At 43.4% G+C, this 104,500-nt stretch overlaps 1 protein-coding gene and 1 long non-coding RNA gene across 3 annotated transcripts; one reads left to right on the top strand and one right to left on the bottom strand.

Annotated features, from left to right (window-relative positions):
• The first annotated feature begins 16,223 nt into the window (after nucleotides 1-16,223).
• NAB1 (NGFI-A binding protein 1) lies at nucleotides 16,224-80,985 on the top strand. Of its 2 annotated transcripts, none has more exons than XM_082260572.1 (8): nucleotides 16,224-16,408; nucleotides 32,342-33,180; nucleotides 52,798-52,931; nucleotides 58,356-58,407; nucleotides 63,355-63,474; nucleotides 66,652-66,802; nucleotides 67,645-67,773; nucleotides 80,542-80,985. In XM_082260572.1, the coding sequence occupies exons 2-8, from the start codon at nucleotides 32,362-32,364 to the stop codon at nucleotides 80,625-80,627; spliced, it is 1,491 nt and encodes a 496-aa protein (XP_082116698.1). In that variant the 5' UTR covers nucleotides 16,224-16,408; nucleotides 32,342-32,361; the 3' UTR covers nucleotides 80,628-80,985. The 2 variants fall into 2 exon arrangements, with proteins under 2 accessions (XP_082116698.1, XP_082116699.1); XM_082260573.1 differs by lacking the exon at nucleotides 16,224-16,408 and adding an exon at nucleotides 29,646-29,736.
• Nucleotides 74,571-80,665, bottom strand: LOC309557808. The gene is made up of 2 exons (XR_014225395.1): nucleotides 80,536-80,665; nucleotides 74,571-74,611 (listed from the first exon to the last, which is right to left on the bottom strand). It is a non-coding gene; the product is annotated as an uncharacterized lncRNA (long non-coding RNA).
• Nucleotides 80,986-104,500: the final 23,515 nt, after the last annotated feature.

Genomic DNA, 104,500 nt, shown 5'->3' with positions numbered 1-104,500 from the left:
TAGAGAATACACTGCACCCCCATCTCATTTATTATAAGAACAGTGTGTGCGCAATCAGTATAGAGAATACACGGCACCCCAGTTCTCATTTATTATAAGAACAGTGTGTGCGCAATCAGTATAGAGAACACACTGCACCCCCCCATCTCATTTATTATAGGAACCGTGTGTGCGCAATCAGTATAGAGAATACACGGCACCCCCCATATCATTTATTATAAGAACAGTGTGTGCGCAATCAGTAGAGAATACACTGCACACCCCCCCCCCCCCATCTCATTTATTATAGGAACAGTGTGTGCGCAATCAGTAGAGAATACACTGCACCCTCCATATCATTTATTATAAGTACAGTGTGTGCGCAATCAGTATAGACAATACACTGCGCCCTCTGTGAGATCTCATTTAATACAAGCACTGTACAGTGTGAGTGTGTGAAATCAGTATAGAATATATACTGCACCCCCCACCCCCCATCTCATTTATTATAGGAACAGTGTGTGTGCAATCAGTATAGAGAATACACTGCACCCTCCATGTCATTTATTAGAAGTGCACTGTGTGCGCAATCAGTATAGACAATACACTGCACACCCCCCCCCCCATCTCTTTTATTAGAAGTACAGTGTGTGCGCAATCAGTATAGACAATACACTGCACACCCCCCCCCCCATCTCTTTTATTAGAAGTACAGTGTGTGCGCAATCAGTATAGACAATACACTGCGCCCTCTGTGAGATCTCATTTAATACAAGCACTGTACAGTGTGAGTGTGTGAAATCAGTATAGAGCAGCCCTTTTCAATCAGGGTGTGCAGATCCTGGGGTGCCTTCAGATTTCTTCAGGGGTGACTTGACAAAATTCCCTAAAAATTGCCCAAAAATTGTATACAAGCCAGTGGGTGGATGAAGGCTGCCTTTTAGTTACACAAAGCCACAGGTTTTCATTGTGCACCATTACAACCTTCTAGCTGCCGCCATCCTAACAGAAAGTGACATTATAGGTTGATCAGGCCATAGACAGAGCAAATTTCTTGATTGATCGATCGATCACCTTAGGTACATTCAGCCTGCCCATACATGGTTCGAATGCAGAAACCAGCCGAGATTCCAACCATCTATGGCCTGCTTAGGGGGACATAGAATGCATCTTTGTTTGCCTTTCACCTGCCCCTCTCTGTCAGCTGAGTGAGGGAGAGAAACATTGGAATACTAGTAGTACCCATGTGCAAAGGTGTATTTGCTGTAGAAGAATAAACCAGCTCTAATGTTGGGTGTCCTACGTGTGTGGATGTTGCTGTATTGTGAATAACTATTAGTTTCGTTTTATACATTTTAGAATGGGGTGCCTCGAGATTGTGTAGAATGTTTAGGGGTGCCTTTGACTGACAAAAGGTTGAGAAACCCTGGTATAGAGGATCCAGTGCACCCCCTGTGAGGTCCCATTTATTATAAGTGCAGTGTGTGTGTGCAAAGAATATAGAGAAGGGATTAACAAAGTTAAAGCGGAGCTCCACCCAAAAGGGGAAGCTCTGCTTGTCTGCTTCCCCCCTTCCGCGGCCACATTTGGCACCTTTTGGGGGGGAGCGGGTACCTGGTTTTGACAGGTACCTTCTCCCACTTCCGGCTCAGTTCGCCACAGCCCCTCCTTCCACCTGCAGCCTTCTGGGATTCATCACCGGTCCCAGAAGATTGCGGCCCATTCATAAAGCACAGTGTGCAGTGCGCATGCGCAGTAGAAAATGGGCTGTGAAGCTGCAAGGCTTTTCTGCCGGTTTCCCTTAGTCAAAATGGTGGGGCTAGCACCCAATAGCAATTGAGTAATTGGCTCGGGTGAGGACACCGCTGGATGCCTGGACAGGTAAGTGCCCTCCTATTAAAAGTCAGGAGCTACAGTGTTTGTAGCTGCCTAATTTTTTCTAAAGGTGTCTGGAGCTCCTCTTTAAGTTTTTAAGCATACAAGTACACAAGTTCTCAGTTTTCCCAGTCACGTGTGGAATTAAACTGCCATCTATTGTTTGTACCTATAGGAAAGCCTATAATAAGGCTTACCTATTATAGGCTTTCCTATAGGTACTATAAATATCTCCTAAACCTGCACCGTTTAGGAGATATGTACTGTATATGCAGCCAATGACGTCATTGGTGCATGCACTCTGAAAGAAGTGCCACCCGTGCCCTGTGCTGTGACCTGTGCAGTGCAAGAGTGACGTCACACAGCGGAGTTGGAAGGAAGACTGGGGAAGATGGATGTGGCCTCCAGCGGTGACAACGAGGGCTTTGTTTGCATGTAAGTTTCACATAATGTGCTAGTATGCGATGCATACTAGCAAATTATGCCTTTACTTTTGCAGGTCAGAAAAAAAAAGCAGCGCTTTACTTCCTCTTTAAAGCAGAACTTCACACTCTCAATCAACATTGACTATTTTTAATCCTTATGCTGCTAGTATTAGTAAGGCTAAGTTCACATCTAGGCGTTTTGGGGCGTTTTTGGGGAGATTTTCTGCTCTAGGATCAGCTCAAAAAACGCCCAACAAGACAAATCCTATTCATTTTAATGGCCCCTGTTCACATCTGAGCATTTTGACATTTTAAGCAGAACACCCAACGCTCAAAAAAGTACATGAGCTTCTTTTTGGGCAGATTACAGGCGTTTTTATTTTTTTCCTTTGGTTACTAGTTAACCTAAAAATGCCTGTAAAAATGCCTGAAAAAACGCCTGTAAATAGCAACGCCAAGATGTGAACGTAGCCAGGGCCGGTGCTTCCACTAGGCAGCCGCCTAGGGCGCATTGCCACCTAGGGGCACAGCCACGAGTCAGCATTCTCTCTCCATCGTGAATGATCCTTGGGAGCCGAGGGTAGGTGCGGCAGTGGGGGAGGAATAAGGGACAGAGGAAGATGCCAGGTGTCTGGGGCAATGGCGGAACTACCAGGCCCCGGATTTCCACCATTGTTGGGGGGGGGCCCAAGAGGCAGGAAGGGAGCCCACCGGAGTGCTACCTGCATAATGATCCTCTTCATCTGGAGCTGAGCGGCCTAAACCCTGGGCAGGACATGATTCTCTACACTGAGCTGGTGGGCAGCAGTTCATTTCCCTGGGTCAGTATTAAGCAGCGAGCGGAGGAGAGCTGAACCTGAGCCGGAGCTCAGCACTGGAGGGCGGAACCTTTACTGGAGCAGAAGCAATGAGGTACCGGAATGGTCTGAGGATGTTGGTGATGAAGGATGTGCAGAGCTCTCTGACTGCTGCTTCTCCCTCCACCAGGAGCCAATTGGAGCTGTGGTGAGCACTGTGGTCCAGGAGAAGAGCGTCCTGGGAGAAGGAATAAGCAGGATCACAGTTATGGAGGGCAGAGTGCGGGCCACTCTCTTCATACTGCCCAGTGAGTGCCCCCAGAACAGGGGATCGGGGTCCCTGGATGTGACATGGAGGATCCCTGGTGTGAAAGAGAATTGGGATCACCAGGTGTGCCATGGGGAATCGGAGTCATAAAGGTATGAGGGGATAGGGGTCAGGAGTGTAACAGGGGTTCGGGGTCACCAGGTGTGCAATGAGGAATTGTGACCCCTTGGTATGCCATGGGGGATTGAGGTCCCCAGGTGTGACATGGAGGAACATCATGGTCCCCAGGTGTGACATGGAGGAACATCAGGGTCCCCAGGTGTGACATGGAAAAACATCAGGGTCTCCGGGTATGACATGGAGGAGCATCAGGGGCCCCTGGTGTGACATAGAGGAACATTGGGGTCACTGGGTATGACAGCACGACATGGAGGAACACAGGGGTCCCTGGGTGTGACATGGAGGAACATCGGGGTCAGTGGGTATGACAGTACGATGTGGAGGAATATTGGGGTCCCAGAATGTGACATGGGAAAACATTAGGGTCCCTGGGTGTGACATAGGGGGACATCAGGGTCCCCGGGTGTGACATGGAGGAATATGGGGGTCACTGGGTATGAAAGAATTACATGGAGAAACCATCAGATCAGGGTCACTGAATATGACATAGAGGAGTTTTTAAACCCTTCCCTTTTTGATTTTTTTTTTTTTGGGGGGGGGGGGGGGTGCGAGTAGCTGGTCTTGCCTAGGGCTTAAAATAGTCTAGCACCGGCCCTGAACGTAGCCTTAATGTATAGGAAAGCATATCCTATTTATTTTTACATTTTTTGAAACATTTCTTACGTAACTATCTGGTTTCCATGCCTAGGAAAATGATACATCTCAGGAGTCTTCAGGAGGGGCTTTCTCAGCTAAGCACACCATCTTCTGCTTGCATGCCTGAGCTAGGGGCAGATGGATTCCAGGAAGTAAATGCTACATGAATCATCTGCCCTTACTCAAGATAGCCACAGGCTGAAATGTTGGGGGTGGTTAAAGTGATTTCTTAACAAAATAAAGCATGGAGATGTGGATGGATGGGAGAATTTGCTTTGAATATAAAAATTGTGGTGCTCTGATGAAGTGTAGTTCCACTTTAATATGTATTTTCTTAGTTTAAATAGTGGTGCATTCTCCATGCGCCAAATCAGCCCAACACCATAATGCAAGTTGTTCTGCCAACTGCACATAATCACTTTAAAAGTGATATGTGACAAATTCTAATGTCTGATAGCGTGTACCAAAATAATCAAGCAAATTAAACTTATATAGTTGTTCTAAAATGTGATGCAAGTACTGTGATGAGGAGAGGACAGCAATAGGAGCTCTGCAGAAGGGAGAGGAGCACTGGATGTGTATGGACACACAGCACACCACTATCATGCTACAAAGTAGCAAATTGTTCTGTAACAACTTTATTGATTTGCTACAAATGATAAATAATGGTACATAAAAACATTTTTCTATTTTGGTAATCCCCCAAGTATATACAGTGCACCCCTTTTGAGATCTCACTTATGGCAGTGGGGGTGTACGGCTTCAGAAGTTGCACCTAATGATTATATATCTTATTACATGGGTAGAAGTATCTCTTGTATTTATGTGAATGGGATATTGTAACTCACAGAATGAAAAGTCATGTCAGGATTCACATTATATATACACTATATTGTCAAAAGTATTGGGACACCTGCCTTTACATGCGCATGAACTCTAATGGCATCCCAGTCTTAGGCTGGGTTCACACTGGGGCGGCTTCAAAGTCGCCGGACTCTGAGGCCGCCCCATGCTGCGTGACTTTAGCGGGGCCTGCAAACGACTTCTCTAATAGAAGTCAATGCAAGTCGCCCCAAAGTAGTGCAGGAACCTTTTTCTAAGTCGAAGCGACTTGAGTCGCTCCGATTAGAATGGTTCCAATGCACTGAATGAAGCGCGACTTGTCAGGCGGCTAAGTCGCCTGACAAGTTGCCCCAGTGTGAACCGGGACTTAGTCTGTAGGGTTCAATATTGGGTTGGCCCACCCTTTGCTGCTATAATAGCTTCAACTCTTCTATGAAGGCTGTCCACAAAGTTTAGGAGTGTGTCTATGGGAATGTTTGACCATTCTTCCAGAAGCGAATTTGTGAGGTCCTGCAGGCATTGATGTTGGACCAGAAGACCTGGCTCAGTCTCCACTCAAATTCATCCCAAAGGTGTTCTATCAGGTTGAGGTCAGGACTGTGCAGGCCAGTCAAGTTCCTCCACCCCAAATTTGTTCATCCATGTCTTTATGGACCTTTTTTGTGCACTGGTGGGCAGTCATGTTGGAACAGGAAGGGGCCATTACCAAACAGTTCCCACAAAGTTGGGAGCATGAAATTGTCCAAAATGTCTTGGTATGCTGACTCCAGTTAGTTCCCTTCACTGGAACTAAGGGACCAAGCTCAACCCCTGAAAAATAACCAGACACCGTAATCCCCACCCTACAGCAAATTATTTGGACCAGTGCACAAATCAAGGTATGTAAGTTTGGGCAAGTTTGGGGTGGAGGAACTAGACCAGCCTGCACAGAGTCCTGACCTCAACCTGATATAACACCTTTTGGATGAATTAATGCAGAGACAGGCCTTCTCTTCCAACATCAGTGCCTGACCTCACAAATGCCCTTCTGGAAGAATGGTCAAACATTCCCATAGACACACTCCTAAATCTTGTGGACAGCCTTCCCAGAAGAGTTGAAGCTGTTATATATGCAACTCAATATTGAATCCTACGGACTAAGACTGGGCCATTAACTACTTCCCACAAACCGACGTAGCTCTACGTCGGCTCAGAGAAGTGGTTGTACCGGGGTAATACCTGCAACTAGAGGCATCATCCTGGTACCATTATTTAGAGCCTGCGGTCGGCTTTCAGGTGGTAATGGCCAATTGGGCTCAGGAGCCGCTGGGTCATTACCCAGCGAGCAGGAAGGAACGTCCCCCCCTCCCGCCACCTTCTGCGGCTCTGCCTGGGTCTCCCATCCCGCACGTCCACCGGCTGGTTGGAGTCCCGCTTTGATCAGGTCTCTGATGTAGTAACCCGAAAGCGGCATGATGACGTTACATCCGGGTTACTCGGCGGCTAAAGGCGCCAAACTTAAAAAAGTGACAGTATTCAAAAATGCAGATTTCTGCATTTTTAATACATTGAAGTGCAATGGAGGGGTCTGGGGTCTTTTAGACCACCAATCCCTCCATAAAAGAGTATCTGTCACTACATATTACTGTCACAAGGGATGCTTGTGACAGCAATAACAGTGATCAGCTTTTTTTTTTTTTTAACTCTGCTAAAATTTAAAAAAATAAAATACGGTAAATAGGAAAAAAAGTATTTTAACGTGCCCCCGTCACCGTGAGCTCACGCACGAAAGAAAACGCATACGGAAGTCGCGACCGCAAAATGAAAGTCAAGTTTACTGGCTGCAGAAAAAAATGTCTGATGCCAAAAACAGCAGCTGTAAAACATCTATTGTGCATGAGGCCTAAACTCCCCAGCATGTTATCCTGTGTCCATACACACATAGGCTGTTATCAGCAGTTTTTGGCAGGAGTGTTTTCTGGCTGGAAAAAACCCAGAACTAGAGCTGTAAAAACGCTCTAACTCTGATAAAAGCTTAAAAACGCTGACAAACGCCAAAAAACACAGAAAAACTTGGCTATTCGGCATTTATCAATATTTTTGAACCATAAGCTTTTCTGGAAGTATAGTTTTGCTAAGGCAGCTAAAAAAAAAAAAAAAAAGCTACAACTGAAAAAAGCTAAAAAACGCTGAAAAACGGTACTGCAAAAAAGCTGAAAGACTCCTACAGTTTTCTACTGGCGTTTTGATAACGTCCAGTGTGCATGAGGCCTTAAGCCACGTTTCAGTCCGACTTTGGGGGCAACTTGAAAGACATCTGTGCGGGGTTCATGCACAGATATCTATTGAAGTCGCCCCTGCAGTCGCCTAAAAGTAGTGCAGGAACTACTTCTGGAAATCAGTGCGGTGCTGCAAAGTAGGTGTCACACCGATTGGGACACTCCCCTTGCGGACAATAGGCTGTGATTTGACCTGTGAACGGGGGCTTACTGCCCCCCCTGACTGTGCACGTAAAAGGTAACATAAAACTAGATGGGGCCCTACACAAGCTGTGGGCCCAGCAAATTTAGGGCAGCTTGTCGAGTTTGACAGTTGCTTGTCAAACTAACTTATTCAAGTCAATGGGAATGCCTCACAACCGCGTGGCGAACATATGGCTCAGGGTTGCGGCGGGATGATCCCATTTAAAATCCCTGTTTGTGAAAAACAGATATTTAGGAGGAAGGAGAAACTATTTATTAAGATGAGGTATCACGGTATGTATGAAACTATATGATATGGAAAAATCAGGGTCTGTCCTGTCCATTAAAGTGAAAATTGCAAATTGTACGCAGAAGTACTGCGACGATACCCCTCATGGACTATAGGAGACAGACCATTGTAGTATTAGGTATTAAAAAATAATTTTTTCAATCTCTACTGGCACCAGAAAAAATAAAAATAAATAAATAATTTTATTATATAGACATAAAAATATATACATAGACAAACAAGTTTCTATTCATGAACGTCCCACATGGGACAATAAAACCAACAAATAGTACTCATTAGATATCATACATTGCGGTTTCCCAATAATGCTGCCGCATGAGCATGTGCAGAGTGCCCCCAAGGCTCTTTACTATGAGGAGACGGATTGGGGACCGTGGAAAAAGGGGAGGATCAGAGAAGACAGGATCAAACAACCTGTTTACACAATGTGGAGTACTAACCCCTTATTAACACTTTAAGAGCTTTTTTGTTTCTTTTTTATAGCTTTTAAATTTATTGTGGCTGCCTCATTGCCTCCCGCTGCTGTCAATCAAATTCTGTGATGGGGGGGCAAATCGCCTGGTCTATGTCAATAGATGCAGACAGGGCGGCTCAGTAGCTAGAAAGCACAGGTGCCCTCAGGGAAAGCCGCTTGTGTGCCAGGAAGAGTCACCTCTACCGCCGCCTGGTGTTCCAGGAAGGGAACCCCAAAAAAGGAGGATCAGGGCTGCTCTTTTCAAAACAATTGCCCAGAGCAGGTAAGTGTGACATGTTTGTTATTTTGGTTAAAAACCAAAAAACGAATATCACTTTACACTGATAACACGCAAACAGTTCTAATTTCTTGTGTCTTCATTGAACAATTACAGTGCTGGAGAAAAAGTAAGTGAACCCATAAACTAATTGTGTCAACAAAAGGTTGATGCAAGGGTTGCAGGAAAAAATGTTTGCAGGATTCCCCCATCAACAGTGTTTTCTCCTGGCAGGGGGGCCAAAGGGGGTGGGGGAAGCCGCCCCTGCCACTAGAAGACAGTGATTATTGGTAGTGCCTATAGCAGCTGCTAGCAATAATCGCAAGTAAATCCGGCAGGCTGGTTGTACCCAAGTTGGTCGATTGATGAACTTGGTACATTCAGCCTGCCCATACACGGTTCTAATATAGGAACCAGCTAAGATTCCAACCTTCTATTGCCGGCTTAAGGAGGACATAGGACGCCTGCATAGCATCTTTCTTTGTCCTTCACCTGCCCCTCTCTGTTAGCACTGGGGTCACATTAGCTGAGATTTCAACTGTCTATGGCCGGCCTTAGAGGTGCTGTTATATGGAGGTAGCCAATCCTTTTTAATGTGACCCCCTTCCTACTTCGTCTACTCCTACTCCTCTTCCTCTACTCCTCCTCCTCTTCCTCCTTCATCTCCTCATCTTCTCCTCCTCTGCTCGCAGCTTATCACCCATGGTAGAAATACTCATTTGGATGCCAAATAAAAAATAGCAATAAAAGTTCTCTGCCAGTATTACAATAGTAATACTATAAAGTTTAAAGAAAAAGTGCAGCACTTTAAGACATTTGAATAAACAAAACTAAAATAAAACGATTCCTCACATTAACAAACCATTAACATATACATTGTGTGCAACAGATCATAAAAGCCGGTTCACATACAGGCGACCCGACTTCCCGGGGCGACCTGTGAAGTTGCGGTGCACAGCTCGCACCGCGACCTCGGAGCGGCATGCACGGACTTCATATCATTGAAGTCAATGCAGGTCGTTCCAGGTCGCCCCAAAGTAGTACAGGACCCTTTTTCTAAGTCGGAGCGACTTGTGTCGCTCCTATTAGAACGGGTCCCGTGCTACTCTATGGCAGGCGACTTGTCAGGTGACCAGGTCGCCTGACAAGTCGCCCCAGTGTGAACGGGGTCTTTTTTGTTGTGTACACAGTACATTCTAATCATTTGTGTGAAATATTTCCATTGCTTCAAAATTACCACTTCCAGACTGCCCACTGTATATATACGTCATTAGTTTAATGGTAAATAACGTGGTTATGGCCATAACCTCTGTATTTTTTATACAATGGGTGATTTTCACATAAAAGTGATCCCGGCGACACATTCGCCACGGGATCACTTTTAGAGGTGGCGGTAGAGGTGACCCCCCTCCTGCCCGACGTCCGATGTCACTTCCGCATTCCAGCCTTAAAGTGTTTGTAAAGGCAGAAGGTTTTTATATCTTTATGCATTCTATGCAATAGGATAAAAAGCCTTCTGTGTGCAGCAGCCCCCCTCATACTTACCTGAGCCCCTTCTTTATCCAGCAATATCCACGTGTGCCTCAGCCATCTCCTGATTGGCTGAGACACAGCAGTGGCACCATTGGCTCCCACTTCTGTAGATCAAACTTAGCCAATCAGAAGAGTAAGGGGGCAGGGCCGACCGGTAGCTCTGGGTCTAAATGGCTGCACAGAGCTGCAGCTCGGCTCGGGTGCCCCCAAAGAAAGCCGCATGCTGTGGGGGCGCTCGGCAGGAGGGACCTGAGAAGAGGAGGATCCAGGCTGCCCTGTGCAAAACCAACTGCACAGAGCATGTAAGTATAACATATTAGTTATTTTAATAGAAAAAAGGATATTTTTTTTTCATCTCTTAAAGACAAAATTACTTTTTTTTTTTTTTTTGCCTTTTAAATGTAAATGTGAGATCTGAGGTCTTTTTGACCCCAGATCTCACAATATAGAGGCCATGTCATGCTTATTTCTTTTACAAGGGATGTTTACATTCCTTGTAATAGGAATAAAAATGATAAAAAAAAATAAATAAATTTAAAGGGACAGTGTAAAAATAAAAAGTAAAATAAATAAGGAAAAAAAAAAGTAAAGTGCCCCATCCCTCCGAGCTCAAGCACAGAAGCAGACACATATGTAAGTGGCGCCGACATATGTAATTGGTGTTCAAACCACACATGTGAGGTATCGCCACGATCGTTAGAGTGAGAGCAATAATTCTAGCACTAGACCTCCTCTGTAACGCTAAATAGGTAACCTGGAAACATTTTTAAAGTGTCACCTATGAAGATTTTTAAGTTCGGTATCTATTTACTCGCACAGCATCATCTTTTGCAATGTACCAAAAAATTGCGCTAACTTTACTATTTTCTTATTTTTATTATTCAAAAAAAACTACAGTGTGATAGAAAATATTGCAACGATCTTAATTTATTTTCTCTAGGTCTCTGCTAAAAAAAATTACATAATGTTTGGGTGATCTAAGTAATTTTCTAGCTAAAAATACTGATTATATAACTTGTAAACAACAAATATCAGAAATAGTCCTGGTCCTTAAGTGGATAAAGTGCTTCCAAAAACTCAGCTCATGTACAAAAAAATCCCAATCTTCAGTGCAAAGTGTATTTCAAGTGCTTCTTGATCCATATACACATGGGCAATAAACAAACTCCAGTGTTTGTTAGCTCCGAGTGCCACTCCACACTTCCCTTTGTGAATACATGCTCACCGGATTGTGTGACCCCCCCCCCCCCCCCCAAATCAATAAGAAGGTCTCAATGTGCTTTTATATATTTATTCCAGCTCCACAGGGTGTCCTTCTCTCCCACTCTCATCTCCTGTTATGCTGTTTATTACCAGCCACCAAATACCTCCATGCCACAATAGCACAAATATTGGAACGATCCGTACTTAGTGTAGTATTGCTTTAATATGACATATAACATACAACAGCCAAAATGCGCACTTACATTAGGTTGCAACACAGTTTTTGCCTTGTTCATATAATACACACAGTTCCACCGGCCACTTCCAAGCGGGCGCTCCAGCTATTGGAAGTGACGTCACTGGTATGTATTCCTGCCCAATGCATTTCATCTATTGGATGTCTTCAGGGATTGATGGAGTTTGTTTATTGCATATTGAATACAACACTTTGGGGTCCATTTACTAAAACTGGAGAGTGCAAAATCTGCTACAGATGTGTATGGTAGCCAATCGGCTTCTAACTTCAGCTTGTTCAATCAAGCTTTCCCAAAAAATGATTGAGGCTGATTGGTTTCAATGGAGCTACACCAGATTTTACACTCTCCAAATTTTGGTAAATCTGAGTTTTTGGAAGCACTTTATTTTGATGGTAATGGATATGTTTTGTACAAATGATTAGGATGTACTCCGTACACAACATATATGTATGATCTGCTAAGCATACTGTATAATATGGTTATAGATTATTAATGTGAACAGGCGACTGCTCTGGGGACCGGATATCTTTCTTATGCTGATTACAAGCTTTTACATAGGAGTGTTCTGATTACCTATTTTAATACTGTAAATTGGTATGATCTGGAGGTGATGAATGCTGGAGGGACCGTGGACATATGCTGATGTACCAAGTCTTATATGACCTTCTTATGATATAGGGCTCCAACTATGAAGGTGAGGTACCATCCATTTGAGCACGTTGTGGTGGAGATGAGCACAGACAAGAGTGTTCTTACATATTGAAAGACATTTATATCTCAATATATGAGTGTACTGTCAGTGTGAAGGGAATATTTGCCACTGTGTGTGAACACTGTGGCACTGATTAATTGTATTTGAATTTATTGGAGATTTACTAAAACCGGTGCACACATAATCTGGTGCAGCTGTGCATAGTAACCAGTCACCTTCTAACTGCAGTTTGTTCAATTAGGCTTTGACAAAAAGGCCCCTTTCAAACTTGTGCAACTTGTCATACAGCTTTGGACATCAGAGTTGCATGACACGTCGTTCCCCATGTTTTCCAGTGATGCCCATTCATATATGCAAAACTTCAACGTAGTTCATGCACTACTTTGGTCCAACTTTCATGCAACTTGAGGGCCATAGACTTTGATGTTAACCCTCAGAAGTTGCATGAAAGTCATACCTGCAACTTGTGTGCAACAGTTGTCCATTAAAATAGTCAAAGCATAAGTCATATCCAAGTTGCACCCATCCAAAGTTGCGGCAAAGTTGCACTGCAAAGTTGGCGCAACTTTGGAGTTGTACAAGTGTGAAAGGGGCCTAAAACATAGAAGCTGATTGGTTAGTATGCACAGCTACACCAGATTCTGTGTGCACCAGTCTTAGTAAATCAACCCCTATGTGTGCAATCAGTATAGAGAATACAATGCACCCCCCTGTATTATCTCACCTATTAAAAGTATAAGTACAGTTTGTGTGCAATTAGTAAATCACCCCATTGAGTTTGATGTTTTAATAAGGTTGATGGATACATTCTGTATATCCTTTCCCTTGTTTTCTGTTTATTATCTCTATGGATTTTTATGTGTTTGTGCAAGGAATGATATACTGTATATAGGCGCCATTGTGATTTATTGTTTTTGCCACAGAAGTTTTTTGAAGCTCTGCACTAGTTTTTTTTTATATATATTTAGCTTTAGCCCCGATTCACACTTATGCGAGCGCGGGAAGGCTGCGAATCCGCAGCCTGTTCCCGCATCGCACACGCACCCCCGGCAGTTCACACTGCCATATGCGATACGCTGGAGGTGTCAATGTAATCTTAACGACACCCCCAGTTTGATCGCATATCGCAGTGCGATCGTGCAGTTCGCACAGGATCGGATCGCACAAGTGTGAACCGCTGTGCGATCCGATCCTGATGCGGCTAGAAAAAAGGGTCCCTGTGCGTGTTTGGTGCAGCTGCGGTGCGAATTTAGCCATACAAACTGTACAGCCGATCGCATGTAATGTCGGAGCAGTGCGCTCCGACATTACATGCGAACCCCGCACACGCACAAGTGTGAACCGGGGCTGTAGGTACAGATAGGGGTTGTTTATTTAGTAGAGCTTCCCATAAATTCAGTTTTAGATTGCAATGTAAATGAGACCTTAGAAGGTTATGAACTCAAAACTCATAGTTTTTGGACCTTAGAGAATTCCTTCCAGATGTGGAACATAGAACCTGGAGAGGCACAACATTGAGGAGAGTCAGTAGGAGTGTATTTTGCAATCTTAACTGGAGATAAAAAAAAATCGCATAAGGGCTTTATATGAGTTTTCCAGAGCTAAGCTATTAGTGGAGTTTTTGACAGCATTTTGCAATATCTTTTGTCAGCGTTATCAAACATGTTGCTCAGATCTCCTTCCTATTTTAGCATATGTGGAAGCTCTTTGGGTCCATGGGAGAGGTCTTTGTATAAAGCTTAAATGAAGTCTGGAGATTGAGGATTACTGTATATAGGCATCTAAAACTTGTTCACATTGGTATGGGTGCAGTTTTATTGCAAAGTAAGGAATGGAGATCATGTTTTATCTGTAATTAATGGAGGAGTTCCGAGTTAAGAATTCACCAAGAAATGTTTTAACTTTGAAAATAGAGTGAGATCTTTAGTATGGTCTTCATCTTTTGCTCATGACCCTTTAGGGCTCTTGTTGTGTCATCTATCCTATGTTCAGGTGGAACTATGTGATGGCTTATTTCTCTGATCTTATGAAGAAGTTCAGAGATCAGGTTCTGGGAGTCTACTTTTCTCTCTTCTCTACCAATTTCCTGCACTTGGTGGGGAAAGGGTTCACTTTCCATTAAGCTGCCATGCTTTTGAAATGTTGGGAAGAGGCCTTGAATATCCTCTGATCCACCAGAACTGACTAAGAAAGGCCTTGCAGTGTTTTTTGTCCAAGAGGTTTCCTCCGCCATTTGGGACACAGGGTAAGCAGTTTGGCAGGATTTCCTATTGGAAGTTTTCCATCTATTTCTTGCCAACAAACTCATCCCAAGTATGTTACAATGTTACTGTGGCATTTTCATCAATTGAGGTGGTGTAGATAGCTTATGTTTAGCTGCAGTTGACCTGGAGTATACGGAACAAAATCCATGTGTGGCCATCGTCAACTCCTGTACACATTTGCTCTCTTCCCCCCCCCCCCCCAATTAATATTATATGTAATATATATACAGTTTTACTGTTTTATCATTTTTATCGTATTTTTTTTTTTTTATCTGTAAGCCATCCCTGCCCTGGTCTCTGTTTTTGGTTTAATAAGTTTTGAAGTAAGAATAAAGGGTTGAGATGAGCCCTTTGCTTTAGACATTGTGTTGCAGATAGTTTCAGAACATTTTCAAGAGGAATTAGGGAGTTTATCAGGGCTAATGTTTAAGCAAGTAAAAGTGTTTCAGCTGGTGGTGGCTCTTGCTGGGGCGCCCCCCTAAGATATTGTAGAAGGGAGAAAAAAAGCAATCTCTCATCCTGCAAAAGGTCTTTAATGCAGCAATTATTTTGTATATGCCACCGGCGAAATGCTGAGTTTTGATATCCAAGTAAAAATTCTGGATTAGAAAAAGATGTACAATAAGCATTTATTCGCTAGATTGTATTTTAGTTTTTAATTATGCCAGAAGAATTAAGAGAACTGCGTGATTTTGCTTGCACCTGGAGGTAGGTATTCTAATGGTTAGGAGCCCCACCTCAGGAACTGAATCAATATAGGGTTGATCATCTAAGTGTATCCAGAGTATGCTAAATGAAGATACAGTCAAGGAACTAAGTTGATTAAGTTGAGCTGCAAAATGATGCCACAAGTTTAGTTGAAACCACTTCCCATGCAGGGTCTCTGCACAATAATGTGTTTTACACTTGGTTCTTTATTGCGCCATATAACTTTCCTGAGCATCTTTTGGAAGCTTTGAACAAATCATTTTAGTGACAATTTTGTTGTTGAGGTTCTTTGGTTACAACGTTAAAAAGGGTGCTAATTTGTATTACAATGCGGTAAAGCCTTTTGGGCCTTGGGTAAATTTAGGGATTTTATAGCTGTTTTAATTTTGTTGGTTGTAATTTCTGCATATGGGCTCTCCAGTTGGGTTGTTCCCAAATTTGAAAGAGGCAAAGTTTGTAGCTAGTTTACAGTTTTTTGATGGTCTGTGGTGGCCTGAGGGCTGTAAAGATGTTTAAGGAAATGTGATTGTATTAATAAAATGTGGGCAGGGTAACTAAGGCAGTTAGAAAGAAAGATTTCTTACAGGTTAACGGAGAAGTAAAATAAGTTTAAACTATTTTGTGATCAGACCATGGGCAGGGAGGATCTTAGAATTATTTAGGCTACTACATAGTGAGGAGCTGAAAATAATTTAATCAATGCATGAAAAGGAATTATGGGTCGCCAAATGGAAAATGCATGCCTTACAGTGATGATTTTCGCATTTCCAAAAATGAACTAATTGTAGGCGTGGTAACTGAATTTGTATGGTTTTTCATAAAGCCAAGGTGTTGTTAAATAGATGCAGCCGATGAAGAAGAGCAGTCCGTATTGAGCAGGAGTACTCTGTTAATGTCCCAACACATAACATTTTGTGTTTGGAGTACTATTCTAATTGCGCAATGATATTTAACAAGAATTTAGTTTATTTAACATTTGAGGCATAGATGTTTGCTAACAAAATTGAATAACTTAAAGCCCAAGCCTGCAAGGGTTAACTGTTTGTTTATTCTAGGGGAGAGTAAAAGATCCTCCGCTCCCCCAGCAGACGGCTCTGCCCCATGTTCTAGTGGTGGACTGTCCATCTGCGTCATCTTGTCCAATGAACCCTGCATAGGTCTTGATGACGTCAGGACCTTAGACTGCTGGAGAATGGGGGAGAAGAAGGTACAGGGACCAGTCTTGCGGTGCAGAGGGGAGGATTGGGTAAGTAAATATTTTTTTCTACACCCCGTAGACATAAACAAGCAGTTAGCCCTTGCAGTGCAGGTCCCAGAATTGGACTTTAACTATGTGCCCACTAGTATCAAAATTGCACTCCAGAATCTAGCATCACTTTTGTTATAATTATTGGGAATTTATCTTAAAGAGGATAGCAACTCACTCTGTTTAGTATGTGTTGTGGTAAGATATACTGTATTCTAAGATTTATCAAAGTATGCTGGAGTATGTGACTTTGCAATGTGTATCTTTCCTTCATTTATGTGGGGCATTTAGACCCTTAACATTATGTGAGATTATTCTTAAATCCATAGTAATGTATAATATTTTCAATAGGATGCGCCCGAGGTAAACGTGTGTCATATTGCACAATGGCCAGGAACGAATTGAAAACAAAACAAGTAAAGCCAGTCAAACATTGTAACATTATGAGCAAAAGCATATTTTTTTACCCGATTTCCAGAGTCCAAGAGTTGGCTGTGTGGCTCAAGGAAATGAGGATTGGGTATGTGGGGGTAAACATTCATACATTGCCTAACCAGTGAATGTCAATGCATTCTGTTTGTGCAGAAGATTAGGAATACCACTTCATATTAGTCAATTAAAGGATAATTCCAGGCATTGGCATGTTATATATAGTGACATTGGTCCAAGTTGGACCAATGTAACTATGCATATGACATACCTGACCAATACAGCTGGAAGACACTTGCTTCTGGGTCCCATGCTGAGAAGTTGTCCTGATGCCTTATGAGTACAGAAGGTTAATGTCACAGCACAGGTCCAGGCTGTATCTGTGTATAACATTCTGATGCCTGGAATTATTCTTTAAAGTGGAGTTCCACCCACTACCGCTTGGGCCGCTAAGGCACCTCGAGCGGATGTTCTCCTCTCCCCCTCCCTCCCTGCAATCTTCTGGGACATGTCACAGGTCCCAGAAAATTGCCCTGCCATTCAGGATGCGCAGCAAGACTCGCGGATGCACAGTGCGCACCTGACCATTTAGGTCAGCATTGGATCATTCAGAGATCCTCACTGAACTTCTGGAGAGAGTTTGCTGCACTGAAAGTAAAGGGGCTGAATAATTTTGCACGCCCAATTTTTCAGTTTTTTATTTGTTAACAAAGTTTGAAATATCCAATAAATTTTGTTCCACTTCATGATTGTGTCCCACTTGTTGTTGATTCTTCACAAATAGTTACAGTTTTATATCTTTATGTTTGAAGCCTGAAATGTGGCAAAAGTTCGCAAAGTTCAAGGGGGCCGAATACTTTCGCAAGGCACTGTATGGTTCACCCTGGCAAATCACTGGGAGACGGAGGGGGGCGTTTTCTGTCTCCACATGCTGGGGATACATGCTCAGGCCACAGTCAGAAGGTGTTTCAGTAAAGACTTACAATAATTCTTTCTGGATATAGGTGTCAAGTTGAGGAGAACAGCCGCTGGGTCATCAAATAGAGAACATCCTGTAAATTTGAAGACAATCTGTAAAATCTGTTGCCAAAATGGGCAAACTCTGGGACATTCCCAAAAGATATGGAGGAGAGTACCATTATCGGTTTTGCAGCGCCAACAAAGTGGGCTACAGCTCAGAAATATAGATGCAAGAATGACCGGGGTGTGATACCAGCGTGTCAGAATTTTATAAGAAGTTTCCTGGTACTTGCTACAGAGGAGGATTTGTGCGCAAAGAAGAGAATTTGTTTCTTTTGATCTTCCGTAATTTAAGTGTTTAGATCCCTTTCCCAATTATGGAGAAAGGTTGGTTCTCGATGGGTGGTATTAGTAAGTACAATGGAATACGAAGCTGAGAGAGGCCTCTGAACTGGCCCCTGTCCCATATAGAGGTCTTCGAAAGGTGTCCGCAATCTGCGGAACATGGAGTGGTCAGGAAGAGTCCTGAGAAAGCATGAGAGCTGAAATAACTTCCAACGTCCCAAAGCAGTACGGTTAAATGAGCTATAATGCACTGATGACCTTGTCCAATCCGATGGACCCAGAAAATCCGAGGCCCTGACCACTTTGCAATCCATGTGAAGGCGGAATGTCCCGTCAGTAAGTCCGGAAACAAAATCTTGGTGTCCAATGATAGGTGTCATTGGTAAGGAAAAGCTGGTGGCTTCCGCTAGTCTAAAGTATCTCTTTAGTTCAATCAGGGTAGCATCAATTAGAGAGTGGGAAGGTACCCAGCAGGAATGAGGCATTCCTGCCCAAGTTGGTCAGTCAGTGGGGCTGTTGCCATTTCCTGTTCTAATGATACCCATAGTTTCAGTAGCATGTCTGCACCAGTCAATTACCCTAGTCATATGAGCTACTGTACAATACAAGGCAGGGTCCAGGAGGCCTATGCCGCAATCAAGTTTAGGGCGCTGTAACAATGTTCGCTTAAGTCTAGAAGGTCTCCCTTTCCAGACATATTTGATAAACGCTGGTCAGAGTTTGCGAAAAAATTCTCGCAGTAGCTTTATCGGCAAGGCTTGTAACAGATCTAAGATACAAGGCATTACATCTTCCAAACCAGGACACTGCTAGATTTTTCCACTTTTCAAGTCGGCCACTAAGGAGGTTAATAAAGGGCTGGAAATTATGTTGGTAAATATGAGGAATGTTAGATGGTACTTTAGTCCCCAGGTATTGAATAGCCTGAGTCGCCCAACGCAACGGAAAATGTGCACTAATTCTATCCTTCAATTGTGGGGGAAGATTACTGTTTAAGGCTTCAGATTTTTGGGGAATAACCCTGAAGTCCGCTAGGTACCCATAGGTTCTGAAACATGTAGGTTCGATAAATAGAACAACAGGTCGTCTGTGTACGCAGCCACCTTGTGATGATATGAACTGGTGACTAATCCCGTGATATCTGGATTGCTCCTTCATGTTGCAGTAGGGGGCTCTAGTGACAGAACAAACTGGAGTGGGGATAAAGGGCACCCCTGCCTTGTGCCATTTCCTATCCTGAAGGGATTAGAGGTGGCCCCTGTTTACTCTTCTCGTTGTCAAAGGATTTGAATATATGGCAGAGATCCATGACTGCACAGGACACGGCAAACCAATATGTTTTAGTGTAGCTTGTAACAAGGGCCAGTTTACACTATCAAAGGCCTTCTCGGCATCGGTTGACAACAAGATCATAAGTAAGTTGAGACTCTTAGCCTTTGTAATAATATTGATAGTTCTGATCGTGTTATCCCTAGCTTCTTTGTTATAGATGAAGCCTACTTGGTCTAGGGGGACAATGCGTTGCAAAATGGGGCTGAGTCTCTCTGCCATGATCTTGGTAAACAACTTTAGATCACAGTTAAGAAGGGAGATAGGCCTGTAATTAGAGCAAAGAAGGGGGTCTTTACCGGGTTTTGGTATGACCTTTATGTTCGCACTCAGAAGGACTGCGGGCATGTTATGACCCTCCAATATGGCATTGTAGGCGTCGATAAAGTGGGGAGCTAGTTGATCCTGGAAGGCCTTGTAGTAAGAGATTTTATAGCCATCAGGTCCAGGAGCCTTGCCTGTAGGCGATCCAGCTATAGCTGTCTTTAATTCCTCAATGGAAATTGGTTCAGATAATGCTCCGATCTCCTCAGTCGTGAGAACTGGCAAATTAGCAGCCTCTAGATATTCCTCTATCTTTCTATCCCTGTCAAGCATGACCTCGGGGGTCTCGTGAGAGTGCAGATTGTAAAGTTTAGCGTAAAAGTCCCAAAAGGTTTCCGCTATCTCGGGTGTTGAATGTATTTTAACCCCCGTGGGGGTGGACAGAGTTGAGACATATGACATAGCGCGAGGAACCCTAATCGCATTCGCTAGTGTTCTACTACACTTCTCTCCGAATTCATAAAATTATCTACGCATCCTCAGTAACTTGCTCTAAGCTTGGAAAGACGAATGATCCCTGATCAGTTCCCGTGTCAGTATCAGCTCGGCTTCTGTAAGGCGGTCGGGGAGGGATTTGTGTCGCAATTCTAAGTCATGTAACTGGCTCAGGAGCTTCGCAAGCCTTTCTCCTTTTGCTGAGAACTCTTACTTCAGTATCCATGAGAAGTGGAACCTTTTACATATAGTAAGATTTAAGGAGCGCATCTCCATTGTGGCATCAGAGGATCATTTTAGTGTCCAAAGGACCTCTTTACAAGTTCTCAAAAAAAAAAGTTTTACTTTTTTGTGGCCCACAAAACCTCTGTGGCCTTTAGCTGTGGTGTGTGTCAGTGTGAGGTGGACTTGCTGCTTGTGGTTCAAGTTGTAATAAATAAGAAAGTATAGGTCTTGGTCTATAAGGAAGCTGTACTGAATGAATGGAATTCATCACTTGTACTAAATACAGGGACGGAAAACAGGCACACAATGCAGTTCACAAGCAGGCCACAAAAGCTCCATCTTGTTTTATTTGCTGCCGCTCATTGCACCACTTGGCTTGCTTATTCTTGCTTTCTTGTGGGATCAGAGTGCTGCTGTCATCATATCACAAAGATCAGAGGTGTGTTTGCAGCAAGGGTGGTGGCAAGTCTTCAGATGACAAAGCCCATATCAATTTCTCCAGGTTCTTAAAAAAAGACTTTCTCCATTGGACCTAAAGCTCATTCAATTTGATTTGTATAACTGGAAAGTTGTATTTATTCCCCTCCTCTCCCACTTTGATGATGTACCCAATGTGGGAGCCTTGGCTGCCTATCCATTAACCTGACTTTGTGTACTGGTATGGGAATATGATTAGTAAACGACTAATGAGATAATGTCATCATTTTATAGGGAAAAGAAGAAGAAGAAAATATTTCAGTGAAAGAAAACCTGTAGTATGCAAAAACATATTAAAGCTAAAGCTGGCCATTGACGGTTCGAATCTCGGCCAGTTCAGAAGGGACCAGGCCAAGACTCGAGCCATGTATGGGCAGGTTGAATGTACCCAAGTCGATCGATCGGTCAACTTGAGTATAACCAGTATGTAGGATTTTACATGCAATTATTGCTAGCGGCTATTATAGCCTCTAGCAGTAATCATTGTGTCCTCCTGGCGGTGACAGCTCCTCCTGCCCTTCGGCTGGGAGAACACAATGGCTACAGGGAAGGGGTTCCCCCATCAACACTGTGTTGATGGGGGAATCAAGTGATATTTTTTGGGGAAGTAAATCACTCCATCTGTGGCCGGCTTTATAACATCTACAAATAAATCATTCAAGGTCTTTCCAAAAATAAATACATTAAAAAGGCTAATGAAATGTCAGGGTGGTGTTTTATCGTATTCCTAAGTGAAAATAAAATCAGTGGTTTCAGCTGGAATCACACCCCAGCTGTCACAAGAATGTTGTAGAGGGGGATCCCCTGCAGAAAATGTTTCATGCACGATTTAACATTTCTCATACAATTCCTCCAGTATCTTTACATGTGCTAACTTCGGGGAAAACAAATGCCAAATATATGGTGGGAAAGTTCACAGTATTTGAAGTGCCTTGGATAACTGTTGTATGCTATTTTCCCATACTGTATTTGGAGTGATGTGTTTTTACTGAAGATTCCACAATAAAGGTGATTTTAGATGTGCAACCAACTAAAATTGTTTCCCTTTCCTATTTTACAGCTTGTAAATGTAAGGCTACATTCACACCTGAGCGTAGCGTTTTCGCGAGTTTTTACCGCGATTTTTACCGCGATTTTACCACGATTTTTACCGCGATTTACAGGCGTTTTTACAGGCGTTTTTTGTGCAGGCGTTTTTAGATTGAATAGAGGCCAATGGAAAACGCCTGTAATCTGCCCAAAAAGAAGCTCCTGTACTTTTTTGAGCGTTGGGCGTTTTGTTTACAGCGTAAAAACGCTCAGATGTGAACAGGGGCCATTGAAATGAATAGGATTTGTCTTGTTGGGCGTTTTGAGAGCTGATCCTAGAGCAGAAAAACTCCCCAAAAACGCCCCAAAACGCCTACATGTGAACGGAGCCTAAGGGTTTAATTTTAAATCCTCACCTTGTAAAACAACCCATTCAGTTTAAAATATAAATGAAAGGCAAAACGTTTGTTTATAGATATGAAAAACATTATATACACCTTTTTTTCAGTTTTTAATGAGTGATTACATACCCTCTGTTCTCATCTGCATAGGAGCTAGGGGAGGAGAAACAGCAGTACACTAATCTTTTCAGTAAAAGATTGGAGGTGGGGGGGGGGGGGTCTGTCAGCTGAAGTATAATCATTGGAAGAGAGCAGGCTGAGTTCCCAGCACAGCTGACCACACTGAGATCTCATGCCTAGTGAAGTCAGTTTTTAATAGGAAAGCAGGGGGACTGGCCGGAACACCAGGGATTTCACACAAAGGAAGCAATACAAAGAGAACAGGATATTTTTTCATACAAGTATATGGCACAGCAGGCACTTATCAGGAATATGAAATGTTGGGTTTACATATTCTTTAAAGTGTTTGTAAAGTCTCGTTAAAAAAATAATAAAAATAGCAAACATTTTATACTTACCCCCTCTGTGCAGTTGGTTTTGCACATGGCAGCCTGGATCCTCTTCTTCTGGGGTCCCTCTTCGCTGCTACTGGCCCCTCCCTCCTATCTAGTGCCCTTACAGCAATTAGCTTGCTATGGGGGCACCCCAGCCGAGCTGCAGCTCTGTATCCATTCAGACATGGAACTGCCATTCGGCCCCGCCCCCTCTTTCTCCTGATTGTCTAACTGACTGTGTCTCAGCCAATCAGGAGGGAGAGTCCTGGACTCGTGGACATCGCTAGACAGAGATGGGGCTCAGGTAGGTATTAGGGGTGCTGCGGAGGCTGCTACACGCAGAAGGCTTTTTATCTTAATGCATAGAATGCTCAGGTGTGAATGGAGCTTAAGAGCTGTGTATTTAATATAATCTATGGGTTTGACTTATTAAAGGCTTAGTAAATGAGGGTAAGCTCTGCTGACTTTCATCATCCAATCATATGCAAGCAGCAATGCTGTTTTTTTTTTATTGTCCTTGCATGTGATTGGGTATTCTTTGCAAAGTGAATCTTCACCTTATTTACTAAGCCTTGCAACAACTGCACAAAGTGCACAGTCTATTTGCCTTTAGTAAATCAACCCCTTTGTCTTTCACTATGTACTGTATGTCAATATAAGTCTGCAGAAAATTGACAGCATTTAAGGGCTGTAATGAAGAAAATTAAATGTATACCATCAGAACAAAGTAAAATATGAGCAAGAACTTGAAGCAGCATTCTCATTAGGACTTTTTTTTTTGCATCATCATGCCACATAACAGCCAAACTTCCTCTGACACATTTCATATATTTATGTGTGCTTAGTCATAAAGACTTCACAGAAGTGAAAAATGTGTTAAGGAATTTTGTATGGCAGCTCATAGGTTTGTCATCACCTTTTAAGTATTTTGTATACCACTCCGGATTAGCACCATCATTGTACCACAATATATATCAGATGGCAGTGTAGAGTATCATATGGTTTGTTGTGCTGTGGTAACAATTTATAGTACTTTTGAGTAGCAAAGTATGCCCTAATGTCCTTATATTTTCAAGATCATTTATCTGTCTTTGTTGTCTTTAGAAAAATGTAAATTGGATGTAATAACTGTTGTGTAGAGTCAGGGGTTTATCACCTTCAGGTTTCCTGGTGGTATGTTGAGCATATGAACCCCACTACAACTGGAATAAATACGATAAAATATACGCCACACCAAATTTATTGCAATAATGCAAGGCCGCACATTGTATTCCAGTCACAGAAGTCCAAGCTATATTGAGCAAGACACTCTACTAGCTCCTTTTTCTGATGCATTTCACCCTCTACTGGCTGTAAACTGTAGAGTAAAAGGTGTCAGAACATTAGATCTGCGTCTGTTGAGTGGGATTGGCCATAAATCCCTACAGAAAGGACACACTTTAAATCTTCTATGGCCAGCTTAAGGGCCTGTATCGACAGGTTATGTTCGCTCCAAGCAGATTTTGAATTTCCATACAGGTTTATGAGGGTGTACACCTTGCTTGAAGTGGGTCAAATGCATGTCAGAAGGAAGTGAACTTAAAGCAATACTAAATCCACAACAATAAAAATCAGTCTGTATGTGCAGTAAAACATGCTTGTTATACTCACTGTTGAAGCTAAGGGGTTAATCCTACACCATGTGTAAAAAGGCTGTCTAAACCTGTCTTTTCTGATCCTCCCCTTCTTTTACGGTCCCCAATTCATCTCCTGATAGAACAGAGCCCCTAGGAGGCACTCTGCACTTGCTCAGCTTGGTGTGTATTGCTAGAGAGTTTTTGTTTGGGAGGGTGCATGTGATCAGCACAAGCCAATCAGCATTGTCTAGACAGAAAGTTAGGGGTCATGCAGCCTCATAGGACAGTCAGAGGAGAATTAAAACTCCTCCTACAATCTTTAACCAGTGTTAAGCCGGACACTGACAAGTCAAGACACAAGACTTCTATATACTGCTGATGAGAAAAGGTATTCAGCAGTTTATATTTACTAAAATAGTTGCATTTCCATGTTATGTGTACTATAGGAGACCATATATTGTGAATGCAGGAGCCTGGGTTAAGTAACACTTTAAGGTCTTGTCAGGGAATTCCGAATGATCACAGAAGCATCTCAAACTGATAACTAACTGAATACATTGACACAAGTTTAAAAAAAAACCCTTTGACACAAGCCCTAAAAACCAACCACTATTTCAATCAAATTAGTCCCCTTGGTGGCGCTTGTGTTTTGAGTTGCTAGAACGATATGATTTAAGTATGTGTAAACCCTAACAATGAACTTCTCTTATTTTCCCTCATATAATCTGTTAAGTAAAAGTAGGGCCAAACCTTTGATTATACTTCTCTAATGGATCACAATAGTACATTTTACTAATGTACTCCTGTGACCCAGAGTCATACCACGCTTGGGAAGGATCCCAACAAAATTGTCAGAATCCATCAGTCTTACTGATTCATAGGTGGCTCCATGTTTCAGCACATGACCGTGACCTGGAGCAAGCCATGCCCCCTTTCCCAGCCTGTTATTCCAGGGAGCACTGGAGGAGCAGAGCAGGGAACAGTGACTGACAGATTGAGAGCTGACTGATCAGTGGCCATGTTCTCGATCAACTCTCAGTTTTAGAACTGGCATGGGACAGCTGCGGAGTTCCACAGATGCTGGAGCTTGGAGGTGAGGGTGTATGTTTGTTTTTTTACTTATCCCATATTTCTCAAATATGCCTTTTAAAATTGTTCTTTTTACGTTCGATAAGCGCAAAAATACCTGTTTATCCTGACAGAACTTCAGTGAGCTTTTAACTTCCTCTAGTGACTATAGCCTAGTGCACACAATGAGATTATCAAACAAATGATCACCCGTTCTTTTTTTTGCATGCTAGTCTCCATTTTGAAATCAGAAGAGTTACTAAAGTATGAAAATTCTCATACGACAGAATAAAAATTCGGAAGTGATATAATGTACTTTATTGTATTTGTAGTATATTTTTGGACGAAAACTGTACTGAGTAACCAGAAATTATGAGAAACTTTTTTGTGTTTTTTCCCTCTGGATAATTAATTTCCTACAAAAGCTGGGTACTAACGATCAGATTATCATAGGATTTTTCCGAAAGCTGTATTTTTTGTATGATTTTCTGATCCTGTGTACAGGGCTTAGGAGCTTTATAAGCCCTGTCTAGGTTACCTACGTAAACTAGATCAGCCTTTCTCAACCGGGGTGCCATCAGGGGTGCTGTGGCATCTTGGTTGAGAAAGGCATTCAGATCTGACCGAGCTTCTACTGCCCAGCTGAATTGTACATCAGCACAACAGGAGCTCAATCAGGACAGTGAAGGGGGGGTCTTCTTGAGTCCTGACCTGCTCTGCCTCCACCTGTAGTGGGATTGACTCCTCAATGCCTATTGTAATCCTCTGAATTCAGCAGGAAGATGCTGCAACCACATGCAATTCACACAGTTGTGGAGTGGTTGCAGCGTGGCCTGATTCACCCGGGGGGGGGGGGGGGGGGATGCTTCCTGCCAAGACCACAACATGTGTATGGCTCTGACTGCTGCATCTGCACCTAAAGGGTGAGCAGTTGGGGGTGGTAAAAATGTGTCTTAACTCTGTGACTTTACTCTGTCACAAGCTCAAATATGGAAGAGCCCTTGGTTCACATCTGGGTGGCTGCATGCTGTGTATATGGCAGCCCATTTATTTGAATAGTTTGCCCTACCTGCAAAAATGCAGGGAAAGAAGTCCCCAATCCTTTTTTTTTTTTTTTTTTTTTATTTATTTTTTTAATCCCGCCACACTGAAAAGGCAAACATTTGCCAATGTGTGGGGCTACCATTAAGAATTATTGGCATCCCTTCACACCTGCTAAAGAGCAGGACATTTATCTGCGTGTTGGGAACTCGTGCAATTTTTCTTTCCCTGACACTGAGTAATGTGAACCAAGCTTTAGACTGAGGTGGCTCAAGACCAAAAATACTTTTCAAGGGTGCCATCACTGCACAATGGTTGAGAAACACTGAACAAGAGAACATTTCCCCCCTCTTTGGTATAGAGATAAGTAGAGGGGGAGGTGTTCTGTCGTCCAAATCAGGGGTAAGTAGCCTAGCCTGTGCATAGGCACAGGACAGTGTGTGATCATTATCTCCCTTGGACAAGGAATATGTTACTGACAGGATTACCTAATAAAAATAAAGGAAAAAACGCCTGAAGAAAAAAAATGCAGTCACTACATCTGAAGGCTGGCCATAGATGCCTATGAAAAAATGAACAGATTGCCCCGTTCACACAAGGTGGATAGAAGAATCCTTCCCGCTATGTCATTGTATTCTGACAGCGGGACATCTCTGCTGTCAGAATATACTGATCAGTGGCTGAACGCCAAAAGTTTTTCAGCAGTCCGGTACAATGGAACTCAATTGTTAGATCGATTTCTGTCAAGTGGGAACAACCATGGATGGATCGAAATGTTGCCACTTCAGCATTTTTGGGCATCCTAAGGACTGGTATGCTGCAATATTACATTTTTTTGGGGATTTAGAAGCTCTTTAACACTGGAAAAGAGAAGAATGATGAAATGCTTTCATTCTGTTGAAGAATATTCTGATGACCTAATTCTCTTAGGCAGACTGAAGAGGTATTGAGAGATTAAACCTAGACTCTGTCACAAGAACTGCTTTTAAATGAGAAAAATACAGTTTATTTGAAGGATAAGTATCAGAATAGAAACAAACAAACACACATACTCCCCTTCATGCTACAGCATTAGTCCGAGTCTGCAGCTTTCCCCCCGCTAGCTCTTCGCTCAAGAACCGAGTGATCACATGACCGCTGGTCACTCACTTTGTGGTCTGCGGGGAGCCGAGAGCAGTGTCTATGTCATGATCAGGTGTCAGGCTTGAAGACCAGTTGCTATAGCAGTAGCGGAACTACCACCACCCAGCAGGATAAGTACACATGCAGTCAACCTGGTGCAGGATGCGGGCTCACCTGAGGTGCAGAGTCTAAGTACTAACCGGTGTTGCCCAGAGCTCCTGATGGTGGAGATGGATTTTGCTGCTTGTTAGCACCAGGTCGCAATCCTCAGGATCGCCCTACCAGGAGGTGAGCAAGCCGGGGTCCAGCAGCAGATAAGCCGGTAGGGATCAAACAGAAGCGTAGTCCGTAAACAAGCCAAAGGTTGATAATAAGAAGTTGCAGGTTGGGACCAGGCAGAAGAAGAGTTGAGGAACAAGCCAAGGGTGATAATAAGTGGTAGCAAAATATGGACGGCAGCAGGGAAGACAGGAGCAAGGTACTGGCTGGAGAAAGCACAATAATCTGGCAAACAGGAAGTGCAGAGAAGTTTATGTGAGGAGCAAAGAGTTCAGGGTTTAAGACAAAGTTCAAGACAGGATCATTCAAGGAATTTTCCATAGAGCTGTCTAGCATTCCAGGTAGCTCAGCAAGAATAGACATTCCCTGACACAGCAGTGGTTTTGGGTTCAATTCAAAGGCCCTGACAAATTGACAGTCTCTGCTCCTTCAGCGTTTAATGGAGTGCCGGGCTGGGGAGGGGGTGGGCGTAGCTGGCTCAAGCTTTTAGATGCATGCTTGAGAGGCTGAGCCAGATGCTGATCAGGCATCTGAGTGAATCCTGACAATATGGTTGGGATCCTTCTAGAGCAGGGATCTTAAACTGGTGGCCCTCCAGTTGTTGCAGAATTACAATTCCCATGAGGCATTGCAAGGCTGACAGTTACAAGCAAGACTCCCATGATGGGACTTGTAGTTCCGCAACAGCTGGAGGGCCGCCAATTTGAGACCCTTGTTCTAGAGCCTGAAGCAGCTCTGTGACAGCCCCATTTAGCCCACTGTTGACTGATTCTGGGTCACAGGAGAGCAAAAAGAAGTACACTTGTGTGACCCAGAAGAGACTTATGGCCAAAAAGCTTTGACCATATTTCTCTTTTAATTATACTGTTGGGGGTCTATGTATAAATGTTTGCACACAAGATTCACACAACCTTTCACCCAGGACTTATTCTTTTTTTTTTTTATTTTTTTTTTTTTAATCCAGATAGAAATGTGTTAATATTGGGTGAAAGTTGTGTAAATCTTGGGTGAAAAAAAAAAAAATTAAAATAGACTCCTTGGTATATGTTTGGAATTTATTCAATTTATAAAGTTACTGAGGAGTTATACGTGACACTATTACACACTACAGAGTTTGGAGAATTCATATGTTTGGAAATCCTCTTGTGCATGCCCCAAGTGAGTGGGTGGATTATGTTAGGTCTGTGTGAAGGATTCCTGAACAAAATTTTAGTTAAGGTGTAGGCGTAGATCTACATTTTCAAAAACAGAGGAACACTGATACACATTTATCAAAGTTGAAATTTGGATATTAATTATATTTCTGTACAATTTTGCTGCCCTTGCTATTAACCTAATTGATAACATGAAGGATCTATATGCTATAGCCCGTTACATTCCCTTTGGGACCCCTGGAAAAATCCCAATTTTTTTTCTGTAATTTGTATGTTTCCATTGAGTAAAATGAATTGCAGGTCACATTTTTATACAGAAATTCTGAAAAGCTGTGTCACCATTTTCAGAGAAATTGCAGTTCATCTAATGCGATTGTCAAGCCTTGCCAAAACTATCATTGTATAATGCAGAGTTATTTAGTTTGAAAAATAGTATACAATGTAACTTATATAGTATTGGGGACCCAATTTTTATTGTTAACTGTCTGAACCATTTCTGACTACTGTCTGCTTAAACCTGGATGGCTTATGTCATTGCTGTCAAATTCTATTCAATGTGTCCTCACATCCTATGGATTTCGGAATCTACAAACTAATAACGTGCAGCAAGTTGTTTTGTACTATAAGAAATCACATGAACAATTCTATTTATGTTTTCTAGTAGCTTACCAGCTAACAAGACCAGAGAAGACAAGTCTCACATTATTTTGCTATGTTATATGCCTGGGTTTATCCATCTATCCAGCCTCATGCATACGCAAAACATCTTGTGAGGAAGCCATTCTCATTCAGGATTTCATGGAACTCTAGGCCAGAGGTTGTCTGCATAATTGCAGGGTCAGTGCCACTTGGCAAAGCCAGAACATGGCACCAGTTATCTTTTTAGCTATTTGTAAGGGTGGCTTTCTGACTACCACTGTAAAGGTTGAATTCCTCCTAATGACCACCAATATTAGTTGCATTTTTCCCATTGAACCCTGATGATTTGGTTTTAGCAGGGGTTCCATGAGACCTGAAACTTATTTTAGGGGTTCCTCTGGGATAAAAAAATTGTTAAGGGCTAAACTGAGGGCTGGATCGTGGCCATCAGTGCAAATGATAATGTAAAAATCTGAAACATGCAGAAATTTGGTTCTTGCATCTGTAGTTGTTGACTATCCAACAAAAGTAATCCAAAACCTTCAGTGTTACTGGTATGTTTAGTATAATTACTTGTAAAGTTGCTCATGTATTTTATTCAGGAGGTTAATTTTTTTTTCTTTTTAATATAAGGAGATTTGCCACCTTTTCCAGATCTATTCCCATTCTCTGGAACTTCCTACCACAGCTTGTACAGCTATCTTCTAATCTGTCTGCCTTCAGGCAATTTGTGAAAACATCTTTTCAGGCAAGTCTATCTTGCCGCTAGCTAGTAAAGCGTTTTATTTTCTAGATCAAATCGTCTTCCCACAGTTACCTTTTTGTTTTATATGGTAAGCTTTCTGTCAGGGCCTGGACTTGAACCTGGAACCCCTGCTTTGTCTGGCAATGACTCTGTTTGCTGAGCCACCTGGAATGCTTGACAGTTCCCTGGACAATTCCTTGAATGATTCTGCCTTGAATCTTGTTTGTCTTGAACTTTGAACTCTTTGCTCCTCCCATGAACTTAATGATTTAAGCCATGTCTCTGCACTTCCTGTTTGCCAGATTATTGTGCTCTCTCCAGCCAATATCTTGCTTTTGTTTCTCCTGCTGCTGTCTGTATCTTCGCTACCTACCATTCATTACCGAACTTTGGTTTGTTCCTTGACTACGCTTCTGTTTAATCCCAACCTTCAACTATTTGATACTGACCTTTGGCTTGTTTCTCAACTACTCTTCTGCTTTATCTCTGCCTGCTATATTAGCTACTGGATCCTGGCTTGCTCACCTCCTGGTGGGGCGATCCTGAAGACTGTGACCTGGTACTAACATGCAGCAAAGCCCATCTCCATCATCATGAGCTCTGGAGAATACCGGTTAGTACCTAGACCCCGAACCTCAGGTAAACTCGTGTCATCAGCCAGGATGACCTGCATGTATACCTGTCCCACTTGTTGGGGGTTGCTGCTCCACTGTTACAGCCACTGACCTCTGAGACTGACTCCAGACCATGACACTTTTACAAGCAGGATTCCCCTTAAGCTGGGTACACATGAGCCAAAAATCAGATGAAAACGGTTGGCTCAGCAGTCTGTGTGTACAGCTCTTCGTCCAACAGTAGTCGGTCACGCGACCGACCTCTGTTGAATGAGCATGCTAGAAAACCAACGTCCAATCAAGTGGGGGGGGGGGCATCCACCCTGGAGAACACAATAGCTCAGCAGGGAAATCCCCACATGGATGTATTAGTACGGCGATCTCTACGTTTTTTTTTTTTTTTTTGTGCAGCCCACTGGGTTGAACGAAAAAAAAAACATCTTGTGTGTACCCAGCATAACCCTCTTGTCTTGAATTGTATCGTTACTGTACTGGCTCCCTTTATTTTGGAAAGCTCTGTGCAAACTGTTGGTGCTATGTAAATCTTGTACAATAATAATAAACTATATCTTAACCCAACAGGGTAGTGATTTGGTCTTGCATTACTATGTGTTTGCCATTAGGTTGGGGTAAGGGCAATGCCATTCCTCTTGTTTAAATAAAATATAGGTGAAATTGTTATGTTTATACTAGAGCATTTGTGTAGCATTAATGTTGTGCAAGCACTTCCCAATCACCAATTCTGTGTTCCATGTCCCCTTTAAAATGGCCCCCTGCAGACCTATAAATGCAGTTCTTTGGCCAAGAATGAATTTGGCAGCAAAAGTGCATCCAGCTGTTATCCCAAACAAAACTTAGGGATTGTTTTCTTCAGCTTCTGGGCTCCTGAGCTACATTCAACACCGATGCAACTTCCACATTTGGAGTTGCCAGGAAAATGTCTCAATTACATGATCCCATTTCCTCCAGGTTAAGGGGACAGTACAACAGCAACAAATGAAACTGATCACATGTTATTTACTTCCCGCAACAGTAGATCTGACTCATACTGATATCAGCTACCAATATGTCATAAGGGATTTTGGTTAGAGTTGAATGAGCACCCACAATGCTTGCAATGACAAATCCATTTAATATATATTTTTCCTGGTTTTGGCTTGTGCACTAATTTGAAAATGTTTTACATAAAGGCTTATTATTTTTTCAGGGTTATCCTGCTGATCAAAGATGGCAACTTCATTACCGCGAACTCTAGGGGAACTTCAACTTTACAGGATACTACAACGAGCCAACCTCTTGTCTTACTTTGATGCCTTTATACAGCAGGGGGGAGATGATGTCCAGCAGCTCTGTGAAGCAGGGGAAGATGAGTTTCTTGAGATAATGGCACTTGTTGGAATGGCTAGCAAACCACTACATGTAAGAAGACTACAGAAGGCCTTAAGAGATTGGGTTACCAACCCTAGTCTCTTTAACCAGCCTTTAACATCGTTACCTGTCAGCAGCATTCCAATCTATAAACTTCCAGAAACATCACCTTCTTTGTTGGGACTTAACTCCAGCAGTTACGAAAGGAACAATAATACTAGAGAACCACACCTGAAAATTCCAAAGTGTGCAGCTACAACATGTGTTCAAAGTGTGGCTTCCGGGAAATCAGAAAGCATGTGTAGTTCCCCATTGCAGGTTAGCAGCGAAGCCAGGCATTGGCAAAGTCATCAAACTACAGAGAGTGAACACAGCCTATCTCCAGCTGATCTTGGCTCTCCAGCTTCACCTAGAGACACAACTGAGACATTGGATGCTGCTGCTGCTCTGTCTGTAGCTGAGTGTGTTGAGAGAATGCTACCTTCATTACCCAAAAATGACTTGAATGAGGTTAAAGAACTGTTAAAAAATAACAAAAAGTTAGGAAAGATGATCGGGCATATCTTTGAAATGACAGATGAGGATCCTCGCAAAGAAGAAGAAATCCGAAAGTACAGCGCAATTTATGGCAGGTTTGACTCTAAAAGGAAAGATGGGAAGCACTTAACTCTTCATGAGGTAATCAATAGTATGTTTTATTTTTCATTCCTTTAAGATTGGTGTATTTATCTATCAAAACGTATAATGTATTTTACAGGAAAAAGAGACACATATCTATATGACCTTTTAAATATCTAGGCTACACGGGTGTTTTCTGGGTGATCTTTAGTCATTTTTATGATTAATTTTTTTTTTTTTTGTTTTTGTTTTGTGGCTTACACGACTAAAGAAATCACCATGCAACTCAGCCATTCTCAACCAGGGTTCTTTGGAACGCTAGGGTTCATCCAGTGATGGCTAGGGGTTCCTTGAATTCTGGCTAACTGACCCTCCCATCTGATGGTTCCTGCATAGCTCCAGGTCCAACATCACTTGGCAGAGCCAGCAGCATGACTACAAAGGTGCCATTCTGATCAACCTGTATGTAAGTGGGCATTCTCCCCACTTACCACCGACCAGTGTAAGGGGGGTTTTCCCAATGACTCCCAATGGGCTAATCTTACCAGGGGTTCCCTGAGACCTGAGAAATTATTTTAAGGGTTCCTCTGGGGTAAAACGGTTGAGGAAGGATGATCTAACCTAAAGCTAAACAGCAACTCCAGGCAACAACAACTTGAAAGATAAAACACGTAAATTATGTATAAATTTTGTGTAATTTCTACATAGATTTTTCATGGAGCTTTCACATGACATTGGAGACCAAGGAATGGCTACACAACATAATTATTTTACTGGTAGGCCATGACCATTATTACTGCTTTTACAAGACTTAATTGTTTTACTTCGGTGTAAAGGAAACTGAATACATACTTTCAGTAAACATTAATTTAAAAAAGAAAATAAGTTACAGGCCTAAGAACTAACCCAACTTCCCACTACCTTGGTGTTATTATATTGAAGAGACTGTCCTGGAAATGGTACATGGAGAAAGATAGCGCTGCAGAGACTGAAGTTAGTCATAGACTAGTAAAATTTTGTTTCACATTTTTCGTTTTCAGAACCTTTGATTTTCTATTTGTTAGTGGGGGATGTTCATTTTTGACCCCGACGTTGAGAAAATTCTAAGCAGATTGTACATTTTTTCCTCAAATTTCTTACAGTTATTGTAGTTTTTGTATAGGAAAGTCCACTTCCAAAATTGAACGTTAAAAGTAAAGGAGATTTTGAAGTGCTTCAAGTATGTCCAAGTGAGATGTGGATCTGTATAGCTGTGCTGTGCTTGTTCCTCTTCAATTTGGTTAGATCCGGTACCTTGTGAGGGATACCATGTATCACGGGATTATGCTGTGCAAGTCATTGATGGCCCACTGTACAACCCATGAGTCTTCAGTAGTGAGAGCCAGTGCCTCCTCACAATTTTTCCTGTCTTCCTCCATCCAATCCAGGGCTCCGAATCAGCTGCAAAGGGTGCGCTGGATCGCTTTTCAGAGGGTAGCTGGGAGGCGCTATGTTACCTTCTCCTCACTTGTTTAAATCTGGAAATGCCAAATCACCGCGCTACAACTGTGTGCATTGCACATGGTTGTAGGGCTGTTGTGGCGCAGCCCTATTACCTTTAATTGGTTGCGTTCGGCATCAGTACTGCCCGCCAAATTTGATAGAGGGTGTAATTTTTGCTGCAGCATATGTACAACCCTTAGTGGCTGCATGTCTTTGTTTTAGATGGGTGGCCTGCTTTAACTTCTCCCTGGCCACATGTCTGAACAAGCCGATAAGACGTGCTTTAATTTTAGTTTCTTATCCAGGGAGATCATGTATTCTCCTACTCCTTTTTTTTATGGTTGATAATTTAGTGATCTTTAGGGCCCATTCAAATCAGATTCAGTTGTATGCATTTGTGACTGCATTCTAACTGTATAGACATTTCAAAATCCAGGTTATCCTATGGGCATATTTTACAGTGCAGTGAAAAAAAAAGTACAGCATGTTTCAAAGGCAAAACCTTTTTTTTTTTTTCATTTTGGATGGAGTAAGGTAAGGGCTTTAACCCTCCCATAGCATAGCTCCGTTCTGAGTTATGTTATGAGCGATTTCTTTCCTTTTAGCCACCGGTCTTTTTAACCCCATGAGAGTGAGACCCTGAGCGGAAGTCTGCTTCAGGTGCGGAGTCGGATGATAGGATCTCTCTCATAGAAAAAGGCTGCTATTACGTGCCTGTTGTTTGTTGTGGAGTGAGATTCCAGGTGATGATCGTGACTGGAATGGGATGACAGAAGTTCATACCATAGAATGTCTATCTGATATTGCATACCTGTATCCAACTGTTGGTGAGTTTATTTACCAAAGGGAGAGGTTTTCCACAAGGTGTGGTGATGGTCTTCATGCAAGTTTTTTTTTTCCAACCAAACCTACCCTTCCTTTGATGAAATTACCCTTCTCACTTAGTGCTATGGACTATAATTTTAAATTTTTTAGTTTTTTATATCTAATTCTCTGTGGACTGATATATGCGATTTACTTCTTTTATTTATCAGCTATTTGAAAACTGTAAATAGTGCTGCTAATGCTGGCATCTCTTAGGAGGATTAGCATATTTGGTGTTGTATGTATTTATTTATAGCAGCAGATTTTGTTGTGTCTTCCAATCCTCATTGGTTGTTTTGACCTTATACTTATTGTGTCACCCAATCTATAGTGATTGTTTTTTTTGGTTTTATATTACTAGTCAGAAGCGCTGGGTGGAGGCATTTTTTAAGTGCTTTCATTTTTTCTGTATTTGATGTGATATTGACTCCCAGATACCGAGTGGATGTGGTCCAGGTCAAGGGAAATGAGGGGTCAGCAGCTTGTCTAGCTTGGGAGTCAATAGGAAGGATTTGAGATTTTTCCCAGTTGACTTTCAGCCCAGAGAGGGCCATTAACCGGGAAAAAACATTTAATGTTGCACAGAGTGAGGGCCCTGGATCATTAAGAAAACGTATAATATCATTAGCATAAAGAGACAGTTTTTTGGTTATTGATCCTACTTTAATACCACTAACTTCCATGGATTGTCCTATGGCAGAAGCTAGAGGTTCCATTACCAACGCAGATAATGCGTGGGGACATGGGCACCCCTGTCTCATTCCCCTATTTACTGGGAAGATCTCTAAGAGCATGCCCCCAAGTTTATTCTGGGCCACTGGGGATTTGTAGAGTATGCTAATCCATTTACAGAAAACAGGGCCAAAACCAAAAGCCTTCAACACCACTAACCTATAACTCCAGTTCACTGAATCAAAGGCCTTTTCTATGTCTAATGACACCAAAACCCTACTCTGTGAGTCTGAAGATGGAAGTTGTAGATGGGTAAGCACTCTTCTTAGGTTAATATCAGTTGACTTCCCCGGCATAAAGCCAGTTTGGTCTATATCTACTAAACCCGGCAGAACCCCTATCAATCTGGTGGCAAGAACCTTGGTGAGTATCTTGAGATCATAATTTAGGAGATATATTGGTCTGTAGGATGAACAGAATAACGGGTTCTTCCCTGGTTTCGGAATTAAACCTTTATGAGCTTGATACATTGAGGGGGGTAAAGAGGCAGTTTCAAAACAGGCTGTGTAGAGGTCCTAAAGTCTGGGTGCCAACCGCTTAGTCTCCAGGAAGGCATTCTGGCCCCGGGGTTTTTGCAGCAGGGATGGAGGATATTCCCTTTTCAATTTCAAGTAATGAAATTGGAGATTCTAGAGTAATAGTCTCTTCCGGCGTTAAAGAGGGGAGAGAAAGACTCCGAAGCTCTGGGAGTATATCAAATTCAGTAGAAGTTAGGGGTTGGCTGTATAGGTTTGCAAAAGAGGTGCTGAATTCTTTTAGTATGGTTTGTGGTTCAGAAGTACATTCTCCAGTATCCAATTGAAGCTCAGACACTGCAGTCTGAAAATGGGGTTCCGCCACCAGATTAGCCAGAAGCCTGCCATTCCAATCTCCAGATTAAAATATCCGTCCCGCCTAAATTCTGAATTTGCTTTGTGTTAGATTGGTGTAATGGAGTTTTATATCCCTTCTGGGCCAGTACCAGATGGGCCTCTGATGTAAGCTTGACGGCGAAAGCCTGGGCTGCGTCCATTTCACATTTCTCCAAATGAATTGTTTGAGTGGCATATTCATTTCTGGTAGCTTTAATTGCTTTCATTGTTGAGATATATTCTCCCCTTACGGTTGCCCTAAATGCTTCCCACACTACTATTTGAGGGGCAGAATCAATATTATTGGACCAGCAGGAGTCTAGTTGGGGAGAGATTAGCTCATGGATATTTTCATGTTGTACCCAGCGAGGAGCTAACCTCCACGTACCTGGATCCCTGTTATTACTAATTTGTAGACATAATTTCCAGAGGCGAATAGTCCGACAAACCTGTTGGAAGATAGGAAGCTTTAGACAATTCCTTTTAAAACTGGGGAACTACCAAATGCCAGGTCAATACAGGAATTCGATCTGTGTACTGCCGATAGATGGGGGAAAATGATTTGGAATGGGCATGTTTCAGTCTCCAGAGTTCTGTAAGAGTGAAAGTTTGTGCCCACTGCAGCAGATCCTGGTCAGCAGATCTTTGTGGATTGAAGGTGTCCTTAGTAGGATCCAGGATAGAAATGAAATCTCCTCTGAACACATAATGTGTACTTTGGTAGGGAGCCAATTTTTAAAAAATTGTCTGTAGTAGTGAGTAGTCAACAGGCGGAGGCAAGTAAATATTAACAAAGGTCCAAAGGATGTTATGCATGCTCAAGAGTAATATAATATAACGGCCTCCAGGATCTGTAATGACTTTATCAACCTTACACAACAAAGATTTATAAATCAAAATAGCTAACCCCCTTGCATAGTGTGACGGTACTCACCGTCACTGGGAGTGAAAGACAGACACTAGGTGACAGATACCTAATGGGCACCGAGAATATGGTTTGGATAACTTCAAATGGGAGAGTAATATTTATCAACAATATCTCTCAAGAAATATGAAGATTTAATCCCACTTTACACTGTGAGACCTATAGCCTGTTGCCATGAAGTCTTTGACTCCTAAATAATCAAAGCAATGCTTAGATGTGTATTGAGATAATGTGTATTGTATTCCAGGAGCTTGAGGACGGCCGTCTGCTACTTAATTGGTTCAGGTTGATTGAATAATTGTCATCTGTTAGTTGCTGAGTGGAAATAGTATACTGTTTGTGTTGGTTGTTCTTTAGATATGTTAATTCTATTTCTGTATACGATTTTATCTGCATAGGATAATGTAATCATGCAACCCCTTTCCTGATGGGGTAATTTGATCAGGAGGGGGATGTGCTCATGTGTGTATAAATTGAGTGTGAAACTGTTCAATAAATGAGAAGATTCTAGTACAAGCTAAGTTGTCAGCTAGCTTTGTATGTAGGGTGGCTGGGAAAATCTGATATCTATGTTCATGACTGGGAGGAAGCACAGTGTGGGTCGGAGTTCCGTTACACATAGGAAGAATATGTGGCATGGAATGCCTGTTTGACCCAGGATCTGCGCAGTGCCAAAACCCCATTTCTTATGAGATGCGTCTCCTTCAGAAACAGAATGTGTGGCTTATGGGAGTTTAGATATTTGAACAGCAGTGCTCTTTTCAATTTGTTGTTAAGACCCCTAATATTCCATGAGATCAATTCAAGTGGCATCATAACCATACTGACTAGCAATAAAGAGTATTGGCAAAGACCATTGCCTGATATCAACCCTCATGAGCAGCATCCCCCAGTCCTGAGGGGGCATAGAGGCAGCGGGAGAGATTTGCAAAATTAGGTTATGATATAGCAAACAAGTAGGAAATGACCAGGGAAAGCGGAAAATTTGAGCAGATCGTCCTAAATTAAAACAGACATGAAAAATTCCCTACTGACTAGCAACATCCCAACTAAACTGGCTAAGTCATTTTTATACCCAAAACAAAAGTAACGTCTCTTCTTTTATTAAGATAGAAGTTAAAAAAGGAACTCTGCGGTTAACACCAAGTCAGCTTCTGTGGTGGGGAAGTAAGCCGATAGACATTCATAGAGCTTGAACTGGATAGCTCCCATTGCAGGACCAGGAAAAGTGAACAAAAATATACTGGAATAGACACCAAGGTTCTAGGATCAAAAAAAAAAAAGGGGGAGGGAGGGAGAATTGGCTATGAGGATTTCCAGTTAGGAGAAATATGGATCTATTCTTATTTGGTGCAGTACTCAATTCGTCTCACCCACTGGGAGGGCACAGAAAGAATTGCCTGAAACTGCGGGCTGCAGACCAACTACCATTCAGGACTCCTAAGACAGAAGACCATCTGCAGTAACTGGGTTATGTTCCAAACAATACAGGTAATCTTCGACACGTAGATAAGAGCAGGAAAAGGACAAAAAAAAGGGGGATATGCTCTTCTTCTCTCTTCCTCTTTCCAAAAAAATGTTGTAGTAGACTAGGGCCAGGTTAGGAATACTAACTCTTCTGCCTCTGCTGGGGTGTCAAAAAAGCGGACAGTGCCTTCATGTTGTACTTGCAGGCGGCTTGGATAAAGCATACTGTATTTCACATTCTTCTCAGGAAGCCGGCATCGGAGGTCTGTGAACGTTTTCCTTTTGCGCTGTAATTCTGCCGAGAAGTCAGGAAATAGTAGTAAGGACGAATTTTTATACCGCAGATCAGGATGTTTACGTGCCTCCGAAAGGATCTGATCTTAGTCTCGATAGTTTAGGAATCTGACCAAGAAGGGACAAGCTATGTTCCCAGGTAAAGGATGAGCAGTCAGGACCCTGTGAGCCCTTTTTACCATGTAGGTGGGGGAAACGTCTGTTATTTGAAGGAGGTGTTTGAAAAAGGATTCTGAAAATTCAGCTGGGTTCTCACCTTCCAATCGTTCCGGGAGGCCAATGACACGTACGTTATTCCGGCGAAGATGATTTTCTTTTTTTCAAATTCTTTATTTTATTTAGAGGTTAGAAAACATAAACAATGTGTAAAGTGCAGTAAAACACCGGTCAACAAAAAAGTAAGACAGAGTAACCGATAATATCACCAGCAAGTGCAAGAGACATAGTCTCAACATCAAGTTACACAAGGAAAACATTGTGCATGTAAGCTTATCACATTTTAAGAGTATGACCGAAATCAGGGTGGCCCGCTGAGCAACCGAGTATAGGACAAGTAAGGTTAGCCCGGTATACTGGCTTGCTAAAGCAAAGCAAGGACCACGTGCATGGTCAAAGGCCATTCGGTCAGTGGAGTAACGTAGGCATTAGGGGGGGAAACAAAAGAGTACAGAACTGGAAAAAGGGAGAAGGGAAGGGACATAGCCGGGAAGGAGGGTAGACATAGAGGAAGCACAAAGTGTAGGTATGATAGGGAAGCAAGTAAAAGGGGAAGTCGGAAAGAAAAAGTGGGAGGGGAAAAAAGGGGAGGGAGGGGATAGACAAAAGGTCCTCAAGGTCATTAATCCATTTCACCGTCCGCAACCAGAGGGAAACCGTCGGGGGGGTCGAGCTCTTCCAGCATAATCTAATGCATGATTTCGCTGCATCCAGAAGGTGTCGCAACACAGAGCGTTTATATCATTTACGAAGATGATATTCAGCATTATTCGTAATTCTGTTTCAGTAAGGCGGCCTCTGATTTTGTCAAGATTATTTTTAATAAGGTTGCATTCCTCTGTGAGGCAATCCATCCTGACTAACTGAGAAGTCTTGCTGTGTTCTATGGCTGCCAGGATTGTGACCGTGTTGTCCTGGGGAGAGGAGGCAGCTGCTCCGGACTCTGTGCCTTCCATGTTTAGGTTAGCTAGCAGAGCCTGCAGCTTGGCGGCTAGGATGGGGTCTGACCTTGTGACAGGGGACGGAGGAAGCTGTTTACTAGGTGTCGGAGCACTGGAACGGCTTTTGAAGGCTTCCCCGGATACCTGAGATTCCGCAGGCACTGGCGTGAGAGGAAATCATTGCGACCTGGTGTCTTTGACAGAGATCCCCGGATGATATCAGGATGTCAGGAGCTCTTCACAAATACATCCGCCGCTCTCTACATCTGGCCACGCCCCCTAAAAAGGGTATCTTAAAGTGTCAGAGTGTCTCATAAGAAAAGATGGGCAGAGGTTCACCAATTTGTGTAAAGCTGCATCTAAAAATTGTCAAACAATTTTAAAACAATGTTTCTCGTAAAATTGAAAAGACTTTAAATATATCATTATCTACAGTACATAATATCACCAAAGTTTCTGAGAATCTGGAAAAATTTCTGTGCACAAGGGACAAGGATGAAATGCAATATTGGATGCCCATGATATCCAGGCATGGGCTCAGGAATACTTCCAAAAATCACTGTCTGTGAACACGGTTCACCATGCCATCTACAGATGCAAGTTAAAGCACCTTAATGCAAAGAAGACCCATATCTGAACATGACTTAGAAATGCTGCCATCTTCTCTGGGCTAAAGCTAATTTAAAATGGTCTGTTGCAAAGTGGAAAACTGTGGTCAGGTGAGTCAAAATTTTACATTCTTTTTGGCAACCATGGGTGCCGCATTCCCCGAAGTACAGAGGAGAGGGACCTTCAGGCTTGTTATCAGCACTCAGATCAAAAGCCTGCATTTCTGATTGTATGGGGGTGTATTAGCGCATATGGAATGGACAGCTTGCACATCTGGAAAGGCACCATCAATGCTGAAAGATCTATCCAGGTTGTAGAGCAGCATATGCTACCATCCAGATGATGTCTTTTTCAAGGAAGGCCTGTCCCAACATTTTTGAGACATGTTCCTGCCATGAATTTCAAACTTACCTTAATTTTTTCTTAAAATGGTACATGTTATCAGTTTAAACATTTTATATGTTTTGTATTGTGAATAAAATACGGGTTTATGAGATTTGCAAATAATGTTTCTCTTACGTCCTCCGACAGTCGCCGCCATCTTCATATTCGTCACAATGGGGTATTAGACTTTGCTCCGTAGGAGTAGCTAGGCAACAGAATATGTCAATATTAAAGCTTTTAACATATCCCCACCCCAGGGGGTGGTCCCCTCAGTCTATACCCTCCTGCTTCCTGTTTCCTGCTTCAGTTTCAATGTCTAGCTTGTCAGGAGTAGCTGGATCTCTCTATGCTGGGGCATTTTGTCTCATCTTCTTTTTTTGATTTTTGTTTGAGTTTTTTCTCTCTCTTTACTTAGCTGTTCTTTTTGTCAGCATTAGTTAGTTCTTCTGATGAAGAGGATTCGTGCGGGCTGGGTCTCGGGCTGAACCCCCTGGTCGCAGGATGTGGGTCAGTGGCTTCCCAGCCTGCCATTGAGCGTTCAGCCAGGTAACGCTCCTGGCACAGTGAACGACCCATCCCTGTTCGGTGCAGGGATGATTGGTGAGGTGGCTACCTCACTGGACGCTGTGCGGTTTCTTAACCCCGATTTTTTGCGTCCTGGATGCGACTCTCCCTGCCTCATGCGCAGCGGCTTGTTCGCCTGTGCGGGTTCCCCACGCCATTAGGAGGTAAGTGTATCTATGTGGGGACCTGTCTGTTGGGGGGGTGTCAGTCTGGGACTGTGTTACCCTGCCTGTGTTTCACACTATTGAAATCCCTGTCTCTCTGGCTGCATGCTGTGGGCTGCAAGGAGGGGGGGCTGTGCTGCACTGTCTGTGTCAGTTTGTGTATGTGTGAACGGCTGTGTGCTGTGGGGCATGATTATTATCATGTTTGGGGCACTTTCAGCGACCGCTGCGGCGGTCCGCCATGTTTTTACATGCTATGCTGTGTTTAGTCCACCTCGCTGAGGTGGAGGAGCGGCGGTTTCGGCGCCAAACGGCGCCATTTTGGCAGCGCTCGCTCCGGCCGCATGGTATCACTGCGGGCGGCCATTTTCTTGTAGCCTTCCATAGGCTTTCATGGAGCGCCCTGTGTTGCATCGCTTCCTCTCCCTGGGTGCACCGATCGAGGCGGCAGCAGCAGCGATGGTCTCTACAGGTTTTTACCTCCCTATCCCTTTATCCTTGCCTGTGTTGAGCCTTTTTCTCCCGGTGGGGGTAAAGATTGTGCCAGTGTGTGTGTGCGGTGGGCAGCGCTCGCCGCGCTTGTTTAAGGGGCAGTTAACCCTTTACTTTCCGGCTTATCATTGGGGCAATGGATTCTCAGGGAAATGGATTTCATACCACTTGGTGGGTGACCAAGGGCTGTTTTCCCCCCCAAGGGGGGATTTGGCTGCGGTTGTGTCTAATCTTGCTGCTCGGGTGCTAATGCTTGTGGCTGCTCAATCCACACAGCGAACCAGAGTTTTCAATCTCCTCTGATCAGAGGGTGCTGGTGATGGGGCTGCTATAGCTGGGGTCTCCTTATCGGGGTCCCGTTCCTCCCTGGGTCTTGTGGGGTCCGGGGTGGAGTCTGAGGTAGAAGGGGTGGATAATTCTCCCCCTGGCTCGCCTGAAGAGCTTGCACTCATGGATGAATTGGTTGCTTCTATCAAGCAAACACTGCGTTTATGGGTTGAACCATGTCCTCCTGCTGCCCTGGCAGCTTATGGGACGCAGAAAGACGCAAGACATCGCAGGTCTTTCCCTGCACTGATGATTTTCAGCGCACTGTTAAGAAACAATGGTGCAATATACGCAAGCCTTTTGCTGTACCAAGTAGGTTCAAGCTGCGTTGTCCTGTCACGCCCGCTACTGATGAGCGGTGGTGTGTGCCACCTCAGGTGGATCATGCGGTGGCGGTTTTGTATAGGTCCACTGCGATTCCTGCAGAGGATACCCCGGTGTTCCGGGATGCTACGGGCAGGAGGCTGGAGTCTCTTGCCCGTCATTCTTACTCTATTACGGGTTCTATGCTAAAGGCTCTATTTGCTTCGCTTATGGCAGCCCAGGCTGTCGCGAATTGGACGCAGGTACTCAGGCGCGTCCTGGTGGCTGATTCAGCCTCACCGGCGACATTGGATTTGGTGGATCAAATCCATCAGGGTGTCATGTATTTGTGTGATGCGGACCTGGATATAGTACCGTTGGCTGCACGTGTACACAGTGTGGCGGTATTGTCTCGCCGCCTGGTTTGGTTGAAGTGTTGGTCTGTGGACCAATCTTCGCGCAAGACCTTAGCCAATCTGCCCTATGATGGCTCTCCCCTTTTTGGCGAATCCTTGGATGCACTGATAAAGGGGGTCACGGGTGGTGAGAGCACGCTCCTGCCCCAATCCCACCAGGCTAAGGCTGCTCATGGTATGAAGCATGCTTTTTTTCGGCCCTCTCAGGGGTCCTTTCGTGCCTTTCGGTCGCCCTATAGGGGCAAACCATTCATAGGCCAAGGCTCCCAAAAGAAGCCGTGGTCAGGTAAGCATAAGTCCGGCCAGTCCGGATCCGCTGCCCATAACAATGCGGCCTGAAGGGGCGCCCTCACCCAGTTCTGGGGTGGGGGGACGCTTGCTCGGTTTTTCTTCAACCCTGGTTGGCCCATGTTCGGGACAGGTGGGTTCAGGAAATCGTTCGTTCTGGTTACAAGATCGAGTTTTCTCTCCCGGCCGGAGAGCAGATTTTTTCCCTCAGGTGGTTCCGGTGCCTCATCGGGACAGATTTCGGGGGTTCTCTTCCAATCTGTTCACTGTGCCCAAGGAGGAGGGCAGGGTACGTCCAATTCTGGACTTACAGGCTCTGAACCGCTTGTGCGGGTTCGCAAGTTCCGCATGGAATCCCTGCGGTCGGTGGTGGCTGCCCTGGTTCCGGGGGAATTCATGGCTTCCATCGACTTGAAGGATGCGTGCCTTCACATCCCGTTTTTCGAGGGTCGCCAGAGGTGACTTCGAATTGCCATTGCGGAGGATCATTGCCAATTCGTGGCGTTACCTTTTGGTCTCGCTTCGGCTCCACGGGTTTTTTCGCCAAGGTGCTTGCACCGGTTTCTGGCTTTGTTGAGAGCCCAGGGTATCTCTGTCCTGGGGTATCTGGAAGTTATTCTGGTTCGGTCTGCGACCAGCCAGGGTCTGGAGGAGGACCTGTCCTTCACGATGCTGACTCTCAGGAGTTTGATTGGGCGATTGATTTTCCATAGTCGACGCTGTGTCCGTCGATTCGCCTTCCCTACCTGGGAATGATTCTGGACTCGGTCCAGGCGAAGGTCTTCCTACCGGACGACAAACTCAGGATTCTTCAGGAGAAGTCATGTCCCTCAGGGACGTTCCGTGCTTGTCATTCCGGACGCGCATGAGATGTCTGGGATTGATGGTCTCGGCTTTCGAGGCGATTCCCTTCGCCCAGTTTCACACGCGGGGTCTCCAAGCGGAGATCCTGTCCAGGTGGGACGGGCGACCGCAATCTCTGGATCCGGATTTCGTTGGGCCATCACACCAGAAGGGATCTTCTGTGGTGGCTCCAGTCCCCGACGGTGTCAGGGGGCAAGTCTTTTCGTCCTCTCTCATGGACGGTGGTCACCACGGATGCCAGCCTGTCGGGCTGGGGTGGTGTTCTGGGCGTTCTGTCCGCCCAGGGAACTTGGTCGGAGGCGGAATCCTCCCTTCCGGTCAGCATTCTGGAATTGCGTGCGATGAATCTCTGCCTTCATCGTTGGCCGGACAGGCTGCAGGGCTGTCCGGTTCGGGTGCAGACGGACATTGCCACGGCGGTGGCTTACGTCATTCGCCAAGGGGGCACCAAGAGGGCCCGGGTGGCTCGGGAAGTGGCCGACATTCTGTCTTGGGCCGAGACGCATGTCCCGGCGATATCGGCGGTTCACATTCCGGGGGTGGAGAACTGGCGGGCGGATTATCTGATGCCGCCAGTCCCTGGACCAGGGGGAATGGCCCCTCCGTCCTGGTGTTCTCCAGATGTTGTGCGCGACGTGGGGTCTTCCGGAGGTGGACCTGTTCGCGTCTCGTCTGAACAGCAAGGTGAACAGGTTCGTGGCAAGGGCACGCGATCCTCGGGCAGACGCGTCAGACGCGTTGGTAGCTCCGTGGCATCAGTACCGACTGATGTATGCGTTTTCACCGTTTCAATTGCTGCCCAGGTTCCTTCGCAGGTTGGTCTCAGAACCAAAACACGGTGATTCTTGTGACACCGGACTGGCCTCGCCGCTCCTGGTACGCAGACCTCGAGCATTTGGCGGTCGACGCCCCGTGGCGTCTGCCTCTTCGGGAAGATCTCCGGTCTCAAGGGCTGATATTTCATCCTGCCTTGCAGTCGCTGGCTTTGCCGGCCTGGCTGTTGAAACCGAGGTCCTGAGGGATAGGGGTCTCTCCCCTGAGGTCATTCACACTTTGATCGACGCGAGGAAATTTTCCTCGGGGTAGGTCTTTTACCGTATTTCGGAGGCCTATTTTGCCTGGTGTGAGTTCAGGGGGTCTTCACCTCGCCCGTGGTCGGTGTCTGGAGTGTTGTCCTTCCTTCAAAAGGGTGTTGACAGCGTTTGGCGCTGGCTACGATCAAGGGTCAGGTGTCTGCGATGGCCGTTCTTTTTTCAACGTCCTATGGCATCTATCTCCTTGATTGGCACTTTTGTTCGGGGGCATCTGGTCCCTCCTAGGAGGGTGCCTCTGCCTCCTTGGGACTGGAATCTTGTTCTGTCCGTGTTACAACATGGTCCTTTTTGAACGGATCGGGTAGATCTCGTTGTCTATGTTGTCCTAGAAGGTCACCTTTTTTGGTGGTGATCAATTCGGCACGCAGAGTGTCGGAGCTGGCAGCTTGTCCTGCCATTGTCCGTATTTGGTCACTCACTTGGTTAAGGTGGTCTTGCGACCTAACCCTTCTTTTTTTCCGAAGAGGGTTTCGGAATTTCACCTCAATGAGGACATTGTCTTGCCTTCGCCTTGCGCGAAGTCTAAACATTCGGAGGAGGTGGTGTTGCACTCCTTGGATGCTGTTCATGGCGATTAGGGTTTACCTAAAATCGTCTGAATCTTTTCACAAGTCGGATTCTTTGTTTGTCCTTCCGGGGGTCCTCGGAAGGGCGTAGCGGCATCGGCTTCTGCCGTCGCCAATTGGTTCAGACAGGCCGTTGAACAGGCCTATGCTTTGCGGGGAAAAGTTTCCCCTATGCCTGTGAGGGCGCACTCTACCAGATCTCTGAGTACGTCTTGGGCCTGTCGTCATGGGGCTTCTGTGGCCCAGGTGTGTAGGGCGGCGACTTGGTCGACCGTGCACACCTTCACTCTGTTCCACAGAGTGGATGTTCAAGCATCGGCAGATGCTTCCTTTGGCCGCAAGGTTCTTAGTGCGGCGGTCCCTTAGGGTCCCTGGTTTTGGTCCTTTGGGCTGTTTGGGATTTCTTTGTATCCCTGGGTTATTTGTTTTTTCCTGGGTTATTGCTCCCGTTGAGCAAATTTTTTCTCGTGTTGCCCGGCTGATTTCCTTCCTTTGGTAAGGTTACTTTCTTTGATGTGGAGACTGCGTTGCCTTTAGGCGCGGCTGCGTTTCCCACCCCTCATGTTTGCACTGCTTTGGGACGTCCCCATTGTGACGAATATGAAGATGGCGGCGACTGTCGGAGGACGTAAGAGAAAACTGAATTTTTGTAAAATCTTACCTGTAAAATTCCTTTCTCTGAGTCCTCCGACAGTTGCCGCCCCCGCCCCTCTTTTGGGGTTTAGGTACTCTACTGCTATTCCACTGAAACTGGAGGGTATAGACTGAGGGGACCACCCCCTGGGGTGGGGATATGTTAAAAGCTTTAATATTGACATATTCTGTTGCCTAGCTACTCCTACGGAGCAAAGTCTAATACCCCATTGTGACGAATATGAAGATGGCGGCGACTGTCGGAGGACTCAGAGAAAGGAATTTTACAGGTAAGATTTAAAAAAATTCAGTTTTTTAATGTAGATTTTACACAACATCCCAACATTTTTTGAATTGGGGTTGTACATCCAGACAGCTGGGGCTGCAGTTATCCTGGCTTTGCCTTGTACAGACTTCTTGGCCACAACTATCCTTGTTCCACTTGTGATTCCAGGAACAGGAATACGCTGGATTCTTGTTACAGCTGTGAGTTTTATCCTGTGTGAATGAGGCCTTAGATAGCACAGACTCAGGCATGTACACTCCCAACTGCCCTCCTACTGACCATGTATAGAACAGCATGTTGTAATAATGGAAGGAGTTACTGGAAAGGATAATCATTTTCTTACCTTTTTTTTTAGAAGACTTCAGGTGGGGCACGTAAGGTGTTGGGTCTGATGGTGCAGAGAATTGTGCTATGTGACAATTTCAGTTCTGCAATCCGAGCATTCCTAACAATATTAAAGTGGTTGTAAACCCCATTCATAAAAGTTGAACTAAACACATATATATGCAGTGTTTACGTATCTCTCTTCAAAGCTCGTGTTGTTTCTCTCTGGTGCTTCGTTCCTCTGTTATCAGCATTAGTCACTTCTGACAAATTCTACAGCACATGAGATAACATGAGCTCAAAATCTGTGTCAGGGAGGGAGCTTAGAAGGAGATTAGCAGTGAGCTTGTCTATTCAGGCTACAGCTCTGCATGTTCCTTCATTCCTCTGGCTATGTGGAGGGGAGATGTGTCCCTTTCCTCCAATCAGCTCTCGCACAGTGCAAGTCTAGTATCCCCACCCACTCCTATGTGCTGCTGAAAGAGGAAGAAAGATTTTTAACATGATCTGCACTTTCCAAGAGTGTGGAAAGGGGAAGACAGCAGATATATAAGTAAAACTTATTGTAGGAGGATTTGTTTTATCTCCGTGTATCATCTGAGGCTATTCACTTCACTGGATATATGTGAGGAATTACAACCACTTTAACCATTGTGACCGAGTATATCAAAGAGTGAACACATCCTCAAAACCGTCTAATCTTAGGGCATATCCACCCAATATGGAATGGTGTCCCCATCTGTCCACAACTTTGGAGCATAAGGGTAAAAAAATCCTGGAAACATTTTTTAGAGGCGTTCTTGTACTAAATACCAACCAGAATAAACCTTAACCACTTGCCCACCGCTCACATTGAGCGTACTGCGGCAAAGTGGCACGTTCCCGTCCAGCGACGTAGACCTACGGCGCTGGACTCCTCCCCCTGTAGGCGGCGCTCGCGGGCCGCCGGAGGCGCGCTCCCGCTGTTTTCATTCACAGCGGGAGTCGGGCCAGGGGAGGAGCAGCGGCGATCGCCGCTTCTCTGCCCCGATCGTCGGGGAATCGAGTGAGGAGATCCTCCCGCCTGTGTAAACAGAGCGGCGGATCTCCATAGTGACAGGGACTGACAGATCGGAGTGTTCAGCATAGCTGGACATCCGATCTGTCCCTGTCTCACACAGTCGCCTCCCCCCCCCCACACGTCAGTAAGCACCAGGCATACATTAACCCTTCCCTCTCCAATAAAATTAACCCCTTCACTGCCAGTGTCATTTTTACAGTAACAGTGCATATGTATTGCACTGATTACTGCAGTAATGTCACTGGTACCCCCAAAAGTGTCAAAAATGTCAGTCAAGGGTCCGATCTGTCCGCCGCAATGTCACAGTCCCGCAAAAAAAAATCGCAGATCGCCGCCATTACGCGTTAAAAAAAAAACACCAAAAATGACAAAAATTTTCCCTTCGTTAGTAAACGCAATAACTTTTGCGCAAACCAATCAAAATACGCTTATTGCGATTTTTTTTTTACCAAACATAGGTAGCAGAAAACAAATTGGCCAAAAATTTAAAAAAAATTAGATTTTTACATTTTTTTGGGGGGGAATTTCATATAAAAAAATGTTAAAAATATTGTTATTTTTTCAAAATAAACGCTCTTTTTTTGTTTATAGCGCAAAAAGTCAAAATCGCACTGGTGATCAAATACCACCAAAAGAAAGCTCTGTTTGTGGGAAAAAAAGGACGTAAATTTCGTTTGGGTACGGCGTCGCACGACCGCGCAATTGTCAGTTAAAGTTGCACAGCGCCGAATCGCAAAAAGTGGCCTGGACGGAAGACAGCAAAATCCTCCGGTGGTAAAGTGGTTAAAGATCGCTTCTACCAAGGTGACACGCATAATACCTTTACGAATATGAGTTTTCCTGGCTAGCCAGTCTGCTTCATCAAGGTTTAACTTAAGGTCTTTCTCCCATGCTAGTTGGTAGGACAGTTTGGAGGATAAGGCAACGAATAGTTTATACAGCGATGAAATAAACCCCCATTGCAACGTAGGTTGCAAACATCTATTCTCAAATATTGTCTTTGTGGCAAGGTCAGTGCTTTGTTTTTGGAGAGAACGTAAGTAATGTAGAATTTGTTTTAAACAAAAACTTTCTCAGGGTGGCTTTTCTAGATGCAGCATAAAATACGATGAGGGGCGTATGCCCTTACGATCAAAAAATTGGCCTATATAATCCCTTGTCCATCCACCAATGAAACTGTTGATATTGTAGGTCTGGGGGGAACAAGGGATTGTTAAAGAGGGGAGCAACCAGGATTTGAAGAGAGTGAAGGGGCCACCTCCTACAGGAAGAGTCCCATAAACCTATGGATTGAGAAGGGTCAGACTTACCAAAGCTTTGCGATGTCTGGAAGGGAGCCAAAGCATTAACTCTATAGGTGTGGGTGAGCTAGCTTGGGCCTCCAAAGACACCCAATCCGGCTGATAATAGGATTAGTGTATTTGGCACAATTGGCTCAACTGTGCCTTCAAATATTTACGGAAACCTGGAACTCCTAGACCTTCCAAGTCCTTGAGAGCATACATCACAGTGCGTGCTGTGCAGCTACCCCTAGTCCATCAAATAAATATGAAGATTTTTATTTGAGATTTCCGGATCGCTTTCAGTGGCACAGCTATTGGTAATGTCTTAGAAATTAATGTATGCTTGATGCACAAATAACTTTGTTGTGCTAATAAGTGCACTTTTGGATATTAATATATGCCAATCGCAATCAATCCCGTTGTGCTAAAAAGCACAGTTCTCAGCTCTTTTGTATAAGGTAATTAAGCATGCTTAGCAGTACCCAGTAATACAGACACAAAGGCTGCTATCACTTCGGATGCTCGATAGAATGTTCTGCTTAAAGTATTGAGCTCCGTTTTATTTATGGGACAAGAAAGGGACAATAGCAGGAAGGGATTGTTATACAACATCAGCCAATCAGTTCCAAATGTACAGTCACATGACACGCTACTCACATAGAATTAGCCAATGACACACCTGTATACATTCAAATATACAATAGAAAGAAGAGTACACGATTGTGAATGAGCAGAACAGTGTGCACGGCTTCCTGCCAGTGTGTGGAAATCCACACACCACAGTTAACAATGAAACCCACGTGTAGCGCAAAATCACGCTTAACCAGCGTGTAGAACCGTGAACGCTGCTCTGATCAAACTCATGCATGTATTCCTGCTACTACTACTGGCGTGAATCCCATTCAGCAAAGCTCAGAGAACAATGCCTAATAGGATTATACTACTGTTTCCATAGACGTAAGGCTATCTGCAGGGAAAGAGCAATGATGTTTCCACTATGGTGATCAGGCACAGTAGAAAGACATGAGCATGTATCCCTTCATAAGGGCAGATATCAAAACGATTGACTCCGCACCGCAATACACATAGATCTCTACCGGCAAACAGACCGTACACATCTAAGGGAAGGTTTTCACTGCCAGTAGTCTTTCCTCAATGCCGGTTCACCCGTACATGCTCTAATGAGCGTATTGCAAGCAAACCGACAACAGGAGCCATAATGACAAGCTAAATAAAACACATCCTCAAAAATGTCCACACTAGTCCTAATAAAATTTCCACAACAGTAAGGTACAGAAGTAATACAGCAATTTAGGAAAACTGTAATTTTAACTGATGCAATTCTTCCCATCCAGGAAAGAGACATATCAGTCCATATCTGTACATTTGCAAGAAGTTGATTAAAGAGGCCGGATAGTTAGCTTTATTAAGCATCGATATGTGAGGGGTAAGCTTAATGTCTAGGTAGGGCAGCGACACCTGTTGCCAGGTGAAAGAATATTGGGAGCACAAATGTTGTATAACCCAATCTGCAAAATTGACGTTCGTAGCTTCTGATTTTTCCCAGTTAACCAATAACCCCAAGGTCTTCTCGAAGTGCTTTAATAAATGGAACAAGTTTGGTGGGGCCGTATGAAGGGAAGTAATAGAAACTGAGCACATTTTATTGGGAAAAGAATGTATTGTGGGGGCAGCTCTGGATTAAAGTTGTTTTTTTTTTTTTTTTTTTTAACCTCTGGGAGGGTATATAAATAGCACAGAGTTGGGCTTTAAAGGGTAACTCAAAAACAATTAGCATTAGTCATTTTCTGTAAAATGCAATGCAATATGTCTACCTGGAGGCATCCTATACACCCCCCCCCCCCAGATTTGTAATTTTCTGCTTGTGTGGTTGGCTCACTAATTTTCCCAGAAGTCTCAACTTAGATACAATTCAGATTTTTGGCATTCCCTGCAACAAAAAATTTATTTTTGGTGAGATACTCCCAAAGGAAAATCATTGTCTAACAGAATGTGTTAAAATCCCTGCAATGTGCAGCGATCACCCAGAGGGGAATGTTTTTTTTCTCAACAAAAGTGGAGTTACACTTTAAGGTAAACTGAGTAAATATGCTGATTTTAGCACAGTTGGGGTGTTTACTGGATAACATAAGTATCTCCCTGAATATTTTCACTTTATGCCTGAAATTGTTTTTAAATATGTTCTGTAAAAAAGCCTCTACATTGAAACTTTTCTTGTGTGTTGCAGCTAACAGTGAATGAAGCTGCTGCTCAACTTTGCATGAAGGATCTCGCTTTGCTGACTAGAAGAGATGAACTTTTCACACTGGCAAGACAAATTTCCCGGGACGTAACCTACAAATACACATACAGAACTACAAAGTAAGAAATAAATTGATGTGATAAACAGTTGCCTCCTACCCCCCGCCCTTTCATCCAAATTGTGTATTTTGTTAGTATTTGCAATATACAGTATATAGCCAAAAAATGCTGACATATTACAAAATCTATAAAACCACAGTATATGAAATAGGTCCACTGAAAGGAAAAGCCCCCTGCCTTGTATATCTGGTTTAAAGGTAAACAAAGCGAAATAGTCAATTTCGACAGATTTCTATGTTACACTTTTGTCTGGTAGAGCTAAATAATAGCACGTGGTTTGAGAGGGCAGATCCTAAAATTCCCTTCTTTCTAAATTCCTAACTGATTTATGGTGCCCATACACTAGGCGAAAAATCGTTTGAAAATCTGTCATTTGGACAGTTTGTTCGTTTTTCGGCCAGTTAATGGGCACAAATCGATAATCGGTTGTGATGTTTTTGAGCCAAAAAAACAAAGGACAGGTTTGGAAAATTTCTGCCAGGCGAATGATAAATTGAGTCCCCGTTCACACTGGGGCGACCTGTGAGGCGACCTGGTCGCCTCACAGGTCGCCGTAGGTCGCCTTCCATAGAGAAGCTGCGGACCCATTCTAATAGGAGCGACACAAGTCGCTCCGACTTAGAAAAAGGGTCCGGAGCTTCTTTGGGGTGACCCGGAGCGACCGTCATAGACTTCAGTGTTATGAAGTCCGTGGCGGCCGCTCCGAGGTCACGGCGCGCTGCTCGCACCGCGACCTCGGAGGTCGCCCCGGGAAGTCGGATCGCCCCAGTGTGAACGGGGCCTGAAAGGTTACTGTGTTTATTGTCCAAACTGTTTTCACTAGACCTATGTTACAAAACAAACAAAAACTGATTAATTTTGGTCCTTTGAACAATTTATCGATCAAAATTTCGTCAATACATGATGGCAAAATAGTTTGCTCTCACGGCCCAGTGTTCATTATTCAAAAATGCCAAAATGAAATCCTCTGACTGGGATTTTACTGGGCACAAGAGAATACATTTACAGTATCTCACAAAAGTAAGTACACCCCTCACATTTTTGTAAATATTTTATTATATCTTTTTATGTGACATCACTGAAGAAATTACACTTTGCTACAATGTAAAGTAGTGAGTGTACAGCTTGTATAAGCCCCCGTTCACATAGGGGCGACGCTACTTCGCACCGCGACCTCCGAGGTCGTGGTGCGAGCAGCGCGCCGCGACCTCAGAGCGGCCGCCACGGACTTCATAACATTGAAGTCTATGGCGGTCGCCTCCTGGTTGCCCCAAAGAAGCTCCGGACCCTTTTTCTAAGTCGGAGCGACTTGTGTCGCTCCTATTAGAACGGGTCCGCAGCTTCCCTATGGGAGGCAACCTACGGCGACCTGTGAGGCGACCAGGTCGCCTCACAGGTCGCCTTAGTGTGAACGGGGGCTAACAGTGTACATTTGCTGTCCCCTCAAAATAACCCAACACACAGCCATTAATGTCTAAACCACTGGCAACAAAAGTGAGTACACCCCTAAGTGAAAATGTTTGGTAAACTTTTGTGAGATACTGTATATAAAAACCAATATACATTTTATTCTGATTAACCCCTTCACGCCGACGTAACGCAAATATGCGGCCTCGGTGTGAAGGGGTTGTACGGGGGTGATGCCTGCCGTTAAAGGGATGTTGACATGACATAATGATAATGGCTTATTGATGATGATTACATGGTTATGACCAGCTAATTTTAGGGGAGAACTTGTGTAGCTGGGTTGGAGTTTCCTAGCCAATTGGTGCTTTTCATCTGGGATTAGGCAGGCACAGTAAGCATGCATACCAGGCAATACCAGCATGCCTGGTAATCCATAAAGTTTGTTAAAAAGTTATATCTGGTCAAAGAAAGATGTTGGATTATGCATGATTATCAACTTCACCTTAGCACTTATGGGAGGCTGTGCTGCTAATATACAACCTATCCTCTCTAACCCCAGTTATAAATCCTTATTTCAGAGATGGTTATCATTCCCTCCTAACCACATTGATGGGGATCTTTCCAAAATGTAGTTGTAGATTATCTTACTTTATCAAATATGCACACATGGATAGCCACGTGTGAAATCCCCTTTAGTACCTTCTTTCTGTTTAAAAGCTGTTTGACTCTATAAGAGAAGGGGCCAGTAATGACATTTCTTTGAGGCCGGGTTCAAACTTGCTGCGACTGCGGCTCACAGCAGGGGTCCGGTGCACCCCTGTTCTCCATTTCAGGTGCCAATCAGGTCTAAATTCAGGCAAAAATTCAGACTAAAGATGCACAGGTCCCTTTTCCAGTGCAGACTACGGCCACCCAGGAGCTGTGTGAACCAGCTCCATTGAGAGCCGGACACACTCTCCTGTTATGCGAATTGAATGCAGGGAAACCCACATCCAATTCACTTAAGTGTGAACCCAGCCTGAAGGAGAGCTTGGTTCCTGTGAGCAATTCTTCTCCCAAAGAAAGCAAACTGATAACCATCTGGAATATTCTACTGATTATGAAGTAAGAATAACCCTTGATTCCTGATTTAGTTATATTTAAAATTCCCCATACCCATTACAATATGACTCCCTCCACTCTGTGTACAATCAACTTTAGAGTTACCAAAAGTATGAAATAAGAATATCTACCTAAACTATCCATTCATCTTGAATCCAATGAAGAAGACTAATATATAGTTGTTGGTAAATTTAAAGGAGATTGTATAGTTTGCAATGTGTTTGGTAAGGTAAAAGTGTACGTTTTTTTCTTCTATAATGCAGAAATTAATATATGGAGAATCCGTCCTATGTTATTCCTGCACTTGTGCAGCTCCTTCTTCTATGAATAAACCATGGCCAGCTGCTGATTCCTTGCCCACTTGTTGTCTTTCCTGGCTACTATTGGCTTCCTGATGAGAAACTTGTGCTCCTCAACCTCCTATTGAGGTACTTTTGCTCCTCCCTGAACGGTGGGTATAAGGGCTCCGTTCACATCTAGGCATTTTTGGGCGTTTTTCTGCTCTAAGCCTCAGCTCTAAAAATGCCCAACCAGACAAATCCCATTGTCAACTCAAATGCCTGCACAAAAATGCTGCAAAAACGCTACAAAAACGTCTGTAAAAATAGCAACGTCTAAATGTGAATGGAGCTTCAGCTACAAGTGAGATGGTGCACCTGACCAAATTATACATGTCCAGCTAAAATATTGTCTCCTCAGTGCAGTAATGCATACCAGTATATTGTTGGTAGAAAACTGGCTTTTCAGCTTTCTCCAAGATTGGCAAGTCCTGGTCTGGTTCCTGAAGCTCAGAGGCTTTTTAGGGTTTTGGGTCGGAAGAAGCCTCTAACCCTAGGTCCACATTTTGTTGACAGCCAGAAACTTCATTGTGCAGCTGGGTACAAGCCCTATGTTAGAGAGCTGACAAGTGTTCAGGGCTCTGCCCGGGAGAGAGGAGGCCTCTGCCCAGGAGTCAGGCTATGAGTCAGTACAGCTGGGAGCAGCTAGAGTTGGTGTATGTGTGCACAAGAGCCTGGGAGTACTGTCTGAAGGATCAGACAGGGCCCTAAAACATGAGGGCAGAAGAGCAGTGCCACAAGAGAAAATAAGGAGGTTGAATTATTGTATTTGCATTTAAAAAAAACATGGACAAGAAAGCCCGAAAACAAAATTTAGTGACTGCATCCCCTAATGCTCCATTTGAAGCTAATTTCCACAAACCTAAATATGCAGTATATACAGTGCATTGAAAAAAGTATTCATACCCTTTGACATTTTCCACATTTTGTCATGTTACAACCAAAAATGTAAATGTTTTATTGGGATTTTATGTGATAGACCAACACAAAGTGGCTCATACTTGTGAAGTGGAAGGAAAATGATAAATGGTTTTCAACATTTTTTGCAAATAAATACCTGAAAAGTGTGGCGTGAATTTGTATTTAGTATGATACCCCTAAATGAAATATAGTGGAACCAATTTCCTTCAGAAGTCACCTAATTAGTAAATAGAGTCCACATGTGGGTAATTTAATCTCAGTATAAATACAGCTGTTCCGTGAAGCCCTCAGAGGTTTGTCAAAGAACCTTAGTAAACAAACAGCCTCATGAAGCCCAAGGAACACACTAGACAGGTCAGGAAAAAAGTTGTGGAGAAGTTTAAAGCAGGGTTAGGTTATAAAAAAAATATCCCAAGCTTTGAACATTTCACGAAGCACTGTTCAATCCATCACATGAAATTGGAAAGAGTGTGGCACAACTGCAAACCTACCAAGACATGACCATCCACCTAAACTGACAGGCTGGGCAAGGAGAGCATTTATCAGAGAAGCAGCCAAGAGGCCTATGGTAACTCTGGAGGAGCGGCAGAGATCCACAGCTCCGGTGGGAGGATCTGTCCACAGGACAACTATTAGTCGTGCACTCCACAAATCTAGCCTTTATGGAAGAGTGGCAAGAAGAAAGCCATTGTTGAAAGAAAGCCATAAGAAGTCCCGCTTGCAGTTTGCAAGAAGCCATGTGGGGGACACAGCAAACATGTGGAAGAAGGTGCTCTGGTCAAATGATTCCGAAATGGAAACGCAAAATGCTATATGTGGAGGAAAATTAACACCGTACAACACCCTGAAAGCACCATCCCCACCGTGAAACATGGTGGTGGCAGCATCATGTTGTGGGGATGTTTTTCTTCAGCAGAGACAGAGAAGCTGGTACTGTAGGAGTTGATGGGAAGATAGATGGAGCCAAATACAGGGCAATCTAGGAAGAAAACCTGTTAGCCGTAAAAGACTTGAGACTGGTGCGGAGGTTCACCTACCAGCAGGACAACGACCCTAAACGTACAGCCAGAGCTACTATGGAACGGTTTAGATCAAAGCATATTCATGTGTTAGAATGGCCCAGTCAAAGTCCAGACCGAAATCCAATTGAGAATTTGTGGCAAGACTTGAAAATTGCTGTTCACAGACGCTCTCCATACAATCTGACAGAGCTAGAGCTATTTCGCAAAGAATGGGCAAACATTTCACTCTCTAGATGTGCAAAGCTGGTAGAGAAAAAAAAAATTGCAGCTATGATTGCAGTGAAAGGTGGTTCTACAAAGTATTGACTTTTCACATATTTATATGTAAAGAATGTTGAAAAACATTTATCATTTTCTTTCCACTTCACAATTATGAGCCACTTTGTGTTGGTCTATCACATAAAATCACAATAAAATAAATTTATGTTTTTGGTTGTAACATGACAAAATATGGAAAATTTCAAGGGGTATGGATACTTTTTCAAGGCACTGTGTGTATGTATGTGTATATATATATATATATATATATATATATATATATATATATATATATATAGATACAGTATATAGATACATATAGATACAGTATATAGATACATATATATGTTACATTTTCCATTTCTTTCTATTGCCAGGTCCAAATATGAAGATAGAGACGAGCTGTCACCTAAAAGGATTAAAACTGAGGTAATGTGTCATTTTTGTAGTCTGCCTTTAGATATTTGATCGTAATTGTGATGGTTGCATTGTTTACTTTTTTTTCTAACAGGAAGCATTCCATTTTTTATTAATACCGTACTTGCATACCCTTTTGATCTTATTCGTAATGAAGAACAAGATAACATAAAAAGACTTAGAACAGAATCTGCTTTAAACCTATACTATACACAACAGTCTATAGCAGTGGTTCTTAACCTTGTTGGAGGTACTGAACCCCACCAGTTTCATATGCGCATTCACCGAACCCTTCTTAATTGGAAAAATAAAATATGATTTTTTCAAATTCAAAACATAGGTATATATTATATTAGGTATATATTTATACATAGGTGCACAAAATGAACAAAACCATTAAGAACAAAACCAATAAAACATGATTTTCACACAAAAACAAAAACATAATAATGAATATTTACTGCAAGTTAGTGTGACTTCTGCTGTTGTCTTTTAGAGATCAGTTCAGAAATGCGCGGCTTTACCTTGGCAAGTGCCACTCTCATGTCATTATCATGTCTCATGTCACCTCACCCTGGCCTGCTGTAAGGGGGGATCTATATGGGGGACGGGACCTCACCTCACCCTGGCCTGCTGTAAGGGGGGATCTATATGGGGGACCTGGTCATGTCCCCCATATAGATCCCCCCTTACAGAAGGCCAGGTTGAGGTGAGGTCGCGTCCCCCATTTAGATCTCCCCCCTTACAGCAGGCCAGGTTCCCCATAAAATAGATCCCCTTTATATAGTCTTCTCAGTGTTCTCACACAGTCAGTCAGACAGTCAGCCACTAGACTAGTACAGCCAGAACAACTCCAGTCCTACCTTTTTTTCACCTGTGTCCCGACTCCCGATCATAGGCTAGGTTTTCCTCCTGCAGCCTGCAGCACCACTGTCACCACTGGCTCTCTGGCCTCTCACCTGCCGGCTTCTTCTGCTGCTGCCTGGCCTGGTGGTTCTCTCCCACGCTGCGCTGGGCGGCCACTGCACGGGGTAGTCCCTCCCCCAGACAGTCTCTCTCCGCATGCCTGGCCTGTCTCCCCCCCCCCCCCCACCACTCCACAGTGGGCGGCGCTGGCTCCGGCTGGATCGGATTCGGCCGGGAGCCGAGCTGCACAGCCAGCAGTGAGAGTGAGCCAGGGGCAGAGAGAGCTGCGAGTGCGAGCAGACTCAGCGGGCGGCGGCGGCCAGCCTATCATGACAGAGTGAGTGACATGACACTGCAGTGCTATGTTATGCTATGTGCGATGTTATGTATTTCCATGATGACGGCGCGGAGCGGAAGGACATGCCCGAAACTGGAGAAATAGTCCCTGACAGCGAAGTGGTACTAGCGGAGGGTGTGCCGAACCCTTGAGACTGACCCACCGAACCCCTGGGGTTCGATCGAACCCAGGTTAAGAACCACTGGTCTATAGTAATCCAGAGCATTGAAAGTCCCTCAACAATTGGCTCATGGCTGAGTTTGGATCTTACTTGATCAACTGTTACATTGTGTACATTGCGTAAATAGAGTCGGTTGTATAATTTATATGACTTTATTAAGTTGTGTATAGAAGTAAACCTTCCTGTGCTCAGTGTAAATGAACAGACAGGGCCGCCATCAGGGGGGTACAGGTGATACACATGTACAGGGCCCTGTGCATCCTAAAGGGCCCGGGCCCCGGCAACCAGGAAGTGTGCACGAGAGGAGCCGGAGGCTGCTGGTCCTGTCTGTTAATCCAGCCCTCCCGACCGCATAGCATAGTAAACTATGGAGGGACTTTAGACAATTTTAGCTGCCTATTGGCTAAGAAGGCAGCAGGAGGCAGGCTACTCCGCCTCCCACTGCCTCCTTAGCCAATGGGTACACTGTCTATCACAACACAGCCACTTCCTGTGCTGGTGGAAAGGAATTCCTCTGCAAACAAGCTGCGGCAGAGATTGAGGTAAGAGAGGAAAAAAAAAAAAGTGTTTCCCTGAAGCTGCTAGATTGTACAGTGCATAGCCTGTGCCTTCTGCCCCTGTTAATTCCAGTCACTGTATTGCCAACCTCTTGCTGTCCTTATAGCAGGGTGAAAGTAAATTTACACATGTGTAGCATAGGTGTCAGCTTATGTTACCATGTTAAAAGGGCAGCAATATGGGACGCATTACAGTGACTGTTAATTATTTAATAATTAATTCAATAATTAATTATTATTATTATTAGTCCAGGTTAACTAAATTATTCAATGCTCTGAAAATCAATCCATGCGGATCATTTTTCAGGCCCCTTTCACATGAGCGTTCTGATTGGGTCCGCCTATTCGTTTTTTAGGCAGACCTGATCGTACCCTCCATTCTCCTCTATGTTGCGGCAGATGTAAATGGAATTGTGTCTGTTTACACCACCTACTCCCAATCTGATCTTATCTGGGAAAAAATAAATAAAATGGGCATCCATTCCCCTTAATCTGGCCAGATCAGAGGGAAGTTGGGTGTAAACGGACAGCATGAGCAGACACGGACCTATCAGTCGCCCCCTCCGCTCAGCTCAGCAGGGGATCCGCAGACATATCCCCTGCTATAGAAAAACTGCATCTGACTCATATGTGAAGACTGTAACTGGAGTGCAGATAAGGCTGGCCATAGACAGTTTTAATCTTGGGTCTTGGCTTTATTTAACTTTGGTAGAATCATCCTCTCAGATTTTACATAGGATTATTATAGCCGCAAGCAATAATCACTGTGTTCTCCTGGCGGGGGTGGCTTTCCCCTCCCTTAAACCAGGAGAACACAATGACTCTGCACAATGAATTAAGCACATTTTTTTCCTGCAGTCCATGGGACACAGTGGGGGGATTTCTGGCTTCATGTATACATTAGTTTTATACATAACTAGACCTTCTAAAAGGATTATATCATTGCAGTAGATTTCCCCTCGCTTCCCGCCTTGGTTTCCTCAGGACAGGATGTGAGAGAATCTCCCTGTGGGGACATAGCCAGCAATTGTTTCCTTATATATATTAAATATAATATAGAATATGGACATTATAAGGCAACAATTGCAAGCTTGTCCCCACAGTGAGATTCCCACACTTGCTGTCCTGGTGACACTAAGACGGCAAGTGAATAGAAATTTCCTGAAATGTTATAACCCTGTTAGATGTTCTAGTTATGTATAAAACTAAAGTATATATAAAACTATGATAGAAAAAAAGTTGGCGTTAATCGCCAATAATACCTGCGCAAATGGAAAAAAGTGTGAATAACTCAAAATTGTGTATTAAATAAATCCATACAGTGCAATATAAAAGTGCATAAGTGACACAATTATATGTTGGTAAAAAAACAAAAAAGGGGGCTGCAACAAAATCTTGAAAACGTATGAGTGGTAAAACTACACCTAAAGACCTCCTCAGAGGTTAAATGAATAAAGGAAGGCCAAAATAGTGAAGTACGTTCAAGCAGTTTAATAAAGATAAGGTAGATACACTTACATTCAATAAATTATAATGGGCATTCAGTCAGACAGGGTCCGGAGATGACACAAACAAGTGCCGCTTCCGCGTCGCTCTTTGCGTGTCATCTGATCCCGGAAATGGCGTAACAGCGCGATTGCGCTCCAGAAGTCCCGACCGGTTTCGTCAGCACGCAGGCCGTCGTTGTCAAGATGACCCTTGACAACGACGGCCTGCGTGCTGACGAAACCGGTCGGGACTTCTGGAGCGCAATCGCGCTGTTACGCCATTTCCGGGATCAGATGACACGCAAAGAGCGACGCGGAAGCGGCACTTGTTAGTGTTATCTCCGGACCCTGTCTGACTGAATGCCCGTTATAATTTATTGAATGTAAGTGTATCTACCTTATCTTTATTAAACTGTTCGAACGTACTTCACTATTTTGGACTTCCTTTATTCATTTAACCTTTAAGGAGCGTGGGGCTGGTAGAGGAGTGCGGAGCATACTTGCTAACAGGCGACTGTAAGGTGGATCCTTCAGGAGGGCTCAGACACACTCTGGATTCTGAATATTGTGTACAACTCTGCTTGCATGAAAACTGCTCCTTACCACCTCCTAACACCTATACTAACTACCCAGCGGAAGAAAGATATGTATACTTACCTTTTTTCAAGCTGCTCTGAACTGGTCACGTGCTCAGCTCTCCTCTGTGAGCTAGCAGCGGCTTCAGGGAAGAGGTGGTTGCGCCAACAAATGATGGCCCATAGTAGGCCTGCGGGGACTTCACTGTTCAGGCATTCCAGCTGTTGTCAGAGCGCTCTCTCCTCTCCCTTGTAGTTGGCGGTGACTGATTTAGGGGAGATCCCGAGACCGAACCTGAGCGGCCTAAGAATAGGTAGGTATATGCATCTTTCTTCCACAAGGTAGTTAGTATAGGTCTTGGAAGGGGTGGTGGGAGGAGTTTTAAGATTAGATAGTTGTATTCTGTAAATATATTGTAAGGTTTGATATGACTAACTTAAACCTTGGGAGAAAGACATCTAATAGGGCAGTTAGGTCGAAACTTGGCGGGCCAGATGTTTTGGAACTACATTTCCCATGATGCTCAAGTACACTGCAGAGTGCATAAGTATCATTGGAAATGTAGTTCCAAAACCTCTGCGGTGCCAAGGTTCGCCATCACTGTAATAGGGGATAAGACACTTTGATGAGTCACTACTCTTGCTTGTGTGTAAATTTCATTTTAAGCTATTGAGTGGCAAGCTATTATTTAGCAGAATCTAATACCCAATAAAAATAGAGAACATATTTTACAAAAGTTTTAAGACCTCAATAAATAAATAAATAAAATGTTTACAGAACCACTCTGCACTCCCATTAATCTTATGGAAAGCACTACTCAATAATTTAAAAATCATTGGAAAAAATATACGTAATTCATTCTGAATTGCTTGAAATCTTCGTACGTCAAGTAAAGTGATGCATTATTGTCCACAGGACAGCTTTGCAGATCATCAGGAAACTCTTTCAGCGCTTCATCAACAAATGAAATCATTAAAAGAACAACTTACAATGGCCAAAGCTAAAGGAGAAGAATCAGCAGTTCACACTTTGCAGGTGAGGAAGCAATTTTTGTGCAGCTAATCTATACATGTTTTTATTCAACTCTTCCTTCTTCCTTGTTACAATTAAAGATAGTGATTGCTGAACTCCAGACAAAAAAAAAAAAAACACATTTTCTTTTCCTTCATTGAGTAACACAGGAAGTCTTAATCCGAAGATTTGACCATGGCAACCAAACACCTTGGGCCAGCCCAGGATAACCTCTTTTCCCACCAGCATGCCTTGGTTTTTTTCCAGTTTCTTAAGAGGATGGACACCTTTTTATTTTTAGCTCCTTTGTTTAAAGCAATAATCTGCAAAATGTGGCCCGTGGGCCAGATACAGCCCTTTTCTTGTATTTATCTTGCCCTTGGGGCACTATTCCTCCCATTGATACAAAGAACTATTCTTCCCACTGATATTAACAGTGAGGCAAAATTCCTCCCTCTGGCACCATAGATGGGGCATAATACCTCACTCTGACACCAATGACAGAGCACTATTCCACTGACACCAATGATGGGCACTATTCCTTCACACCAACAGTGGGACATAACTCCTTCCACTGACACCAACAATAAGGCACAATTATATTACTACCAATAATTGGACACTATTCTCTCCACTGACATGATGAGGTGCTGTTCCTGTCACTGACAATAGCAATGCGGCATTAGTCTTCCCATTATTACCAATGATGAGTCACTATTCCTCCTCCTACTGACCACAGGTGCTATATATTTTTTTTTTTGCTGATCACCAAGCCTGAAGCATTTTTTTACTCCTATTGATTCTGGGGCAGTTTGTTCAAAATGTTTCGAGACCCCTGCATTAAAAACCAAACAATTTTTGCTAGCATTTTCTTCACTTCTTTTTTTTTTCAATAAAGACTTTATATTTCTGCTAGAGCTGGTCTCTGCGATTGCAGCTATCCAGCGCAGATGTCCTCAGCCTGGCTTTGAAATGCCAAGTCTAGATCCTGCAGGACTGGATTTTGCTTACCACACTTTCCGGTTTGTGTAACAAGTTCACTATGGATCGCTTTCTAGGTTCAGGGCCATTAGTATTTTCTCTGTCTTAGGTGACTCACTCTGTGAGTTTGCAAGTCAGGCTGAGCACCAGGAGCTTCCTCAATAATGGGATCACTGGGCACCTTTAAAATTCCAACTGTTTGCCATTTCCCCTCTACACAAGGGCTTAATACCAAGGGACTTAGCGTCAATGTCATCATCTAGGTGTAGCCTGAAATCATGTCCTTTACCTCTGGAGTCTGTGCCATCTTCGGAGCATTCCCTAGCACTGTCAGGTGTCCCTTCCTTCTCTACCATTTTTTTTTTTTTTTTACTGCAGCCATGCATGACTTTATGGCCCATAGCACACAGTTGTTTTGTGACTCTGAAGGCAGAGGCCATAAGCGCTCTACTGCAATATCGGTCTCTGATCTGGCAGTGACCTCTGAGCCATTAGCCTCTAAGAGTGACTCCCGTCTCTACTGGGCAAACTTGCCAATGAGGAGACAAATGCCAAAGAAACTACAATTCTGGTGGAGTATGCACCTGTCTTCAGGGACCTGGCCTCCCGACAGTAAGCAGTTGGAGATCCTCTGTAGAGCTCCGTACTCACTGACATGTTCTGCTCCTTGCCTTGTCTTCAACAAATGTAAGTACTGTATACATTTTCTATACCTGGCTGATCCCTGTGGGGATCCCTTATCCGCTACTACAGAGATCCACACTGTCTTTCGGGTCCCCTGCCGAATGGCTGCTATGCAATATGGTAACCACAGGGGGTCGAAAGTTGGCATGGGTGCCATTCAGAAAATGCCTTGCATTCTTCTCAATTAATTCTCTAATTGCACAAGGTGGAGAGGCAGGGAGGTAATGTCACAATCTCCACTTAGTCCAATCAGAGAATTTGATGAGAAAAATTCACCCATTCTCCAAAATAGTGCCTATGCCAAGTGAGCAACCCCCTTTTACTATGCAGCGTATACAATTATAAGTTGTATAAGGAAATAATATTTCTGAAATTTTAAAACATTCATGTGTTGGCTCTTTTCTGCTATGAATCAATTTTATTATTAAAAGCCTTGGACTCTTAGATGTTTGTTTGATGCTCTCATTAGATCGTATGAAGGCCAACTGCTCCTGCTGTGTGCCCCCTTTTCCTTTAAAAAAAAAAAAAAAAAACATTCACTAAGAGAAAAGTTATTATTTGTAAAAATAAATATAAATAATAAAAGTAAAATCTCCAAAGTTTGAACCCCTATAAAAGTAAAAAATATAAAACTAACCCTTATATCACCCCTTATATACAACTATTATAGAGCCAAATTAAAGGATAAGTACAGGCAAAGCTCATTTGACTGTACTTCTGTGGATCACAGGAGTGCAGTTCATTCTGCACTCCTGTGACCTGTTTTCAGCAGACAGCAGGCTGAAGGCCACTGTCGACTGAAGTCACAGAGTCGGTCCAGGCTTGGGAAAGATTGTGACCATGTGGTTGGAACTTGCCCACATACCTAGACCGACACCTGGCTCAGCCTCTCAGCGAGCTTCTGAGAGCCTTAGCCGGCCGCTCCCGTCCCCGCCACAGCCCAGTACTCCAGTGAGCACAGGGGGGCAGAGCAGAATTGACAGTCACCGGCTCTCTGTTCACGGAGCTGTGAGAACCAAGCGATCTCTGGTATTTGATCACTCAGTTCTCAGTGTTAGAGATAGCGGAGGACAGCTGCAGCATCAGACCAATGCTGCATTCACCTAAGTAAGTATGATTCTGAAAAAAGCTAAATCCCATACTTCTCTTTTAAGGATAGGTAACTTAGTATTATATTCTTGGATATGATTATTTTTTCAGGTGTTATTAATTATGCCAAAATAACACAAGAGGTAAAAGTATCTGTGCCAAGTATATATAATCATTAAATGTATATACTGGTGATAAAAACTTCAGTTCTAAAATTCCTGCACTCAAAAACAGATGGAGGTCACAATTGTGACAGTTCTGGATTGGGGACTGCATACATGCTAAAACTGGGGCTTGGGAGAATTGTAGTATTTACAGTAGAGGTTGGGAGGATGAATGTGCACACCCGGATACTGGAGCCCGTGCATTCTGTTGGGTGATTTTAGTTGTGTATTTGTTTGATTTAGTAGAAATTGAATTACTTACTATAAACCCCTTTCATTGTAGATTCAAATTGAAAAAGTGATGGCAGCCCAGATGAAGATTTTTCGTAACTCAGGGTGTGAGATTGTGCTAAATCCACAGAAAAGCCTTTTCAGACAGAATTCGGAAGATACCAGTCCTAATCATATGTTTTCAGACAGTTCTGATGGACAAGGTAATTCAAAGAGAAATGTGTATATATATATATATATGGTTCCTGCGCTAACCTGGATATTATTTTCTCCTTAATGCTGCACCTCAATTACTGATATTACAAAACAGCACAAATAATAGTTAAGGGGTGATGGTGCGCCTCAAGGGTGAAATAAATTAAAATTAAGTTGGAGTGCTTATAGGTGTTAGTTTCACAATTATTGTTTTGGGCTTGATTTAACTCTGTTAAGTGATCAGGTGAATCTCATAATCTTAAAATACAATTGTGCTTCAATACAATTAAAAAACTCGTGACAAAATTTCTATTTAAAGTGACAAAATTTCTATTAAAAGTGCTCAGTGCTTACAGTGATATGTTTCCTTAAAATAAACAAAATACAACAGAAGGCTGACAAGTATGTGATTATTCAAATCTGCATAAATAAATGTCCAATAAAAAGTTTATCTTCAATCCAAATAAAAACGATTCAAAGGTGCATTATTGTGAAAATAAATGATGTGACTTATTTCCTCCACCTTGTGCCACTTCTAGGTGCGCTAAATTCTCACCTCAAACAAGAGGGTCAAACGCCTGTGTTATATGCCTTTTCTCCAGCGTGGTATCTTATGGCTCCTGGGTCCTTCCTAAGGGATCCTGTGTATATTCCCGATCAGTGATTTATATCTGGGGCTCCTTACATGGGATTCCTTGTAATGCGGGCTTCAAAATATTACATTTATTTATTTTTTTTGTTTATATTCTGTACACTTTTTAGCAGACAGACAATCACATAAGGTTAATGAGGTTTTAAATCTGTAGCTGAAAATACCAAGATTACCACTTTTTCTGTAATGTTATTGCAGGTGAGAAGCCACTGAACCTCAGAGTGTCACAAGATCAGCAAGTATTGTCAGATGAACAGAACATGGGAAAGCAGCCTTGTATCGAACATTGCAATCTCTCCTCTAATGAGACAAACTCTCAGGCTTCAAGTAAGTACCTGTTTTTTTAAATAAAGTATTAGGGACTATTAGTCAAAGATTAGGAATGAAACAGCTTCTTGTTAATAAGAAATGTAATAATGCTTTCGCTTCCAGCTCGGAGCCAGGGGCATAACAATTACCATAGCAACCTGTAGAGGCCAGCTCTGTGTGCTACTTGCTCATGTAATAACATATCATGCACATCTGAGTAACAAATCTGCTATACAGGATCTTCCATAAAGTACAGCGTAGTATTGACATTGACTGAGATTACATTTGCACTAGTGAAAGTATGTATGAGAAAAGCAAATGGAATTGGGCCACAAGGTCCCACATTGGCATAGCTAAGAAACCTTCTGTGCCTGCTATACACCACGTTTCATAGACCATGCCATCCAGGTTTTACCAAAATAGATTAGGAGGAGAAAAAGGAACTGGATCATGAAAAGAGGGTTTCTTGGTGTTTTTAAGCTGGGGGGGGGGGGGGGGTATAAGTGGAATCAAGCCCACCAATTCAACTATTTCATAAAGTAGTTATATTCAAGGCATATGTCAGGACCTGGCTCTGAACTTGTGACCTTTGCTGTGTCTAGCGATGTCTCTTCTTGCTGATCCACCTGGGATGCTGGACAGCTCCCCGGACAATACCTTGGATAATCTTGTCTTGTACCTTGTTTCTCATGAACCTTGAACTCTTTACTCCTTCCATGAACTTCCTATTTAAAAAGAAGTTTGAATCCTAATATTTTACGGAAATGAGAGCCAAAAGATCTGGGAGAGACCAGCCCTATATGTACTATGTAAACCTGGAAAGTCCTAGATGCCTAAATTGACAGAGAATGGGCTTTTAAGATGGTATCTCCCAAAGACCAACCACCAATATCACATAGATATGTGATAAAGATATATAAAAAGCATTTATTAATTCCAATATTGTTTACATAAACATAGAAAAAACACGGGCCAAAGATAACCTAGTCAATGTTTATGTACACAATATTGGAATTAATAAATGTTTTTTATATATTTTTTTAAACATATTCTATCTATGTGATATTGGTGGTTGGTCTTTGGGAGATACTCTAAAAAGCCCATTCTCTGTCCATTTAGGACTTTCTAGGTTTACAACTTCCTATTTAAACCATGCCTTTGCAGTTCTTGTTTGCCAGATTATTGTACTCTCTCCAGCCAATATCTTGTTCTTGTCACTCCTGCTGCCTCTGTATCTTCACTTCCACTCCTAACCGACCTTTGGCTTGTTACTTGAATATGCTTCTGCTTGATCCCAACCTGCAACCACTTGCTACCGACCTTTTGGCTTATTTACTGACTATGTGTCTGCTTGTTTCCTACTTGGCTACTGCTACTGGACTCAGGCTTGCTCACCTCCTGGTGGGGTGATCCTGAGGACCGCAGTCTGGTACTAACAAACAGCAAAACCCATCTCCACCCTCAAGAGCTCTGGTGAACTCCGGTTAGTACTTAGACCCCACACCTCAGGTGAGCCAGCGCCATCCTTCAGGGTAAACTGCTTGTATACCTATCCTTCTGGTTGGTGGGAGTCTCTTTACTGCCATAGCTACTGGTCTCCAAGCCTGACCCCCAACTATTACAGCATACCTTGAATGATAACTGTTACAGATACTAGTGTGCTGATGTCTGCTCTCTAATCAAATGACTGCTTGTCATAGCTGATCACATGTGACGTACCATGGCAACTGAAGATCAAATAGAGGATAAGATGGCAGCTTCCTTCACTGTAAAGGATATGAGGATTAATTTCCACTTTAAATTCTGCATTTAATCTGTGAAAATGTCTCATTGGTAATAATCCTTACAGTCACTTTAACTAGGCTTTTTGTCAAAATATACCGAAAAATGGCAAGCACAGCCAAAAGATACCTAGTCATTTTTTAAACTCTTAAGCAAGTTTACCAGCGGAGGTGTGACCCTCTCACCTATTCTGGGCTATTTTGACTTTTCCTTTATGGATGAATAACTGGCAATATATAATTGCTAGATCATTTTTTTCCTGCACACAGGATAATAGCTTTAAAGTGGACCTTACCCAGTACACCCTCACTTGAAGAAAGGATCATTTTCTTTGCAATGCTATGCAAAGGGTTGCTTCCATATGGTCTCCCTGGACAGAGTTTTTGACTATAGGCTGACTGCCTGATTACTATACCTTTTCTATACTGGTTAGGATGGGGCTCCTTTCATCTAATCACTGTACTGTATTTTATACTTGCACAAGTATTTTATACTTGAACATTAAGCCGTACTTTGTGTTTTTCTCTCTGCCCTGTGAGGCAGCATGTTTCTTTGTAAACGTCAGTAAAATACCTTTCATAAATAAAGTCTATTTAAAAACAGGGATGGAAAGTGAAGGCTTGCAATACCGAGCACATTGAGAAGTTTCCTATTTTTAAAGGGGACTTGTGAAATTGTAAAAAAATAAACATACATACTCACCTCTATGCTGCAGCATTGGTCCGGTGCTGCAGCTATCCGCCCTGGCTCTAAAACCGAGAACTGAGCAATCACATAATCACTGATCACTCAGTTCTTGGGCAGCTGTAAGCAGAGAAAAGTAACGGTCTGTCACCACTCTCTGCTTTGCCCCTCCAGAGCTCACTGGAGAGCCGGGCTGTGGCGGGGACTGAAGCTGCTGGCTCAGGCACTCAGCCGTGCACTAAAAGGCTGAGTCAGCTGCTGACCAGACATCGGGGTGGATCCCGTAATTATTATTGGGATCCTTCCAGAACCTGAACCGGCTCTGTTACGTCAGCCGACAACAGGCTTTAGCACTCCTGTGACCCAAAAGAGAAATGTGGCCAAAAAAGCTTTGGCCATACTTCCCATTTAAGCTCTATTCAGGGGTGACATAAGGTTCTGTCCATTTTTATTAAATGACCCTAAAACCTATCTAAAATCACCATGACGGTGTTATGCATAATTACAAAAGAAGTGCGATCTACCTCACTCCTTCGTAGGATGGATAAAGTCATCCCTTGGCTTACCTCTACACAGGCTATCCCCCCTTCAATCCATCATGAATGCTGCCGCCAGACTCATCCATCTTACCAATCACTCAGTGTCCGCTGCTCCTCTCTGTCAAGCCCTCCACTGGCTTCCACTCACCCAATGAATCAAATTCAAAATACTAACAACATCTTACAAAGCCATCCACAGCTTAGCCCCCAACTACATCACTAGCCTTGTCTCAAAATACCAACCTAATCGATCTCTTCGTTCCTCTCAAAACCTCCTGCTCTCTAGCTTCCTTGTCACCTCCTCCCATGCTCGCCTCCAGGACTTTACCAGAGCCTCACCAATCCTGTGGAACTCCTTACCCTTATCTGTCCAATTATCTGCTACCCTATTAGCTTTCAGGCGATCTCTGAAAACCCTCCTCTTCAGAGAAGCCTATCCTACCCACACCTAACAACTCTACCTCCATTTTATCCATCTGCCCATCCCCCTCGGTTACTGCCTTTTGTTTCACTTGACCCTCCCTTCTAGATTGTAAGCTCTAACGAGCAGGGCCCTCTGATTCCTCCTGTATTGAATTGTACTGTAACTGTATTGTCTTCCCCCACACTATAAAGAGCTGCGCAAACTGTTGGCGCTATATAAATCCAGTATAATAATAATAATCCCTCCGGAATGCCCAAGTGGAAACTAATAATAAACTATATGAGAAAGTTATGCATGGAAGGAGAAATTGCCCTCTCGAATGTTATAAAGTCTGGGACCTACAGTATATTGTAAATCTGCACTTACTATAAATTCTAGATAGACGCGCCATTTCTAAAGCTTACCAATAGTTTACCTTACAAGATAATATAGATAGGACCAATGCGCTACCAGGAGATACTATAACCTCAGAGAAACTGATTCAAATATAGATGGTATGAAACCACATGTGTTGATGTGCAAATCCGCAAAAAAAAGGAAAGAAAGAAAAAGCAGCCAATTTTAATCAGTGTCCCCACTGTCAATAAATACTAAAAAACCTAAAAAATCGGCGCTAATTCATAGAAGATCGATAAACTGCATCTGTACAGATGGACAAAAAATAAAAATATATAATCTTCTAATAAAAGCTAAATAGGTTAAAAATGGTGAATGATACTGACTAAAACTGTGTATTGATAGTGAAACCGAATTTAGCGCTAATTCTAAAACGATAAACTACATCCGTGCAGATGGACAATTCTATATGTTGTGGTGTATAATAAAAATGATGACTCCAAATAGTGCTGAATAAGTTAAGATATAAATATACTATAATAGGTGCAAGTGTTGGTATGTGTAGTGATAATGAGACAATTGTCTCAATATGTGACAAAATGTTTCAAATGTGACAAAATGTTTCAAATGTTGTCAAAATAAATAAACAAATAGATAATACATGTGAATGAGCAGTAGGTATAAAGAACACTTCTACTATTCCTAACAAAAATCATGTATCAACAAGGTGAAGAAATGCTAAAAATCAATTTCAAATAAATCCAAATATGAAAAAATATGTGCCAATATATATATAAATTAATTAGATGCAAATGTAAATTAAAATATATTGCAAGATGTCCCAGTCATGTGTAAAATAAATCGTGCTGAACAGTGAATGTCTCAATCAATGTAAAATCTGTTAATGTTATGTATAAAAATGATTGTGCAAAAAAATTAAATTACTCTTATAAACAAAAAAATGACGCAATGATGAATATCGATAAAGAAAAATTGATGTGAAACAAACCAATCCTATTATGCAGATGAAATCAATCGTATTGCACTGTGTATGTCCCAATCCAATATATGTAATGAAAATCTGTAAAAAATTGTCCACTCCTACAAAGCATAAGATTCCACAATAATGTCCAAGATCTGATGCAGGAAAAATGAGGTAGACCAACAGGTAAATCTCCCAATCTTGATGCTCTAAAGTGTGTAGTGGCCGCTTACCTCTAACACACACAAAGAAAGCATGTGTGTAATCCGATACTGAAAAGGGCTTTGCTCCAGCGCCGCTCCACAGACCACTCTCTTTAATGGATGGATGGCGGGATCCTTAAGCTCCGGGATGCGCCTATGATGGTACGGCTTCTCCACTCTATCCTCTTATGCCCAAAGCATCGGGGGATGTAAAAAAAAAATCGCTCATGGTGCAATATCTTCAGTAAACATTTGTTTATTTAAATAAAAGAAATGCACTCACATAGACACAAAGTGTTGCACGCCTTTGTAGGAGTGGACAATTTTTACAGATTTTCATTACATATATTGGATTGGGACATACACAGTGCAATACGATTGATTTCATCTGCATAATAGGATTGATTTGTTTCACATCAATTTTTCTTATCTATTTCGCTGGGATATTACATTTATTTTGGATTTATCGATATTCATCATTGCGGCATTTTTTTGTTTATAAGAGTGATTTAATTTTTTTGCACAATCATTTTTATACATAACATTAACAGATTTTACATTGATTGAGACATTCACTGTTCAGCACGATTTATTTTACACATGACTGGGACATCTTGCAATATATTTTAATTTACATTTGCATCTAATTAATTTATATATATATTGGCACATATTTTTTCATATTTGGATTTATTTGAAATTGATTTTTAGCATTTCTTCACCTTGTTGATACATGATTTTTGTTAGGAATAGTAGAAGTGTTCTTTTCACCTACTGCTCATTCACATGTATTATCTATTTGTTTATTTATTTTGACAACATTTGAAACATTTTGTCACATTTGAAAATTTTGTCACATATTGAGACAATTGTCTCATTATCACTACACATACCAACACTTGCACCTATTATAGTATATTTATATATCTTAACTTATTCAGCACTATTTGGAGTCATCATTTTTATTATACACCACAACATATAGAATTGTCCATCTGCACGGATGTAGTTTATCGTTTTAGAATTAGCGCTGAATTCGGTTTCACTATCAATACACAGTTTTAGTCAGTATCATTCACCATTTTTAACCTGTTTAGCTTTTATTAGAAGATTATATATTTTTATATTTTTATTTTTTGTCCATCTGTACGGATGCAGTTTATCGCTCTTCTATGAATTAGCGCCGATTTTTTAGGTTTTTTAATTTTTTATTACCTTACAAGATATTTTACATTAAATAATGGAAGTTTTCAAATATCCCACTCAAGACTTTCAATGTTTAAACTTTTTAAATGTATTTTTGTCATGATCCTGTGTTGCATCACTTTGAGATTTTAGATCTTTTTCTCCTTTTTTGGTCATATTTTTTAACTTGTACCCTGTTGTACACATTTGGTATCGCAAAATCACAAATCCCTGCTTCCTCAAATATAAATACATAATTCATCATTCTCTATTTTATCCAAAACTAAAACAAAACGTTTTGGCTTTATATATATATATATATATATATATATATATATATATATATATATATATATATATATATTTTTTTTTTTTTTTTTAATAATCTTTATTTTCACATTTTCAAAAAACAAAGAGACAGAGTACAGAATACTGCAACATATAAGAAAAAACAGCAAGCATAACATGAAACAATGGGGGCACGTCATACAATAACTGAAGGCTTTAGATGTATTTTAATAGTTTTATTATCAACAGTAAACTTTTTTTTACCTAATAGCTGTCTATTGAGTGTTGTCCTTTAAAAAAAAAAAAAAAAAACACAGATACTGTACTAGGACTGATGGTGTTAGCATTGCCACCTCAGAAAGTACAGCATGTGGCTGTTGGAAAGAGAAAAAACAAGTGACAATGACAGATCAGCACAGCCATGCTTCACCATCTGTTGGCGAGTAGAAAGATTTAGGCCATGCACACGAGACTTGTTCTCTATGATTTTAAATTCTGGCATATTTCCCTGCCTGGGAGGCAGGGGTGCTGCATACAGCCGCCAATAGAAATCAATGACTGTATGCGGGTATATGCTGGTACGTGCGTATACACGTACACGTCATGTACAGACATATGACCCTGGAAGCAGACAGCTTGAGGTATATTTTATTTATTTAATAACTCAAACTATGTAGGCTTACCAGACAATTTAAACAGGCTCCTTTCACAATAAATAGCTAGTGTCTTTTATTGTGCCTACAATTTATTTTTAGTCTTGGAGTGTAAGCACAACTAATCGACAATGTGCCCCTTTTACTTGTGACCTTTTTCTTTCAGTCTTTACCCAAAGACGGTTACATTATCCACATGCTTAGCTGATAAATCACAATATTCTGAGGCTAAAAAAAAAACTCACAAAGGTATATCATTACTATGAAACCATAAGTAGGATTTTTGTTTAGAAGATAGCTGTAAAGTTAACTTTTTTTAAAGCGATCATAAACTCAAAACCAAAAATGAAATATATTGCACGGTATTAATTGTAGCACTACTCCCAAGGGAGCTGCTGGTTACGGGTCCCCCTGGGTTACCATTAGCAACAGTAGAAAAATCTGGCATTTCTCCAAGTGTTTTACCTCAGACAAGGACCAGTCCAGTTTCTTTTGGTTTTTATGTTTTATTAGGAACTTGGATAGGAGAAGGGATGAGTGGGATACTCCAACTGAACAAAACTATGCACAATAGGCAGGGACGACTTGAGTAAATGCTGGTTAACGCTGAGTAACGCTGGGTAACGCTGAAATTGAGCTAGTCACGGCTAGGCCACTGGTTTCAGGCCCTTCCTGGCACCCCCTTTGTTCCTAATCTTCAGGGTTCACTACACGGCACCCCCTTTCCTGTAACACTCTGAATGAGCTGGCTCCTTGATCCCCTGACTTCTTTGGAGTGGTCCCCTCTCTTAGGCAGACCCCTAGGCAGATCCCTTGGTACTCACGATACTGTTTTTCCCAAATTCCTCTGCCCAGCAGCTTCACCAGTCAGCACACTGGATCCTCTGCAGCCCAGCTCCACTCCTGGTCCCTAGGCCGACCGCCTGGACCACCTTCCTCACTCTGCAGGAGGAGAGACGGCCGTCCACCTCCTCCTGGGACTGTGCTCCCGCCAAAATACGCCCTGTCACATGCGCCCGCCCTATTCATGGCCAATCCAAGGATGCATTGCCACATGCCCTCCCACTGGGACTGCCATGAAACAGGATGTGTCACTGGCTGGGTTTCCTCCACTGTCCAACAAGCTCCCTCATTGGATACAGTGGGGACACTCCCTTAGACCCAGTGAATCACACCTGGTGTGACAGGCAAAAGTAACAGATCAGCTCCCCTGATAAGCAACAGGAGCAAAATAGATGCTTTCACCTAGCACCTCTCTAGGAGGGTGCTACATAATCATTAGATGTGGTGGCTGCACTTGTTTTCTTTTTTAGGCTTTTTTCCTCTGTTTCCACTTGGTGATCTGGCCAGTAACACATCTCTTTTATTGGAGTGCTACACTCTGGATGTGAGAGCAACAGAGACACCTTTGAACAAAAGCATTTGCCAGTCTGGAGGGGAGTGTTCTATGTACTAGCAGATTTAAATAAACTAACATAGTGAAGGCAAACTCCAGCTAACACTTTTTAAGCAGTTACAGACAGTTTTGTTCCTTTAGGAATAACGGTTTTCAATAAATAAATGAATAAAACTGGTAATTGTAACTACCCCTGTCAGTGGTCAATGGTATGTTCCAACACTCTTGACTGCTACATCTACAGGACAGCATGTTCTGTTGAAAAACACAAGACTTGCTAGCAGGATCACCAGGTAAAAATAAGAGAAAGAAAGCCTAAAAAAAAGAATAGGCAGCCACCACATCTGGAATTGGTAACCTGCAATGCATTAAATGTTTGCTTTTGTGTTTATTACTGCTTTAATTACAGGGCACAAATTTATGACTTCTTGGGTTATGCTGCCACCTTAAGGTGATTGGATACTGGCTAAAAAAAGCAGGAATTCCCTACCCAAGCATAACTCCTCCAAGTTAAGCTAAGCACCTCAGTTTTTAGCTAATGTACTTAGGTTAAGGATGTGTCTACACATGGTGCAAACTAACTTGAAATTGAAATTGCTGGAATCCTCTTTTCCAAAAGTAATTGGGTTTGGGTCCTGGTGGCCGCCAAGAATCCCAAGTCCTTTCCAGTACACTCTCACTTGCAGGATATGAGGTGTGCTGTTTGGACCCACTCTGGGAAGATGTTTTTACCTATAAATCGTTTTACTAAGCAGTACTCCACAGAAGAAAAGCTATATAAGCAAGGGAGTACTCTGGCTGTTCTGGTGATTTTCTACTTGAATAAGATCCTGATGGTCCCCGTGGATGACGTCTTGGTCTTTAACCACTTGCCGACTGCTGCAAGTACATATACTGCGGCGGTCAGCCCCGGCCAGGCAAAGTGACGTACCGGTACGTCACTAGCCTGTCACTGGCTTGTGAGCCAATAGCGGGCGAGCGCGCGCCCGCCCCGGCTTGTTCCCTAACAAGTCAGTGCGTGTGACCGGCGGACCCGATGTCCGCCGGTCACTCGCGATCGTTCGCCGGGAAGGGAGAAAGGCAGGCGGCTAATGTAAACAAGCCGCCTGTCATTCTCCCCTGTGTAAAAATGGAGATCAGATGGTTCTATGTAGGACCGTTGATCTCTGTTTTTACAGTAGTAGCCATGTCCAATCACAGTTAGAAACACGCCCCTGGGACACACTTAACCCCTCCCTCTCCAATACAGTTATCCCCTTCCCTGCCAGTGTCATTTTTACAGTAACAGTGCATATGTATAGCACTGATTACTGCAGTAATGTCACTGGTACCCCCAAAAGTGTCAAAAATGTCAGTCAAGGGTCCGATCTGTCCGCCGCAATGTCGCAGTCCTGCAAAAAAAAAATCGCAGATCGCCGCCATTACTCGTTAAAAAAAAAAAAAAAAAAATGACAAAAATCTTTCCCTTTGTTAGTAAACGCGATAACTTTTGCGCAAACCAATCAAAATACGCTTTTTGCGTTTTTTTTTTACCAAACATATGTAGCATAAAACAAATTGGCCGAAAATGTTAAAAAATTTTGATTTTTACATTTTTTGGGGGGAATTTCATATAAAAAAAAATGTGAAAAATATTGTTATTTTTGAGCATGATCAAAAAATCGTACAGGTGATCAAATACCACCAAAAGAAAGCTCTGTTTGTGGGAAAAAAACGACGTCAAATTCGTTTAGGTACAGCGTCGCACGACCGCGCAATTGTCCGTTAAAGTCACGCAGTGAAAAATCGCAAAAAAAACCCTGGTCAGGAAGGGGGTAAAATCTTCCGGGGCTTAAGTGGTTAAAGATAAGAGGTTAGAGGTCCCCTCTTCAGGGTATCCTTCTCAAGTAGACTGCAGGTGACTCTGCAGCCTGCAGTAGTTGCGCTGGGAGTTTGCCAAGCCCAGCCAGGTTTGGGCAAAGCATATGCCTCAATCCAGTGAATTTATAGAAATCGAAGTAAGGTTTGGGTCTTTTCATGTACTTCCTTGGGTAATACACGTTATATAAAATCATTTCTACATAACTTTATCTAGAACATTATACCATTTTTAAAAGAAAGGGGCTTGTTCCAAAAAAACAGGTTAACAAACTGCTTGTTCAGGGTGATGTTATTCTGGTATCAAGATCCAGTTTTGTGTATCTTTTAGCCAACGCATTTCGCAGGCTGACCCGCTTCGTCAGGGCTTCAGATTCTGTCAAATACTGTAACAACATGTACAAGATATGACAATCAATGTTTTATGTAGAAAAACCTCTATTTAGTTTCTCTACACACAGCATCATCTTTTTTGTTATCAGAAAAAATATACATATATTTTCTACATTTATTGCGACATTCCACATAGCGGGGCGAATGATATTTCATGGAATAAATATTTAAGGTTTTATAATTTTAATAAAAAGGTATATATCGCAACATTATCTGTATAGTATTTCATCAGAGAGTGGTGGCAAGTAGCCTGGGGATATGTTGAGATATAAACCTTTTAGAAAATAAGGATTTATACCATGAAATATTATTCGCCCCACTATGTGGAATGTCGCAATAAATGTAGAAAATGTATGTATATTTTTTCTGATGACAAAAGATGATGCTGTGCGTAGAGAAATTAATTTGTGATTTTGCTACATGAAACATTGATTGTCATATCTTGTACATGTTGTTACAGTATTTGACAGGATCCGAGGCCCCGACGAAGCAGGTCAGCCCGCGCGACGTGTTGGACAAAAGATACACAAAACTGGATCTTGATACCAGGATAACATTACCCTGGACAAGCAGTTTGTTAACCTGTTTTTTTTTTTTTTTTTTAACAAATCCCTTTTTAAAAAAAAAAAGTGTACAATGTTCTAAATAAAGTTATGTACAAATGATTTTAGATTTTCATGTGTTGGCTCATTGGTTATTAACCCAAAGAAGTACATGAAAAGTCCCAAACCTTACTTAGATTTCTGTAATTGTCTTTCAAAGGATGATACTTTCTTAGGGTGCGTATTGATTCACACTCTACCCCCACACACAATACGTTTTTGAGTTCATATTATTTGCACAAAACACCTTTATCAGACTTCAGAAGCCATGGTACCTTGTTTCGCCAGTAGATGGCGATGGCGCTGCATGTCAAATCTAGAATTCATGTTCTGCTGCTAATGAAGCTGGCCAGCTGCAGTTGCTGGATGCCTTTGTTGCTGTACACAACAGTCAGAAACTCACGGGGGTTATAATTTATAATGGATATCCAGCAAACTTTACACGACTGGACTGTGATAAAATGAAGTAAGGTAAAAAAAAAAATGTATTTGGGTAAAATGCTGCAATGCAAATACTGTACAGTAAACCCCCCTCCATTGCGGGGGTTACGTTTTGGACCCAGCCGCGAAAAGTGAAAATCTGCGAAATAGAAAAACCCTATTAAAATGCATTGTAGGCATGTTTTTTTTTTTTACTGTCACTGTACATGTAAAAGCATTTTAAGGTCTTTAAACACACTTTTAAAACAATAGAAACTCATTTAGCCCCGATTCACACTTATGCGATGCGGGAAGGCTGCGAATTCGCAGCCTGTTCCCGCATCGCAAACGCACCCCTGGCAGTTCACACTGCCATATGGGATATGCTGGGGGTGTCAATGTAATCTTAACGACACCCCCAGTTTGATCGCATATCGCAGTGCAATCTTGCAGTTCGCACAGGATCGGATCGCACAAGTGTGAACCGCTGTGCGATCCGATCCTGATGCGGCTGCAAAAAAGGGTCCTGTGCGTCTTTGCTGCGGGTGCGGTGCGAATTTAGCCATACAAAGTGTATGGCTAAACTCGCACCGCACAGCCGATCGCATGTAATGAAGGAGCAGTGCGCTCCGACATTACATGCGATCGCCGCAGCCGCATCAGTGGGAACCGGCGCTTAAACACATAAAAGATACTGAGACACATAGCAAGAGCTATGGAAAACACAAAAATATTTCATTTTTAATGATTTATATAGTAAAATAACATTACAAAAAAAACGCAATATACCGGGACCGCAAAAACTGAACCGCGATGGAGCGGGGGTTTACTGTATACCTATTTTTGAAGTTCCTCTTCTAATTCATGTTGTAAAGCGTTGCGCAAACTGTTGGCTCTATATAAATCCTGTATAATAATAGATCTCTTCAATAAAGAATGTAGAACTCTTTTCAACAGGTTGGAGAATATGACATTGAATTCTGTAAAGGGGAGAGGTGAAGTAGTTTGAAAATAATGAATATTTCTGTTTATGTACCACCAGATATGATGCTGAGGGATTATTCACAAGCAGCCTTAAGCAGCATAGAAAAAAGAATCATCAAACTTGAGCCAAACGATGGAATATAACTGCAAAGTCAAGCTGACTGGAAGATGACTACAGAAACAAGCATGCCTTAAACATTTTACCATTGTTGCCTCTGCAATATATTAGTGAATTTCAAGCCAAAGCTTACTGACTGATATAACGGTAAAGGAAAAAAAAGAAACATGATTATGAAATGGGACTAAAAACGGAGAAAGGATTCACATTCCTGTCAAACTCACTATATGGCACCGCCCGCTAATTAATAAAGGGGGCTTGCAATATTTTAGAATGTAAAATGATCTTAATTTTATTTTTTAGGTATAAAATAGTTTTAGTAATACAGTGTTAGAACATGTATTTTATTTAATATATGTGAATACGATTCATTTTACTTGAAAATGTAATGTTGTATTTATTATATACTTCAAGGTATCGCTGGATAAACAGAGATAAAACCGGTACAACACTAATCCTGCAATAAAACAACAGAGAGTGAATAGATAAAATCCTGGCACATGCAGCTATTAAAATGTAGGATGTAACATAAAATGCGATTACAGTATGAGGAGAATTTTTTTATTTTCATATATCAGATACATAGACACTCTTATCAAATACAGGTGGTATTATTCAGAAGCTACGTACGGAAACTATTACTTGTGTTCATACTAAATCTCTGGTTCTGACCAATCATATAGGTTACCCTTTGGTTAGATCATGGGTGCTCAACCTGTGGCCCTCCACCTGTTGCAGAACTACAAGTCTTATCATGCCTCTGCCTTTGGGAGTCATACTTGTTTAACTGATTTGTTTTTTAGTCTTGATTAGTCTTGCAATGCCTCATGGGATTTGTAGTTCCGCAACAGCTGGGGAGCCACAGGTTGAGCACCAATGGATTAGATCACATTAGTCCATGCTAAGCATTGTGTTATTAATAGCTGACAGGTTTCCCGCACTGTTCCTGTATGGATACTCGTGAGGAAAGAATAATTATTTTCAGCGCATGCATGATGTGATTAGGAGCCAATGTGACCTTCAGTGATCAATATAGTCATTAACCTTCGTTAAGGTTTAATTGTGCATGAGTACTTATGAAAGATTTACAACATATGTCCTCCCTTAATTAGCTGACTTCGAATGAGTCTTAGTGCCGGTTCACACTAGTGCGATGCCAGACATCGCATGTGATTTGCACCGCTTTTCTGTACAGATCACATGGGATGTCTGTGCAATGTGATTTCAGCCATACAAACTGTATGGCTGAAATCGCATCACATTCACACCAAAATGGTGCAGGACCTTTTTTTTTTTTTTGTTCACACTGGAATCGGATTGCATGGGTGTTCACACCTATGCGATCCAAATCCTGCACTGTTTCACAGTTCGCACTATGATCTACGAACCAATCTGGGGTTGTCATTAACGTTACATTGACACCCTCAGTGATTTGTAGATCTCAGTGTAAACCACTATGTGATTCTGGTGCGAGGCGGGAACCGGCACTGAATCGCAGGGTTTTGCGCATCGCACCAATTTGAACCGGGACTTATTCATTTGAATCAACAGTGAGGGGTCATCTAAAGTCTAATGACTGCTGCATCTTAACAGTAGAGTTCCATAGTTTCCTTCCTAACTGTGGCCCAGGGGCCAGATGTGGCCCTTTGTCTGCTTTTATCTGGCTCTTGCGGCACTATTCCTCCCACTGACATTAACAATGGGGCTTAGTTCTTGCCACTTACACCAATGATGGGGCACTATTCCTCTCACGGACACCAAGGATGGGACACTATTCCTCCCATTGACACCAATGATGGGGCATTATTCCTCCTGCTGACACCAAAAATGGGGTACTAATCCTTTCACTGACACCAATGACAGGGCACTATTCCCCCCACTCACCTTAACAATGGAGCATATTTCCTGCCATTTACACCAATGATGGGGCACTATTCCTCTCACTGACACCAATGATGGTGTTCCTCCCACTGACACCAAAAATGGGGTACTAGTTCTTTCACTGACACCAATGACGGCGCTATTCCTCCCACTGACATCAATAATGGGGCACTACATCTCCTGCTGACACCAATGATAGGGTGCTATTCCTCTCACGGACACCAATGATAGTGCACTATTCCTCCCACTGACACCAATGATAGAGCACTATTCCTCCCACTGACACCAACGATGGGGCACTATTCCTCCACTGACACCAATAATGGGCCACTATTCCTCCCACTGACACCAACGATGGGACACTATTCCTCCACTGACACCAATAATGGGCCACTATTCCTCCCACTGACACCAACGATGGGGCACTATTCCTCCACTGACACCAATAATGGGCCACTATTCCTCTTACTGACACCAACAATGGGGCATTGTTACTGACACCTTAACATTTTCTACTCCTACTGGCCATAGTCCAGCCTCTCTAAAGGATAGTAAACTGGCCCTTTGTTTAGAAAGTTTAGAGACCGCTGATATAGACCACTACTGGACTTTGTAGTCTGAAAATGTTAAAGAGTATTCAAACCTAGAACAAAAATGACATGTATTGATTTACTAATTCTTACATCTGGGTAGATTTGTTTTTTTTTTTTCCACGTGGTGCTCCAGCTAGTAACACCTCCTGTCTTTGGGTGACTACACTTACTCCCCCACTGTAACTATGGAGAAACAACATAGTCACCTTTGAAAAGTAACATAGTGGAACTGTGGAGGGGTAGTGTTAGATGGGCTTGTAGATTTAGATTACTTTAAATAACTAACAAAGTAAAGGTGAAGTCCACCCTAACACTAAAATCGCTACATCTACAGGCATCCACGATCTAAGACTAACCTATCTAACCCTGTAAAAAAGAAATCGTTATACATACCTTTTTTGAAGCCTCTCTGGTCCGGTCCCATGCTGAGCTGTCAGCCGCAGCTTCGCTGTGGGGGCTGGTGCAGAAGAGGGAGCCGACAACTTCCGGCTGTCTCCTCGGCAGAGCTTCCACCACTGGAGACAGGAGCAGCTTCACAAAAGGTATGTACAGTACACTGATTTCTTCTTTAAAGGGCTAGATAGGTTAATCTTAGATCGTGGATGTCTGTAGATGTAGTGATGTTAGGGTGGACTTTCTCTTTAAGTCCTAACTCCAGTTTATGCTTTTTGGCAGTTACGGTATTTCTACTTTTTGGGATAAAGGTTTTAACTATATGAATAAAATGTGACTATTGTAAGAAGCCCTGCCACTGTTAAATGGTTTGTAAAATGTCAGGACAGCTTAGTCTGTTAAAGTAAGTTAAAAATAATACCATTTACTGGCAGGATCTACATGCAATACAGTTGTGTTACCTAAATTATTTAGGGCTTGTTCAAACAGGCAGCAGCCTCTACTGCCCGCTGGAAATTGATCTGTGGTAGATCACATTTCAGAGGGCGGTAGCTCAGTGGCTTCCAGGTGTTCAGGAGGTGATCCTTCTAAATGTATGTTATATTTTTCATTCCCAATTGGACCTTTGTTTCCCTCATGACTGTGGTGCAGTCCCAATAACTCCAGTGTTTTGCCTGTGAACTCAGCAAGTTGCGTTTTCCACCGCCTCAAAGAAAAACATCAGAAAGCAGTAGAAATATGGCCTGTTTTTACCATCCCTTGTCATCCATGTGAAGGAGGCGGTAGAAAAACTAAAGACTGCTGTGTTAATCCTAGTGATGGATTCCTCCTCCAAAAACGGTCCTCCTCCCCCTTGCTACCTCTGTTGTGTCAGTGCCGGTGTCTGCCAGTTCTTTTATAGCCACGGTGTGTGACCATTGGGTGACGTCACCTGGAGAACCCGCCCTCTTGTGACTGGAGGGAGAAGACAGTGGTGATGGTACCAGAGGAAGAAGTCACGTTGGAGCAACGAAGGGGGACATTCTTCATTTTTATTAAAGGACTTGTCAAAAACCGTCTCTTGTTTTTGTAACACTACACTGCTGTTTTTTTGGTGAATTGGGTAGGGGTACAATGTACCCAATACTCATTCACATGGGGGGGCAGGATCCAGGGGCCCCCTTTCTTAAAGGGGGCTTCCAGATTCCGATAAGCCCTCCGCCTGCAGACCCCCACAACCACCACCCAGGGATGTCGGGAAGATGCCCTTGCCCCATCAACATGGGGACAAGGTGCTTTGGGGTGGGGAGGAGCCCCCCTGCCCCAAAGCATACCCCCCCTGTTGAGGGCATGCAGCCTGGTATGGTTGGAGGGGTGCGCTCACTCGTCTCCTCCCTTTCCTGACCTGCCAGGCTGCATGCTCGGATAAAGGTCTGGTGTGGATTTTGGGAGGATCCCACACCAATTTTTTTTTTTTTTATTGTTGGGGTCTCCATCAAATCCATACCAGACCCAAATTTCTGGAGGGGACCCTATACCATTTTTTCCAGATTTTGTTTTTTTTCTGCCAATTCTTTTTTTTACATTTAGCTGTCAGCTGGGAATTCTGCTGACAGCTGATAACTCATTGGTTGTTAAGGATGTGGCAGCCGGCTATCCAGCCCACTCCTTAGCAAGCAGCTATATACAGTGTGTTTAAAAAGAAAAAACATGCATGCAAAAACACATCAAAAATAAGGGTTGCAAAACGCACTGAAAAACGCATCAAGCGCAGCCCGCATAGATGTGAACCTAAACCAAATGTCTTAAGTTGCGCGACTTTGAAGCCGCGTAGATGTGAACCCACGGCTTTGAAACCGCGAAGATGTGAACCCACGGCTTTGAAACTGCGTGGATGTGAACCCATGGCTTTGAAGCCGCATTGATGTGAAGCCGCATAGATGTGAACCCAGGGCTTTGAAGCTGCGTAGATGTGAACCCACGGCTTTTAAGCTGCGTAGATGTGAACCCACGGCTTTGAAGCCGCGTAGATGTGAACCTATGGCTTTGAAGCCACGTAGATGTGAAACCAGGGCTTTGAAGCCGCGTAGATGTGAACCTACGGCTTTGAAGCCACTTAGATGTGAACCCATGGCTTTGAAGCCGCGTAGAGGTGAACCCACATCTTTGAATCCACTTAGATGTGAACCCACGGCTTTGAAGCCGTGTAGATGTGAACCCATGGCTTTGAAGCCACATAGAGGTGAACCCACGGCTTTGAAGCCGCATAGATGTGAACCCACGGCTTTGAAGCCACGTAAATGTGAACCCACGGCTTTGAAGCCGCGTGGATGTGAACCCATGGCTTTGAAGCAGCGTAGAGGTGAACCCACGGCTTTGAAGCCGCGTAGAGGTGAACCCATGGCTTTGAAGCCGCGTAGAGGTGAACCCATGACTTTGAAGCCACGTAGAGGTGAACCCACGGCTTTGAAGCCGCGTAGATGTGAACACACGGCTTTGAAGCCACATAAATGTGAACCCACGGCTTTGAAGCCGCGTGGATGTGAACCCATGGCTTTGAAGCCGCATAGATGTGAACCCACGGCTTTGAAGCTGCGTAGATGTGAACCCACGGCTTTGAAGCCACGTAGATGTGAACCTACGGCTTTGAAGCCACTTAGATGTGAACCCGCGGCTTTGAAGCCGCGTAGATGTGAACCCGCGGCTTTGAAGCGGCGTAGAGGTGAACCCACGGCTTTGAAGCGGCGTAGATGTGAACCTACAGCTTTGAAGGCACGTAGATGTGAACCCATGGCTTTGAAGCCGCGTAGATGTGAACCCACACTTATATGACATATGAAATTAACACTTTTCTATGGTAATATTTATCAGCTCTGCTACTCCCAGAAAACATGTTTCGGATCAGTAATCAGTAGAGTTGTTATCTGAGAAAAATATTCTATGCAAGTCAAATATACTAATTTTTCCATCAGTTACTATGCATGTATGGTGTAAAGGAGGCCTTGGAGATACCCAAGTATTGGATCTAAGAAATAAAAAAAAATGTAAAAAGTTTAAATGAAATAAAGCTGGGAGCAGATCAGGGTTATTTAAAAAAAATAAATAAATAAATAAATAAAACAAACCATGTGCCAAAAGAAAAATTGCAGTAAGAATGTACTGTAAATGTGTAGTTCATTATTGGATAAAGCTAAACTGAATGAATAGGTGTTAAAGAACTTGGAAGAAATTAGAAACACGTAATTAGATAAATACTGTATGTAGGCGGCTGTTGCTGATTTCCTTCTGAAAATTCTAGCTACCTCTTTGTCATACTGATCCTGTGGTTTCTGAGCCTCTGATGTAAAACATCATATCAAGAGTTGCTGCTGTATATTGGTTCTCGGTCAATGACTCAGTAAGTATCAAAAGTGAAACTGGGCAAACTGCTAAATACACATCTGAAATACATTATGTTGAATGGAATGGATTGGAAGGTAAGTGTGACAAGTCAGCGCTTTTTGTTGGTGCAAGGCAGCTAGCAGCGGGTAAGTATACAAAACCCCCAAAATAATACAATATATAAAGCAAAGTGCAGTGCTTTAAGAGGGGTGCACACTATAAGGAAATCAGGCAAACAATTTTCCAGTTTTCCTTGTCGCTTCACAGCAAGTCGGAACCGAGCAAGGAAATAATGTACGAAAATTCACGTACAACAAAGGCTTTCTTTCGTTGTTTGTTTCTGATCATGCACAGTCTTTTGTTTTTGATTTTTCTCCTCCGAAATCATCCAAAAATGGTACACTTTAAACGAAAATTGTTCATTTCGGTCCTCTATGAGAACATTTTTAATTCGGAAGGTCAGAATTGGCTGTCGAAAGTCATGTACACACTGTCAGAAAATCGTACGATCGTTTCCTGGATAAAAATGTTCACCCGATTTTCTCATAGTGTGTATGAGCTTTTAATGTAACAAAGGTAAGTATCAAAGAATATAAACAAACATGTAGTAATCAAGTGAAAAAATAGCAAACAGTCCAGAATCGTGCGAATGAAAAAACAAAATAAAATGTTCTACTGATCTCAAAGTGTCCGTGTATGATTTCCATCATCCAGATAACTCCACATCACTTATGAATAAGAGATCAGGAGAGTCTGGTGTGGCCGGAAGGGTTTCACTCATAGTGTAAGGAATATGGACTGGCTGTTGAGGTTTGAGATGGTATGCCTGGAGTTAGTCAATGGCGCTGTGGGTTATCTAATTCCCCCTAGTGGTGTGTAATTGCTGCTGCAACCAAAAGATCCTAGGTGGATGGATGGAGCTGGATGACCAGAAAGGGAGGCTGTGATTGGATATTGCTAACGCGCTACTTGCTGTCAGTGTTGCCAACCGTCGGTATTTTTACTGGCAGCCAGTAAACAACAGGCACTTTTCTCCTGCCAGTGACAGGAAAAGAATGCCAGTAAAAAATATGTCTGTGCCTGCTACAATATGTTTAGGCAGTGCTGGTAGGGGGGAGCAGTTCCGGCAGAGGCCTTGCTTGAGCGTATCATGTGATGGCAAGGTTGCCGAATTGAACATCCAGAGCCTCGTGTGCGGGTCTGCGAGACGAGAGAAGGACAAGCCAGGACTGTCAGTGCTGTTTGGAATGAAGTAGACTGAAGGAACCACCTGACCTAGAGAGAGACTGTCACTGTGACATAGAAGGAACCACCTGACATGGAGAGAGACTGTCACTGTGACTCAGGAGGGGGCATAGAGGGAACCACCTGACATCAAGAGAGACTGTCACTGTGACTCAGGAGGGGACATAGAGGGAACCACCTGACATCGAGAGAGACTGTCACTGTGACTCAGGAGGGGACATAGAGGGAACCACCTGACATCGAGAGAGACTGTCACTGTGACTCAGGAGGGGACATAGAAGGAACCACCTGACACGGAGAGAGACTCACTGTGACTCAGGAGGGGACATAGAGGGAACCACCTGACATCAAGAGAGACTGTCACTGTGACTCAGGAGGGGACATAGAGGGAACCACCTGACATCGAGAGAGACTGTCACTGTGACTCAGGAGGGGACATAGAGGGAACCACCTGACATCGAGAGAGACTGTCACTGTGACTCAGGAGGGGACATAGAAGGAACCACCTGACACGGAGAGAGACTCACTGTGACTCAGGAGGGGACATAGAAGGAACCACCTGACATGGAGAGAGACTGTGACTCAGGAGGGGACATAGAAGGAACCACCTGACATGGAGAGAGACTCACTGTGACTCAGGAGGGGACATAGAAGGAACCACCTGACATGGAGAGAGACTGTCACTGTGACTCAGAAGGGGACATAGTGTGTCGGTGATCTGCTGCACACTGCTGTCAGTGGCACTGTGAGAGTCAATTTCATGTGTGTGCCTGCTTATTCTTATTTCTTTCCCTCCTGAGTCCAGTCCCTGAGCTACTTACTATATGGAAAATAAAATAAGAAATATGCTTTTTGTCTTAATATCTACCTTAATTGCTAATTAGATATTGTACTAGTTTGTAGCCTGGATACTGAAATTTGCACGTAAAACTTTAATTTTGTAACTTTTGGAAATGCCAGTAAAAACGTGGCTGTGCCAATTAGATTTGGGTGTCGTGTCAGTAAATTTTCATCTGGTAGGTTGGCAAGACTGCTTGCTGTATTGGCAGCTTTGGAGCTGGTGAGTGAGGTATCAGTCATAAGTGATGGAGTGCTGGTTCACACTATAGCGATGTCAGACATCATATGTGACTTGCACCGCACTGCTCTGCAAATCACATGCGATGTCTGTGCGAGGCAAATTCAGCCATGCAGATTGCATAGCTGAATTCGCATTACATTCGGACTAAAGTCACGCAGGACCCTTTTTTGGTCCACACCAGAATCAAATCACATGGGTGTTCACACCTATGCGATCTGATTCCTATCCGAATTGACAGTTCGCACTGCGATATGCAAACCAATCTGGGGGTGTCGTTAACTTTGTATTGACATTCCCAGCTGTTGGCATATGGCAGTATGAACTGCCTGCGAGTCGGGTGCGATGCGGGAACCCGCAGTGAATTTGCAGGGTTCCCGCATCGCACCAGAGTGAACCGCCATAGAGTTATCTGGATGGTGGAATTCATACACACACACTTTGAATTCAAAAGGACTTTTTTTTTTGTTTTAATAATTCACAAGATTCTTAGTGGACTGTTTAATATTTTTTCACTTGATTACTTGTTTATATTATTTGATACTTACCTTTGTTACATTCCTGTGTACAGTATTGGATTTTAGTCAAAATCTTACTTTTAAAAACGCTGTCTGGGCACGGCCATCTTGGATGTGGGCATCTGAAGCCACAGTGTAATCTGCTGTGTCCTCCTTCCTGATTCCAGGGAGTGTTCTGGGAGTTCTTCCTGATTCCAGCCTCCTGGGAGTGATGACAAACAGCTCCCAGGATGCAATGCAAAGGAGGAAGTGATGTCGATGGCTGTGGCCACAGAGGGGGGAGAAGGAGGAAGTACAATCAAAAATGCCCTGAAAATAAGGTAAGGGACCCCCTAAAAAAATTGAAAATGCCCAATTGTTGATCAGCATAGCGAGCACTCCAGGAATCACTAAAGTTGCAAAATAGGATGGAACTCCACTTTAAGGCGCTGCTCATTGCACTATACATTTCATGTTGTATCTGCTGATGGATTTGATGGATTTGTAAAGCTACGTTCACACGGCTGTAAAAATTTTACTGATACAAAAGTTCCTGCGTAAATTATAGTTTGATCCACTTTTTTTTTTTAAATGTGTAAAATTGTCCTGTTATTTTTTTCAATACCATAATACATATGCATGTCCTTTGTGTAAGGCCCCTTTCACACAGGCTGGATACATTTTTCTTTAATTTTGTCTTTATTGAAAAGACAGAAAAAGCACTGTACTGTTCAGTACATTTCCAACAGATCACAGATTGAAAAGCTGAGGAATACAACCATTATTTCCACAGTTTTCCAAAAGTAAACATTAAGAAACACTGCTCTCTCGCTAGTCCAACAGGCGTGAAACATATTAGTCAAACATTTCGAAGAGGTCTTGAGCAGAGCAAAGCAAATGATATGGATCAGTTTTTCTCAGGAGCGGATCTATGCTCTGATTCTCTGCCCAACTGAGCAGACGGGGGATAACCGGTCCGTGTCTACTCTATTTATGCAGAGCAGACAGGGACACAGCTGACTCTGCTCTTTGGGCAGTCAGATGTACAGTATCTCACAAAAGTGAGCACACCCCTCACATTTTTGAAAATATTTTATTATACCTTTTCATGTGACAACACAAAAATGACACTTTGCTACAATGTAAAGTAGTGAGTGCACAGCTTGTATAACAGTGTAAGTTTGCTGTCCCCCTCAAAATAACTTAACGCACAGCTATTATTGTGTAAACCGATGGCAACAAAAGTGAGTACACCCCTAAATGAAAATGTCCAAATTGGGCCCAAAGTGTCAATATTTTGTGTGGCCACCATTATTTTCTAGCACTGCCTTAAACCCTCTTGGGCATGGAGTTCACCAGAGCTTCACAGGTTGCCACGGGAGTCTTCTTCTACTCCTCCATGACGACATCACGGAGCTGGTGGATGTTAGAGACCTTGTGCTCCTCCACCTTCTGTTTGAGGATGCCTCACAGATGCTCAATAGGGTTTAGGTCTGGAGAAATGCTTGGCCAGTCCATCACCTTTACCCTCAGCTTCTTTAGCAAGGCAGATGTCATCTTGGAGGTGTGTTTGGGGTCATTATGTTGAAATACTACCCTGCGGCCCAGTCTCCGAAGGGAGGGGATCATGCTCTGCTTTAGTATGTCACAGTACATGTTGGCATTCATCGTTCCCTCAATGAACTATAGCTCCCCAATGCCGGCAGCGCTCATGCAGCCCCAGACCACGACACTCCCACCACCATTCTTGACTGTAGGCAAGACACACTTGTCTTTGTACTTCTCACCTGGTTGCCGCCACACACGCTTGACACCATCTGAACTAATTACGGTTATCTTGGTCTCATCAGACCACAAGACATGGTTCCAGTAATCCATATCCTTAGTCTGCCTGTCTTTAGCAAACTGTTTGTGGGCTTTCTTGTGCATCATCTTTAGAAGAGGCTTCCTTATGGGACGACAGCCATGCAGACCAGTTTGATGCAGTGTGCGGCATATGGTCTGAGCACTGACAGGCTGACCACCCACCCCTTCAACTGCTGCAGCAATGCTGGCAGCACTCATATGTCTATTTCCCAAAGACAACCTCTGGATATGACACTGAGCACGTGCACTCAGCTTCTTTGGCTGACCAGGGCGAGGCCTGTTCTGAAAGAAACCTGTCCTTTTAAATGGCTGTATGGTCTTGGCCACCGTGCTGCAGCTCAGTTTCAGGGTCTTGGCAATCTTCTTAGAGCCTAGGCCATCTGTATGTAGAGCATCAATTATTTTTTTCAGATCCTCAGAGTTCTTTGCCATGTTAAACTTCCAGTGACCAGTATGAGAGAGTGAGAGTGATAACACCAAATTTACCACACCTGCTCCCCATTCACACCTGAGACCTTGTAACACTAACGAGTCACATGACACCGGGGAGGAAAAAAGGCTAATTGGGCCCAATTTTGTCTTAGGGGTGTACTCACTTTTGTTGCCAGCGGTTTAAAAAAAAAAAAACTGAAGATAGGCACTCTAAGATAAACCCCTAATCTTGCATGAATTTGGTGAGAAAAATTGCTTAAAATGGTGAGAAAACGCCCGCATAGATCATCTTTTTGCCTTGTCGGCCCTCCTCCCGTTTGTGCTGAAAGCACAGATTATATCCACCCCATGGTCTGACCATTCCCCCGTAGTTATGACCATCTCTGACTTGTGGACTAAACCCAAGCCATCCTCTTGGAGGCTTAATGCTTCACTATTGAATGACCCACTCATCTTCAAGGAGGTATCTGACTGTTTGCGACAATACTTTCTTGACAACCCAGCTACTGACACTTCCCCGGCCATAGTGTGGGCGGCGCACAAAGCGACGATTAGGGGTAAACTCATTCAAATTGCCTCTCAGAAAAAGAAGGAACGCGACGGGGAGATACAGCGACAGGATGCTGAGTTGAGGGATCTCTTGCGGGAACAGAGGAGGACCCCTGAGGTGGATATCAGGCATAGGATTGATGCGGCACTTGTAGCCCTCAATTTTAGCTTAACCACCAAAGCCGAAAAATCCATTCGCTGGTCGAGAAATAGATATTATACCTTAGGTGACAAAGCACACACCCTTTTAGCCCGCAAGTTGGCCCCGAGACTCCATTCTCCGGCACTTCCGAAATTGCGGCTCCGGACTGGTCTCCGGACACAGGACCCACAATTGATAGTTAACGAATTCTATCACTTCTACTCGCAGCTCTATTCCCAACCGCAACCGCTCAGACAGTCCTCTTTCGATAACTTTTTCCGAGATATTCCCCTCCCTCAACTCTCCTCCCAGCATGTGACTATCATGGACCGGGAATTCTCGGACTCTGAGGTACTGGCAGCTATTAAGACTGTTATTCCTAATAAGGCGCCCAGCCCCGACGGGTTCTCTGGCCACTACTATAAGAAATTCCATGAGATCCTAGCTACCCATCTTTGTTCCTATTTCAACTCCATTCGAGTGGGGGCCCCGATCCCAAAGTACGAAAACAACGCATTTATTCACGTTATCCCTAAGCCTGGCAAGGACCATGGGGACTGCCTTAACTACAGGCCAATTTCACTCATCAACGTGGATCTTAAAATTATGGCGAAAGTGTTGGCGACTAGGCTTAACACTTTTTTGGCGGATTATATACACCCGGACCAGACTGGCTTTGTACCAGGTCGGCAAGCGCCTGACCAGACAAGACGCGCGATTGATATTATATCGCCCCTTCAGTCCAATTGGGGTGGCATGGGTCGTCGGAAAGGCATGTTGTTATCCCTAGACCTACACAAGGCGTTCGATTCCTTGTCTTGGGACTATCTCCTGCAGACATTGGAGCGTTTCGGCTTCGGAAGTAACTTTCTCACCCTCATCCGCACGCTATACGATGACCCCATCGCGAGGTTGTCAATCAAGGGTTATGGGTCCTCTTTCCTGAGCATCCGTAGGGGCACTCGCCAGGGGTGTCCCTTGTCCCCACTTCTATTTATTTTAGCCTTGGAACTATTGGCCATTAGGTTACGACTTGGCCATACAGTGCGGAGGAATTGAACACAAGTGCGCCCTATTTGCGGACGATATCTTGTTGTACATTTGTTCCCCCCTGATCTCTATTCCCAACCTGCTCCGGGACTTGGAGATGTTTGCGTCCATTTCTGGTATTAGGGTTAACCCCTCTAAGTCACAGGCTTTAAATTTAACATTAGACCACACTGTCTGCTCTCAGAGCTAACTTTACGTTTGCTTGGCAGGAGCGATCGCTACCATACCTTGGGATACACCTCACGACATCTATAGCTACTCTCTACACACATAATTATCCGCCATTGTACAAAAAACTGTGAGAGGACCTTGCTGCTTGGTCAGCCAACCCCCCGTCGTGGTTCGGAAGGTTGAATTCGATAAAAATTAATATATTGCCTAGAATGTTGTACCTGTTCCGCACTATACCTGTAATGCTTAACATGTCTGATCTTAGAGAATTCCAGGGGACAGTTGTTCAGTTCAATTGGGGGGGACAAGAGGCCCAGGGTGAATAGGCGCACTCTTTTTACCCCGAAGCTGAGAGGGGGTTTGGGGGTCCCAGACCTGGGCAAATACTATTATGCAGCCCAATTGGCCCACTTGATCCGCTTCCACTCCCGGGATCCTCTCCCCATCTGGATGCAATTGGAGACGGCCCACCTGCGGGTTCCCATTCATCATGCGATGTGGTTACGGGCCAGAGACAGGCTGGGTATACTCTGTCCTGCCCTGTCTCTTTCCCTGGGTCTCTGGGATAGGCTGTCGGGCAGGCATGCCTTCAGGTCCCCCCATGCCCCGTTGGCACCCCTGCTGGGCAACCCCTTGTTCCCACCGGGCCTGTGTCCCTCAGTGTTTGAGTGGTGGACAAACAAGGGGTTCCTCCGGTTGGCTGATCTGTGTGACCACCGGGGTCTGCTTACTAAGGCCCAATTGCGAGAGAAATATTCCCTCCCTGAGGGAGAGTGCTATTGCTATGTCCAGATTTCTCATTGTGCAGCCTCCCTTAAGCGTAAGAGCGACATCACCACCTCCACCCAAATGGAGCATCTTTGCCGAACGCTGGATAAACAAAAGAGTTATATATCCACGATCTATAATAAATTGCATGGTGACGACACTAAACTGTCATATATGTTGCGCTGGGAGGAGGATCTGGATGAGAGCCTGGACCGAGCTGATTGGAACACTCTAGCACAGTTTAATTCTAAATCCATACTCAACACCTCCTTAATAGAAGCTAATTACGAAGTGTTCCTAAGATGGTACATTGTCCCGGTCAGGTTGGCAGCAGCAGTTCGCACTGCATCTCCCAATTTTTTTCGGGGATGCGGACAAGCAGGCACGGTCCTCCACATCTGGTGGACCTGCTCGAAGGTGAGTCGATTTTGGATCCGTGTCTATAACTTTATCTATTCTTTGACGCAAGTCAACCTGGTGAAAGACCCCCAACAAGCTCTTTTGGGAAAACCGATTGCGGGGGCACCTAAACATAACAAACGTCTTATAGCTTTCGTGTTTACAGCCGCTAAAATTGCAATCGCACGATCCTGGCGCACCCCTGTGGTACCGTTCGAGCTGCTCAAAGCCAAACTGACCTGGATCATGATAAATGAACAAATGGTAGCATTACTGAATGATAAGATGAAATTGTTTGATAAGACCTGGGACCCATGGATCCGATATTTGGCCGGCCCCTCTTAGGGGGGGTTTCGGCGCCTCGGTCCCTTCGGACCGCGAGCTCTGGGGGCTCATCCCCTTGGGGGGTGCTGGACCTGGATGTCGACCCTTCCCTTCTACCCAGCCGCTACTGCTCTCTTTCCCCACCCCCCGTCCCCTCCTTGATACTTCTCTTTGCTTTTCTTTGCTCTTTGGATCCCTCTTTTCTGTCTTGTCTTTCCTCTCTTCCTTATTTTTCTTTTTTTCTGTCAGTGCACTGATAGCAGGATGTCGCATCCCCTAGTTGGGTACCCTGGATTGAGGGTGGGGGTTGGGGGCTGCCTCCCCCCAGGGGCGCAGTGTGTTCCCGTAGGGGCGCCCGGGGGGGGGGGACCCGGACCGTCCGCTCCTTAGTGTTATGGAGCGGGGGCTCTGTACCTACTTTAACTTGGTCGATCTACTATTGCTCCTATTGTTATGTTCCTCTGACTCCTGCTGTTACCAATATCTGTATATGCGTATTTCATGTTTATGTTTCCTATGTTCTATACTGCCTTCAATTTATACGGTTGAGCCGAGTGGGCTCATTATGCACTGTTATACCTTTTCTGAAAACTCAACAAAAATTATTGAAAATTAAAATAAATAAAATAAAATAAAATGCCAGTAATGTAACTACTGGAAACACTGAGATAAAAACCTGATTTATACTCAACCATCCAACACAGCGAATTACTATGTGAATGTGTAATCAATACTCGCTGGGCTACAATAAATTGAATTTTTAATGATTCAAAAGATCACAAGACAAAGAGTCTGTGCAAAAGTGCAAATATTAAAATAGTATCAGGATGCACATTACACACACACCTAAAACATCCACCCCTGGCACTCCATGTATCCGTATGGGCCCATGCTCATTAGATATGTGAAACAAGGGAAAAAAAATTATGAACAAAAGTAACCAAAAATGCAATGAATTGGTGATGATATACCCATACAGGGAAATTGACCTAGGAAAAACTCAATGTTAATGAGTTAATGAAAGACAAACTGATTAGCTATTCAGTAAATGTGATGGAAAGTCTCTCTTGCATTGACAGCTTATTGTTGCACAGAGATGAGGATATGACCTTGGTTAGTCCATAATTGATGAATATATCACATCTGTTGTGGAGGAAAGATCTGTATGTGGTCCAGAGGAGGTATATTGTTCACTAAAGAGCAATGTCACAGAGTAGACCAGAGCATCTGATAAGCAGTTTCATAGTAAGCCGTGTGAACAAGAAGCCTCCCTCGCACATCCTGGTATATTAATCCATTAGGTATCATCCCAACGATCAAAGAAAGGACCCTCAGGTCACACAGTTGGATGGCTAAGCTTATAAGATAGCTAAGTGAGAGTATACTCATCCATCTAATAAGTTTATAGAGGCGTTGAAGCCATAATATTCATGCAGATGAATACATCTCCCAAAAGCCCATAGTCCATAGTTCCATCACATGTCCTGTTAAACGGCTGTATGGTCTTGGCCACTGTGCTGCAGCTCAGCTTCAGGGTCTTGGCAATCTTCTTATAACCTAGGCCACCTTTATGTAGAGCAAGAATTATTTTTTCAGATCCTCAGAGAGTTCTTTGCCACGATGTGCCATGTTTAACTTCCAGTGACCAGTATGAGAGAGAAAGAGCGATAACACAAAATTTAACACACCTGCTCCCCATTCACACCTGAGACCATGTAACACTAACGAGTCATATGACACCGGCAAGGAAAATGGCTAGTTTGGACATTTCCACTAAGGGGTGTACTCACATTTGTTGCCAGTGGTTTAGATATTAATGTTTAAAAGTGATGGTGCGCTTTTCAAAATAAAGAAATACATTAAACAATATATTATGTAGAATACATTATATGGGTGTGATCCCAGTGTATATCTCAGTGATATCCAAATAAAGTGAAATATTGAACAGTCTTCAAAAATTCAACTTGAATGTGAATAAAACCAATAAAGCACGTGAACTAAAGTCCAATTGGTACACAGTGATCCAAAAATAATTTAAAGAGTGAAAAAAATGTGAAGAGTCCAACTAGTAAATCTTATGGTGATTGTGATGTTCCCTCCACCTGGTGAAATACCTCCTTACCCGGCGGAAAGAAGGTAAGTGCCTGATTGTAGCAATTCCTGTAGAAGTGAAGCCAATATCCTATTCCCACCTGACACACGTGCACGATCACACAGGTGATGAAATCAATGCAAGCCTCTTACCAGATTAAAGAGACAAAAAAGCCTCTGAAATATAAGATGGCACTGGGGGCATAAGGATTATCCCTAAATGCTGCGGATGGATGGATGGCTCCCACTTCGTTCCCTCTGCACAAACCACGATAGCCTCCTACTCTCTTTGGTGATTAAATATATTTCCCACGATGTTCCTTCCCCAAGCTTGGAATTCTTTTTCTGAAATTCTTTTTTCACTTTGGACTCTTTGGACAGTACAACGTTGCCACAACCTCAGGACACAGGACCCAGAAACAGAGCACTTTGGGACCTGCTGCTGACCATCTGGCAGCTTCCGCTGGGTTAAGCCTCTCCCAAGCGCAGTCCCTGCACTCAGGCTGCTCTTAGCGCTAAATAGTCTGGGAACCCCTTCTGCGGATCTTTTGGGGTATGCAGAGTTTCCTAATGAGGAATGCAGTCTGCCATAAACTCTTTTGCATAAAGAGCTTTTTTGTGATTGGCATTGATGGCAGCAGCAGCAGGATCAGCATTCTTTGACTCCCCCTAGATATTAATGGCTGTGTGTTGAGTTATTTTGAGGGGACAGCAAATTTACACTGTTTTACAAGCTGTACACTTACTACTTTACATTGTAGCAAAGTGCCATTTCTTCAGGGTTGTCACATGAAAAGATATAATAAAATATTTACAAAAATGTGAGGGGTGTACTCACTTTTGCGAAATACTGTAACTGCACACACACCTTTCCCCATGCCCTGACCATTGCCTACATTTAATACAGCAGGGAGGCTGATCATCATTATCATATTATGTTGTTCTGATTGTGGAAGCTCCCCATGACTTTCCATATACGACCATAGCCTGTCCGTATACTACCCTAGCCTGTCCGTATACGACCCTAGCCTGTCCATATACTACCCAAGCCTGTCCATATACTACCCAAGCCTGTCCATATACTACCCAAGCCTGTCCGTTTACTACCCTAGCCTGTCTGTATATTACTCTTGCCTGTCCGTATACTACTCTAACCTGTCCGTATTCTACCCTAGCCTGTCCGTATACTACCCTAGCCTGTCTGTATACTACCCTAGCCTGTCCATATACTACCCTAGCTTGTCCATATACTACCCTAGCCTGTCCATATACTACCCTAGCCTGTCTATATACAACCCTAGCCTGTCCATATACTACCCTATCCATATACTACCCTAGCCTGTCCATATACTACCCTAGCTTGTCTATATACTAACCTAGCCTGTCTGTATACTACCCTAGCCTATCCATATTACTACCCTAGCCTGTCCATATTACTACCCTAGCCTGTCCATATTACTACCCTAGCCTGTCCATAAAGTACCCTAGCCTGTCCATAAAGTACCCTAGCCTGTCCATAAAGTACCCTAGCCTGTCCATAAACGACCCTAGCCTTTCCATAAACGACCCTAGCCTGTCTATATACTACCCTAGCCTGTCCATATACTACCATATCCTGTCTATATACTACTCTATCCATATACTACCCTAGCCTGTCCATATACTACCCTAGCTTGTCTATATACTAACTTAGCCTGTCCATATACTACCTTAGCCTTGTCCATATACTACCCTAGCCTGTCCATTTACTACCCTAGCCTGTATATATACTACTCTAACCTGTCTATATACTACCCTAGCTTGTCTATGTAATACCCGAGCCTGTCCATTTACTACCCTAGCTTGTCTATATATCTGTGGACCATGGCTGGCATTAGGAAAATTACCGATGTCTGCCTTCTTTGTCTTCAGGCCAGGTCCAGAGGCGCATGTGCGGGCCTGCCGACCACGGCTGAAGAAATTAATGGAGAGGTGCCACAAAAATCTCCACCCCTGCCACCTTCACCCCATACATGGGCAGGGCATAGAGGGTGGGGTCAAGGGCAGTGCAAGTTTGAAAAGGGTCCTGTGTGTTTTTGTGTCTGGTTCAGGTGTGAATTCAGGCATAAATTTGCACCTGAATTGCATCTGAACCAGTGAACACAAACGCACAGGACACCAGACTGCAAACTGCAGCAGGACCTGTGTGAACCCAGCAGAAAAGAAATGCAGAAACTGTGCTTTTCCTATCAGAACACCAAGAGTGCACCGACTGATTATAATGAACCAGCCACTCCTATTTAGAATCAGTATGCAGAGGACATAATGGAAAAAACAGCTTTTCATTAGAGGAGAAAAAAAGGTAGGATTGCAAAAAATCCCTGAAATGTACTTTTATCACATAGAGGAAATTGTTTTTTCTCAGCAAAACTGGAGTTAGTCTTTAAAGTGGCTTCAGAATCTTAGATATACTCAGTAAAGTGAAAAGCCTCAGATGATACACTGAGATTAAACAAATCCTTCTATATAAGTTGTACCTGTTTATCTGCAGGCTCTCTCCTCTACATCGTTTTCAAGTCCACAGCTTTTCTGAGGTCCCAGAGACATTGAGCGGTGATCTGATGTCACACAGAGCACAAAGCTGGAGAAGGGACACACCTTCCTCTACATCTACATAGTCCTATAGAGAAACACACGCAGCTGAGGCTGTCAGTCACAGGTTGTGTGTTAGAACTCTCCTTCATCTCCTGGGGTCAGCACAGCCTGTCAGAAATTACTCATGCAGATACAGTAGCAGAGGAACCAGACCGCAGACAGAAATCACACATAGGACGCATGTGGTATACCAAAAAAAAACTACCTTCAATTAAGTAAATACAAAATATCTCATTTTAACCACTTCCCGACCACCTGCAGCAGATTTACTGTGGCAGGGTGGCTCTCCTGTGCGTACCGATGTGGACATACGTCGGTTGCACGCAAACCTAGGGGGCGAGCGCATGCCGCTGGCAGCGCGCTCCCGCCCCCACTCAGCAGCGGGGAAGCCGATACATGGGTCATAAACACAGCCGATCGTCCTTCTCCCTGCAATGATCATAGAGCCCATGGGATCCTTCTATATAGGATCACATGTCTCTATGATCATTTTACAAGCCACGCCCCCCACAGTTAGATTTACTCCCCTAGGGTTACATTTAACCCTTGATCACCCATAAGGTTAACCCCTTCCCTGCCAGTGTCATTATTACAGTAACAGGGCATATTTTTAGCACTGATTACTGTAGTAATATCGCTGGTCCCCCCAAAAGTGTCAAAAATGTCGGTTAGGGGTCCGATCTGTCCACCGCAATGTCGCAGTCCCGCAAAAAATCGCAGATCGCCGCCATTACTAGTATAAAAAAAAGAAAACAATAAAAATTACATAAATCTTTGCCGTAGTTAGTAGACGCAATAACTTTTGCGCAAACCAATCAAAATACGTTTATTGTGATTTTTTTTTACCAAAAATATGTACCAGGAAACAAATTGGCCTAAAATGTTAAAAAAACTTTGATTTTTAATTTTTTGAGAATGTCATATAGCAGAATGTGAAAAATATTGTTTTTTTTTTCAAAATTGTCACTCTTTTTTTTTGTTTATAGCGCAAAAAATAAAAATTGCACAGGTGATCAAATACCACCAAAAGAAAGCTCTATTTGTGGGAAAAAAAGGACGTCAATTTTATTTGGGTAACAGCGTCGCACGACCGCGCAACTGTCCGTTAAAGTAATGCAGTGCCGAATCGCAAAATAGAGCCTGGTCATTAAGGGGGCAAATCCTTCCGGTCTTAAAGTGGTTAAATATTAAATAAAATCAGTATCAAAAATTATTTTTATGAATTTGCATCGCATTCAGACCAAAGTTGCACAGAACCCTTTTTTGGTCCGCACCAGAATCAGATCCCATGGGTGTTCACACTTATGCAATCCGATTCCTGTTCGAATTGACAGTTCGCGCTGCGATATGCGAACTAATCTGGGGCTGTCGTTAACTTTGTATTGACCCTCCCAGCAGTTTGCATATGGTAGTGTGAACTGCCTGCGAGTCGGGTGCGATGCGGGACCCCGCAGTGGATTCGCAGGGTTCCCACATCGCAACAATGTGAACCGGCACTGAAAGTCATTTTTGCTGTAATATTTGGTAAAGTCATTTCTACAGTATATCTTTGGACACGTCTGTTTTTTCTTGTTAGAGAGTAGCCATTGTCATTCTCTGATGATCTTGAAAGTGTCACTCTGGTATCCACCTGTCAAACCTTCACAGTGATGACACCCCTCTCCTAGCAGTTCAAGTTCCACAACTTAATAAGAATACTTGTCTATTCATAACCCCATTCTGTCTTGCGAATATTTGAGCAAGTAATATCTGTAAAAATAATTGTGAAAAAGTAAAGTATCCCCACTACATATAACATATGTTCTAACAAGGGATAATACCATTGTGATATTCGCTGACTTTGTATCATGTTCGGAGTGACCGGGAGTTTTGCAGCAAATGATATATATGCTTGTATATACACAAAAAAAAAAAATCTCTAAAAAGCTGGCGAAATGACCAGAGAAAATAGATGTATTTGTCATGGTCTTACCTCCTTGCTGTTCTCCTTCGTTTGACATGTGCTGGCGGCCATCTTGGTTTCTGGGTTTCTTGTAGCCTCCCACCCTGCGGCTCCTCCTTCCCACTGGGAGGAGCTGGATGCCTAGCTCATATATATAGGAGGTCTGTGGCTCAGTTCCCTGCTTGGTCCTCCTGTGTTCACATGCTACTAAGACTGCTGCTACTTCTGGTTCCTGTTCCTGGCTTCGTCTGACTACCCTGTTGGTTCCTGATCCTGGCTTCGTCTGACTACCCTGTTGGTTCCTGATCCTGGCTTCGTCTGACTACCCTGCTGGTTCCAGACCCCTGGCTTCGCAAAGACTCTGCATCGGTTTCGCCATCCGTTTGGACTTTTGCTTTATAGCTTGTTTTTCAATAAAGCTGTCTTATTTTCACTTATCTGTTCTTGTCACGTTTTAATTACGTGGTCTCCTACCTACCCGGTTCCAAGAACATCAGGGCGGATGCCTTATCACGGCAGTACTCCGACCTGTCCAAGGAGGAGTCGATTCCGACTTCGGTCATGCCTCCGAATCAGATCCTGGCCGCCATTCGCACCAGCCTGACCTCTCCTCTGGGTGAGCAGATTTTGGCGGCTCAAGCCGGTGCTCCCTCTGGGAGACCCAACGGCAGATGTTTTGTGCCTGAGGAGTTGCGCACTCGGTTGTTGCGAACCTACCATAACTCCAAGACCGCGGGGCATCCTGGAAAGAATCAGCTGTCCTGGGCTGTTTCACGTCTGTTCTGGTGGCCTTCCCTACGTTCCGACATCGCCGCATATGTAGCGGCATGCTCCGTTTGTGCCCAGAGTAAGTCCCCTCGGCACCTTCCGGTGGGTCTTCTGCAACCCTTAGCCACCGGGGAGCGCCCATGGTCACACCTGGGGATGGATTTCATTGTGGACCTCCCTGCATCCCGAGGCCATACGGTCATTCTCATGATTGTGGATCGGTTTTCCAAAATGTGCCACTGTGTTCCTCTCAAGAAGTTACCCTCTGCACAGGAGTTGGCCACGATTTTTGCCAGGGAGGTCTTCCGGTTGCACGGTTTGCCCAAGGAGATTGTGTCGGATCGGGGGAGTCAGTTTGTGTCCAGGTTCTGGCGCGCCTTTTGCTCCCAGTTGGGGATTCATCTCTCCTTCTCCTCGGCCTACCACCCTCAGTCCAATGGGGCCGCAGAACGATCCAATCAGGCCTTGGAGCAATTCCTTCGTTGCTATGTCTCCGATCACCAAGACAATTGGGTTGACCTCCTGTCTTGGGCTGAGTTTGCCAGGAACACGGCGGTGAACTCTTCCTCTGGGACGTCTCCCTTCTTGGCCAACTATGGGTTCCAACCTGCCGTGTTACCGGAGGTATTCTCTCCCCAGGATATTCCGGCTGTGGAGGATCACCTTTCCGTTCTAAGTGCTTCTTGGGTACAGATCCAGAAGTCCCTTGAGGTCTCTGCGCAGCGCCAGAGACTCCAGGCTGATCGCAGACGAGCGCCTGCTCCTTCCTACCAGGCCGGAGACCGTGTATGGTTGTCCACCCGCAACCTCAACCTTCGAGTGCCCACTCCCAAGCTGGCGCCTCGCTTTGTTGGTCCCTTCCGAGTGCTTCGCAGGGTAAATCCGGTAGCCTATGCCCTTGCGCTTCCTCCTGGCATGCGGATCTCCAACGTGTTTCATGTCTCCCTGTTGAAGCCACTGGTGTGTAATCGTTTCACTTCCTCGGTTCCTCGGCCTCGTCCGGTCCAAGTGGGCAATCGTGAGGAGTATGAGGTGAGCAATATCCTGGACTCTCGCCTGGTCCGCGGTCGGGTGCAGTTTTTGGTTCATTGGCGTGGTTATGGTCCTGAGGAGCGTTCCTGGGTTCCCTCCGCAGATGTCCATGCTCCTGCCTTGCTCCGAGCCTTCCATGCACGCTTCCCTCAAAAAACGTTCTTTACTCCGCGGAGGAGGGGCCCTTGAGGGGGAGGTACTGTCATGGTCTTACCTCCTTGCTGTTCTCCTTCGTTTGACATGTGCTGGCGGCCATCTTGGTTTCTGGGTTTCTTGTAGCCTCCCACCCTGCGGCTCCTCCTTCCCACTGGGAGGAGCTGGATGCCTAGCTCATATATATAGGAGGTCTGTGGCTCAGTTCCCTGCTTGGTCCTCCTGTGTTCACATGCTACTAAGACTGCTGCTACTTCTGGTTCCTGTTCCTGGCTTCGTCTGACTACCCTGTTGGTTCCTGATCCTGGCTTCGTCTGACTACCCTGTTGGTTCCTGATCCTGGCTTCGTCTGACTACCCTGCTGGTTCCAGACCCCTGGCTTCGCAAAGACTCTTCATCGGTTTCGCCATCCGTTTGGACTTTTGCTTTATAGCTTGTTTTTCAATAAAGCTGTCTTATTTTCACTTATCTGTTGTTGTACGTCTGGTTCATGGTTCCGTAACAGTATTTCACTACATGTAATGGTGTGGA

Source organism: Pelophylax lessonae (genome assembly GCF_965119305.1).
Source record: "Pelophylax lessonae genome assembly, chromosome: 6".
Taxonomy (NCBI): Eukaryota; Metazoa; Chordata; class Amphibia; order Anura; family Ranidae; genus Pelophylax; species Pelophylax lessonae.
Note: the sequence above shows the minus strand (reverse complement) of the source record. Positions and strands in the feature narration are given on the sequence as shown.

Excerpts from the sequence above, each read along its gene's own strand:
- NAB1 (XM_082260572.1), top strand. The coding sequence starts at position 32,362 with ATGGCAACTTCATTACCGCGAACTCTAGGGGAACTTCAACTTTACAGG. Across the intron at positions 33,181-52,797 it reads AGCACTTAACTCTTCATGAG|CTAACAGTGAATGAAGCTGC; the intron begins GTAATCAATAGT and ends TGTGTGTTGCAG. Across the intron at positions 67,774-80,541 it reads GACAAACTCTCAGGCTTCAA|ATATGATGCTGAGGGATTAT; the intron begins GTAAGTACCTGT and ends ATGTACCACCAG.